The 144179-nt window shown below is 38.5% G+C and overlaps 2 protein-coding genes and 1 long non-coding RNA gene across 7 annotated transcripts in view; 2 read left to right on the top strand and 1 right to left on the bottom strand.

Moving 5' to 3' along the window:
• Nucleotides 1-35031: 35031 nt before the first annotated feature.
• On the top strand, nt 35032-59805 carry usp25 (ubiquitin specific peptidase 25). Of its 3 annotated transcripts, none has more exons than XM_058411877.1 (26): nt 35032-35227; nt 38542-38619; nt 39113-39257; nt 39689-39812; nt 39950-40112; nt 41353-41439; nt 42706-42843; nt 43129-43202; nt 43505-43578; nt 43859-44010; nt 44164-44291; nt 44381-44476; nt 45043-45207; nt 45388-45617; nt 45706-45776; nt 46022-46250; nt 47053-47289; nt 48085-48224; nt 49642-49800; nt 50640-50735; nt 52593-52771; nt 53831-53909; nt 55047-55126; nt 55475-55598; nt 57354-57546; nt 59006-59805. In XM_058411877.1, the coding sequence occupies exons 1-26, from the start codon at nt 35186-35188 to the stop codon at nt 59182-59184; spliced, it is 3462 nt and encodes a 1153-aa protein (XP_058267860.1). In that variant the 5' UTR covers nt 35032-35185; the 3' UTR covers nt 59185-59805. The 3 variants fall into 3 exon arrangements, with proteins under 3 accessions (XP_058267860.1, XP_058267859.1, XP_058267861.1); XM_058411876.1 differs by having other exon boundaries at nt 43126-43202; XM_058411878.1 differs by lacking the exons at nt 49642-49800; nt 50640-50735 and having other exon boundaries at nt 35033-35227; nt 43126-43202.
• Nucleotides 59806-70265: 10460 nt separating this feature from the next.
• LOC131367282 (uncharacterized) lies at nt 70266-117348 on the top strand. The gene is made up of 4 exons (XR_009206920.1): nt 70266-70897; nt 98489-98537; nt 116298-116335; nt 116829-117348. It is a non-coding gene; the product is annotated as an uncharacterized LOC131367282 (long non-coding RNA).
• A 22672-nt stretch (nt 117349-140020) lies between these two features.
• wscd1b (WSC domain containing 1b) overlaps nt 140021-144179 on the bottom strand; it is a 9968-nt gene continuing 5809 nt past the window's right edge. For 2 of the 3 annotated variants that reach the window (XM_058411239.1, XM_058411240.1), the window contains exons 5-9: nt 142951-143072; nt 142520-142685; nt 141785-141949; nt 141337-141537; nt 140021-140572 (exon numbers count right to left, since the gene is read on the bottom strand). In XM_058411239.1, coding sequence (XP_058267222.1) covers nt 140220-140572; nt 141337-141537; nt 141785-141949; nt 142520-142685; nt 142951-143072 — 1007 coding nt within the window. In that variant the 3' untranslated portion in view covers nt 140021-140219. The remainder of the gene's footprint in view (nt 140573-141336; nt 141538-141784; nt 141950-142519; nt 142686-142950; nt 143073-144179) is intronic. The other variant, XM_058411241.1, reaches the window with a different exon arrangement.

Below are 144179 nucleotides of genomic sequence, written 5' to 3'. Positions count from 1 at the left end.
CTCTGTTAAAAAAGAAGAAAAAGGCATGCAGGTTTATGTCTGTGGGATCTCATAGATAGATAGATAGATAGATAGATAGATAGATAGATAGATAGATAGATAGATAGATAGATAGATAGATAGATAGATAGATAGATAGATAGATAGATAGATAGATAGATAGATAGATAGATAGATAGATAGATAGATAGATAGATAGATCCCTTATGCAAAAAATCTATCTCCTTCTGCAGTAGCATGTGCAGTCTAGTTAGCAGATTCTCTTTTTGGATCAAAGCATTCACTAAATGAATGAATCAGATTATTCAATTACAACAGACGCTTCTATTAGATGTGCAAATTAGATGGTCTGTGATTTATTGGTCCTGGAGAATCTCGAGCATTTCTCTGAGATGAATTCTGATTCAGTTCACATGCTGGATGGACTCTGGATGGTCTTTCTTCTTAATAGAATTCTTATTGAAACACAAGTAAGTTTTCACTCCAAGTAAGCACTTATACAATAACTTGGCTGGCTGAGAAAAGATTAAGTAATCATTTTTAAAATAAATATGGTTCTGGTGAGTTCATGTTTCTTGTGAAACCTTTAGCATTTCAAAAGAATTTAGCTTCTAAGCAGAAGATAAAAAACCCCAAAGGGAAGAAACTCATCTGGAAAATCTTTTTTACTCACCCAAAGGATCTATAATCAGAATCTTAAAAATAATACAAGTCATTCATTTATATTACAGATTTTGAAATACTGTTTGTTTTACGTTACTTTTCATGTTCATGTTTATCTAAAGTGAAGGTTAAGTTCCAAACTGTGGCTTTCTGGAAGTCGTCTGATTTCAACTCACAACATTCTGATCCATATTCCAGTCCAGTACGAGTTTCCTTAATGCAAATTTTAAACTACACACACACACACACACACACAACGAAACACACACTCACACAACTAAACACACACTCACACAGCTAAACACACACTCAAACAACTAAACACACACTCAAACAACTAAACACACACTCAAACAACTAAACACACACTCAAACAACTAAAGACACTCACACAACTAAACACACACTCACACAACAAAACACACACTCACACAACTAAAGACACACTCACTCAACTAAACACACACTCACACAACTAAACACACACTCACTCAACTAAACATACACTCACACAGCTAAACACACACTCACTCAACTAAACACACTCACTCAGCTAAAGACACACACACAACGAAACACACACTCACACAACTAAACACACACTCAAACAACTAAACACACACTCACACAACTAAACACACACTCACACAACAAAACACACACTCACACAACAAAACACACACTCACACAACTAAAGACACACTCACTCAACTAAACACACACTCACACAACTAAACACACACTCACTCAACTAAACATACACTCACACAGCTAAACACACACTCACTCAACTAAACACACTCACTCAGCTAAAGACACACACACACAACGAAACACACACTCACACAACTAAACACACACTCAAACAACTAAACACACACTCACACAACTAAACACACACTCACACAACTAAACACACACTCACACAGCTAAACACACACTCAAACAACTAAACACACACTCAAACAACTAAACACACACTCAAACAACTAAACACACACTCACACAGCTAAACACACACTCAAACAACTAAACACACACTCAAACAACTAAACACACACTCAAACAACTAAACACACACTCACACAGCTAAACACACACTCAAACAACTAAACACACACTCAAACAACTAAACACACACTCAAACAACTAAACACACACTCACACAACTAAACCACTCACACCACTAAAGACACTCACACAACTAAACACACACTCACACAAAAAAACACACACTCACACAACAAAACACACACTCACACAACTAAAGACACACTCACTCAACTAAACACACTCACTCAGCTAAAGACACACACACAACGAAACACACACTCACTCAACTAAAGACACACACACACAACGAAACACACACTCACACAACTAAACACACACTCACACAGCTAAACACACACTCAAACAACTAAACACACACTCACACAACTAAAGACACACTCACTCAACTAAACACACACTCACACAACTAAACACACACTCACTCAACTAAACATACACTCACACAGCTAAACACACACTCACTCAACTAAACACACACTCAAACAACTAAACACACTCACTCAGCTAAAGACACACACACACAACGAAACACACACTCACACAACTAAACACACACTCAAACAACTAAACACACACTCACACAACTAAACACACACTCACACAACTAAACACACACTCACACAGCTAAACACACACTCAAACAACTAAAGACACACTCACTCAACTAAACACACACTCACACAACTAAACACACACTCACTCAACTAAACACACACTCACTCAACTAAACACACTCACTCAGCTAAACACACACTCAAACAACTAAACACACTCACACAACTAAACACACTTTAAAATAACTAAATACTCACACAACTAAACACACTTTTAAATAACTAAACACACACTCACACAACTAAACACACACTCACACAACTAAACACACACTCACAACTAAACACACACTCACACAACTAAAGACACACTCACTCAACTAAACACACACTCACACAACTAAACACACACTCACTCAACTAAACATACACTCACACAACTAAACACACACTCACACAACTAAACACACACTCACACAGCTAAACACACACTCAAACAACTAAACACACACTCAAACAACTAAACACACACTCACTCAACTAAACACACACTCACACAACTAAACACACACTCACACAACTAAACACACACACACAACTAAAGACACACTCACTCAACTAAACACACACTCACACAACTAAACCACTCACACAACTAAAGACACTCACACAACTAAACACACACTCACACAACAAAACACACACTCACACAAGTAAACACACACTCACTCAACTAAACACACACTCACACAACTAAACACACACTCACACAACTAAACACACACACACAACTAAAGACACACTCACTCAACTAAACACACACTCACACAACTAAACACACACTCACTCAACTAAACACACACTCACTCAACTAAACACACTCACTCAGCTAAACACTTTTAAATAACTAAACACACTCACACAACTAAACACACTTTAAAATAACTAAATACTCACACAACTAAACACACTTTTAAATAACTAAACACACACTCACACAACTAAACACACACTCACACAACTAAACACACACTCACAACTAAACACACACTCACACAACTAAAGACACACTCACTCAACTAAACACACACTCACACAACTAAACACACACTCACTCAACTAAACATACACTCACACAGCTAAACACACACTCACACAACTAAACATACACTCACTCAACTACACACACTCACTCAACTAAACACACACTCACACACCTAAACACACACTCACTCAACTAAACACACACTCACTCAGCTAAACACTTTTAAATAACTAAACACACTCACACAACTAAACACAATTTAAAATAACTAAACACACACACAACTAAACACACTTTTGAATAACTAAACACACACTCACACAACTAAACACACACTCACACAACTAAACACACACTCACACAACTAAACACATACTCACACAACTAAACACACACTCACTCAGCTAAACACTTTTAAATAACTAAACACACTCACACAACTAAACACACTTTTAAATAACTAAATACACACTCACACAACTAAACACACACTCACACAACTAAACACACACTCACTCAACTAAACACACACTCACTCAACTAAACACACACTCACTCAGCTAAACACTTTTAAATAACTACACACTCACACAAGTAAACACACTTTAAAATAACTAAATACTCACACAACTAAACACACTTTTAAATAACTAAACACACACTCACACAACTAAACACACACTCACACAACTAAACACACACTCACACAGCTAAACACACACTCACACAACTAAACACACACTCACACAGCTAAACACACACTCAAACAACTAAACACACACTCAAACAACTAAACACACACTCAAACAACTAAACACACACTCACACAGCTAAACACACACTCAAACAACTAAACACACACTCAAACAACTAAACACACACTCAAACAACTAAACACACACTCACACAGCTAAACACACACTCAAACAACTAAACACACACTCAAACAACTAAACACACACTCAAACAACTAAACACACACTCACACAACTAAACCACTCACACCACTAAAGACACTCACACAACTAAACACACACTCACACAAAAAAACACACACTCACACAACAAAACACACACTCACACAACTAAAGACACACTCACACAGCTAAACACACACTCACTCAACTAAAGACACACACACACAACGAAACACACACTCACACAACTAAACACACACTCACACAACTAAACACACACTCAAACAACTAAACACACACTCAAACAACTAAACACACACTCACTCAACTAAACACACACTCACACAACTAAACACACACTCACACAACTAAACACACACACACAACTAAAGACACACTCACTCAACTAAACACACACTCACACAACTAAACCACTCACACAACTAAAGACACTCACACAACTAAACACACACTCACACAACAAAACACACACTCACACAACTAAACACACACTCACTCAACTAAACACACACTCACACAACTAAACACACACTCACACAACTAAACACACACACACAACTAAAGACACACTCACTCAACTAAACACACACTCACACAACTAAACACACACTCACTCAACTAAACACACACTCACTCAACTAAACACACTCACTCAGCTAAACACTTTTAAATAACTAAACACACTCACACAACTAAACACACTTTAAAATAACTAAATACTCACACAACTAAACACACTTTTAAATAACTAAACACACACTCACACAACTAAACACACACTCACACAACTAAACACACACTCACAACTAAACACACACTCACACAACTAAAGACACACTCACTCAACTAAACACACACTCACACAACTAAACACACACTCACTCAACTAAACATACACTCACACAGCTAAACACACACTCACACAACTAAACATACACTCACTCAACTACACACACTCACTCAACTAAACACACACTCACACACCTAAACACACACTCACTCAACTAAACACACACTCACTCAGCTAAACACTTTTAAATAACTAAACACACTCAAACAACTAAACACAATTTAAAATAACTAAACACACACACAACTAAACACACTTTTGAATAACTAAACACACACTCACACAACTAAACACACACTCACACAACTAAACACACACTCACACAACTAAACACATACTCACACAACTAAACACACACTCACTCAGCTAAACACTTTTAAATAACTAAACACACTCACACAACTAAACACACTTTTAAATAACTAAATACACACTCACACAACTAAACACACACTCACACAACTAAACACACACTCACTCAACTAAACACACACTCACTCAACTAAACACACACTCACTCAGCTAAACACTTTTAAATAACTACACACTCACACAACTAAACACACTTTAAAATAACTAAATACTCACACAACTAAACACACTTTTAAATAACTAAACACACACTCACACAACTAAACACACACTCACACAACTAAACACACACTCACACAGCTAAACACACACTCAAACAACTAAACACACACTCAAACAACTAAACACACACTCAAACAACTAAACACACACTCACACAGCTAAACACACACTCAAACAACTAAACACACACTCAAACAACTAAACACACACTCAAACAACTAAACACACACTCAAACAACTAAACACACACTCACACAGCTAAACACACACTCAAACAACTAAACACACACTCAAACAACTAAACACACACTCACACAACTAAACCACTCACACCACTAAAGACACTCACACAACTAAACACACACTCACACAAAAAAACACACACTCACACAACAAAACACACACTCACACAACTAAAGACACACTCACTCAACTAAACACACACTCACACAACTAAACACACACTCACACAACTAAACACACACTCACTCAACTAAACATACACTCACACAGCTAAACACACACTCACTCAACTAAAGACACACACACACAACGAAACACACACTCACACAACTAAACACACACTCACACAACTAAACACACACTCACACAGCTAAACACACACTCAAACAACTAAACACACACTCAAACAACTAAACACACACTCACACAACTAAACCACTCACACAACTAAAGACACTCACACAACTAAACACACACTCACACAACAAAACACACACTCACACAACTAAACACACACTCACTCAACTAAACACACACTCACACAACTAAACACACACACACAACTAAAGACACACTCACTCAACTAAACACACACTCACACAACTAAACACACACTCACTCAACTAAAGACACACACACACAACGAAACACACACTCACACAACTAAACACACACTCACACAGCTAAACACACACTCAAACAACTAAACACACACTCAAACAACTAAACACACACTCACACAACTAAACCACTCACACAACTAAAGACACTCACACAACTAAACACACACTCACACAACAAAACACACACTCACACAACTAAACACACACTCACTCAACTAAACACACACTCACACAACTAAACACACACACACAACTAAAGACACACTCACTCAACTAAACACACACTCACACAACTAAACACACACTCACTCAACTAAACACACACTCACTCAACTAAACACACTCACTCAGCTAAACACTTTTAAATAACTAAACACACTCACACAATTAAACACACTATAAAATAACTAAATACTCACACAACTAAACACACTTTTAAATAACTAAACACACACTCACACAACTAAACACACACTCACACAACTAAACACACACTCACAACTAAACACACACTCACACAACTAAAGACACACTCACTCAACTAAACACACACTCACACAACTAAACACACACTCACTCAACAAAACATACACTCACACAGCTAAACACACACTCACACAACTAAACATACACTCACTCAACTACACACACTCACTCAACTAAACACACACTCACACACCTAAACACACACTCACTCAGCTAAACACTTTTAAATAACTAAACACACTCACACAACTAAACATACTTTTAAATAACTAAACACACACTCACAACTAAACACACTTTTAAATAACTAAACACACACTCACACAACTAAACACACTTTTAAATAACTAAACACACACTCACACAACTAAACACATACTCACACAACTAAACACACACTCACTCAGCTAAACACTTTTAAATAACTAAACACACTCACACAACTAAACACACTTTTAAATAACTAAACACACACTCACTCAACTAAACACACTTTTAAATAACTAAACACACACTCACACAACTAAACACACTTTTAAATAACTAAACACACACTCACACAACTAAACACACTTTTAAATAACTAAACACACACTCACACAACTAAACACACTTTTAAATAACTAAACACACACTCACACAACTAAACACACACTCACACAACTAAACACACACTCACACAACTAAACACACTTTTAAATAACTAAACACACTCACACAACTAAACACACTTTTAAATAACTAAACACACACACACAACTAAACACTTTTAAATAACTAAACACACACTCACACAACTAAACACACTTTTAAATAACTAAACACACACTCACACAACTAAACACACTTTTAAACAACTAAACACACTCACACAACTAAACACACTTTTAAATAACTAAACACACACTCACACAACTAAACACACACTCACACAACTAAACACACTTTTAAATAACTAAACACACACTCACACAACTAAACACACTTTTAAATAACTAAACACACACTCACACAACTAAACACAATTTTAAATAACTAAACACACACTCACACAACTGAACACACTTTTAAATAACTAAACACACTCACACAACTAAACACACTTTTAAATAACTAAACACACACTCACAACTAAACACACTTTTAAACAACTAAACACACTCACACAACTAAACATACTTTTAAATAACTAAACACACACTCACACAACTAAACACAATTTTAAATAACTAAACACACACTCACAACTAAACACACTTTTAAATAACTAAACACACACACACACACACAACTAAACACACTTTTAAATAACTAAACACACACTCACTCAACTAAACACACTTTTAAATAACTAAACACATACTCACTCAACTAAACACACTTATAAATAACTAAACACACACACACACACAACTAAACACACTTTTTAATAACTAAACACACACTCACACAACTAAACACACTTTTAAATAACTAAACACACACTCACTCAACTAAACACACTTTTTAATAACTAAACACACACTCACTCAACTAAACACACTTTTAAATAACTAAACACACACTCACTCAACTAAATACACTTTTAAATAACTAAACACACACACACACACACAACTAAACACACTTTTAAATAACTAAACACACACTCACTCAACTAAACACACTTTTTAATAACTAAACACACACTCACACAACTAAACACACTTTTAAATAACTAAACACACACTCACTCAACTAAACACACTTTTTAATAACTAAACACACACTCACTCAACTAAACACACTTTTAAATAACTAAACACACACTCACACAACTAAACACACACTCACACAACTAAACACACTTTTAAATAACTAAACACACACTCACTCAACTAAACACACTTTTAAATAACTAAACACACACTCACACAACTAAACACACTTTTAAATAACTAAACACACACTCACTCAACTAAATACACTTTTAAATAACTAAACACACACTCACACAACTAAACACACTTTTAAATAACTAAACACACACTCACACAACTAAACACACTTTTAAATAACTAAACACACACTCACACAACTAAACACACTTTTAAATAACTAAACACACACTCACTCAACTAAATACACTTTTAAATAACTAAACACACACTCACACAACTAAACACACTTTTAAATAACTAAACACACACTCACTCAACTAAATACACTTTTAAATAACTAAACACACACACACACAACTAAACACACTTTTAAATAACTAAACACACACTCACTCAACTAAACACACTTTTTAATAACTAAACACACACTCACTCAACTAAATACACTTTTAAATAACTAAACACACACTCACTCAACTAAATACACTTTTAAATAACTAAACACACACACACACACACAACTAAACACACTTTTAAATAACTAAACACACACTCACTCAACTAAATACACTTTTAAATAACTAAACACACACTCACACACACAACTAAACACACTTTTAAATAACTAAACACACACTCACTCAACTAAACACACTTTTTAATAACTAAACACACACTCACACAACTAAACACACTTTTAAATAACTAAACACACACTCACTCAACTAAACACACTTTTTAATAACTAAACACACACTCACTCAACTAAACACACTTTTAAATAACTAAACACACACTCACTCAACTAAATACACTTTTAAATAACTAAACACACACACACACAACTAAACACACTTTTAAATAACTAAACACACACTCACTCAACTAAACACACTTTTTAATAACTAAACACACACTCACACAACTAAACACACTTTTAAATAACTAAACACACACTCACTCAACTAAACACACTTTTTAATAACTAAACACACACTCACTCAACTAAACACACTTTTAAATAACTAAACACACACTCACACAACTAAACACACACTCACACAACTAAACACACTTTTAAATAACTAAACACACACTCACTCAACTAAACACACTTTTAAATAACTAAACACACACTCACACAACTAAACACACTTTTAAATAACTAAACACACACTCACTCAACTAAACACACTTTTTAATAACTAAACACACACTCACTCAACTAAACACACTTTTAAATAACTAAACACACACTCACTCAACTAAACACACACTCACACAACTAAACACACTTTTAAATAACTAAACACACACTCACTCAACTAAACACACACTCACACAACTAAACACACTTTTAAATAACTAAACACACACTCACTCAACTAAACACACTTTTAAATAACTAAACACACACTCACTCAACTAAACACACTTTTAAATAACTAAACACACACTCACTCAACTAAACACACACTCACACAACTAAACACACTTTTAAATAACTAAACACACACTCACTCAACTAAACACACTTTTTAATAACTAAACACACACTCACTCAACTAAACACACTTTTAAATAACTAAACACACACTCACACAACTAAACACACTTTTAAATAACTAAACACACACTCACTCAACTAAATACACTTTTAAATAACTAAACACACACTCACACAACTAAACACACTTTTAAATAACTAAACACACACTCACACAACTAAACACACTTTTAAATAACTAAACACACACTCACTCAACTAAATACACTTTTAAATAACTAAACACACACTCACTCAACTAAACACACTTTTAAATAACTAAACACACACACACACACAACTAAACACACTTTTAAATAACTAAACACACACTCACTCAACTAAATACACTTTTAAATAACTAAACACACACTCACACAACTAAACACACTTTTAAATAACTAAACACACACTCACACAACTAAACACACTTTTAAATAACTAAACACACACTCACTCAACTAAATACACTTTTAAATAACTAAACACACACTCACACAACTAAACACACTTTTAAATAACTAAACACACACTCACACAACTAAACACACTTTTAAATAACTAAACACACACTCACACAACTAAACACACTTTTAAATAACTAAACACACACTCACACAACTAAATACACTTTTAAATAACTAAACACACACTCACACAACTAAACACACTTTTAAATAACTAAACACACACTCACACAACTAAACACACTTTTAAATAACTAAACACACACTCACAACTAAACACACTTTTAAACAACTAAACACACTCACACAACTAAACATACTTTTAAATAACTAAACACACACTCACACAACTAAACACAATTTTAAATAACTAAACACACACTCACAACTAAACACACTTTTAAATAACTAAACACACACACACACACAACTAAACACACTTTTAAATAACTAAACACACACTCACTCAACTAAACACACTTTTAAATAACTAAACACATACTCACTCAACTAAACACACTTATAAATAACTAAACACACACACACACACAACTAAACACACTTTTTAATAACTAAACACACACTCACACAACTAAACACACTTTTAAATAACTAAACACACACTCACTCAACTAAACACACTTTTTAATAACTAAACACACACTCACTCAACTAAACACACTTTTAAATAACTAAACACACACTCACTCAACTAAATACACTTTTAAATAACTAAACACACACACACACACACAACTAAACACACTTTTAAATAACTAAACACACACTCACTCAACTAAACACACTTTTTAATAACTAAACACACACTCACACAACTAAACACACTTTTAAATAACTAAACACACACTCACTCAACTAAACACACTTTTTAATAACTAAACACACACTCACTCAACTAAACACACTTTTAAATAACTAAACACACACTCACACAACTAAACACACACTCACACAACTAAACACACTTTTAAATAACTAAACACACACTCACTCAACTAAACACACTTTTAAATAACTAAACACACACTCACACAACTAAACACACTTTTAAATAACTAAACACACACTCACTCAACTAAATACACTTTTAAATAACTAAACACACACTCACACAACTAAACACACTTTTAAATAACTAAACACACACTCACACAACTAAACACACTTTTAAATAACTAAACACACACTCACACAACTAAACACACTTTTAAATAACTAAACACACACTCACTCAACTAAATACACTTTTAAATAACTAAACACACACTCACACAACTAAACACACTTTTAAATAACTAAACACACACTCACTCAACTAAATACACTTTTAAATAACTAAACACACACACACACACACAACTAAACACACTTTTAAATAACTAAACACACACTCACTCAACTAAACACACTTTTTAATAACTAAACACACACTCACTCAACTAAATACACTTTTAAATAACTAAACACACACTCACTCAACTAAATACACTTTTAAATAACTAAACACACACACACACACACACAACTAAACACACTTTTAAATAACTAAACACACACTCACTCAACTAAATACACTTTTAAATAACTAAACACACACTCACACACACAACTAAACACACTTTTAAATAACTAAACACACACTCACTCAACTAAACACACTTTTTAATAACTAAACACACACTCACACAACTAAACACACTTTTAAATAACTAAACACACACTCACTCAACTAAACACACTTTTTAATAACTAAACACACACTCACTCAACTAAACACACTTTTAAATAACTAAACACACACTCACTCAACTAAATACACTTTTAAATAACTAAACACACACACACACAACTAAACACACTTTTAAATAACTAAACACACACTCACTCAACTAAACACACACTCACACAACTAAACACACACTCACTCAACTAAACATACACTCACACAGCTAAACACACACTCACTCAACTAAACACACTACTCAGCTAAACACACACTCACACAACGAAACACACTTTTACACACAACTAAACACACACTCACTCAACTAAACACACTTTTTAATAACTAAACACACACTCACTCAACTAAACACACTTTTAAATAACTAAACACACACTCACACAACTAAACACACACTCACACAACTAAACACACACTCAAACAACTAAACACACACTCACACAGCTAAACACACACTCAAACAACTAAACACACACTCAAACAACTAAACACACACTCAAACAACTAAACACACACTCACACAGCTAAACACACACTCAAACAACTAAACACACACTCAAACAACTAAACACACACTCAAACAACTAAACACACACTCACACAACTAAACCACTCACACCACTAAAGACACTCACACAACTAAACACACACTCACACAAAAAAACACACACTCACACAACAAAACACACACTCACACAACTAAAGACACACTCACTCAACTAAACATACACTCACACAGCTAAACACACACTCACTCAACTAAAGACACACACACACAACGAAACACACACTCACACAACTAAACACACACTCACACAGCTAAACACACACTCAAACAACTAAACACACACTCAAACAACTAAACACACACTCACTCAACTAAACACACACTCACACAACTAAACACACACTCACACAACTAAACACACACACACAACTAAAGACACACTCACTCAACTAAACACACACTCACACAACTAAACCACTCACACAACTAAAGACACTCACACAACTAAACACACACTCACACAACAAAACACACACTCACACAAGTAAACACACACTCACTCAACTAAACACACACTCACACAACTAAACACACACTCACACAACTAAACACACACACACAACTAAAGACACACTCACTCAACTAAACACACACTCACACAACTAAACACACACTCACTCAACTAAACACACACTCACTCAACTAAACACACTCACTCAGCTAAACACTTTTAAATAACTAAACACACTCACACAACTAAACACACTTTAAAATAACTAAATACTCACACAACTAAACACACTTTTAAATAACTAAACACACACTCACACAACTAAACACACACTCACACAACTAAACACACACTCACAACTAAACACACACTCACACAACTAAAGACACACTCACTCAACTAAACACACACTCACACAACTAAACACACACTCACTCAACTAAACATACACTCACACAACTAAACACACACTCACACAACTAAACACACACTCACACAGCTAAACACACACTCAAACAACTAAACACACACTCAAACAACTAAACACACACTCACTCAACTAAACACACACTCACACAACTAAACACACACTCACACAACTAAACACACACACACAACTAAAGACACACTCACTCAACTAAACACACACTCACACAACTAAACCACTCACACAACTAAAGACACTCACACAACTAAACACACACTCACACAACAAAACACACACTCACACAAGTAAACACACACTCACTCAACTAAACACACACTCACACAACTAAACACACACTCACACAACTAAACACACACACACAACTAAAGACACACTCACTCAACTAAACACACACTCACACAACTAAACACACACTCACTCAACTAAACACACACTCACTCAACTAAACACACTCACTCAGCTAAACACTTTTAAATAACTAAACACACTCACACAACTAAACACACTTTAAAATAACTAAATACTCACACAACTAAACACACTTTTAAATAACTAAACACACACTCACACAACTAAACACACACTCACACAACTAAACACACACTCACAACTAAACACACACTCACACAACTAAAGACACACTCACTCAACTAAACACACACTCACACAACTAAACACACACTCACTCAACTAAACATACACTCACACAGCTAAACACACACTCACACAACTAAACATACACTCACTCAACTACACACACTCACTCAACTAAACACACACTCACACACCTAAACACACACTCACTCAACTAAACACACACTCACTCAGCTAAACACTTTTAAATAACTAAACACACTCACACAACTAAACACAATTTAAAATAACTAAACACACACACAACTAAACACACTTTTGAATAACTAAACACACACTCACACAACTAAACACACACTCACACAACTAAACACACACTCACACAACTAAACACATACTCACACAACTAAACACACACTCACTCAGCTAAACACTTTTAAATAACTAAACACACTCACACAACTAAACACACTTTTAAATAACTAAATACACACTCACACAACTAAACACACACTCACACAACTAAACACACACTCACTCAACTAAACACACACTCACTCAACTAAACACACACTCACTCAGCTAAACACTTTTAAATAACTACACACTCACACAAGTAAACACACTTTAAAATAACTAAATACTCACACAACTAAACACACTTTTAAATAACTAAACACACACTCACACAACTAAACACACACTCACACAACTAAACACACACTCACACAGCTAAACACACACTCACACAACTAAACACACACTCACACAGCTAAACACACACTCAAACAACTAAACACACACTCAAACAACTAAACACACACTCAAACAACTAAACACACACTCACACAGCTAAACACACACTCAAACAACTAAACACACACTCAAACAACTAAACACACACTCAAACAACTAAACACACACTCACACAGCTAAACACACACTCAAACAACTAAACACACACTCAAACAACTAAACACACACTCAAACAACTAAACACACACTCACACAACTAAACCACTCACACCACTAAAGACACTCACACAACTAAACACACACTCACACAAAAAAACACACACTCACACAACAAAACACACACTCACACAACTAAAGACACACTCACACAGCTAAACACACACTCACTCAACTAAAGACACACACACACAACGAAACACACACTCACACAACTAAACACACACTCACACAACTAAACACACACTCAAACAACTAAACACACACTCAAACAACTAAACACACACTCACTCAACTAAACACACACTCACACAACTAAACACACACTCACACAACTAAACACACACACACAACTAAAGACACACTCACTCAACTAAACACACACTCACACAACTAAACCACTCACACAACTAAAGACACTCACACAACTAAACACACACTCACACAACAAAACACACACTCACACAACTAAACACACACTCACTCAACTAAACACACACTCACACAACTAAACACACACTCACACAACTAAACACACACACACAACTAAAGACACACTCACTCAACTAAACACACACTCACACAACTAAACACACACTCACTCAACTAAACACACACTCACTCAACTAAACACACTCACTCAGCTAAACACTTTTAAATAACTAAACACACTCACACAACTAAACACACTTTAAAATAACTACTCACACAACTAAACACACTTAAATAACTAAACACACACTCACACAACTAAACACACACTCACACAACTAAACACACACTCACAACTAAACACACACTCACACAACTAAAGACACACTCACTCAACTAAACACACACTCACACAACTAAACACACACTCACTCAACTAAACATACACTCACACAGCTAAACACACACTCACACAACTAAACATACACTCACTCAACTACACACACTCACTCAACTAAACACACACTCACACACCTAAACACACACTCACTCAACTAAACACACACTCACTCAGCTAAACACTTTTAAATAACTAAACACACTCACACAACTAAACACAATTTAAAATAACTAAACACACACACAACTAAACACACTTTTGAATAACTAAACACACACTCACACAACTAAACACACACTCACACAACTAAACACACACTCACACAACTAAACACATACTCACACAACTAAACACACACTCACTCAGCTAAACACTTTTAAATAACTAAACACACTCACACAACTAAACACACTTTTAAATAACTAAATACACACTCACACAACTAAACACACACTCACACAACTAAACACACACTCACTCAACTAAACACACACTCACTCAACTAAACACACACTCACTCAGCTAAACACTTTTAAATAACTACACACTCACACAACTAAACACACTTTAAAATAACTAAATACTCACACAACTAAACACACTTTTAAATAACTAAACACACACTCACACAACTAAACACACACTCACACAACTAAACACACACTCACACAGCTAAACACACACTCAAACAACTAAACACACACTCAAACAACTAAACACACACTCAAACAACTAAACACACACTCACACAGCTAAACACACACTCAAACAACTAAACACACACTCAAACAACTAAACACACACTCAAACAACTAAACACACACTCAAACAACTAAACACACACTCACACAGCTAAACACACACTCAAACAACTAAACACACACTCAAACAACTAAACACACACTCACACAACTAAACCACTCACACCACTAAAGACACTCACACAACTAAACACACACTCACACAAAAAAACACACACTCACACAACAAAACACACACTCACACAACTAAAGACACACTCACTCAACTAAACACACACTCACACAGCTAAACACACACTCACACAACTAAACACACACTCACTCAACTAAACATACACTCACACAGCTAAACACACACTCACTCAACTAAAGACACACACACACAACGAAACACACACTCACACAACTAAACACACACTCACACAACTAAACACACACTCACACAGCTAAACACACACTCAAACAACTAAACACACACTCAAACAACTAAACACACACTCACACAACTAAACCACTCACACAACTAAAGACACTCACACAACTAAACACACACTCACACAACAAAACACACACTCACACAACTAAACACACACTCACTCAACTAAACACACACTCACACAACTAAACACACACACACAACTAAAGACACACTCACTCAACTAAACACACACTCACACAACTAAACACACACTCACTCAACTAAAGACACACACACACAACGAAACACACACTCACACAACTAAACACACACTCACACAGCTAAACACACACTCAAACAACTAAACACACACTCAAACAACTAAACACACACTCACACAACTAAACCACTCACACAACTAAAGACACTCACACAACTAAACACACACTCACACAACAAAACACACACTCACACAACTAAACACACACTCACTCAACTAAACACACACTCACACAACTAAACACACACACACAACTAAAGACACACTCACTCAACTAAACACACACTCACACAACTAAACACACACTCACTCAACTAAACACACACTCACTCAACTAAACACACTCACTCAGCTAAACACTTTTAAATAACTAAACACACTCACACAATTAAACACACTATAAAATAACTAAATACTCACACAACTAAACACACTTTTAAATAACTAAACACACACTCACACAACTAAACACACACTCACACAACTAAACACACACTCACAACTAAACACACACTCACACAACTAAAGACACACTCACTCAACTAAACACACACTCACACAACTAAACACACACTCACTCAACAAAACATACACTCACACAGCTAAACACACACTCACACAACTAAACATACACTCACTCAACTACACACACTCACTCAACTAAACACACACTCACACACCTAAACACACACTCACTCAGCTAAACACTTTTAAATAACTAAACACACTCACACAACTAAACACAATTTAAAATAACTAAACACACACACAACTAAACACACTTTTGAATAACTAAACACACACTCACACAACTAAACACACACTCACACAACTAAACACACACTCACACAACTAAACACATACTCACACAACTAAACACACACTCACTCAGCTAAACACTTTTAAATAACTAAACACACTCACACAACTAAACACACTTTTAAATAACTAAATACACACTCACACAACTAAACACACACTCACACAACTAAACACACTTTTGAATAACTAAACACACACTCACACAACTAAACACACACTCACACAACTAAACACATACTCACACAACTAAACACACACTCACTCAGCTAAACACTTTTAAATAACTAAACACACTCACACAACTAAACACACTTTTAAATAACTAAATACACACTCACACAACTAAACACACACTCACACAACTAAACACACACTCACTCAACTAAACACACACTCACTCAACTAAACACACACTCACTCAGCTAAACACTTTTAAATAACTACACACTCACACAACTAAACACACTTTTAAATAACTAAACACACACTCACACAACTAAACACACACTCACACAACTAAACACACACTCTCACAGCTAAACACACACTCAAACAACTAAACACACACTCAAACAACTAAACACACACTCAAACAACTAAACACACACTCACACAGCTAAACACACACTCAAACAACTAAACACACACTCAAACAACTAAACACACACTCAAACAACTAAACACACACTCAAACAACTAAACACACACTCACACAACTAAACCACTCACACCACTAAAGACACTCACACAACTAAACACACACTCACACAAAAAAACACACACTCACACAACAAAACACACACTCACACAACTAAAGACACACTCACTCAACTAAACATACACTCACACAGCTAAACACACACTCACTCAACTAAAGACACACACACACAACGAAACACACACTCACACAACTAAACACACACTCACACAGCTAAACACACACTCAAACAACTAAACACACACTCAAACAACTAAACACACACTCACTCAACTAAACACACACTCACACAACTAAACACACACTCACACAACTAAACACACACACACAACTAAAGACACACTCACTCAACTAAACACACACTCACACAACTAAACCACTCACACAACTAAAGACACTCACACAACTAAACACACACTCACACAACAAAACACACACTCACACAACTAAACACACACTCACTCAACTAAACACACACTCACACAACTAAACACACACTCACACAACTAAACACACACACACAACTAAAGACACACTCACTCAACTAAACACACACTCACTCAACTAAACACACTCACTCAGCTAAACACTTTTAAATAACTAAACACACTCACACAACTAAACACACTTTAAAATAACTAAATACTCACACAACTAAACACACTTTTAAATAACTAAACACACACTCACACAACTAAACACACACTCACACAACTAAACACACACTCACACAACTAAACACACACTCACACAACTAAACACACACTCACAACTAAACACACACTCACACAACTAAAGACACACTCACTCAACTAAACACACACTCACACAACTAAACACACACTCACTCAACTAAACATACACTCACACAGCTAAACACACACTCACACAACTAAACATACACTCACTCAACTACACACACTCACTCAACTAAACACACACTCACACACCTAAACACACACTCACTCAACTAAACACACACTCACTCAGCTAAACACTTTTAAATAACTAAACACACTCACACAACTAAACACAATTTAAAATAACTAAACACACACACAACTAAACACACTTTTGAATAACTAAACACACACTCACACAACTAAACACACACTCACACAACTAAACACACACTCACACAACTAAACACATACTCACACAACTAAACACACACTCACTCAGCTAAACACTTTTAAATAACTAAACACACTCACACAACTAAACACACTTTTAAATAACTAAATACACACTCACACAACTAAACACACACTCACACAACTAAACACACTTTTGAATAACTAAACACACACTCACACAACTAAACACACACTCACACAACTAAACACACACTCACTCAACTAAACACACACTCACTCAACTAAACACACACTCACTCAGCTAAACACTTTTAAATAACTACACACTCACACAACTAAACACACTTTAAAATAACTAAATACTCACACAACTAAACACACTTTTAAATAACTAAACACACACTCACACAACTAAACACACACTCACACAACTAAACACACACTCACACAACTAAACACACACTCACACAACTAAAGACACACTCACTCAACTAAACACACACTCACACAACTAAACACACACTCACTCAACTAAACATACACTCACACAGCTAAACACACACTCACACAACTAAACATACACTCACTCAACTACACACACTCACTCAACTAAACATACACTCACTCAACTACACACACTCACTCAACTAAACACACACTCACACAGCTAAACACACACTCACTCAGCTGAACACTTTTAAATAACTAAACACACTCACAACTAAACACACTTTAAAATAACTAAACACACACACAACTAAACACACTTTTGAATAACTAAACACACACTCACACAACTAAACACACACTCACACAACTAAACACACTTTTAAATAACTAAACACACACTCAAACAACTAAACACACACTCACACAACTAAACACACACTCACACAACTAAACACACTTTTAAATAACTAAATACACACTCACACAACTAAACACACACTCACACAACTAAACACACTTTAAAATAACTAAACACACACACAACTAAACACACTTTTGAATAACTAAACACACACTCACACAACTAAACACACACTCACACAACTAAACACACTTTTAAATAACTAAACACACACTCAAACAACTAAACACACACTCACACAACTAAACACACACTCACACAACTAAACACACTTTTAAATAACTAAATACACACTCACACAACTAAACACACACTCACACAACTAAACACACTTTAAAATAACTAAACACACACACAACTAAAAACACTTTTGAATAACTAAACACACACTCACACAACTAAACACACACTCACACAACTAAACACACTTTTAAATAACTAAACACACACTCAAACAACTAAACACACACACACAACTAAACACACTTTTAAATAACTAAATACACACTCACACAACTAAACACACACTCACACAACTAAACACACACACACACAACTAAACACACTTTTAAATAACTAAACACACACTCACTCAACTAAACACACTTTTAAATAACTAAACACACACTCACACAACTAAACACACTTTTAAATAACTAAACACACACTCACACAACTAAACACACTTTTAAATAACTAAACACACACTCACACAACTAAACACACTTTTAAATAACTAAACACACACTCACACAACTAAACACACACTCACACAACTAAACACACTTTTAAATAACTAAACACACTCACACAACTAAACACACTTTTAAATAACTAAACACACACTCACACAACTAAACACACTTTTAAATAACTAAACACACACTCACACAACTAAACACACACTCACACAACTAAACACACTTTTAAATAACTAAACACACTCACACAACTAAACACACTTTTAAATAACTAAACACACACTCACACAACTAAACACACTTTTAAATAACTAAACACACACTCACACAACTAAACACACACTCACACAACTAAACACACTTTTAAATAACTAAACACACACTCACACAACTAAACACACACTCACACAACTAAACACACTTTTAAATAACTAAACACACACTCACTCAACTAAACACACACTCACACAACTAAACACACACTCACACAACTAAACACACTTTTAAATAACTAAACACACACTCACAACTAAACACACTTTTAAACAACTAAACACACTCACACAACTAAACACACTTTTAAATAACTAAACCCACACTCACAACTAAACACACTTTTAAACAACTAAACACACTCACACAACTAAACACACTTTTAAATAACTAAACACACACTCACAACTAAACACACTTTTAAATAACTAAACACACACTCACACAACTAAACATACTTTTAAATAACTAAACACACACTCACAACTAAACACACTTTTAAATAACTAAACACACTCACACAACTAAACATACTTTTAAATAACTAAACACACACTCACAACTAAACACACTTTTAAATAACTAAACACACACTCACACAACTAAACACACTTTTAAATAACTAAACACACACTCACACAACTAAACACACTTTTAAATAACTAAACACACACACAACTAAACACACTTTTAAATAACTAAACACACACTCACACAACTAAACACACTTTTAAATAACTAAACACACACTCACACAACTAAACACACTTTTAAATAACTAAACACACTCACACAACTAAACACACTTTTAAATAACTAAACACACACTCACTCAACTAAACACACTTTTAAATAACTAAACACACACTCACACAACTAAACACACTTTTAAATAACTAAACACACACTCACACAACTAAACACACTTTTAAATAACTAAACACACACTCACAACTAAACACACTTTTAAATAACTAAACACACACTCACACAACTAAACATACTTTTAAATAACTAAACACACACTCACAACTAAACACACTTTTAAATAACTAAACACACTCACACAACTAAACATACTTTTAAATAACTAAACACACACTCACAACTAAACACACTTTTAAATAACTAAACACACTCACACAACTAAACACACTTTTAAATAACTAAACACACACTCACACAACTAAACACACTTTTAAATAACTAAACACACACACAACTAAACACACTTTTAAATAACTAAACACACACTCACACAACTAAACACACTTTTAAATAACTAAACACACACTCACACAACTAAACACACTTTTAAATAACTAAACACACACTCACTCAACTAAACACACTTTTAAATAACTAAACACACACTCACACAACTAAACACACTTTTAAATAACTAAACACACACTCACACAACTAAACACACTTTTAAATAACTAAACACACACTCACACAACTAAACACACACTCACACAACTAAACACACACTCACACAACTAAACACACTTTTAAATAACTAAACACACTCACACAACTAAACACACTTTTAAATAACTAAACACACACACACACAACTAAACACACTTTTAAATAACTAAACACACACTCACACAACTAAACACACTTTTAAATAACTAAACACACACTCACACAACTAAACACACTTTTAAACAACTAAACACACTCACACAACTAAACACACTTTTAAATAACTAAACACACACTCACACAACTAAACACACACTCACACAACTAAACACACTTTTAAATAACTAAACACACACTCACACAACTAAACACACTCACACAACTAAACACACTTTTAAATAACTAAACACACACTCACAACTAAACACACTTTTAAACAACTAAACACACTCACACAACTAAACACACTTTTAAATAACTAAACACACACTCACAACTAAACACACTTTTAAATAACTAAACACACACTCACTCAACTAAACACACTTTTAAATAACTAAACACACACTCACAACTAAACACACTTTTAAATAACTAAACACACACTCACACAACTAAACACACTTTTAAATAACTAAACACACACTCACACAACTAAACACACTTTTAAATAACTAAACACACACACAACTAAACACACTTTTAAATAACTAAACACACACTCACACAACTAAACACACTTTTAAATAACTAAACACACACTCACACAACTAAACACACTTTTAAATAACTAAACACACTCACACAACTAAACACACTTTTAAATAACTAAACACACACTCACTCAACTAAACACACTTTTAAATAACTAAACACACACTCACACAACTAAACACACTTTTAAATAACTAAACACACACTCACACAACTAAACACACTTTTAAATAACTAAACACACACTCACACAACTAAACACACTTTTAAATAACTAAACACACACTCACACAACTAAACACACACTCACACAACTAAACACACACTCACACAACTAAACACACTTTTAAATAACTAAACACACTCACACAACTAAACACACTTTTAAATAACTAAACACACACACACACAACTAAACACACTTTTAAATAACTAAACACACACTCACATAACTAAACACACTTTTAAATAACTAAACACACACTCACACAACTAAACACACTTTTAAACAACTAAACACACTCACACAACTAAACACACTTTTAAATAACTAAACACACACTCACACAACTAAACACACTTTTAAATAACTAAACACACACTCACACAACTAAATACACACTCACACAACTAAACACACTTTTAAATAACTAAACACACACTCACTCAACTAAACACACTTTTAAATAACTAAACACACACTCACACAACTAAACACACTTTTAAATAACTAAACACACACTCACTCAACTAAATACACTTTTAAATAACTAAACACACACTCACTAAACTAAGCACACTTTTAAATAACTAAACACACACTCACACAACTAAACACACACTCACACAACTAAACACACTTTTAAATAACTAAACACACTCACACAACTAAACACACTTTTAAATAACTAAACACACACTCACACAACTAAACACACTTTTAAATAACTAAACACACACTCACACAACTAAACACACACTCACACAACTAAACACACTTTTAAATAACTAAACACACACTCACTCAACTAAACACACTTTTAAATAACTAAACACACACTCACACAACTAAACACACTTTTAAATAACTAAACACACACTCACACAACTAAACACACTTTTAAATAACTAAACACACACTCACTCAACTAAACACACTTTTAAATAACTAAACACACACTCACACAACTAAACACACTTTTAAATAACTAAACACACACTCACACAACTAAACACACTTTTAAATAACTAAACACACACTCACACAACTAAATACACTTTTAAATAACTAAGCACACACTCACACAACTAAACACACTTTTAAATAACTAAACACACACTCACTCAACTAAATACACTTTTAAATAACTAAACACACACTCACTCAACTAAGCACACTTTTAAATAACTAAACACACACTCACACAACTAAACACACACTCACACAACTAAACACACTTTTAAATAACTAAACACACTCACACAACTAAACACACTTTTAAATAACTAAACACACACTCACACAACTAAACACACTTTTAAATAACTAAACACACACTCACACAACTAAACACACTTTTAAATAACTAAACACACACTCACTCAACTAAACACACTTTTAAATAACTAAACACACACTCACACAACTAAACACACTTTTAAATAACTAAACACACACTCACACAACTAAACACACTTTTAAATAACTAAACACACACTCACACAACTAAACACACTTTTAAATAACTAAACACACACTCACACAACTAAACACACTTTTAAATAACTAAACACACACTCACTCAACTAAATACACTTTTAAATAACTAAACACACACTCACTCAACTAAACACACACACACAACTAAACACACTTTTAAATAACTAAACACACACTCACACAACTAAATACACTTTTAAATAACTAAACACACACTCACTCAACTAAACACACACTCACACAACTAAATACACTTTTAAATAACTAAACACACACTCACTCAACTAAGCACACTTTTAAATAACTAAACACACACTCACACAACTAAACACACTTTTAAATAACTAAACACACACTCACTCAACTAAATACACTTTTAAATAACTAAACACACTCACACAACTAAACACACACTCACTCAACTAAATACACTTTTAAATAACTAAACACACTCACACAACTAAACACACACTCACACAACTAAACACACACTCACACAACTAAACACACTTTTAAATAACTAAACACACTCACATAACTAAACACACTTTTAAATAACTAAACACACACTCACACAACTAAACACACTTTTAAATAACTAAACACACACTCACACAACTAAACACACACTCACACAACTAAGCACACTTTTAAATAACTAAACACACACTCACTCAACTAAACACACTTTTAAATAACTAAACACACACTCACACAACTAAACACACTTTTAAATAACTAAACACACACTCACACAACTAAACACACTTTTAAATAACTAAACACACACTCACACAACTAAACACACACTCACTCAACTAAACACACTTTTAAATAACTAAACACACACTCACACAACTAAACACACTTTTAAATAACTAAACACACACTCACTCAACTAAACACACTTTTAAATAACTAAACACACACTCACTCAACTAAACACACTTATAAATAACTAAACACACACTCACTCAACTAAACACACTTATAAATAACTAAACACACACACACACAACTAAAAAGACTAAGATATTTAGATATTTAGATAGATTTAGATAACTTTAGATGATCTCTTTGCTTTTTTATCATTACGAGTCTTTTTGTGTCACAGAATGTAACAGCCAATCAGGTTCCAGTATGCAAATTCAGGCCATGTAATGCTATTTTTCCAAGAAATAGAGAAGGACACATGTAAGTTCCCATTTGTTCATACATCTGCTCTTGATTTCTCGATGAAGGCCAAAGTGTTAGAAAGTTTTTCTTTCATAAAACGTAAACATCCAGCACATTTTTAGTTCAACATAATAAAAAAAAATGTATGTCCTTCAGAAGAAGTCTTCAGCACATGAACAGCCTTTGAACAAGGCCCTATAGAGATGCTGCTCACTCAGTGTCATGCTGTAATCAAAAGTAAACATTCACCGAAGTCTCAAATTATCTTTGCTTCAAATGACAGCTCAAAGGTGACCTTGTGTTTTTTTTCTGAAGCAGTCATCTTATCTGAGCAGAGACATGCCGTACAGCAGGGATGGATCAAACGTAGCCATCAACAATATCCTGGCAATCTCATTCACACCTTTAAAAAGAAATCCAGGACATGTTTATGCGTCACATATGAGTGGGAATCAGGTTAGTGTATAAATGAGAACCTCTGCGTTGTCTTGAAGGACAGGACTTTCTGCAGAAACAGTACACGTTTACCCCTATATGGTGGCATACACAGAGTCCAGTTATGCAACTGTTTAGCCTGGGGAATTATTGTGTAACAGCGCCATCTGCTGGACTTTTATGTGCTTTGTGGCCACGAACAGATTTATATACCACATCGGTGCTGAATATTTTATTCTGATTTATAAAGAATACTGATTGAGCGATTCATTTTTGATAATTTACAACAATCTGGTAATATCTGACATTAATTTATATTCTTGTGCATGTTATTATATGTGACGGTGTGTGTAGTAACAGTTTAAACAGGGACAGGTATGTACTGCTTATTTATTTATTTATTTATTTTATTTATTTTACCCCATTTAATTTCTATGCATAATACACTGGCGTCTCAAATAAAACACGTTATGCAAATAAAATAATATATATATAGGTGAAGTGAATAACACTATATTAGGCAGCAAGTGAACGTTTAGTCCTCAAAGTTGATGTGTTAGAAGCAGAAAAAATGGGCAAGAGTAAGGATTCAAGCGACTTTGACAAGGACCAAGTGATGGCTAGACCACTGGATCAGAGCATCTCCAAAACTGCAGCTCTTGTGGGGTGTTCCCGGTCTGCAGTGGTCAGTATCTATCAAAAGTGGTCCAAGGAAGGAACAGTGGTGAACCGGCAACAGGGTCATGGGCGGCCAAATAGATAATGAAGAAAACTAAGCTATGAAGTCTAAAAATCCAGCAGTATACTAAGTGTGTGTTTATACTGTCTTACTGTATAACACACACACACACATTCCAGCACAATTTGCTGGACAGTTCTGTATTTATCCTACCTCTCACTCAACTCTGTAGTGCAGAATGGGACCTTCAGCCTACTCGAAAGGTCACAGCATGAGCTCGTGGAGGCGGCCTACCTCTTCTCACCACATCCCACTCCATCTCCACGGAAATATTAGATCATTTTTAGAGCGTGTCGTATTCTGTCATCTTAAAGAAATAGCTCTCTCACATACAAAAACTAACAAACGTACAAATTTCCACCTGAAAAATCCAACCGGTGTGAACGTCTTTAGATTTGTTTTGAACAAAAAAATAAGGAATTAAAACTCAACTAAACACACACTCACTCAACTAAACGCACACTCACACAGCTAAACACACACTCACACAGCTAAACACACACTCACACAGCTAAACACACACTCACTCAACTAAACACACACTCACACAGCTAAACACACACTCACTCAACTAAACACACTCACACAGCTAAACACACACTCACACAGCTAAACACACACTCACACAGCTAAACACACACTCACACAGCTAAACACACACTTACACAGCTAAACACACACTCACACAGCTAAACACACACTCACACAGCTAAACACACACTCACACAGCTAAACACACACTCACACAGCTAAACACACACTTACACAGCTAAACACACACTCACACAGTTAAACACACACTTACACAGCTAAACACACACTCACACAGTTAAACACACACTCACTCAACTAAACACACACTCACACAGCTAAACACACTCACTCAACTAAACACACTCACACAGCTAAACACACACTCACTCAACTAAACACACACTCATACAACTAAACACACACTCACTCATCTAAACACACACTCACTCAACTAAACACACACTCACACAGCTAAACACACTCACACAGCTAAACACACACTCACACAGCTAAACACACACTCACACAGCTAAACACACACTCACACAGCTAAACACACACTCACTCAACTAAACACACACTCACACAGCTAAGCACACACTCACTCAACTAAACACACTCACACAGCTAAACACACACTCACACAGCTAAACACACACTCACACAGCTAAACACACACTCACACAGCTAAACACACACTCACTCAACTAAACACACACTCACACAGCTAAACACACACTCACACAGCTAAACACACACTCACACAGCTAAACACACACTTACACAGCTAAACACACACTCACACAGTTAAACACACACTCACTCAACTAAACACACACTCACACAGCTAAACACACTCACTCAACTAAACACACTCACACAGCTAAACACACACTCACTCAACTAAACACACACTCATACAACTAAACACACACTCACTCAACTAAACACACACTCACACAGCTAAACACACACTCACACAGCTAAACACACTCACACAGCTAAACACACACTCACACAGCTAAACACACACTCACACAGCTAAACACACACTCACTCATCTAAACACACACTCACTCAACTAAACACACACTCACACAGCTAAACACACTCACACAGCTAAACACACACTCACTCATCTAAACACACACTCACTCAACTAAACACACACTCACACAGCTAAACACACTCACACAGCTAAACACACACTCACACAGCTAAACACACACTCACTCATCTAAACACACACTCACACAGCTAAACACACACTCACTCAACTAAACACACACTCACACAGCTAAACACACACTCACTCAACTAAACACACACTCACTCAACTAAACACACTCACACAGCTAAACACACACTCACTCAACTAAACACACACTCACACAGCTAAACACACACTCACTCAACTAAACACACACTCATACAACTAAAACACACTCTCACACAACTAAACACACTCTCACACAACTAAACACACACTCACACAGCTAAACACACACTCACACAGCTAAACACACACTCACACAGCTAAACACACTCACACAGCTAAACACACACTCACTCATCTAAACACACACTCACTCAACTAAACACACACTCACTCAACTAAACACACTCACACAGCTAAACACACACTCACACAGCTAAACACACACTCACTCAACTAAACACACACTCACACAGCTAAACACACACTCACTCAACTAAACACACACTCACACAGCTAAACACACACTCACTCAACTAAACACACACTCACACAGCTAAACACACACTCACTCAACTAAACACACACTCACACAGCTAAACACACACTCACACAGCTAAACACACACTCACACAGCTAAACACACACTCACACAGCTAAACACACTCACACAGCTAAACACACACTCACACAGCTAAACACACTCACACAGCTAAACACAGACACAGCTAAGCACACACTCACACAGCTAAACACACACTCACACAGCTAAACACACACTCACACAGCTAAACACACTCACACAGCTAAACACACACTCACACAGCTAAACACACACTCACACAGCTAAACACACTCACACAGCTAAACACACACTCACACAGCTAAACACACTCACACAGCTAAACACACACTCACACAGCTAAACACACACTCACACAGCTAAACACACACTCACTCAACTAAACACACACTCACACAGCTAAACACACACTCACACAGCTAAACACACACTCACACAGCTAAACACACTCACACAGCTAAACACACTCACACAGCTAAACACACACTCACACAGCTAAACACACTCACACAGCTAAACACACACTCACACAGCTAAACACACTCACACAGCTAAACACACACTCACTCAACTAAACACACACTCACACAGCTAAACACACTCACACAGCTAAACACACACACAGCTAAGCACACACTCACACAGCTAAACACACTCACACAGCTAAACACACACACAGCTAAACACACACTCACACAGCTAAACACACACTCACACAGCTAAACACACACTCACTCAACTAAACACACACTCATACAACTAAACACACACTCACTCAACTAAACACACTCATACAACTGAACACACACTCACTCAACTAAACACACACTCACACAGCTAAACACACACTCACTCAACTAAACACACACTCACACAGCTAAACACACACTCACTCAACTAAACACACACTCACTCAACTAAACACACACTCATACAACTAAACACACACTCACACAACTAAACACACACTCAAACAACTAAACACACACTCACACAGCTAAACACACACTCACTCAACTAAACACACACTCACTCAACTAAACACACACTCATACAACTAAACACACACTCACACAACTAAACACACACTCAAACAACTAAACACACACTCACTCAACTAAACACATACTCACACAACTAAACACACACTCACTCAACTAAACACACACTCACTCAACTAAACACACACTCACTCAACTAAACACACACTCACACAGCTAAACACACACTCACTCAACTAAACACACACTCACTCAACTAAACACACACACAGCTAAACACACACTCACACAGCTAAACACACACTCACTCAACTAAACACACACTCACACAGCTAAACACACTCACACAGCTAAACACACACACACAGCTAAACACACACTCACACAGCTAAACACACTCACACAGCTAAACACACACTCACACAGCTAAACACACTCACACAGCTAAACACACACTCACTCAACTAAACACACACTCACACAGCTAAACACACTCACACAGCTAAACACACACACAGCTAAGCACACACTCACACAGCTAAACACACTCACACAGCTAAACACACTCACACAGCTAAACACACACTCACACAGCTAAACACACTCACACAGCTAAACACACTCACACAGCTAAACACACACTCACACAGCTAAACACACACTCACACAGCTAAACACACTCACACAGCTAGACACACACTCACTCAACTAAACACACACTCACACAGCTAAACACACTCACACAGCTAAACACACACACAGCTAAGCACACACTCACTCAACTAAACACACTCACACAGCTAAACACACACTCACACAGCTAAACACACACTCACTCAACTAAACACACACTCACACAGCTAAACACACTCACACAGCTAAACACACTCACACAGCTAAACACACACTCACACAGCTAAACACACACTCACACAGCTAAACACACTCACACAGCTAAACACACACTCACTCAACTAAACACACACTCACACAGCTAAACACACACTCACACAGCTAAACACACACTCACTCAACTAAACACACACTCACACAGCTAAACACACTCACACAACTAAACACACACACAACTGAACACACACTCACACAACTAAACACACTCACACAACTAAACACACACTCACACAACTAAACACACACTCACACAGCTAAACACACTCTCACACAACTAAACACACACTCACACAACTAAACACACTCTCACACAACTAAACACACACTCACACAACTAAACACACACTCACACAGCTAAACACACACTCACACAGCTAAACACACTCACACAACTAAACACACACTCACACAACTAAACACACACTCACACAGCTAAACACACTCTCACACAACTAAACACACACTCACACAACTAAACACACTCTCACACAACTAAACACACACTCACACAACTAAACACACACTCACACAACTAAACACACACTCACACAACTAAACACACACTCACACAACTAAACACACACTCACACAACTAAACACACTCTCACACAACTAAACACACACTCACACAACTAAACACACACTCACACAGCTAAACACACACTCACACAGCTAAACACACACTCACTCAACTAAACACACACTCACACAGCTAAACACACACTCACACAGCTAAACACACACTCACTCAACTAAACACACACTCACACAGCTAAACACACTCACACAACTAAACACACACACAACTGAACACACACTCACACAACTAAACACACTCACACAACTAAACACACACTCACACAGCTAAACACACTCTCACACAACTAAACACACACTCACACAACTAAACACACTCTCACACAACTAAACACACTCACACAACTAAACACACACTCACACAACTAAACACACACTCACACAGCTAAACACACTCTCACACAACTAAACACACTCACACAACTAAACACACTCTCACACAACTAAACACACTCACACAACTAAACACACTCTCACACAACTAAACACACTCTCACACAACTAAACACACTCTCACACAACTAAACACACACTCACTCAACTAAACACACTGAAGATGATGTTGTTCTGAATACATGAGACAGGTTAGAGTGAGACTACACCTCCGACACATTATATTACTGAATCACTTCTAATTTCCGACACTTTGGAAATCTAAGGCTGTCTTCATGACTAACGGCACAATGTAACCATGACAACGCCCCTCTTCCCCTCCCCCTCCTGTATATATTAATATATATATATATATATATATATATATATATATATATATATATATTAAAACACATAAGTGCACTTTAATTCTGTGCATTACTTCTGTTAATTAATATAATAAATAAATAAATAATATAACTTGTTTAGTCTAATTTTATCTGACAGGAAGGGCAGGGTCGGAACTATTATATTTAGTAGCTCAGGTTTCAGTTCTCCTTTTTTTTTTCTTTTTTTGTTAATGACTTAATCCTCCAAGAACAGCTTCCAGCCTCCAAAGTTTCAGTTTCAGTTCATCTGTATTTACTTGGAAATAAAAAGAGACGGGTTCGATAAATGTACAACATTTCACGTTAAATCTGTTTTTTATTTTAAATAATCTTTTTTCTTACAATAAAAATAATGATCGTAATCGTCATCATCAACATCATCATCATCATAACAGCTGAATAACGTAATAATATTCTATTACTGTGGTCTAAGTGAAACTGAACCAGACCCAACTAATAGAAACACAACTCCAGTATAAACGAAGCGTCTCTTCTTCTGCGTTTGTTTTCCCCACCCGTATTCGTACAAATCTCACATACTGCACTTTGATTGGCCATCGTTGTAAGTCCGCTGGATTTTGATTGGCTTAATCATTAAAATGTATCCTGTTAGCCAATCCGAGTGGTGAAGGCGGGATGTTTTGAATGCGGGTAGGGAAAAAAACGACGCTACTCTTTTTCAATCCCATGCCTGCGCTTCCCATGGCGCCCGCTGCTGCGCTGCTTAGCGGGGGGACGTTTTAACTAACTATTATTTAACTTAGGAATTTCTCTTCCACGCGGGTTTTTTTTATTCGTGAACTCATTTCATTTACAATCTGGAGCGGCCATGACCGTGGAGCAGAATGTCCTCCAGCAGCACTCTCAGAAGGTAAGGGCTGGTGCGCTGAATGTTTTGCTATGCGCCAGTCTGGGAAAGTTAGCATTAGCATACCTAGCTAGTAAACTAGCTAGCTTCACTTACTCTCGAATAGCTATTTATTTGCACACGGCTTGTAGGGGGGTTTATTTATTTTAATATTTTTTTCCCCTGAAAAATTCCTGCGTCAATTGTGTTGCGTTATGTCTACGCTAGCTTAAAATGTCAGCTAGTCAGTTAGCCACGGAGCTAATGTTGACATGGGCTGCGTGACACGCCTAGAAACGAGTTGCTAGCCACGTAACGCCAGTGGTTCATATCGATTAGCATACTTCTTTAAAATTTTATTACTTTTACTCTTAGATGTTGCATTTGAGTGGTTTTTTTACTTGCTGTGTAATTTACCCTGCAGGAGATTTAAAACACACTGATTATGCAACACCTACATTTATAGCCCATTTATAATGCCTTTACTACACCCTTATCTCTCTTGCACGTGCATGTCAGTGTTGAAAATAAATGTACTGTAACGTGTGTGTGTTTTGGTTGGGGTGTGTACAGTATTGTCATGTGATAGAGCTTTTTGCACATGTTGTTTTGTGTCATGGACCATGGCCCACACTGGGGTGTGTGTGTGCATGCTCCAAATGTTTGTACTATACTGTTTTCAGAGTGTGAATCTGTGTGAATCTTCTTGGTGAGGGAGAATTTCGCACCTTCAATCTGCAAACATTGCAGAAATGTGGGGAAAATAAATCAAGGGCATGGTAAATTTAATTATACCAAAATTTACTTACATTTTGTAAGGAATAGTGAACGGAGCAATGCTGAAATGCAGCAAGGAATTTGTTTATGGTGACGGTGTTTGAAACTAGGCAGGAACCGTCTCTTCTGTCAAATGGTGTGTTAGTATGCCCCAGTATTTGTGTACTCTTTTGCTATACACTCAAAAGTACAAACACATTTAGTGCCTAATGTAAGTATTGGGACAAGTGCAGTGATTCATCAGTGAGTTTTTAGCTCTGCGTTCCTTTGACCGTGGTCATATGAAGACATTTAAAAAGAAAAAAAAACCCCACTAAAATCTCTGACCTAATATAAAACTACGCATTACACGCATTCCAGATCGAAGTCCTTCCCTGATAGCTCTTTAAACCATTTAAAACAGACAGGACGTGTTTTGTTATTGTGCTCAGTGTCATCTGAGGTCTGGGTTTTTTGGCATTGCTGCTGCTCAACAAATCACTGTTGTGAAATGCTGTTCTGCATATTGGGAAAGTCAGTGAGTCGTATCGTGTGAGAGCAGCAGAGCAGCTCGATCAGAGTGGACACTGTTTGAAGGTTTAGTGGAGATGCCGTGTCCTGTAGACAAGAAGGGAAAGTTTGCCTGATGCGGTGTCATTTGCATAATGCAGAAAAAAATCAAGTTAAAAACAGCAATGCTGGTGTTTCAGTAGATATGAGCACAAGCGGGTTAATCGCATGACTTTGTGTTCAGACGAAAAGAAAAGGGATTTGTTACACCACCAGTTATAATTCATGGTTATCCAGAACCGAGAAGATAACCCATCTTGAGTCTCTGAATCAGAATCGACTCGTGAGACTAGAAACAAATCCCACTCTTAGTGTGTCCTTATTATAGTGGAGCCCTTTCCTGTCTGTAGTAAGCGCGTTGTCGATTTATCTGTCGAACAGATAATCAAATCTGTAATTTATTTGCTTTTACTTTTTACAGTAAAGTTACTCCTTATCTGTAGTTCGAGAAGAACTGAGCTGAGAGCTCATGGGCCATCATGTTAGTCTTTTACCTCCACTAAATATGGGATATTAAAGGTGCTGCAGTAATTCCAGTAGGTTTACTGTAAAGGCTGAATTACGCTTGGTTTAAATTATGCATATTGTAAGATGTGTATCCTGTCATCTTTTGGACTCATTTCTGTTCTAGACGGCTATTGATTGCCAACACTATCCAGGTTTCTTATTACATTTACTGTCTACTGAATTGTCTTAAAACTGCTCTTCTTACATACTGAAAGTTCTGTTTTACCTACTAGTCTCCTGGATTTTCTAGATATTATATACTGAATGGAAGGTCAGTGTTTTCCATTTGAGACCCAGATCATGACAACTCTTACACTGACAGCAGAAAGTCAGTAGTAATAGTAGTAATAAAAAACCTCAGATGTTTTAGCGTCAGCCTGCCTTTGGGTAGATGTTTCTTTTAATCCTCCAGATGTACATAAGCTATGCATTTGAGTGTGTGAACAATGGCGTGCGCCTTGCTGCTGATTCTGTGTCAATGTATCAATATATAAACCACATAAAACACGCGGTTAATACATGAACACACTCACAAGGATGTAGCAGCAGGAGAAACAATGAAAATTTCGATGACACTTGCTTGACAGCTTCGTCATATCATCATATGACATTTCATTAAAATTAGACAGATGGCTCAGAAACAGCTGGTTTGAGAAGTGAGATGTGACTCAATTATAACATGAAACTGGTCTCTCTTTTTTTAAACCCTACCTGATTTTTCTTCTTCTTTTTCTTCTTATTAGTATTATCATTAGTCTTTATCTTTATCATGGAGAAAGTTTGCCTTTATTGCCTTTATTGCCTATAAGTTATTTATTGCTGTTTCTCTATAAGGCTCTGGTGAGGACTTGAGCACATGATCTGTGAAAAAAAAAATTAAGCAAACAAACTCCAGACCAGTCTTCAGTTACGTCAAGCTCACATAGCCGTAATGACACAGATATGGTTTTGGCTCGTCACTTTTAAGGCTCGTCACTTTTAAGGCTCGTCACTTCATGAACTTTCTTCTTAAGGCCTTGTGAAAGGCTTGTGTAAGAATTAAAGCTGGGGTCAGCAGTTTTTGTTGTTGTTCTTGTCACTGTCTGCTTAGAAAGAGGAACTTTGGTCTCTGTTTGAGCATGCGTGTGTTTGGGATGTTTTTTTTGTTTTTTGTTTTTTTTTTTTTTTAGAAGTGACTAATCACTGACTGCGACTTTAAGTTTTTCATATTGCACTTATTGTCTTTTGTATGTAGGTTTATTAGATTATCACGATCGTGGTTATACGTTAGTATAGTTACAGTAACAGTAGTTCTAGATATAATAAGAACTTTAAAAGACAGCTGACCTTACGCTGTTCCAGATTGACTTGTAACACAATTATGCCACCTACTTAGCTAGCCTTTTCCCAAATGACACATAGGAAATGTGATTTTATATGTATATTTACTGTCTCTCTCTCTCTCTCTCTCGCTCGCTCGCTCGCTATGAATTAAAGCGGAGGTGTGTGTGTGTTTCTTTCTACAGCATCAGCAGACATTACTGAATCAGCTGAGGGAAGTTACTGGAACTACAGATGTTCAGCTATTACAGCAGGCCTTACAGGTACAGAGCCTCACTCTACATGTTTTTATAGAAAAATTCTCAAAGACAGGTGATCTGACACAAAGCGGAGTTACTTTTTCCAGGATAGAGTTTCATTCTTTTTCCAATAACAGGACACCTGTAATTGTTTTATTTAAAAGTTAGCCCATGTTTTTGTTTACTATATAACATTATGTAATTTTTTTTATATCGCAGATATCGACGTGTTAATCTACTAAACAAGTTGGTTCCTGTTTTTAACAGCTATAGAAAGTATTTCCCCCATTTTCCCTTGTCACTTCAAGTCAATAGAACAGAAGATGCAGATCTTATTTTACCTTTATCCTGTTATTTTACCAAAGCTTTTTCTATATATTTTAGTCGGATTCAGCCACTGTGACACAGCAACAGGCCCATAACTAACTTAACATAAGCAACCTAAATCAAACCATTTTGGTGCAAGTGTGACACTGCTACCTCAAAGTCATTTTTCATGGTCTGGTTCTGTTCCCAGGTCAGCAATGGTGACATAGCTGAGGCCATAGCCTTTCTTACAGAGAAGAATGCCAAAGTCCCTCAACAGGATGAAGCCACCTACTATCAAACCTCACAGATCGGCAACGACAGATACATCAGCGTGGGCAGCCAGGCTGACACGAGTATGTATTTCCACCTGATCCGGGTATGAAGGTACACTGATTAAAAAAAGCATAAAAGATGCACTAGGGTTAGTCGCCATCTTTCTTATGGCTCATTTAATTTGAATTATGTAGCTATTGTTCATGTGGACAGTGATGACGTGCACATACTTGGATGATAAATGGTTAACATTCTGTGCTGCATATATTAACTGAAAGTATTTAATGGTGTCACTTCTCTTAAATATGGCTCATGAATACATGAAAACGAATATCCGATCTCTTGGCATGTGTGAAGAGCCAGACCTGGTAATCATTCCCACATGCTGTATGAGCCTCTTAAAGCTGGATGGTGGTGTAAATGTGACTGTGGTCGAGATCTGTACATTGTATTTACATCACTGTGGGAGTTCAAAGTGAAGAAAAGAAGTGGCGTGACGCTTGTGTTTCAGATGTGATTGATCTGACCGGAGACGATAAAGATGACCTTCAGAGAGCCATTGCGCTCAGCCTGGAGGAGTCCAACAGGGCTTTCAGAGAGACAGGCATTACAGACGAGGAGCAGGCAATCAGCAGGTGCAACACACACCTCAACAAAAAACTCAGACTGTCCTCAGATCATTATTATTATTATCATTGTGTGTGTGAGAGAGAGAGAGAATGTCATTGTTTTAAGGACTGTAATGAAACTGGGTGGTGTTTTTTTGTCTCAGGGTGTTGGAGGCGAGTATAGCGGAGAACAAAGCCAGCCTGAAGCGCACACACACAGAGGTGTGGAGCGACTCGCCCAACCCTCATGACAGGAAGCGGCAGGGTAACTGCCCCGTTGGCCTGAAGAATGTGGGCAACACCTGCTGGTTCAGCGCCGTCATACAAGTGAGCACCATTGTGCCCAGGTCTCACTGTTCAGCACAGCTTTCTGATTTAATCAGTTTTTATTAAGGCTTTTTTAAGGTGACATTACAGACACTCCACATGTAGATTAGAATAGGGTTGGTGTAGTGACCAGAAGGTTGTGACTTCAAAATCATTCGCCAAATTTAGGTACTTAAGGCACTACAAACCTTCAGTTGCTCTTCTGCTGACCCCATGCCCTAGATTTATACTGTCACCATTATGAATCCTAAATATGAAATTTATGTACATTACACAACTATTTTCTATAAAAATAATTTATAGAAATTATAAATAACATGTTAGTTATAGGATAATGGGATATCAGTGTCTATAAAATTAAATTGATTTTAATAGTTCTGTAAATCTCTATGAAGTCATTTCTCAGAGTAGACCGATATCAGAGGGCATATTGTGGTTAACGTTAATTAAACCACAATATGCCTGATTGTGCCAAATAAATCAGTAGTGCTGTGCTGTATGTTCATTTTCACTGGCCCTCAGTAAAACACAAGCCATGGAGTGATATGTGTTTGGGTTACTGGATACACAGTCACATGCTGTTTGCCTGCCATGTGTAATCAGACTCCTGAAGAAGCCAAAGCACATTTGAAGGCTACAGGGAGTGTTATTGACATTCTAGGCTGTGCATGCTTGTAAATTAATAATTCAGTCAGGCCTCTTGCTCAAGAGTCAAAACAAAACAAGCTTTAATCACTTAACCTGCACAACAGTCTAATGTATCCCATCTCCACCACATTGTTGTCTAACAGTTCCACAGGCTAGACCTTTAGGTATTAAACACAGCATGTGTTTCAGTTGGGATATGTAAACAATGCCAAACAATTTTCCGAAAGTGCCCCAAAATTACAGCACATTGCATTTATATTTATCAACACCCACGAACTCTTTATTAGGCAAAGCTCTCAGAGAGCTAAAAACGACAGAATTGTGACTAAACAGTATAAATGCGCCACATCAACACTTTCTCCATTTATAGGGTGCTGTTACTTTTGTCATACTTTTTACCATAATGTACTTCTATCACAAAAAGCAACTAATCATTAAGAAATGAATGACTATTATTAGTGACTTTAAATTTACACAGCCTCTGGAGTGAAATGTGGGGCACAACTATCTGGACTCTTTTTTTTTTAATTTATAGAAAAATAGTTTTAGAAAAAAGAAATTGTAACATTTTCTGTGTGTTTTATTTTTCCAGTCCTTGTTTAACCTGCTGGAGTTCCAGAGACTTGTGCTGAACTACTCTCCTCCTACCCGAGTCCAGGATTTACCCCGAAACCAGAAGGTGATCATCATGAGCACACTCGCACAACAACCCGCCTGTATTACTTCTACACACACACACACACACACACACCGGCTTATATTACATCCCAGTGACCTTTGGTAAAAGTCTTGCAGTGCCCCAGTTTCATCCTAGTGGCCTGGTTACCATCATGAACTGTAGGAAGAATATTTTCAAGCTTTATTTATTCTCTAGCTTTAACACTATGTCTAATCTGTTCTAAGCAGCTTCCACAGCCACTAGACCACCATGCCTAGTAGGATTCAGTCCTGCACTCGATTTCTCTCTTGCTTTACGAAGGCTGGTGGAAAAGCACACGCTGGGTTTAGGCTGTAATCTGTTAGCATGACAAATAGCACTCAGAAGAGGAGGGGGAGAGTCATTGGATGCAAGAAGTGTCCGAAATGTTCCGTTGCTTCCCTTCTGAGCATGCGCATCAAAATGCAATCTTCTGTCTCACATCTCGGCTTCAGCTTTCAGAATTTTTATGATTAATATTGAACTACTGTTTCGTGTATATTGATGGTATCAAAAGTTTGCACATCCTGTTTGGCTGTTGAAGTAATGAACACTTATTGGCCTAATATGTGAGAGAAATTCCCCATTTTAAGTGCACAGTAACCAGCCATGCAAAGTAAACCTGATGGCTTCTCTCTAAATTACAGACAGTAACAGTAATATTTTTTAACTATGTTCAGTCATATGATGATAGCACTAACTCTTGGTTTCCTCCTCTTCCAGTCCTTCACATCGTCAATCTCCAGAGTTCTCACCAGCTTTTTCGAATAATTTGTGCCAATATGAAGAAATTGGAAAGGGTAGTTAATCTGTAAAACATATCAATACTGGTTAAACGGCCCTGTAGATCAACACAGTTCACTAAACAGAGATGGAGGGATTTGTTGTTGACTTTTTCACCATAAATCACTGTATCACTGTATCTTCACTTTGACAGATAAGCAAATGTCTTATTTACACAAAACAAATTATAGAGCAAATTAGCAACCAAATTCAAAAACACTGATGCAGCCCAACATTTCCTGAAATTCACCTTCAGTCTCTACTATAAATTTAGATGAAATTTTTACTTTGTGCATTTTCATTTTGGTACCTCACTGCCGATTTAAAATGATTATCCGTACCTTTTAACAGGATAAATATATAGGATTGAAGTACATAATTAAGCTTAAAACGTATATCCAGTGTAGGTGTGTGTACAGTGCATATATGTAAATTAATTTAAATGTTTATCCTCTGTATGTTCAGGAGCACAGGAATCTTCCCTTCATGCAGGAGCTGAGGAATCTCTTCTCCTTGATGGTGGGATCCAGGAGGAAATACGTCGACCCGTCCAAGGCTGTGGAGATCCTCAAGGATGCCTTTAAATCCAGCGAGTCGCAGCAGGTTTGTTTCACGGCTGAAGTTTTTGACTGTCTAGACTGCCTCGTATGTTGATAGCAGACCTTCTGGTAGATATTCTGTGGCCTAAAACACCATATTGTATCTGGCTCTTGTACGTTAATATGTATATTAACACTTGGAAGTCATTAGTGGTGATAAGTGGGCATTGATTGCTGCTGTTCTGCTGGTGTTTGCGTGACCTGTGTGTAAAAAGCCCTGTAGCTCTTTTATGACATTGTGAATGTGATTTTGTGTGTGTGTGTGTGTGTGTGTCTCTGTTAACAGCAGGATGTAAGTGAGTTTACGCACAAACTGCTAGACTGGCTGGAGGACGCATTCCAGATGAAGGCAGAGGAAGACAGGTAGGCTTCAGCACACATCTGCTGTAGAACAAGACCTTCACGTTTTATGACAAATAGCTGACTTTTCTGCTCTTTTCTTGCATACCTCACACCCTCATCAATCAAAATGACCTATGACCTTTTACCTATTATGTATGCTAGGCATTAGCTGAGCACTATGATGATAAATGGGCTGCATTTAACTGCATGACTTCGATTAGTTCCACTGAATAAGCACCGAACATGACCCACGGGACGACAGGGTTAACACTCACCCAAGTGCAGCTGATTTCCTCACTGCAGTTCCTTTGTTCTCTTTACAGAGAGGGTGAGAAGCCAAAGAACCCGATGGTGGAGCTGTTTTATGGTCGCTTCCTGGCTGTAGGTGTCCTTGAAGGTGAGGGATTATGAGTCGTGGTCAGTGGAGAGCTTTTGTCCTGTGTGTGCTAATGAGCTCTGAAGGCCTCCATTCATCCTTGAGGTGGGATTGACCTTCAGACGGATTAAATTTAAGATTGTAGCAAAAACAAGGGATAGATGACTACACAAATAAGAGTCTATAAAAAGCCAATTTTGGAATGTCTTTTGGTGAAACTGCTGGTCAGGGAAGTATTGCATGTGGGTCGATCAAGGTATGAGTCGTCTTTAAGGGCTGCATGTATGTTGTTTTACTTCAGGAAAGAAGTTTGAGAACACAGAGATGTTCGGACAGTACCCACTACAGGTGAACGGTTTCAAAGACCTGCACGAGTGTTTGGAGGCTGCTATGGTGGAGGGTGAGATTGAGTCTCTGCATTCTGCAGAAAATTGTGCCAAATCTGGACAGGAGGTAAGCATTCTGTTTAAATGTGCTGGTCTGTACAGTGTACGTGCACAATAGAGTCTCTTCCCTTGAAGCCATTTTTATTAACAGCAGGATGTAAAAGTATTCGCTAAAAAAAAAGCCCAACCATAATGCTATTTTTGCTTTTTTATTCCTTAGCACTGGTTTACTGAACTTCCCCCAGTTTTGACTTTTGAGCTGTCACGGTTTGAGTTTAACCAGGCTTTGGGTCGACCTGAGAAGATCCACAACAAGCTGGAGTTCCCCCCGATGCTCTACATGGACAGGTGAGTGCTCCTCGCATCCCCTGTTTCTCATGTGTAGCAGACACTGGGATATGAAAATTGTTTAATTGGAGAATCCCCCCTCTGCTCAGATATATGGACAAAAATCGTGAAATCACACGGATCAAGCGGGAGGAGATCAGAAGACTGAAGGAGCACCTGACCGTCCTCCAGCAGCGGCTCGAGAGGTGAGGATAAAAACAGCGGTCTTCCTTGGGGAGTAAAATGTAGGACACGAATCTACAATGTTGAAGAATCACACAGTGTTGAAGTAACTCTAGTTCTCTGTGAGTGTAAATTCGAAACGGTGGATTGGGCTGTGTGTGTCAGACATCTCATGTTTTCAGAAGGGTAATTGAAAGCTGTGACATTGTAAATATTTGTAAAGCAATATGGCAGGAAAGCGTGGTGCATGTCTAAGCAGAGACGAGCTGTCGCTGTGGCAGACCTCACAACAGTGTCATTTGTTTCGCTTATATTTATAGATCTTGAAATTTGGATGACACACACACACATTCTCTCTCTCTCTCTCTCTCTCTCTCTCTCTCGTTTGTTGTCTTTCTTTCTGTTTCCTCTCTCTATTTTCCCTCTCTCTCTCTCTCTCTCTCTCTCTCTCTCTCTCTTTCTCTCTCTCACTCTCTTACACACACACACACACACACACACACACACACACACACACATACTCTTTCTCTCTTTTCCCCTGTGTGTATGCAATGAGTATTCACCAGAACATTCTGTTGCACTGTTTCAGGTATCTCAGTTATGGCTCTGGTCCTAAGAGGTTTCCTCTGGCAGATGTTCTTCAATACGCCATGGAGTTCGCCTCCAGCAAGCCTGTGTGCACTTCACCCATAGAGGACTTTGACACATCAGCACCACCCGGTGGCACAACAGCACTGGTGCCTCCTGCATCAAGGTGGTTGATACATGTGTACACAATATCCTGATTCGTTCCATCAGCATCAATTTGATCATGATTTTTTGTCTTGCTCAATAAATTAAACTAGGATTTTGATAGTTTGTGTTGCTCTCTGTCAGGCTATAATCAGTGTGTTGATGTGGATTGTAATTTGTAATGCACTTTATTTCGCCGCAGTGTGACGGAGCAGGGCCCTTCAGCCCCTCCAGACAGCTCCGGGGCTTCTCCTCAGCCTCAGCCGCAACCGCAGCAGCAGCGTGTGCCCATACACAAGCCCTTCACGCAGTCACGTGTGCCCCCCGACCTGCCCATGCACCCAGCACCCCGCCACATCACAGAGGAGGAGCTGCATGTGCTGGAGGGCTGCCTGCACCGCTGGAGGAGCGAAGTGGAGAATGACACTAGAGGTGCAGAGATTTACAAACAGCACACACACCTACACACACTGTCCATACATGTCCTGTCTAGTTTTACACTGTATATGTGTTTTTCCAGATCTTCAAGGGAGTATATCCAGAATCCACAGAACCATTGAGCTCATGTACTCAGACAAAACGATGATGCAGGTGATTATTATTTTTTAATAAATCAATATTAGTTTGCAGTAACTGCGCTGGTTTAAGAGCACTATTATCACTATAATCAACTTCGGAGTGGTAACAGACTCCCACCATGTTGTTGATTATTTTTCTCATAACAGCACACCACCAAATGTTTAAAGGGCAAACTATCACTTTATGTTATATACACACTAATTTGGCATTCACATCAGTCCAGATTATTTGTGATGACTTTTTGCCCCATGTTTCAGGTGCCATACCGGCTGCATGCTGTCCTGGTGCATGAGGGCCAGGCAAATGCGGGCCACTACTGGGCATACATCTACGACCCCCAACACAGCTGCTGGATGAAATACAATGACATCTCTGTAACCAAGTCATCGTGGGAGGAGCTGGTGAGGGACTCGTTTGGAGGCTACCGCAACGCCAGCGCTTACTGCCTAATGTACATCAACGACAAGAAGTCCTTCCTTGTCCAAGGTAGTTTCACAAAAGCCTACAGGCACTTAATGTAATAATCTAATGATCTTTTTTTCTTAGTGTGCACTTGTATAGGAAGAGCTTTTTATAACACTATTATTATTCATATAGCTCTTTAGTGTACACACACAGTGTCCACTTTTTTTTTCTTCATGAGCTTTGAGGCTATTGTAGCCTACCGGTGTCCGTCTCACTCGGAAACCTTTCAGTTTTAGTGTTTTGTTTCCTCACACTGTCTGATATCACACCCACTTGCTTTTTTTAGGATGCAGTTTGACTGAGAAAAACCATGCATGTTTGAATTGATATTGCATCTAAATTAAGTTAAATAATTAAAGCTTTTGTTTCGCCGGTTTTTATGATGATGGATTTTTGGGACACCCGTAGAGATCACCATCATGGAAAACCGGAATCTCTGTTTTTCCCATTGCACTCTGCTATCATTAAACCCACAGGACCTGCTTCTCAAAGCATGACGCACAGTGATAGAGGTTATGTTCATGAAAATAAGTTTCCACTTTGAACTTGAATCTTTTTATAGTCTTGTACAAAAATAAAAAACAAATATGTGTAACAAAAAACAGACACATGAAGCACAGATGTAAATCATTATAAAAAATTGAAATACAAAATTTCATTCTTTAATAATGAGATGTTTTCAAAAATGCGTAATAGTCTGTATCCTTGAGAATGTTTGGTTTTGTGCTTCTACATCTGGGAAGCAGAAGGCCTAAGATGTTGATATTGGCTGAGTGTGTGAACAAAAGCCTTTCTTGTGTGTGTGTGTGTGTACACACTTCAGAGGAGTTTGATAAGGAGACGGGCCAGGTGCTAAGGGGCTTAGATAAGCTGCCTCCAGATCTGAAGGAGTATGTGAAGGAGGACAACCAGCATTTCGAGCGTGAGCTGGAGGAGTGGGACGCCATGCAGGCCAGGAAGGCCCAGCAGGAGAAACTGGCCATGGCCGCAGCCGCAGCCGCCACTGCCGCTGCGTCTCCCCGTCCCATGAGCACCGAGACGAGCCCAGCTGAGAACACGGGTCAGCCTTCAACACACACGTACATATAAACACACAAGTATGGAGTGAGAGATCAGAGTAGCAGCCGTGCAGAACGTTTCCACACAGCCATCATGTGGAAACATGTAACTTATCTGAACAGTTATTTTTATCTCTTACCTGGAGGTGTTAGCATTACGAAAGCTAGACAAACATTGCCTGCCTGTGGCATAATCTGATCTCCCTGATCAGTGACATCAACTTATATTTAACTAGTGTTGCAACTGCCCCTCGTGTCAACACAATTGGATTTACAAAATTCAGAGTTGTTTAAGCTTTCAAAAATGAATATGTGCTGTTTATGTCAACAGCATTTATCACCATAATAATCAACAACGGTGTGGTGTCAAGTATACCAGACTTCATATACCAAGTCCTGTGTGTTGCTATGGAAATGATAATGTATTAGAACAAGCACATTTATATAAACCCGTGATTTTAAGCTGCACTTCAAGCAGATCAGCTGTTTCATCAACTTCTAATCATTCAGACCTAAATGTTTAACACTGCTGTGGGAAAACGCACAACTGCATAAAAACCATTTCCAAAAAGATAGATCAGTAGTAATAGAGGATTCTGACAAGCCAAGTAAGAAAAATTGGTGTTCTAGTTTTTCTGTTTTTGGTCGTAAATGCAGTGAATTTGAATAGCAATATGCAAACAGGTGGACGGAAACCCCTCCAGAGATTCTTCATATATTGCAGAGAGAGTTGGAGTGTCCTAATGAGCTGCTGACTGTGTGTGTGTGTGTGTGTGTGTGTGTGCGTGCGCACTCAGCTTGCCAGCAGGACCCGGACTACATGGAGCAGCCGTCGCCCACGGACGACTCTAAACACCTGCAGGAGGACACAGAGAGAGCCATCAACAAAGCTGCAGCTGAACTGGATGAGAAGAATCCCGAGACTCTGCTTTACGCTGTAAGAAAACACACACACACACACTGAGAAACCAGACAAGTGGTGTCTGGGTCAGTTCCTCTGGGGCCATTTAGTTCGTTTTCTCTCTTTTTCTAATGAACTCAGCGAACCTGCTGGGACACACTGTTAGATTAGTTTGACAGGGAAGTAAGTGTGTACATTGGGGTATTAAAGGCTGTCTTATTTCTCAGTGTCTTATTTCTCAGATCAAATCAGTTGCTATATTTTACAGACAGCTCAGGTGTTACTTTATTGCGTTGCTAAAATTTTTTATCAAACATAACATTCTCCTGAGTTTTTACTTACTTTACTTCCTTATTTATTTGCCCCATAACTCCCAATTTCAGGATATGATATTATGTATAATGAAATACTCACACATGAATTTCTAATGAATTTCAGCGCAAAGACATATACTTTTAATTAGTTCAATCTATAAAATGAACCGTTCAGCTTGAGAAAGTAAATTTATCAGAAAACTTAAGATCAGTAATAGGTAGGTAGCTTGTTGCCGACAAAACACTTGTGTCCCTGTGTACAGCAATATTCCAATTATAGAGGTCTCGAAATCCCTTAAGATACATACAAGAGCTTTGTTTTTGTTTTTTTGATCACAGAGAGCAAACCACCTTTAACTAACGTGCTTTAAATGTTTAATGACTTTTATCTTGAGAATAGTTTAGTGCCCTTATGAGATTCTCATGTCTGCTCTGAGAAAACATTTCAAAATGGTTCTCACCAAGTACTTGAAGCAATTGCTTTTTTTTTTTTTTCTTCCTTATTTTTCTCCACTAAGGACCTGGTATAGGATTCCTTTCTGTGGATTTGTGCTTCAGACATAATAAATACAAAAGGCAATTGAAATGCAACATTTTTTCATTAAATAGCACAGACAGTACTTAATGCTCAACCCTGACACAGACTGCTCAAGTTCAAGGAGCAGTCTCTCGAGTAGCTCTTTAAAACAAATACTAATGCTTGAATAACCATCCTGGATTTTCATTTCAGTCCTTCATAATAAGTCATTTTGTTCTGTACCGTCTCTAAAGAATATTGAGTCTTTAAGTAGGTCTTTGGGGAGTGGAATAAATATGTTATACTTTCGTATATACTTGGCTATTATTGCGCTTTTTCATTTCTAATTGTTCCTGTAACGTGTTATAAGCTAAATCAAGAAAGAACAATTATTTTTCTCTAGTTATATTCTTCTTTCATTTATCCTCAGGGCTGCAGTATAATGTTAATCTTCGTAAATGAATATTGTGACCTGGATCCTAGCGGCTTTTATTTATTTATGTATATATTTATTTATTCATGTCAGACCTCATTTTCCATCTTTCCCAGCTGTTCTTCTTTCACCGTCTGTCTCTGTTCTGTCTGTCCCTCTCCTACCATTTCCTCACCTCTGTCCCTGCAGGCAGAGTCCAACGCATCCCCTGCGCAAACCCCTCCCCCTCACCCGGCACAGGATGGCTCCGCCTCCACTGCAGCCGCTCCACAGCGTGTGGTGGAGGTGGCCATCCCTCACGTAGGAACCTTCGTAATTCAGTCACGAGAGGGGGGGTACGATGACGAGGTAGCTGTTCCTGACAGTGTTTGTGTGTGATGTGGGGGTTTTCCAGATATGTTTAGCAGCTGCATCATTTACAGCCTGTTTGCATTAATGGAACTCTCGTGCTTCTTAGTATAGCAGACATGTGCTCAGACCAACGCTTTCTTTTAACTAATCTGACTAAGTTTCTGAGTTTGAAACATTTTGTAGCATGTAACTATGCAGGGCTGAAGTGTAGTTCTAACTCGACAGGAAAAGCTTAAATGTGTTAAACGCACTTTAAACCCAGTTCTCTTAAATTCTCAATTCTGATATTACTGCACTCGTTCTCATTTCTGTAGTAACTTCCAAAGTCTAACAATAAACACGTTTGAATAAAAAGAGAGAAACGTATGATCATTGATATGATGAAGGTTTCTATGATGCTTGTGCAGCATTTATGGAAAGAGTCTCCAGAATCAGTGTTTTGTAACAGTTAGAGATAAAGCTGTAACATTTGCATCACTGCAAAGTTTTTAAATGGAGGACATTGTGCTTTGTGGCTTCTCATTTTTTGTTTGAAAGAGGGAAAAAAAAGTAGAGAATGTACTGATCATGATATCTTGTAGAGATGCACATGAAGAGATTTTATACCTCACCTGCCTGCAATTTCATACTAGACAGCATGAGATTGATTAGATTTGGCACTGAAGATATTAGGTTACTGCATGCTTTTCCTGTAGTTTTAGTTGCATCAAGTTAGCTGTGGTATGGATGTGCTTGTTTGTGTAGTGATGAAATCACTGACTGACTGAATTCGTAGTGTTTTGCATCCCTGTATGGCTGCTGAGGATGGTATTAACGTGGTTTCCTTCCTTGGACAGACCATGATGACTCCAGACATGCAGGGTATTATAATGGCTATTGGCAAAGCCAGGAGTGTGTATGACAAGTCTGGTCCCGAAGCAGCCTTCTTCAAGGTACTTTTCGTACTATTTGTGCCTGTAAGACCGCAGTGATTGTGCTAACCTTCTTTCTGTGGTCGCACCAAACAGTCCGAATGCATGCCTCAAACCACACAGTCTCCTCCGATGGAGTTTCTGACAGTGTATGACACTAAACTAAAAGTTTCTTCCTCAGTGCTTAGTCTGGTGTCATTTCGCACCAGTAGACGTGGTTCCAGGACAGAACGTGAAATTGTACGCTACAATATAGTTAGGCGTCTATGCTGAAATCTTATTGTTTTTTAGGATTTTTAAGCCCAAGCATGTAGTGCTGGACGCTTAAAATTTTTATTATTTTTGTTTGGATTCTTCATGTTCCTACTCCTCCGCCTCTTCTTCTTCTACATAAAAGGACTCATGCAGACCAAACTGTAAGTCATTATGACAAACTTACCATAAGCTGTTACTCTTTTCCTGTAGATGGGTCTGTTTAGACGGACAGTGCAGAGTTTTCTGTCCTGGTCCTATTTCCAAGACAAGTGAATCATTGAAGAATCTCTCAGCGCTTGCTGCTACTATAGTCACTCATCTCAAGACTAGGGTGTAAATGCTCTGCATTTCATGTGTTGACCACTGGTCTGGCAGCAAAGTGGAAATGGTGGTATACCTCAACGCTTCTTCCTTTTCACAACAAATTTGAGAACATGTCCAGTACAGTACAGTTAACGTACCATTTCTGGCACATGCATCTAAATACGGAACGTCATAACATTGTCCAGTTGAAGTAAAAAGTGGTAGCCAACATCCTGCCAATCTAGTTCACTTAGCATTAGTTGAATGTCAAGAAACATGAATGTAATTTTTTTTATTCTGTGTAACTGTTTGGAAACTACTCGTTTGGAGTGTTTGGTCCCCATCGATTGCTGTCTGCAGCTATATTTCTAGTTTTTTAGTCTTCTTTGTTTTTTCTCCTGAAAAATTCTCAATCAAGCTTGTTGCACAGCAGTTCTTTCTCAGCTGTATACTGTCAATACATCTACGTTCACTAAATGTTGCATTTGGTTAATTTCTTGACGTTTGTTTTAAAGCCGTGATTTTAATTGCCTTTTAGTCGCCTGCACCCCCCCCCCTTTTTTTAAAATTGTTCTAGATTTTTCCTACATCTGTCCTGCCTTGACATGTCTTGTTGATTGGCACTGCCACCTTGACTGTGAGTCAGATGACTGACAGCTCTTAAGACGCTAATCGTCTGTTTCAGTGGGCTGTGACGGTGTCTGTGCTGGAATAGCGGTTGACGGATAAATCATCGGCGGCGGTCAAACTCTCACAACTCTCGCTGCTGTGATCTGGATCGTTTTTACGTCCCAGCGAGAGCTGCCATCTGTTTTTCAGTCTGTCAAGAAAGATGTCTAATCGCTGATATCCATCCATTCATTGCTTTTTTCTTTTTTTTTTCTTTTTTTTTCTCGATCAACGAGGCATCAGTTGGACCACCAATAAGTACATGATGAAATGTATACCTTCACCTGCTTTATTAAAGTCTAAGACAAAAAAAGAATCATTTAAATATGTTGTGTTGGAAGAAGAGTATATTAGCATTATGTTCATGATTCATCTCTTATTGTACGCGCCAGTCAGGTGGTAAAATTTTGGGAGTGCTCGATCTTGGCTCAGTCACAGAAAACAAAAAGACTGACTTAGCCACTTACCTGCTGATCAATCATTGTGTGATGACACCCACACAGTTTAGATCAGGCTGAAAAATGCAGTCTCTTCTCTTTTGGTTAATGATAATTAAAACAGATAAATGTTTCCTGTCAGATAAACCTAGTTGTTTTTTATTTTGTCTTCCTGTGTCGTTCATATGCTCTCCTCTTCCTGTTTGTTCGTCAGGCACTTAAAGTCGAATACACTCGGTTGGTACGGTTAGCGCAAGAGGATACGGCACCTCAAAATGACCATCGGCTGCAGCACATCATCATTTACTTAATCCACAACCATGCGCCCAAGAAGATCCTGGAGAGAACCCTGCTCATGCAGTTCGCAGACAGAAACCTCGGCTTTGATGAGAGGTAAAAAGCTGCATATAATCTAAATATTATTAATGTATTGTGTTTGCCAGACTGTATCGACTATATGAAAGCAAAATAATGTTACCATTAGCCCAATATTGTGGTTTTTTTTATTTTATATTTATAAAACTAAACAAAAACACAGACTGATTTCTGGAGCTTGTTTTTGTGTTGAGTTTGAGTCTGAAAGAGTGTGAAAAGCCAAAGTTTTCCTTTATTATTGAAAACTAGTTCAGACTCAGGTTTGTCTTCTCTGCCCCTTTTTTAAAGCAAATCAACCAACAGGAAAGCTGCAAGCATCCGTCTTTGGTCATTTCTCATTGTTTCATTACCTAAAAAGAATGAGCATTTAAGCAATAGAATCGCAACTGCAAGATATTTTAAAGCTGAATAAAAGGAATGGGAATTTGAAGGAATTTGCAATGGTTTCTGTAATCGTATTTGTAAGTTTTAGTGTAAAATTGGATTAAAATCTCAGCCAACGCTCTAGACATATACCGTCTCACACGTCTTTATTTTCTGTTTTTTTTTTTTTAATTATTATGAAAAGTTACTAAAATAATGACTAAATATCTAAATGACGTCATCCAGACAGTTCCAGTCACCAACGCTATAACTTGAGACAGCATGCCTGTTTTCTTGCTGGACCACTTGAAATACTTTTCTGCGGGATGTGGCAGAAAACTCCGAGCCCATCTGTTTTTATCTACTCACAAACCAAAATATGGCTCTGCCTCTTCTGTTCCTCAGTGCCCGCTCCCTTCCCCCTGTGGGCTTGTACCATGCCAAGTGTGCCACACAAGCCATATTTATAAGCGAATTGATTTCCTCCCCCTCTATTTTGAGGAGCGTAATTAGATTTATGCGAGCGGGGCCCAAACACACAGCTCCGGAGTGCAGTTTTCCATTTTGCTCACAGTAATAAAGTATGATTCATAGCCTCAGGCACGAGGCCTCGGGACACAGCTCTCCATCTAACAGTCTCATTTCTCAGATTAGCTGGTGAGTCACCCCCGCTGCACACACTGAGCTCTAATGGCGATATGCTTTCTCTTTTAGATGTAAGAGCATCATGAAGGTGGCGCGCGCCAAGCTCGAGCTCATCAAGCCCGACGAAGTCAACATGGAGGAGTATGAGGTCAGCAGTTTCCCCACCACTGTAGTCCCAAATTGTTATTATCCCTCTACTGCATTCTAATAATTTACTCTTTTTCAGCTTTAAGCCTTTGCTTAGTTGTTTGTCCGTGTATCTATTTGCTCTTAGAAGAGTTGCATCGCCATGATGAACTGAATATTGTGTCTGATGTCCACTGACAAGAATTTTATCACAATTTCTGTATAGAGAAAAGCATCCTAAGGGCAGTTGTTAGATTTCAGTCATTTTTTTAATTCAACATTAAGTGTTCATTGACTCAAAAACACCCACTGAACTAAACACCTTCATCATACTGATGTGGAACCACGCCCCATGGATACTCAAAAGATCTGCACTTCCCAAAACCAGCTCATTCCAAAGTCTTATCCCTACTTCCTTGTCAAATTTCACCTGAAATATTTTTGACTGCTGCTGTAATCACCAAAACTATCCTGTGCTCAACACAGACTCTCATTCACCATGTACTCTGGCTGAACGTCGTGTAAACAGCTCTGTTTGACGTTATGTCATGCAGATGTGTAAGAGTAGCGAATTAAAATCACACTTTGCAGTGTCCAGTCTGGTTCTGCTCAAGATTTCTGTCTCGTGTTGTCTCAGGGAGTTTTTCCTTGCCACAGTTGCATCCAGATTTCTTTCTAGCTGCTTTGTGACACAGTCTGTTGTTAAAAGAGCTTCTACACACAGAAGTAGTCAGATCGCAGCCTACAAGATTCTAAAGCCAGTGCCCAAATACGTGTACAGTGCGTATCAGACGTTCTGTGACGTGTGGGAGGAGCATCTGAGGCAACTGAGCCTAGAATGAGAACGACTTCAGAACGCTGATCTTATTGAGTTTTAGCAGTGCATTTGACTAACATTGGAGTGATAGAGCAAAAAAATAAGTTCGTGTTATTTAAATATTCACAAATAAACTCGAAATGACTTTTGAGTAAACAGTTCTTGTGGTTTTTTTTGTTTTTTTTTCTCGCTTAGTTCAGGAAGACGTGTCATTTCTTGTCTTTAGTAATCGCAACCATGTTACAGATGCAAGAATAAAAAAATTCCTGTAATATCATATACTGTTCTGTTGTGTTGCAACTTGTTATTGTCTGTGAGCTGATTGTAGTTTTGTGTGAATAGATGTGGCATCAGGATTACAGGAATTTCCGCGAGACCACAGTCTTCCTAATGATTGGCCTTGAGCTGTTTCAGAAGAAAAGGTAAACACGACGGAGAGACCCGACTTTCCCCAAGCATGCTGTGTTGCTTTTTATCTCCACCAGGGGGCAGCGTAACCCCTCTTATGTTCCTGCACTTCTTTTTCCGAGTGCAGGGCTGAGGCCTAGTGAGAAATTTAAATCTTTTAATTAGTACATTTAATTATGGTTTATTCATAACAGACGCAATGACAATTAAATGCAACCGGGTCAGGGACGGTTTATTAATAATAATAATAACACACCGTGTTCGGTAATGTACCAGGGTCCATTTCAGTATAAAATTATGTATTAATGTCTAAGTGTTGATTATAGCTGCACGCTTCACTGTGATCTTTTTTCCCGCTGCAGTTACGTGGAGGCGTTGATGTACCTGGTGTACTCGTATCAGTACAACAAAGAGCTGCTGTCCAAAGGGCCGTACCGAGGGCTTGACGAAGAGCTCATAGGCCATTATCGCAGAGAGTGCCTGCTGGTGAGTGTGTGTGTGTGTGTATGTGTGCATGTGCGTGGGTGCATCAGCTCCCGCGCAGCCTTTTGCCCCCGAGGTCAGAACCACATCACCCCTCCCATATGTATCTCACAGCTGTGTGGGGCAGTATCTTCCATATTTTCCATCCATTTCCACTTCATGTAGCATTTTAAATACATGAAAATGATTAGATATGAAGTTAAATTATGAGTTCTCAGAGATTAAGCTATGACAAGCATAGGCTTATAGGACCATATTTTCATCAATTTGACTAATTTGGCAGCGTTTAAGCAAATAAAATACTGAACCACCGTATGAAGTACATGTTTCAACAATGGTTTGGACACATGGAGTGTAAGATACTTCAATCACGCTTTTTGTAAAACTTAGAAGTGGTTAAGAATCTGTTTAAATTTATTAATCCATTAATCATCTGATTTTATTGGTACAAAGACGACACTGAAACCCTGCCATCACCATTAATCAGTACTAACAGACACACACATACATACAGGCCTAACACACCCACTGCCCTAGTTTATATTACCTCACATAATTGAAGGATGATGCAATTCATTTTAATTCAAAACCAAAAAGTGCCGTCCAACCTGGCAACCTGGAATATGAGATGTGCTTAAAAAAGTCAAGTGTGTGTGTGAGTGAGTGTGTGAGTGAGAGAGAGAGAGAGAGAGAGAGAGAGAGCGCAAGAGAACACTTTAAATGAACACACAAATTTAAATGTGTGCTAAAGCTTGATAAAGCCTTTATGGAGTCTCTGTGAAATGGATACGAAAAGCGTTTAAGCTCTGAGGCTCTGCTATCAAAGTAGAGTAAAGACAGAAAAAAATCTACCAAAAAAAAATCATATTGTTTTAATTTGCGTTTTTCTCATCATGCTGCTGACCCATGGGAACTGTAGACAATCCCTCTGCCACCCCCCTTTCTCTCTCTCTCTCTCTCTCTCTCTCTCTCTGATCTCATTTAAACTGTATCACTTTAATGACTATAATGCTTGTACATTTGGAAAAGGGTGTGTATCTAAAGTGATCTTATAAGTCATAGGTTTGCTTGCATTTACTGTCACGCTTAAAAGCAGCTGAGGATTGTGAGGGTTATTGTGTTTGAATTCCCTGTCCGTTTTGTTAGCTTTATCGAATAATTATCGGCCATGCTGTTTGCGTGTGTGGCTTTCTCTCAGTGTGTGCTCCTTCTAAGAACTTTAGGACCTGTGTGTGTGTGTCTGTGTGTGTGCACCCGGTAACCCTAAACGGCTATTGTGCTCTAATGTAATCATCGGGCTGCGACTAGGAAGCAGACGCTGCTGCGAGTGTAAACACATTACCGTGCCGTTGTCCTCGTTTCACCTCCGCCATTTTGGAGCTGTGCAGGGGCTCTGGCTCACGCTCAAGCCCTGACTATTTCCCCCGCTGCTCTGCTTTAATTGGAAATACTGCTAACATTGACATAGCTAATGTACTGTGCTGCTTTTCTTTTTTTTTCCTTTAATGCGACACACGCCTATTCGCTAATTCCGCAGTTGACTAGCAGAGTCCTGCAAGGTCAACAAGGTTGCTTGTGCCGCAGGGCTCTTGAGAGCAGCCACGAGCGCATCAGCAGGCATGTCTGCCTTTGCGTCAATAACGGAAAAAAGCACTCCATATTATCTCTAGCCAGATGAGAACACTTTGGGCAGGAGTTTTACTCTGAATGGTACAGGGTACCATGACTTGCACGTGTGTGCATGTATGATCTTCGCAGAAGCTGAACGAGCACGCAGCGGCCATGTTTGAGAGCGGCGAGGAGCTAGAGGTGAACAATGGACTGAGCATCATGAATGAGCTGGTGGTGCCGTGCATCCCTCTGCTGCTGCTTGACGAGATGGAGAAGGACATGGTGGCCGTAGAGGACATGAGGAACCGCTGGTGTTCATATCTGGGCCAGGAAATGGAGCGTAAGTGTTGTTGCAAATAAGACATATAAAGATGCTGACACTTAATGTGTACTGAACTATTTACAAAAAAAAAAAAACATAAGATAGCTTCTCAGCGTGACACATGGACTCACGGGTGCAAGTGGACACTGACTCAGCATAACCACTCCTTAATTCTATAAAGTCTGATAAATCCATTAATATTTATTAGATACAATTATGTCAAAAATTATAGATTAGTTCCATGTTACATTCTAAAGTAGATATGTAAGTAAGGAAAGAATTCTGCGTCAGCTTCAGAGTAAATCCTTATTGCAGTTTGATATCAAGTTTGAAGTCACACTAATGCTTTATTATATTTCAGATGTCTCATAAAATCCCTTTTAGCTCTGGGACACACTTTTGTCCTTTTTGTTTAAACATTTAAGCTAATAAACTATATTTGGGATAAGAACAAACATTGTCTTAAATTTATGCATAAAATAAGTTTTATATGTCGAACTGAATTTATGTGGAGTTGCCTGAAGCCCCAGAACATTTTATTTTTATACTGAAATGATAAACATGAATTTTGATGGCATATAACAGCCTAAAGTTTGAATAGTTGGTTATATATGGAGAAAACTACTGTTATTATCCTCTTTTTTTTTCCTGAAACATTCCTATATAAAGCAAAATTCTTACCTGATAGAAATTGTGTGTAATTTTCTTAGGAAGTATGCATTTCAGAAGATTTATGTTAGGTGACATAAATATATGTAAATATTACAAAGATTCGAACAGTGATATTTGTTCTGACAGCCCTAATGGAAATACTTTAGGCCTGGGAGTCAAATAATTTTGAAAGGGATATAATTTAGGCTAGGATATAAATAAAATAAAAAAAGAAAAAGAAAAGAAAACGCTGTATAATACTGCAGTTTTGATTCAAGTTACCCAGACATTCCTTTTCTAGATTTATTGCAAAATCATTCAGTTATAAATGAAATATTTGGAAAGTTTGACACAAACACACATGGAGACCCATTTCAGTTTTTTCATGGCTTATATGAGACAGCTAATGAATTAGTAATCATGATGTTTAGAGCTGCAAGCCAATCAGCATGCTGCTGTGTGTGTGTAAATTGTCTGTCATTCTGTTTTATATGATAGTTTTATAGTACATTACTGTGTTCTGCTCTCAGTCCTGCAAATCAGTATCGCAGATTTATTGCTACATGTTTCTTGAAGCTGAAAAGTCACTCATACTTTACCAGTCTTAAACCAATTTGCATTAAAGATGAAAGTTTTTTTTTCTTGACCAAGCATGAACATGAGTACTCCCCTCAGCTCAGTCATTTTTTTGTTTTACATTCAATGAAAAGCAGCCTTTTGTCGACAAACTATTCCGGCTCAGCCCACATCACCACAGAATTTGGTCCACTTATCTGTTGTTTATTGTTGTTCTGTATCTAAACGCATTCCACTCATGTCTTTGCAGCTAACCTTCAGGAGAAACTGACCGATTTCCTCCCCAAGCTGCTCGACTGCTCCACAGAGATCAGGAGCTTCACCGAGCCACCCAAGCTCCCGTCGTACTCCACCCTGGAGCTGTGCGAGCGCTTCAGTCGCATCATGGCCTCCCTCACGCTCAGCCGAACACCCGCCGACGGCAGATGAGCCCTTCACAGACTTCTCTTAACCCCCCCAAAGCCTTCCTCCAAAGCAGGGCTGCTTCAGCTGTTACTTCTCTTTAGTTCTCATTTTTATCATCTGTATCTGTATCATCATCACTAGCATTTGGAGTTTTTGCTCATCTTTTAAAGCTAATATGGCACAGAGAAGAAGGAAAATGGGATTACAAACTTCACAGCTTAGAATTTACAGCATGCTGCTCTGGCTTTATCAAGCGAGGTTGAAAATGTATTTGGTTATTTTATTGTTGTTTTTATTTGCTTTTTCCTCCAACAATCACTTTTTTTTTTTTGTCAATCGTTTTTGGAGTAAAAAGGAAAGACCTGCTGCTCAGCCACCCCTTTATTACAGCATTTTCACACTTGTTTTGTTTTTCTAATGAATGGGACTGAACGTGAAGACCAGGAGAGTCAGAGATGGCTCGAGATGTATAGAGGTGTGTACAGGTCTTTGACCTGAGGACTGCAACTCTCAAAGTTTTAAGCGCTGTGCTAGGCAGCCGTGGACACGCCACATGGCTTGTTATAAATTGAGAGAATAAAGTTTTATTTATGGCGCTTTTAGGCCAGATAACTGTTTTGCTCAATTAAAGCTTGTTATTTTGAATTAAGTGGGCTTCAAATGAAAGTGTGACACATTTCTTGGAAGAAGGGATTGGGTGGGAACATTCTTTGCGTGAACATGATAGTAGCATTTTGCAATCCGTTTGGCTGTTTATAAAAGTTTCAGCTCTGTGCTTTCACAGCCGTCCCTGCCATCCAAACTCTCACTACATGTTGCTTTGCTCTACAGTGAACAGGAGTAGGTGCTGCGTTCGTGCATTCCTAAAAACATTTCCTGCAGGGAAAGAAGGGGCCACATTTCCTGCCACAGAGAATTTTGGCCTGATGGGACGTGACACAGTCGTACTTTGATTCTAAACACTATGCTGACCATGATAATATTGTATTAAGTCTCTATTTGCAATCGCTAGGGAATTGCTGTGTGTATCTCCTTCCAAGAAACTACGTTGTGGTCTCAGTAGGCGATCAACAATGTTTTTTAAAACAAAAATGTCACTATAGTTTCATTTAGAGCCAGCTTCAATGCAGTATAATGTACAGTGTACAAAGTATGGTTCATTTACTTATCTTCACTAAGCGCCTAATCCTGGTCAGGATCACAGCGGATCTGCGAGCCTGTCATGGGAACATAGGCCATGAAGTGGGAACACATTCTGGATGTTAAATCCTCCATTGCAAGTCACCATTCACACACATTCACACAATAAATACACAACTACAGGCAGTTCAGCCACCAATCCATCTTACAGCAAAAGCCGGGAGGTAACCTGAGAACCCAGAACAACCTGCATGGACACAGGTAGAACATCTGAATTTTAACAAGGACAGTAACCCAAGGTCATGATAAAAACCTGAGACCTTGGAGCGATAAGGTGGCAACACCACCACCAACACCTGATTGTAAGAGTTATGGACAGCACAAGGTTAACATGATTGCACATATAACAGAGTGTACAAATAAAAGTTTGTATGAAACAACTCGTCACGTTTCACCTTTTCGAAATGTTACATCATAAAGAAACATGAACAAGAGGTGACGCAAGAAAACAAGTAAATCACTACCCAATGACAAAACAGCATAATGAAGATTTTAATTGCATAAACATAGCGTGAAAGAACTATTGGTGTTAAATCTGTCATATACAGTGGTAATGATCTACATTCATGTAATGCCTTGATAAAAGAAAACGTGAAAATTAGCTAAAACAACTCAGTGAATGGGACAGCACATGATATTCCTCTAGTAGCCTGGTAAGTGTCTGACCTCTTTTAAGTGAAAGGGAAACAAACATTTGCAGTGTAATTGATCAAATCTATCCAGTAACAGTCAAATGTTTGCCAGTTATTAATATTGGATTGCAGCGTTATTGAATCCAGATTGGTCAGTGGTAATTCATTTCCTATAGCAGCAACTCTGTTGTAATTATATATCAACACTCTTGTTGTAATATGTTATTGCTGTTATAGTAACAGATCAAAAATATTAGTTACCAAAGAAAAACCTCATTGTATGATACTGTGAACTTTTCTGTTCTAAATGGACAGAGTCTGCAGTGTCAGCGTCTCGTAACCCTCCGTAATTTTCCGCCATGGGAAAGTGGTGACAGAGGAGTCCCAGTCAACTGCTTTCCAGTTTCTTAGTAATATGACAAGCTGCAATTTGGGTCTTATTAATTTTTAAGACAGTACACTTGATCCTGAGGAACGTATGCCTAGTTGCTATAACGTAAGTGACAACAGGAACTAACGCTCAAGGACTTTCTGTGACGAAAAGCATGAAATGTGTGTTAATACATTAAAGGTTTTAATTTGTTAGCAAAAATCTGTGGTGTATGAGGAATAAAGCATTCCTGGTTTCCATCCAATCTGATTCTTTTTTCTTTCTTAAAACTTGTCTGACAGACTAGCAAATTAGCAAGTCCTGATAACTGTGCTATCGAGTTTACTCTGCATTTAAATACTAAAATTGAGGCTGCACCATGTTTGCCTTTCACTTAGTCACTTATTACATTATATTGTTATTATTTGGTGTTTTTTGTGATCTTTTTCAGTTTATAAAACAAGTGTGAAGTGATTCTGAGGTTAATACTGCTACAAGTGAATCTGACTGGTAAGCTTCATCCCAAATAACAATGGTCGCAACTCTGAGGTGCTGTATGTATCAGTGGCGGGCCGTGCATTTCACACCTAGGCCTTCAGTGGTGTCCTTCCTGAATTAATCCACCTCTATACCATCATTATGACGCCACCATCATTATAAGGCCATTTTCTACTCAGTCCTCCTAAAATTCTGTGATTCTCCATAAATTCTACACAAATTGGTGATCTCCTCAATCCCCTTTAAATTTCATATGAAAACAGACTTCGGCTCTTCCCCGAGCGAGGATCAGAGGACAAGTGTGTGTGTGTGTGTGATCAGGAAGACTCGTATTTGGCTTGTTCGGTACTCAAATGTTATACACATCTATGCAATACCGTGGAATGCTGCAATAAGTTTACCATCCTACCCTGTTAGTCAAACCTTTATTTTATTTATTTATTTATTTATTTATTTATTTATTTATTTATTTATTTATTAATTACTATTAAACCCTCATTGGGGGCTGAGCCCCGTTTAAATGAAACTCCCAAGACGCCACGGCAATAGATACTAATCAAATAGCAAAGTAAAAAAGAAATTAGTCTACAGTATTTCACACCTCACAAGGAATAGTCAATTTTATTACATTTACTTTTCTCAAAAAGACATTCTTGGTGCCGTGGGCAGCAAACTGCAACCTCCGGAGGACGCAGCATCCGAAATGAGACGCAGAGAATATAGAAACAATGTATATGGGCGGGTCGCTGCCTCTGACTACTCCAATTATCCAATCAAAGGACGGGAAATTGCTGACGTAATCGTAAGACTGCTAGATGGGCCCCAGTGACGCCAACTCGAAATCTGATCGGTTAATGTAAGAACTTAATTGCCACTTATTTCTGAAGGCCTTAAGGCAGATTTCTGTCACCCTGGCAACACATGATGTCAGCCAATGGGTGAAATATAATTGGATAAATATTCTTAACACTTCTGGAAGCAACGCAACCAAGAGTGTAGAGAATAGACTATTGGGAATAATTTAATACACATTCATGGAAAAATATATTAAATATATTAAAATGCAAGTCAGTGATTCAGATCACTGCTGTTTAGGCCAGCAGAGAAGGCCTTGCTGACCATGATGGTCCACCACTGGTGTGTATTATAGCAGAGATAACTTGTGAGGTTATTAGAATACAGTGTGCTATTTGGAACACAGTCATCATCACTGAGGAACAGGTCACTGGAGAAGAGACTCAAAAAAATAGAGGATGAACTGAGGTAAAAAAAAAAAAAAAAAGTTGTTGATGTCGCTTATTAGTGTGATTTATCTGTGTGTACACTCTAAAAAAAAAACCCAAAACAAAAACAAATATTATCGTCGAAAATGAATCTAACGCCATGCAGACTGGTGTGGTTTAGCCTCTTTCTGAACAAACACTGAGGAACAAGTTGTTCATTTCATAACTAATGAATTAGAAATGATCTAAATGCTATTAATAGGTGATAGTAATAATACTAATAAAAATAAATAATTGCTCATTTTGTCATTAAAATAACACTTATTTAAGTTTACTATATAAAAATAACCTAATCCAGATCATTATTAGCCTGATCATTTAGTTGTATAATTAATTTATTAATTACATACAGTAAAAAGTTTTATGAAGCACATCTGTGGACTGTTTACTAATTGAGAAGTCTGAAAGATTATTTACATACTAATATTTTACATATATAAAGCATTCTGTAGTTTTGTAGCCATAAATGTAAATATAAATGATTTATTCCCCTTATACCTCAACCATTTGACATTTTTATAGTTACACTAAATGTTTTTTTATGAACAATATGAACAAAACAAGTTCCCGTGATTACAGCATTTCACATTATAGCAGCTCCAAATAGTTGTTCCCTCATCAGCCTCATCAGATAATTACGTTGTATATTTTAACAATTATAAACACGTTATAATCAATGATTACATTTATTATATGCGATTATGTGTGGCGTCCTTCATACAAGTCCCTTGAAGAACCTAGTTGTATTTTACGCTGATAGTAAACCCTAAACTGAGAGATTTGATCATTTCTGTGGCTATAAGCTTTTATCTTTAAAGCAGTCTAGCTCTTCACACATTGTTAGTATTCAGTATTCATTGTTTATAAATAATTGCATTAAGCAAAGCAGTTCTATGTTTCGTACGCAGCAAATGTAACACATCTAACACCTAAACCTTAAACTCTATAGGCAGTGAAGTTCTGTGGTAATTTGTTATTTTTAAAAACGGCAAGATTTAACTTAATTAACTTCTCACGCCTACACGCTCATTATTAAACAGTGATAATTGTCTATGATGACACCCTGAGTATTACAAAACTGTTTGTAAAATGTACAGAAGGGTACATCAGGTGGCAGACTATAATGACTTGCGAATTTGCTAATCTTATTTATTAAATAAACTTTCCTTGCACTCTTGAATCATTTTGCATTTAAGTGACATGTTGATTCTTACTGCTCCTGACTGATTGAGATAAATGTGTCGATATAAATGTGAAATCTAATATAAATATAAAGTCCAGTGCTTTCTGAACAGTAGTTTTATAACAGTAGAACAGTAGTTTTTTGGTTTGTTTATATCTGGGGAAATTTTGTCCACACTTTTTTCTTATTTTTCATTTAAGGCCAGTTCTACTATTAATGAGCGATTGCGGTGCCCAACAAGGATGACATGATGTAACCACGGACTTCTGAGATTTGCAGTTTGTAAGCCACGTTTGGACTGAAAAAGCCTAGAAGTCAAAGCTAAGGTAGGCAACATTATCCAAGCTACAAATACATCATCAGAGACAATTTTATGTCAGCTGTATCAAACAATCTGCTGTTGTCAAGAAACTTAAAGATTTAGCTGATAAGTATTTTGGTAAGTAGCTACCGTGTGCAGATTTGCACCTCTAGAACCATTTGTCAAACTGATCCCATACTTCATGTCTTACTTGCCTGAGACATCCTAGTCACCGGACAGCAATCCGTCATTTTCCACTTCAGCGAATTGTTTCTTGTCTTGATGCCTTTAAGGCTCTTGTTTTTATGAGTTTGGCTTCAAAAAGTCAGAAGCTACGTCTGTTAAACACGACTTATCGAAGTCCTTGACCGCCACACTCCGCTGATAACGGTCCGCCGTTGCCATGACGACACTCCATCGTCACAGCGTCTAGACTGACGATGACACCTGACACCGCATCCCACTGAACTGAGGTAGGCTGGGGACGTCAAAAATCAATATCTATCAGCGTCTCTGCTTTAGATTTGGCGAACCATTATCGTCATAGGGCCAGTGATTTCTAACTCCGCTTCCCCTAACTTGATCTTTGCTGTGGTCCTTGCATCAGGTTTTTTTTTCTTATAAATTTTAACATTGTTAAATATTATAGTATTATATAAAGTATTGATCAGCTTGTCATTTCTAAAAGTGATATGAGAGGCAAAAGAAAGAGTTCACCTGAGTGCTTGCTTGCCACTACATATTTGCTGATCCTGAACCACTGTGTGTATTTTTGAGGACCATATTTTTTGTTGGTGGTGGCAGGAGAAAAAATAGCTGTTCATTATTTTTCTCCTTTCTAAAGAGTTACTTGTGCTTGTTTAGTAACCACTGGAACCAATTTTTAGATTAACCATTAAAAACTCCTGGGTTTGCAGAATGAGCACAGTTGCTGTGATTGCTGTTCTCTTGTAGTAGTGAAACACCATGTGACTGGATCATAGGTGGTGTAAGATTTAGCATGGTGTTTTTTTAGGGCACTATAGATTTCAGTGTGATATCCAACAAATTGTGTCACTAAAATAGTTTATTATACCATCTGCAATAAGGTCATTACCAATCTCTGGATGATAGTTTATAATTTAGCCCAGTCCCTCTTGTGTGCCTTGGGCAGTCCACAAGAAAAATAAGGTCTCCATGGGCATTTTGTTTGAATATTTTTGGTCAGTGAGTGCTTTTTTCCCCACCTCAGTCAAGTATCAGTCAACAGGCGAACCTCGAGAATAGAACCTCCCCACCATGATGCCTCTTATAGAAAAAAAGGAATGAAAAAAAAAACCCAGCTCAAATTGCTGTCAGCTCACTTAGAGCTTAACAACGCTTTCTGGGGGCTGCTTTGCTTGGGCCGTGTTTTATGGTCGGATAAAAGTTGGTACGAGGAGGAAAAAACGCCACCTGGGCACTGCGCCAGAGTCTGGTGTTTCACAGGAACACCGAGGACACACAGGGAAGCTAAGGCAGCCTGTTCCAGCCTGAACAGGAAGGGGGAGAACTGAGGGATCAGGTTGAAACCCGATGTGGGGGTCGCTGTTTGAGGAGAGGCTCTCGAGGTGCCACTTCCATGGAGACACAACTGGCCTGAACAAGATTCTCATCAGTGGACAAACATGAGGCAAGCGGGTGTCTGTCTCCAGTGCCTTTACAGCCATCTCTACCTTCGTTAATCATCAGTTCTGTTGATGAGAAGCTGTTTTTTTTTTCAGTTATAAGCTAATGAATTTTGCTCCAGACAGTACTGTTTGCAATTAGACTCATGTAGTGTTATTCCACCAGGAAAGTAAACATGCCATTGCTAGTGATCCCTTCAGCCAGCTTGAGCATGTATTCAAAAGTGGGACATTCTGATTTTCAATCTCTCCTTCTTGCTTCACAGTCTTTTGTATATTAGAGATGATTTTTTAGTCTACTCTAGAAGTGCAAAATGTAGCCACTTCATTTGCTTGCCATGATACCTCTTTATTTTATTTCTTTATTAAACCTCTGAAGTTCTTGAGAGTGACCAAATACTAGTACACAATCATTCTGTATGTCTTAAAAAGCCTGTCAGCATCTACTTTCTCTACTGATTAATGAATAGAAAAACTCCCTTCTGTATTGCAGAGGTATAGACCTACTCTTGCACCTTTACAATTTAATAGTTTCCTGGCTGTAGATCATAATTTGAGGCAGCTGCTGTAGGACACACCACTTTGGAGGTCACGTACCCCACAAGTCTCTTATTCTGGACTGCATTCCAGGTTGAATGGAATTACTTAAGGTTGCTTTTTTTTTTTCTTCCCTCCAATGGCACTTAATGCATTTTTGCATACCTCTGCACAAGATTTTAACATCAGTGAAGTAAAGGGTGCTGGCGAATAAAAGAAAATGCATGCATGAACAATCAAAGTTTTAACTTAAAATTTTCACTTTAAAAATAATGATAATGGGCAACGAAGGATACTGTATAGATAAAGAATGTGACAACAGTAATAGCATTAAAATAAAGGAAAAGGAATAAAGGTAACAATAATTTAAAAAAAACTGCATATTATCTAAGTATGAGTTAAAAGCACATTCATCTTTTTTATTCCTTTTTATTCCTCTCTTTTTTTTCTAATGAAACCAGACTGAAATGTAGAATAAAAATGATGGTCCGTATCTAAAACATTTTTTTTTCTTGTTATGTTTTTGGTACCCTAAAAGTTAACATTTACAAATAATCTGGCAATAATTTTATGGGATTTTTAATATTGAGTGCCATACCAAAAAAAGCAGTGAGACAATTCTACTATCTGTTCTACTATTTCAACAGCCAGCATTATTTTGAAAAAATTGAATTAAGAGAAATTCACCCAGTACTGAAAAATTTCAAGGTGATCCCAAACTAATAGGAAAAGTGAAGGTCTGATGAGTGAGAGCGATTTCAGTGGATCATAAAAATGAAAAAAAAAAAAAATAAAAGCTACATTTTATTTCCTCTTGCCTTGACCATGTTTTATTTAACCATTGTGAGCCAATGAAAGGACGATTGAAACATTATGAAAATATTAATTTATTTTAATGCGACTTATCGTGTAGCTGACACGTTACAGAACCAATTACTGACTGCTCAAAGTATTGTACACTTGTAAATGTTTAACGGATCAAGAAAGTAAGGCTATGTTATATTATGAGGCCCATCCTAGCTTTAAAGCTCAAACATGTCATTAACTGCTAAACCAGATCCTATGTGTTATATACTAAAATAGGCTCAGTTTGAAAAGACTGGGAAAAATTCTAACACATGAGGGAATATTAATTTACAAAAAAAAAAAAAACCTCCCAAAGCCCTATTCCTATCACTCCTATCATCTCTCTGTTCAACTGCCAAATCCTGCAGAAAATAAATCTTTAAAACACTTTGTTTACAATGCCAGTTTCCATCACACACTTTTGTTTTATATAACCTGTAAGCTATTTGTCCTTAGGCAACCCTTTCTTTTCACTCAATGCACTGAGTGAAATATATGACACAAATCTTCAACATGGAGACAGCTTTTAAGAAGTTGTCCTCGTAAATAATGAGCTGCTTTCTCCTGCCAAACCACCACAGAGAACGAGTTAATTATCGTCGTTTTCACACACTGTTATTTCTGGCCATTGCTGCAATCTTGGCATCTTTAGCATTTAGTGGTATCCCTGTCGATTAAAGCCGATATAATCATTCACCAGTATGGCACATGTATCGTTGCCATTTTGTGTCTTAAGCCCTGTAAGGGATGATATATGTAAAGTTCGTATTGTTTTACTGAACACAAATGCACAAGAGTATTTCTTAATTTTTTTAATTGTTCACAGGTATCTTTCTGGAAAGAAAATAAAAAAACTTTTTAAGTAAATATATATATATATACAGGTTTCTAATAGATTCATTTGTGAGATTTATATATAAAGCCAAAAAGTTTTGTGTCTCAATAAGGTTAACTTTTCATATATATATATATATATATATATATATATATAGTTTACTTTTATGCAACATTTTCACGTAAAACTGTCATATGCAGATCTTTATAACTTTAATTCAAACTGGTCTTGCCAGGAATCCATTTACAAGCTGTTAATGTTGTTCAGTTAATCAACAAACTATTGAATTTGTGTTTAGAAATATCTCCTTGCACTCTACTTTGAACCTTTTTTGGTCTAAGGGTTAACTGACTCCTCAAGCTTTGCTCATTGTGTGTACAGTGTTCAGAAAATTTTGACCCGGTATGTCCGAACGATCTGGTAAAGTATTTTATTTTTCAGTGTTCACATGCCAGTATATTCTCTCAATGGTACATTTGTGGATTTGAATTGGGGGAAAACATCGATAAGCACATATAAACAATGAAATATAATTAGAAAGTCATATATTTGTTTGTATACATAATTCTATATCTTTCCTATAAATTCTCTGCTTTTATAAAATTGTGCCCTACATTTTTTCACCCTGAATATGATCAAAGCTGATTTACCAAAATAACTTTTGAGCATATATTCAGTTTCATGTGAATAACATTTATACCATTACCATTTTTTCCCCCCTGAAAATGTCAAATGGAAGCTAACTCCTCTAAGGGCTGTATTTGTAAATCATGTCATAGCCTTTCCTGTTTAATACCTCCTTCAGAATCAACATACAAGTCTTAATAGTTTGAAATAAATCTTGTATATCTTGTAAATCTTGGATATTATATAGTGTTGAACCTCAGAGACGACTGCTGTGTTGGAGCACTTATATCATGTTTAATTCACTTCTGAGATTAGTTTAATTCATTAACATTTCTATTACCTCTTCCATGTCAATCCAGCTTTTCTTCACCCAAACTTCTCAGAACAACGCTGATCAGGATTTAATCACACTGTGCTAAATGTTAGAAGGAACATAAAACTTCCAGCATCAGTGTTTCTCGTTTTTTTTTTATAACTTTGTTCAGCAGTATTTTAAGCGTCCTGAGCATATTCATCATTTTGATAGATTTAGGGCTGTGATGGTATTTTAAAAAAGTTGTGCTGTGATAAATGAACAATACAATACCACATTTTTCAGTGTAACACGTTAAATTATTATTATTTTTTTTTACTTCACATTTACAACAGGAATGACCTTAAACATCACATATCATTGTGGTGCCATTGCAGGGATTCGATCTGAACAATGTGGAAATATAGTTTGCTCTAGTTTCACCTCTTTAAAAAGCTAATTTTCTTAGAAGAATATCACAGTTTGTTGCAGTTCATTGTTACACCGTCGTATCGTCACTCTCTATATATTACAACTGAATAGAATTTTAGTTTAAAGAAAAAGGGGCTTCTCTTTAGAGATTTTTACTTCGTTGTTTTCTGTTTAAGTCGAGTCGGGAAGCATGTCTTGTCAAGAGATTTTGCCTGGCTAAAAGCAGCCCCTTCCCCCCTTTGTAACTTATTCTCTCTCTCTTTCTCTCTCTCTCTCTCTCTCTCTCTCACACACACACACACACACACTTGCTGTGTGTGACCTCGAGGTCATGGTGAAGTGACTTTGAGCCTTGTCTAACTGGGCCTCTTTGAGAGCAGCCCTCACATTCCTGCTCACTCTGACGGGCCATGCAGCGCTTATTACCCGCGCCGGGGAGGAAGTTTCTGCCGGTAGGGATTATGCGCAGTTTCCTCAGCCCGGGAGCTTCGGCCTTGTCCCCTCCCACTGCCGAAAAAGCAGTGATTCCACAAAATGAGCAGGAGGGGGAAAGCAGAGCGCCGCAAACTTAAACCTGCTCTTCTCGCCACCAGGCAGTGCCCGGAGGTTTTTTCCGCTCTCTTTCTTTATATATTTATTTATTTACTCTCAAGCTCTGCTTGAGATCGCATCACACTACATTTTCAGTAGGAAACGACAAACGTTTCGGCCATGTTCGCAGCACCGTGGTACAGAAGTGCATTGTATTGGGACCCGAGTAAGGAAGGAGGGAGCGAGGGAGGAGGAGGAGGAGGAGGAGGGTGCTGGAGAAGCACACAGCTGCACGGCACACAGAAGCCGGTTTCCCAACCCTGACAGCAAGGGAGTGAGTGAACAAGGGGCCTCGCTTCAGCAGCTCCGTCCAGGAGAGAGATTTCCTTTCTTTCTTTCTCTCTTTTTTTTTGTTTGTTTTTTGTTTGTTTGTTTTTTTAAATGCTCCAAAATGCAGAATGGATCAGGACGAGAAAGAGGATTTTTTTTCTCTTCTCCATGGTTGGCTACTCTTAACCACTACAGTGAGTACAACTCTCCCGCTCTATCTCTCGCTCAGCTAAAGTTGCCTAGATGCACCGCACACACACACACACACACACACAATGGGCTGTTCTGTTTCAATCTGAAAAAAATCCTCCCAACGATGCCCAGGAGTGTTTTGCAGAAGTGATTTGTGTGTGCTTTGTTTACAATATCTTGCAGAGAACGAGTGGCGAGTTCTACATGAGTGGAGCTTTTTTTTCCTTCTTCTTCAGTCTACCTTATCATTTTTAGCAGGGTTTTGGTGAAACGAGGGCTTTGTGCTGTTTGAATTCCTTCTGTGCTGCCGGCTCACGGCCCTAAAAGGATGTGTGTGTTTGTACATAGTGAAATCGAGAATCCGATCAGATAACGGCTGATCATAAATCTGCCTGCGGCCTGCACAAGTGCTTTTTGTACTTATCCTGTTGTAATACCTTTCACATACATTTTTCCTGCATTTCACAACTTAACTTGAAATGCGCACATGATTTGCACTTGGCAATGGATGAGGGGGACTTTTCGGAAACGAGTGTACATTGCACTGACTGAGCAGTTGCACAACTAAGTGATTTCCTTGCTCCTGTGGAGAATTGGACACAGGCTTTCTTTGTAATGTGAAATGTGGTTTGACTTGGCTGTACTTATTGCAAGGTTTGCTATGTTGCTCTGAATTCAATCCACTCAGGTTTGAGCTCTGGATATTTCTGAAGATGTTACAGGCATTTGTTTCCATAATGTGTAGTTTTTTGGATAGGAAACTGGACAGGGAAAATATTACGGCCTGTTAACCTGCTTATGGGAGTTTTCTGTTCAGGTCAGTTACGTAGAAGGAGTGAGCTGGCCTGTAATATTTTCAACTTCACAATTTTAGAAAAAAATATACATTTATCAACTCAGATTTATACGCCAAATTCCTAAGTAGAAATTGAAATCTGTGTAAGAAATAATAACAAGGTTTCATTCAGTATCTTAGTAAAGAATAGTTGAAATCTCATTAGTAAAAAAAAAAAATTAATGCTTAGCAGTAAAATAGTATTTTAAATTTTATTTTTCTCCACATGGAATGCATTAATATTTTTATTCATATACATCTTATTTCTAAAAGTGTTTTTTTATTTATTTTAATGTGAATTAGTTATGTTTCTTGCAATTGTAGCTTCAATTCCTCTATACATTCATATATCTGACATTTTAAGACTCTTGACTTATCGTTTAACTATAAAATATAAATATATATATATATATATATATATATATATATATATATATATATATATATATATATATATATATATATGAATGAGTCAATTCAGTTTTAAAACAAAACTTTGACTTTGACTTGAAAAGACATTATTTTAGTCAAATGTTCCGACATGTAAATGTTTTCCAGAGTGTACCATTTTGCAGTCGGATTGGGATACGGTGATCTCTCTCTCTCTCTGTGCACTCCAGCGGATCTAGCTCCCTATTTTAGGTATGTAGGGCACTATCTCCTGAAGTAACAGAATCGCACACCTTCTTATCGAGGGCTTATGAAGTCATTGTGGCGAAGGTTTATTTTTGGCTGAGGTCTCTGCTGTTCCCTAATAAAGTGTCTCCAGGCATAAGTTGTTGCCCAGACTTTTCTGAAACATGGCTATCTACTAACCCCCTCCCTCCTCCCATCCCTCGCTCACACACACACACACATTCACATTTTCACAAGCTTTTCACATAGCTTCCTTCCTTTGAAATGTGCTGTGCACTCTACACCGACCCTGATGAGCACTGCTCTAGTTAAGATATTTTGAGAACTTTGGAGGAAAGGGTCTGTCTTTATTTTTCATATGTGTGTGTCTGATCTAACAGATAGTCAGGTGGATGTGGGTTTTCACCCCCCCCCCCCGCCCCCCAACACGACAGGCGTAACGCAAGGTGCACGGTGTTTCTAACTGCCTCTCAGGCCGTAAATGTGTCGTGTTGCCATTTGCAGGGAAAAGAAGGAAAACCACAATTAGCCACAGTGTTTTATGAGCTGTTAGCTTCCAGGTGTCTGGTGGCACGTCGAGGAACAGAAACCCCCAGCCCCACCCCACACCCCATAGAACGTGTTTCTCCAGGTATTACATTTCCTCACAAGGAGCGATTATTGACACGTTTTAAAAGCAGGATCGTTTCTCGGCTTAAAATAATTACATATTTTATGTGAGAACGTTTAGAGAGCTGAAAAGTAGAATGTAGTGTGGTGGTCTTTTTTGAGTTTGATTATACGGTTTGTTGGGTTTTTTTTATTTTGTGAAATATGTATCCATTAATTAATTAATTTGAGTTTTATTTTATCTGAAATCTTTCTATTCTAAACTTTTATACTAAGAAATCAGAAGGTGAAATTGTTAGGCGTTTTAGTTCTTTTCAAAATTTTGACACTCTAACTATTAGCCAAAAATACCATTTGTATTTGAGGTTATACAGACGCGGTAATATCACACACAGTCAGCTGTTATTGTTAAGATAAGTGTGTTTAAGATAAGATAATCATTGTTAAGATAGATTAGACACCTTAATTGTGTTCCATTTTTTTCCATTACTCTTCCTCAATTATCCATGTCATTATGCCACAGTTGCTGTTCATCATTATTATTATTATTATTATGGGTTTTTTTTTATTATTATTATTTAGTGAGATCGGAACACATCTAATTATTAATGTTTAATTTTCTGTCATAAATCCAACCTTTCCTTTGTACTTTTTCCACATATTTTTTAAAAATCCCTCATGTTACTGTGGCTCAGGCACAATACTACACTATTTCAATGACAGATTTCCTGAACTTGTCCATTGTGTACTACTGAGGTGCTCTGTCTGTATTTTTTTGCCGGTCTCCAAACCCCCCCCCCCCCCCCCCCTCTCTCAAACACAGGTTTTGTTATCAGTGAAATGGCACTAAGGAGCTTTCTCCCCCACACAGTCCCTCACCGGGTGAGCCATAAAAGCGATGATGTCATGTCTGAGCCAGAGACTGTGGCCGTTCGCAGTGATCCATTTCTTATTCAGTGCACTTGAATGGCACAAAGCTGAGTGAAAAGGGATTGAGAGAAGGATAGAAACCCCCCCCAAACAAATTTAGCACAGACATTATCTGCGCAGTTCCCAATCTGGACAGGTGTGAATGTAAATAAAAGCTTAATAATCGAGCAAAGTATATAGTAATAACTCGCCCGAAGGAGACAAGATTTTATTTTTAACCCATCGGAAAAAAATCTTTTCAGCTGTACCTTTCAAAAGTGTGCAGATGCTGTCATGGTGTGACGGCAGTGCTGGAGACGGGAGAAGACTGGCTGTCTAAGCACAGTGGTATTACTTCCTTCTCATTACTAAGCCCACAGCAGGGGCTCATTGGAAGGGCGCAACACATCTCCGTGTCTCAGAGCTATGGTCCACTCGAAATGACCGGACATCTCAGTGCTGTCCCTTTGATGGTCAGACTGACGGGTGGGGAGGCAGTTTTCATTAGGACGTCTTCCAGGAGGGTGTGAGGGAGGAGGGGGCTGAGGCTGGCGTTCTAAGAGTATACGAGTAAAGGGGAGTATGCCAGACACAAAAGGCAAAGGCAAATATTTAGTGTGAGACAATGGCAAGACACCATGGGGTTAACTTGTCCTATTGTCTGCCCGTAATTGGAGGAGCGGCACAAGGAGAAAGTCACCAGTCGGTGCTGTTAGTGATCTAGGCTTTGGAAGTTTGGCTGACTCTGAGGAGCTGTAAATTTGTCTCATCACATGGTCGTCATGTCGCTCTTAATTTGGCCTCAGTAATTCGAGAGAATGATATCACAGTGTAGAAAATATAGAAAACAGACTGCAGTCTTTTGACAAGTGAGACTATTTTGTTTTGTTTGTTTTGTTAGACCAGTTTTTATTTATTTGGATTAATTTAGTACAGCCGGATTTATCATGATGCTTCAATTAATTCTTGATTTTACCATAAAAGCTTTTTATATTTGTATAGAATTATGCACTTTTGTTTCAGTTAAGTTTGCAGCCTCTGACTGCATTTCAGTAGGTTTTCACCATAGAAATCTAGATTTATGTGATTGTATTCATTGATGCATTTAAAGTTCTAATATTGAGATGAGTCTTCATTTTTTTCTTACGACTCTAATCATTTTTAATTCATTTTTGTTAAACACTCACTTTTATCTCCTTCAAATCCAATTCACACACATACTCCTGCTTATCATTTATTGTGTTTGAACAAATAAACGTCTATCATCTTTGGCTGATTCACTAGCAGGAAAACATAATCTGAACATGTGGCTGAAGTTTTGCATGCACATGTGAGCAGATAAGTCCAAGTCTCATATGACCCTACCAGACCAGACACTGGGGAGTCTCCTCCTAAGGGAGTGTGTGTGTGTGTTTGGGTGTGTGTATATGTGCACACAGCTAAAGGGCTCTTGTGAGACAGATTTAGAGGCAATAAAGGGGGATCTGGCAAGTGGAAACTTAATACAGCCTGCTGCTGCTATTGTGTACATGAAGTCTCCAGCTGCAGGAGATAGCAGCGTGTGAAGTAATGAGTTGTCTGGTTTTTATATTGACTGGTCTGTTGCTGCGGTCATGGGGCCTATTAAATTTGCTATTGAGAGTGAAAGGATTATGCAGCCAAAATAAATTAAACGGTGGCAATGAATAGATGGGGAAAGAAGATGAGGCCTCTTACCTCTCAGCATACCTGCTAATCAGATGAACGTTTTTCTCTCTGTGGCTAAAATAAAATGGAGATTGCTTCTTAAGACGTTGTGGTACGTCGGCTATTAAACGTGTCTGTGGAACAAAGCTATTTGTTATGTCGACATACTCAGGAAGTTTAAATGTTTTTTTTTTTCCTTTATGGAGAATCAACTCAGTTGCAGCTCATATGCTGAAAACATAACAAAAGCACTGTAAAAAGTCAGTGTAATTAGAAGTGGAGTGATGCAAAAGTCTTCTCTGCGAGAGGAAATTAAATTGGAGACCCGGACCTTCCTCGGGGGGGAAAAAAGATTTGTGTCTCTGTTTACAACCTCCGTGATTGGTTTCACTTACGCTTGGCCAGAGAAGCACACATATGCTCGCTCTGGAAGAGCCGACAGCCGAACTGAGAGATCTCAAGCTGGAAATGTCTGGTGTCTGACGTGAGCGGGATGAACTCAGTGCCCTGGTGTTTAGGGATCACGGTGGTGGGGGGAGGTTGTTGGTCTGAGTCCCCAGACTGTGCGGTAATCAGATCGGCTCTTAATGGCTGCTGGGGTCTATTTGAGCCCCTTGGCCCCAGCTACGATGAAAAGCAGTGCATATTGGTTAGCTAGAGTTTCACTTGACAGCATGGGCCTGTGGCAGCGTTTGTGGGCCTTCTCTGTGTCTTTCGAAATGATAGGGCACTGATGTCATGCCGCTATTCCATGTTCGTGTGCCATGCAGACACAGCCCTGTGGTGGGCACGTGGGGTCAGTGTTATACTTGATGAAGACTAAAATGGCCATCAAAAGAATAAGAACTTAATTGCATCATGGCTGTATTTTCATTCTGATGCTAGCTTAATTAGCCGGTTAAAGCTGGAGTGTTGCTATTTTAGTTGGTCGTTATCCAGTGTGTCCTGTTGTCCTGAAGGAGGCGGAGCAACACAATAGGGGGTGTGATCTTAAAAATCCTCCAAGGCAAAGGGATTTTCAAACTGGTTTTGGTCCATAAATGTGCATCCGTCTCTGCGATAGAGAGTCTTTTACTGACTTTTTTACTACCACTTTTATCGTATGCCACTGTTCATCACTTCTCTTCAACTTCACACCAACACCCGGGAATCCAGAAACAACCACAAATAAAAATAAATAGAAGAAGCAATGCAGTAAACGTTTCAGCAGGATTATTAATGCCGAATTTAAAATGAAGTGAAATTTCGTTTTGTTCTAAGCTGGTTATATAGTAACAGGTTATAAAGGGCTTTATACAGCTCTCCTGGTTGGTTGAGCAAGAAAATGATGTGGGAAACCCATCTCTCAACATGTTAAAGAAATTTCTGCATGTAATGTGATTAGTCATGACTTAAGATGGCAGGAATTTTTCTCTTCTGATACTGAAACCTTGACTATTAGCTGATATCGATACCCATCCTATATGTTTCATTTCTTTTTTTAAATAAAGCACTCCACAGTTCATCTTTTCCATAAGTAAGTCATTTACATTGTAAATATAAGCGATTATATATAGAATAAAATCGATTCTGAACTAAAGAAATATTTCTAGTTCCAATGAATATATTTTTTCAAATGTAGTTCCAGTTTGTTTCGGGATCCAAGAGCCAACATGCCTTCTAAGATATCCAATCCTCCAGTTATTGCTGGTATCGGCCTGATACTGATACCGAGTATCAAAACCTGCCTTCTCAAATCATTAGTACAGAGGTGAGGGTTCATGTCTATTGATGAAGTAAGAATGTAGTGATATTTTGTTTTGTTTTTGAGAATGAAATGTTAAATATAACTATAAATTCGGCAAATTCATATATATGTATTGTCTAGAATTAAAACTCACATCATCTGTATTTAACATTTCATTCTCAAAAACAACAAAATATAGACAAAATATATAACTCTTTTTCTTTATTTAATGATTTTAGAATAAAAATGCATACACTTCTATCCAAGACTTGATAGCGTTTATAACACTACCACAAAAATGTCAAGTAATGCATTCTGTCAGCCAGCTGCTTATTTCTGCTACTAAAAGTCAATGTAAAATGTACACGTCATTTTGAAAATGTTTCTGTGCTGCAATGCACACACATGGACCTGAGCCGATTTGATTGGTTATCACAGCAGCATGGCAAACCACACCTCTTAATAGTCCAGTCATTCAAATTGTCGCCTGCACTGGCGATGATGATACCAAACAATAAACAATGTGGTGGCTTTATGTCATTTTTGTGCTTTATTATCACATAACTACTGTAGAACCCTCAGCATCCAGAGCACTGTAGTTGCGTCCCACCTGTTTGTGTTTACCAGGCAAAGACATTGTCCTTTTAGTATAGCAATGAAATTTTACATCCAGGAGAGTTAATGTTTTTATTTTGTGGTTTAATGTGCTGTACAATCAAGTGCAAAAGTACTTATGCACCCCATGTCATGTTTATCTCAGGGTTAGATATGAAATATTGTTGTATCCTTTGAAAGACAAAGAGTCCTAAACAGAAGGTACTATTAACCGTATAAAAATAGTCTATAATTTGTCATGAATGGTCTCCTGAGCTCAGAGGAAATTAAATGAAAGCAGAGGCAAAGGGCAGGTTAATATATTATATAAAATATTTTTATCACGTCAAAAAAAAAAGAATTTGCAAGGTTTTTTTCCTTCTCATTATTAAGCACTCAGTATGACTGTTTTCAGACATAGTAATAATCGAGGGAAAATCTGTGAAGTTTAACTTACTGCATTTTTTTTTTTTTTTTTTTTTGCCGTTGTAATTTTTGCCTCGAGGATCAATAAGCTTTCACACCTGACCGTAAATCGAAGTACGCCGGATTTTTGAGTGTCAGGTTTGGGCCCAGGCCTCCTTTCACCATCTCAGAGGAGTCAGTCAGAATAGTGTCCGCAGTACATTCATTTTTGATTTAATGATATGCTATTGCTGCCAGTTTCAATGTGCATTATTGGGAATGCATGTTTACGCAACACTCATTCATGAATTCTTGCTTATAGAGCAGCATTTTCAAGAAACTGTTCATGGTTTGCAATGAAGGCAGACCTGGGGGTATTATGTATTATATTTAACTATTAACTATTATGTATTATGTGCGTCTTAACATTCAGATAAAATATATATACCTTGCTATACAGTGTGATGTGTATATGGAAAATGGAGGAACGTGCACACACACAAGTCCTCACATTCCAAAATGCTTGCTTGATCCTTGAACCTCTATACTATCTTCTTTATGATTATTTTTAGTCTGTGAGACGAATGTGCTCTGACCCATCTCTGACCAATCACTTTCAACAGTCCTTTTCTGTTCTTGCTCTTCAGCAGTGTGTTTCCTGTGATCGAAATTAATAAAATATTGCGCTGCACCACGCCTACCTTCCTGCAAGTGACGGCTTCACATCTGCAAGCTCATCTGAGACAGGAACGGTCTCTCTGGACTGCAGTATAACAGTGTTGAATAGATTAAGAGGAAAAGAAAGAGGTGCGAAGGTTTGGTGGTTCACTCACATCACCGGTCACTTCGACCAGGAAAAAAAAACAGCAGAGGTGTGTTTAATTCCTCCCTGTTTTTCCTGATTTTTGTATAACCATCGACTGTTTTGCTTCCCTGGTCCCCCACAGGAGCTAGGCTTTGATGAGGCGGTTAGAGGAAGCAGGGTTGCGTGTGCGAGGCGTTCCCCACGCGTCATTGTCTGTTCACACCCTGATAACTATGTATCATCCAGCGTGTGTGTGTGTGTGCACAAGCACACACATGTGTACGCGTATGACAAGCTGCTCGGCTGACATTGGGATTGACCTGCGGGTGTGCATGTGCGAGAGCTTAGAGCGCTCAGGAGGGGGTGTGTGAAGTAGAGGTTATGTGTGTGCGCACGTGTGTGTGTGTGTGTGTGAGAGTGTGTGTGCCATTTTGATTGTGCATATGGCAGAAGCAGTTGTGTTGTTTGAGAAAGGGAGGGGTGATTTGGGTGGGTGGGTGGGTTTGGAGGGGGGGTCTATTCTGAACACAAAGCAAAGAGGGATTTTTTTTTCCCAAGCCAAAGTCTCTCAGCATGACTTCCTGGGTGACGGGATCTCACACGTTCACGCAGCGATTTTATTAAGCATTGATATGCTAATGGAGGGCAAAGGAGGAGCAGATTCTCACATAAACTTGATCTGGCCATGAATAGCGGCCTGCTTGGCCTGACCCCTGACCACCCGGGCCTGAGTGCTGAGGAGAAATGAAAAGCAAGCACATTCCACGGCTTCTTTCTCTGACACACACACACACACACACACACTCTCTCTCAGCGACAACGAGGATTTCTCAAAGACCAACCACAACCATCATTTCATTCACTATTATTTCTCTAAACTTGCTTTTCCTTCTTCATTTTATTATTTTTTCTTTCTTTTTGTAGCCTGAAGGATCACACAGAAATTTCTCCATGCATTTAATTCCAATTTTAAACGTTTTAATAAGCACATTTCCATGCATTCGCCTTTTCTCTTTTTGACAAAATCATAAAAAAAAATGGTAATTAAGTCGTCTTAAGGTAACACAGTACATCGTGATTTTCTCCCATTCGCTCAATTTCTGCTTATTCTTTTTCTGTTGATTTTCTGCTTCCTGAAACAAATTATCCCTGCATTGTAAGTGTGAGATTTTAATAGTAATTCCATTATCTGTAATTTAGATCCACAAGCCTTAAAAAAACACTGACAGTTTATGAATAGTTCAGCCCCTGGTATAAAAGAAACACGTCAAAAAAATTTTTTTGTTGTGTTTTCTTTTTTTCTCTTTCTTTTTTTGTCATGCATTCCTCCTTCATAATCTCGCCTCAGGGTGCTAGGCTCCTGCCGGCCCAATTGCACGGCTCGCACCAAATAAGATTTGTCCTGCTGGATATAGAGCACTTATTATCAATGCCCTGCCACATTACATTTTACTTCATGGTTGTGTTAATCAGTGTCAAAATAAGCATGGGTTTTCATTTTTTTAATAAACTACCCGAAGTAGCTGCTTAGGTTTAAAACCTGCTTTCTTAATATGGAAAAATGTATTCTTCTAGTCTTTTCTTTGCTGATTAATTTCTCAGTATGCCTACTTATTGTCATTCTTAAACGGTGAATAATGTGGGTATAAATATATAATAATGTGGATGTAAATAAGATTTATTTAAAAGACAAGAATTCGTTAAGTCGAGTTTAAATAATCAGTTTATAATTGAATAAATTATAAGGCATTGTCTTGTATATTAGCACATTTTAATAAAAAACTGTGATAGATATTGATATCACATTGCGCGCTTATTTATCTTTTATCTTTCTTTAACGTCTTACTAATGTACCATGTGATGAGTGACAGTAATATTGTGGTCTATTAGCCAGAATGAGGTAAATGGGTTTTGCCTTACAGTCATTTTGAATGAGGACACTCTGTTGTTTCTCCATTAGCCTCATTTAAAAGAGAAACATTGCAATGGAAAGGCAGATGGGACGCTCGTTTACTCACTCGTTTATGAACCTGAGTGTCTTTGGGAATGTTTTGTTCCTTTATAAACAGTAGAGCCTTTGTGAGTTCAGAGTATTATTATTTTTATTCTTGTAGTCCACACACACACATGCACACACACACACACACACACACACACACACACATGATGAGGCACCCTACAGACCAAAAGTCTGGAAGCAGCATTAGCATTGAAAAAAACAACAACAACAAATAATAATATATTTAGTAACAAACTAAGTGACCAGACTAAATGTCTACATAGTTTGCATTTAAAAATCAACTTTACTGTAACTCTGTTCATATACACACCTGATTGTTAAATTCTGACTCGTCTTTAGGCTGTAAAGAAGCACAATAATGATAAAAAAAATAATCTTACTCACTATTCAAGAAAAAAAAACGTTTAGTAAAAGACTGTATGTCTATATAGTCGACTAACCAATTCATAATTACAAAAATAGTATTTTTAAATGAAATTTAGCACTAGCAAAAATTCATCATTCATAAATTATTCTTAAACCATCATTCTTAATTACTGGTCAGTTGTTTTAAATAGCCCCTTATACTGCTGCTGCCTTGAACCTGAGTCACGTGTGACACTTGATCTTACACTCTGAAGCTTATTTACATTCGATTACCTGAATCCCACGTGTTCAGTTATTAAAAATAAATAACAGTGGGTCAAAAAAATCACAAACTATTATCATCAAAAAAAATGTGAACGCTTTTATAAATAATAACAATATGAATGAAAACACATCTTCGGCACTAGCAAATAAAAGTTAGGAAAATAATATTATTAGTTATCCAAAATAGACCTGACTAAATCTCTTATACATAAACTGAGAATCTGATTAGTTTACATTTAAAACCCCATTTTCCTACATTCTTACACCATTTCAACCTTTACGTAAAGAATCAAGTTTGTCAATTTAGTATCAGTTCATAACAAGTCAACATCGAGGATCGTTATCATCAAAGAATGTAAAGATGTTTTAATACATTAGAATCTCTTAGACCAGATGATTTAAATCTCTATATATTCAATAAACTGATTCTTAATTTCCATTTTTAACTCTCGTACAATCTTACATTTATTTAGGCTTGAATGACTTTTTGACTATTATTAATTTTTTTTTTTAAAGGGTCACTATCAAGCACCCTTATCATTAAAGTGTGTGAAGATGTTTTTATCACTAATAATAAAGAATACACTGAAATTTATAAAAATAATAATAATGAAGTTTAAAGAATTATCCTTCATTTAATTTAAATCAAAAATAAATGAACATCTTTGCAACACACCTGATATTTACTTCCTCACACTTCTTTAGGTTTGATGAAGTGAATCATGTGCATTAAATTAGTATAAATAAATAACCTTTACCATTAAAGAATGTGAAGGTTTTTATATACACTAATATGTTACATCCTTGGCAAACTGACTTTATTTTTTTACTCTGGCAAATTTAAAACACATTTATATTCTTGGTGTGGGATGAATCACATTTTTGATCATTGGATATGAATGTTGTGGGGTTTTTTTTTTTCATTTGTTTGTTTTTTTTGCTTCTTTTTATGACTGTAATTAATTTGGTTCACGTCGTGCTTACCGTCGTTTAGCCTGAATGAACTAAAATGCTGGCGTGGATTTACATATGAAAGTGGCACCGTCGGATCCCGCGCTGCTCTTTTAATCCGTAATGACGTTGCTTTCTAAACAAAGCCATTTTCAGCTGTTTATTTTGCTACCATTTGAACCTTAACGAACGACAATAGCCCATTAGTCAGCTATGCAGTAGGTAAGTGAGGTAATGTTGACATTAGAGCTCGTGTAACGGCGAGACTTGTGTTGTAATGTGTGCATCTCTGTGGGTGCTTCATGCACATGAATGCGTGTGGGATGTGGGATGTGCAGGGGGGAAAGAGGGAGGGCGATTCCAAGTGACACCGTCATTATGGATCCACAATCCATCGCTGGAGGGGAGGGCAGCGTTAGCCCGAGTGAATATGACACCTTGAGTAGTGCCTCTGGACATTATATACCCTAGGGGAGGACTCGCATTCATAGTTTCTCTTTTTTTCACCTCTTATTAGTAATGGCATCCTTAGGTGCTCTAGCAGGTCTGTTTATCCTTGAGGATTTCATAATGTCTGTCTCTCTGCTCGACTCTGTGGCCGTGTGCCAGGATGCTGTGTATATCTTCAACACTTTAGCACAGGAACAGTGCTAAATCATACTCATAATTACGTGGCTTTTAATATGTCAAGGTATCTGTTTTGCAATTTCAATTCTATTTTATTTTTATTCAAAGGTTAGTTTCTTTGCTGTCACTTCCTCTGCTTCAAGTTGTTTTTAATATTAAATTGAAATGAATTAGTTTCATAACAGTACATGGAAACTTGTTGTTTTTTTTTTGCCTCTTTATAAAGAATCCTGTTTAAAAATAAAACAATAAAATGACAAGCATAATTGTAATTGTATGTTTACTATAAATTTGCTTGTCTTGGTATATGTCCTTCTTCTGTAACATCAAACCCAGTTATCAACATTTTTCCTATGAAATCTCAATGCATTTTAAGCTCAGGGCTGAATATTACTTCATAACAAAATATAGTAATAAATAAAAATCCAAAGCTGTAGCGCATCTTGCTTGAAATTGATTTTAGTTACGCCGTCATTCAGTGAAGTGATGGATCTTGTGAACTATTCGGTTGTATGCTCCACAGAAAGGGTTTCTATGTGAAAAAATTTGATTTACGGTAAGACTTTAATGTAAGAATTATTCATTTGCGTGTAGATTTTCTTTTACTTTGAAATTCTTTGGCTAGTTTATGGGTATGAGGAACAGTAATGCACAAGGAACATTTCAGTTAAGAAAAACCTATTTATTTTTTTTTTTAAATGGAAAAGGAAATGCTAATATTTGGGGTTTGGGAATTTGCTTGCGGTCAGTCAGACTTCCTCTATTTAACGTAATGTCATAAATAATCTACTTGTAATATTACGATGTTGTCCAACTTTATTATTTATTAATTGTGACTCATTCAGATTTGGTGAAAATCTACATTTTTATCTACCTGGCTCTAATAACAAGCGTACTGCTATGTAGCAGGTTGGCCTTGAATATATTTAGAGCTCAGACTAGTTTTGATTTATTCTGCGGTCATTCCAGCCTACCTCTAATGGAGCTAATGTGATGGATGTGTGGAAACTTGAGTTAATGTGTTTAGCCGTGGCTGACAACCACCGTGTTTCTAAAGTGCGCCAGTGATGCGGGACACACAGGAACGGCTTAGACATGGAGCTTTCATGCTCTCTGACTTTTTCCGCTTTTGTTTCCGACCACGGTTTAAAAACGTGTGCTGCTCTTCATCCGTTCATCTCTTGTTCCTCACAAACTAGCTCAGGATTTTGTCTCCTTTTTTTTTCTCTGTTGAAAATGAGCAAAAAAAGAGAGGAAAAAGATCAAATGCATCCAACGTTTTATATCCCCTTTAATATTAATAAAAAATTCTCTATATTTTCTTTGCACTATATTTTCATTGAATTGATAGACGGATATATATGGATAGAAAAAGCTAAATATTCTTGTAGTAGCAGAGCATTTATTGCTTTTTTAACACTCAGAATGACATTTTCAGAAGTATTAGGTATTTAAAATACTGCAAGCTTTTATAACAACCTTTATAAGAATATATAACAGTTAAAATATTATTATTGAATTGAATTGAACTGAAATAAAGAACAGGATTCAGTTGCTTAAAATTAGGCAAGGCATTAATTCTAAAGGTATTTCTATTTTTATGTAACCCTATTTTGAATGTAAAATTTTTGTCTCTTGTGTATATAGACATGACAACAGCCTTTCAGATAGAGAATGATGTAGTTATGAAACCTTTCTCTGACGATTAATTAATTCTTTTGACAAAGCCACCCTAATGTACACTGCAGCTAAAAATCTGAATAAGAAATCAAATTTGGAAATTGGACTTTCACTCTGCCGTGCTGCCGAAAAGGTTTGGAAACCTCCCCATCTTTTTACGACCACGAGTTTCACTTCGTTATGCTTCAAAGTCGAGCAGCTTAAAGACCATTGCTCTGCTCATTTTCTGCTTCCTGGGAACAATAACATTGTCTTCTCACTTCACTGCTCCTTTTCCTTCCCTTGCCTTTGAATTTGCTCACTTTCAGCCGGGGGTTTTGTCCTCCTCCCGCGCTCCCTTATTCCCGACCTCCATGGTAACGTGTCAGATGGAGTGCGGCGTGGCTTCCGTCAAAACATGCTTACATGATTTTAAATGCAGTGTAGATGTTACCATCAGGATTTCCGTACTCTTCATTTAAAAGGATTTTTGTTAATGGCCTCATCTGAATGGTAATGTTGTTTAAGCAACTGACTAAAGAAAATATCCTGAACGGTTTTTTAATAAAAAATAAACTAATGCTAATCATAGAGAATATCAAAGGGTTCAGCTTAAACGTGAATCACAAATTGAACTGAAACACTCTGGAGTAACTTTACATTATGGGTTTTAACAGAACAGATTAATCTACAAATAAAATGGTAAAAGTACAAGTACAAATAAAATGGTGCAAGTAAAATAGTTTTAATAACTAAAATCTAGTGTGTGTGTGTGTGTGTGTGTGTGCATCCCTTTATATTTAAACTAGGAAGTGTCCCTGGGGACACAGTAGATATGATGTCATATCTTTTCCTTTCAGTGATTTTGTTTTGTTTTGTTAAAATTATTTTCAATACGCTTTAAAGAAAAAGCAACAATATTACAAAAGTCACATTTTAAGCTCTTGTGCACGCTTTGTATATGCTTATTTATTATACTTTAGCACTTGTTACTGAAGCATAATAGTATTTATTCTAATATCCAATTGTTATTCTTAAATTATATGTTTATATCTTGTATTAAAAATGTTTTTCGAATTAATTATAATTCGACTGTTGTTTTCTAAAATTGCACATTGGGAAGTTTGAACCAGATTCTGAGCAACAAAATCTATTAATGTAAAGTCATGTTTTAATTTATGATTTTCATTCATGTTGAATAAACTGAGATGCGTTCAGCTACATGTTTTTATTTTAAAAAAATCGAGCTTATTAAAACAGCCATGAAATCTTCTGTTCAGACCAACTGTATCTTACAGATGAGTTCTGAATCAAAAGATGACATGCAGCAGTAACTGAATGCATACTTGTGTCATAAAATGAAATATTTTATTAAGTGTTACAAGAAATCTTAAACAATTGAATATATATTTTTAAAGAAATTAATACCAGTTAATGTAATTAATTAAACGGGGAATAGGAATAGGAGCAGGCCACTTGGCCGGTCCTTACCGGAGGAGGAGGAGGAGGAGGGTGAAAAAAATGCTTGCTAAGCTATCTGTTTCACACATGCACCGACAGAAGGTTCGATATTCATTCGATCGATGAATGAAAAGGCACAATGGCGAAATCAGACAGGGCTCCTTTTCAAATCGGCGTCTCTGACGTCCCGCAGTCCGCAGTCTCACGCCTGCAGCCGGAGAGCAAGGGTTACATCAAGGCTGCTCCCTGGACCGTGCAAACGAAGTCTAGACCAATGACCTGCTCAATGACTGCCCCCATTGAAGAGCAGACAAGTTCGCTAGGGGATGAAGAGAAATCGAGGCGGGACCTGCTTTTTGAATCGGGGTGCAGCCCCGTGACCACCGGGAGGTAAGAGGAGGCATCTGCTTCCATGGTTACGGGCCAGGGCATGGAGACCTCGCTATTGAGGAGCCTCTGGTTCTCATGCTCCCGCCGAGGCAATGTCACGCATTTTAAGCGGACTAGGACGGTCCAGGACAAACTCCGCAAACAGCATGGCAGCTTTTTTGAGAGCAAAACAAAAATGATAGCACATGGCAGTTTTGGGGGGAGAGAGAGGGAGGAGGTACAGAGGTAGAGTACGTCACATGATCTCGGTGATACCAGTTTCTTATTTTAGAAGAAGAAGATATTATCCATGGAGGGAGATTTGTCCGTCTCTGGGAGGTTTTTCCTGTTTGTTTTGTGGGTTGTATATGCATATGTTGTTTGGCATCTCTTTTATTTTTTTTGAAAAGATGAATGCATAGTGTTTATGTTGTTTGTTTGAAAGTGTGGTATCCTATTTTTTTTACTCTTTACCTTAATTGTCTCCTGATATTTAGTTGGGTTAACACCTTGAAATCTGTCACTTTTTATTCATTTGTGTCATATTTAAGGTGTCATATTTCAAGTCTTTAAAAAAATGAAGGAAGAGCAAACATATTTAACGCCTGGCTTCTCGTGGCTTGTGGACAGCGTGCATTAAAGGTTTTCGGGGGGTTTGTGACTGTGGGGGAAGTGTTGGAACGTTGAATTTGGTCATGCAGCTGACGCTTGCCCTCCCAGAGTGAAAAGCAGAGCGGACAGATGGCCGTCTTCTAGGAAGGGCTCAGGGCAGCGGATTTTCTCCCGGATCGTGGGAAAGTCTTCGGCTGAGTTCACCTGCTCGCGGAGCAGCGGCAGGATTAATACGGAGATGAAATGAACCTCGGTGCAGTGCACAAAGAGGAAAAGGGCTGCAACACAGGGCAGATCTCAGGACATTACTCGCATTTAGCTCATGTGGCTGGAATGGTGTGTTTTTGAATGTGGAGCTTAAAAATAGGAGCACAGGAAAGGCAATGGTTTTTAAGTCGTTTTTGGATTTATCTCGATTATATTCTTCTCATTATCTGTTTGCCTGTCCTTGAGATTTCTGATAGAATATACAGTTTAATATTTTAGATTTGGTTTACTTTAAATGTTTCTACTTCAGGTTTATTTTAAGAACACATTTAACCAGCAGTATTTTAGACAAATTCTATATTTTTTAAAACTTCTAGGTAGTATTTTTTTTTTAATTTTATGCATTTTTTTATGTGTTATTTTTCCAAACACATATAATGACTCCAAGCACCAGCACTACATTGGATTGTGTTGCATTACGAGACATAAGGAGACAAATAAAAAGAAAACCCTCCTTTTATTTTTTTTCTGAAGCTTGCATAAAAATAACTGTGGACTGGACAGCCGCAAACACACTACTTCAATTTTGTAAAACACAAAAATTATACAAGACCGCCCCTGGAGAAAGGATGTTTGTAAATAAATAGCAGAAGACTTCCTTTTTTATGGTTTAGATGTAATTCCAGTACACTTTGTTCTTATTTCTTTGCTGATTTATTTTTTTCCAAAACCCCGGAGGATGGAAAAACAAAAAATATATTGAATGATTTTACAGAAAATTAATTTCCGATTAATTAAATAACATTTTTATAATGACTGAATATGCCTAGTGAGTCGTTTTAATCAGCTTTCTTTTCCTTTAAAATAATTAATGATGCACAGTATATTTCATTATAATGATATTTTTGTCTTAATATGAGCTTGTGATATATTCATCCATAGTTTATCATCTCCATGCTAAACAGAAGTAAGATTAAAAGGAAAGTGTGGATTAATATTTAATCAGCAAAACATTTTAAATATTTAAAAACATGAGTAAATCCAGCTAAGTGTAAGTGATAACCGCACCTCCGTGAACGTCCCCAGTGGCAGTGTCATTAGGTGTTTGTTGTGGTCCGGGGTAATGGGGCTGAAAAAGGCATCTGTTGAATTCGCTGTGTGTCGTCTGACTTTGGTGTCTTTCAGCGAAGAGGCTGTAAAACAGGAGCTCGTGCACTTAAGCGAGGTGCTTTTGGCTCTATTCTACTCTTCTGTTTTGTTATGTTTTGTTTTTTTTTATAATTATTTTCCTTATGTGAAAAGACGATCCTGGCAAGAGATCAGGAATTTGTGCCAAAAGGGATTAAAGGTGAGGACAGAGAGGACTTTGTTAGCGGAACCACGAGAGGAAACTTGTCTTTGTGCGATCTGTCAGAGTCCCTCATGTTTCATAAACTATCTGAAAAGCAGAGGCGTTCGTCTGATCTCTTTTTAAGAGTGCCACTGGTTAGAGTCAAGAGCACTCCAATGGGGCCGCAAGATCAAACACAAACATTAGCCTGCCCATACAATGGTGTTTAATGATATAGTGCTTGACTTGCTGTGTGAATTTGATATATTTCAGGAACGTCCACAAAGCCTCCCAGAGTTGTGCTTGGAAGCCGACTATGATATGGCTATGAAATGTAAACCAGTGCTTTAACCACTGGATTCGTTTGCGAAATTAATTCAGTAATTTTATCATTTCCGGAAAATACAACATTCTTGTTTTTTTTTTAAAAATCTTTTTCATGGCTCTAGTCTTGTTTGGCTGAAGCAAGTCAGTTAGCTGAAGGTCTCTGTTTAGATAACTGTGTTTGGCAGCTAGGAGGGGTTAAGCTCTGCACCACCTCCAGGATTGTCTCCAGTCGCTAGAGATCTAGGTCTAGTTTGGAGCAGGATCAGGACAAGGTACTAATTGGGTTACTGGGCCTCATTAGCCCTCGGCGTGTCCGTTCCTATATAAATATACACAGAGACTGTTGGAGTCATGGTTTTGCTGACCTGTTCACGTCATGGGCTATTTTTAAAATGGTAATTTGCCATCGGTCTCAAGGCCAGCCATCATTCATCATCGAGGACAGAAGTGCAGTAATTACACCAGTGTCGTATTTACCGTGCATAGTGTGTAGAGTCGTTCCCATAATAACCGGCGTTTGCCAACTGTTCAAGTATAATGTTATTTGACAGTTATCACAGATAAAACACTGTGTCTGCTACTGGATTATCGAGAGGTTTATTCAATGTAAAGATACCTCTTGGCAGGAAATGTTAAGTTTTCCAAAGTGTGTTCATAACATGTAGAGACAAATGCCATGCAGCTGTCTGATTGTGTGTAACCATACACCAGCCTTCCCAGATTTAGTTCAGTTCTGAAAACATGGTCAATATCGTTTAGCTTCAGACTTGCACTAGAGGAGATTTCCGATCATTGTTTTACAATTTTATATATTTTGTACACAAGGTTCTGATAAAAGTTTAAAAAAAAATCTTCTTAGAAATATTGTTCGGAATTGGGTTGTAAATTGTAATACACTGAAAAGTTTTGGAAAGATCCAATGCAGCACTCTCGCCACTGATAGCTAGTTTGAGAAGTAGAATAATGTCACTTGACATTACATACTTCACCTTTAATGTTTTGTTTAGGAGCATGCTTTAAGAATAATACAGACTCAAGGAAGCAACCAGGGAGGATCAGTTGCAGTGGTGTGTAACCCATTTATGTTCTTTGTTCCAAACAAAGTGGCCCCCCAGGGTACGTGACACTTGTCTCAATGGCCTCTTATGTGGGATTTAATGGGTTAACACCAAACAAAAGAGGCTGAGAACATGTAACACAGCAGGGGGACCCAGTGGTAACGCCATACAACCACGATTTTTAAACCAGTCAGTTCCTGTTTACTTTGCTTACACTGTACAGAGGTCTGCTGAGCGAACCACATGTTGGACCAGAAACACATTTAAACATATGCTGGACAAACATAAAGTTTAGATTAGACCCTAATATGAGCTCGAAGGATAATGAAAAGCAAATGTTTTCATTGTGGTCTTGAGAACATAACATAAATTAAGAACTTCTTTTTTCATTTGGCAGTTTTAGTTGTTCCACACTGGGAAATAGTATCACTGCTTGTAGTCCAGTGGTATTTTTTAAATAAATATATTTTATATATTTTAATATATTTTTAAATAATTTTTTTAAATCTGGAGAAGGTTACTCTTAGGGACCGGTTCTGCTCATATTTTCCTGTACGTGACTAACCTTACCCCAAATATCCAAAATCTATGACACAATGGTGTGTGCATCATTATTTACCAGAACTGCATACAGGGTGTAATTTGGGTAAATCTGATGGTGGGTTGAAGTGTTATTGTGAATCATTATTTGTGCATTTTTGTCAACAAGCAGCAGTGTCATGCGTAAGATTGTCTCACTGTTGCTCTATGATCAACAGTGTCCTTTCACCTGGGTTTTTTGTCTTTATAAAACACTAATTTGCGCATATAATAGCTACCTAGACTGTTTATATCTTTCTCAGGCTGAGAGAAGTTCATTGTTTTCCTGTTCTATAAATGCAAAGCAATTTTGGTTCTGCAAATTTCCTACATAGCACAGAGGAGAATTATAATTACGCCTTTGTGTATCATTCCTGCTGTGGTTCTCCGAGCATTTTGCTGAGTCGACAACATCTCAGGCGGTGGAAAATGCCAAAGGTTTTTTTATACTTAATTCTGTTCGTCGTAGCGGTAGAGGGATGTGGTTTAGACATGGGGAATTTAAATTAGGGTACTTAAATGAACAGTGGAAAGAGGCAGGTCATGAAGTAAATATAAATAGCATAGGTATAGGTATATAGCAAGTAGTATGGGGTGTATGTTTATATGACCTGGTCTTTATGAAGCTCATAATTTTATATAGTTTACTTTTCAAAGCAAATTTCACTCACCTTAACTGGGATCGAGGCGTAACACACAAAAGCTACCTAGTGTCAGTATTTTCACAAGTTCATGAATTATATTTATTGAATGCCTCTGCTTAATCAGAGCTGTGTTTTAAATTGTAAGGTGATTGTAATGACAATGGTGTAATTCTGAGGATTACTAAATCACATGATTATGTTTTACAATATTATATTTGTCTTAAAAATGTATAAAACAACAATTTTCTAATGACAGCAGAAATTTTGGATGTCTTTTCGTATAACCCGGATCTAGGCATGGAGATTTTAACGAATTCTGTTTAAAGAAACTTTCTTAATGGCCTGATTTGTTTTTGTGTGATCATTACTTAATTGCATAGCAACTTTTATTTGTTTAGTATTATCTGTGTGTTACTTCTTAGATAAGCCAATGCCTTTTGCGAAAATTTGCATTATGACACCCTGAATAAAGTCATTAAAACTCACCATCATTCAGATTCATTTCAACTGTCTAGGTCAATTAGGGTGATGCATTTTCAGTCCATGGTGAATGCCATTTTTATCGATTTCCAGTGTTTATAAAGTCACATAGAAGAGGCGTATATTTACGTTCTCCAAAGTCTTATGCTTGAAATTCATAATGCATCGATTGGTTTTCTACAGTTAAGAGAACAAGTTGCTCCAGCTGAGCAATATTTGGTCCAGGTAATCAATGCATCCTGTTCGCAAACTGATTAAACCCCCAGTTTTAATTGAATGTGTTTTTCGTTCCTGACTCTGAAAAACAAAAAGACTAAAAGTCATGTCATGTTCTATTGAACAGGGCTTAAGAGAGACCTTGGGTTGGCTGAGCCCCTCAAAGAGATGCTTTCCTTTCTCAAAGTCGGCATTAATTAAATTAGCACTACTCATGCTGTGACATTGTTATCAGGGACTTCCCTTTTAATGGACTGATTTCTCACCACTAATAGAGCCCTGACTAATCTGGGTTGTTCCCAGACAGGGAATTTTGGGGTTAAACATACAGTACAGCTGTAAAAATTTCGTTTCATCATTCGTGTATTTTTTTTAATCTACACTTTTGACTAGGACGCTTAGGTCTGCCTAGCAACACACAGCAAAGTGAAGATTTCTTTGTATGGAAATGACAGGAATGCACTGGAGTGGCAGTCTCTTTCTCCACTGGCATCCGATTAACTTATGACGTCGACTGTTGTTTTAACGATGCATTTAATGGAGTAATTTGGTCAGCTAATCACCTGCGCTCCTATTGGCCATGTGTTTTCAATATGAGCTGTGCACCAGCTCTCTCCTTCCCTTTTCCCTTGTCAACAGCCTGGTTTCTGTGCTCGTCCCCGCCCACAGGAGGCAGCTGCAGCCAATGAGGCTTGCTAAAAAACTGCCTGTTTAGTCTGGGCCCGCGCTACCCGAATTGATTGGCAGTCGGGTCAAACAAAGTCATTTTCTTGGCTCGTTGCCTGGCAAACCTCTGCAAGCATTTAAGGAAAGGTAGAAGGCTTGGCCTCTTTCCACTGGGAAACTGTAGATCTCTTTTTCAAAGACGTACCTTGCCCTCCACCTTCCTTTCTTCTCTCCCCACAGAGCTTTAACCCAGAAAATTATGGAGCTGGAAGCTTTTTACTAAATTACATTCGAAGAGCCGCATGTGCAACTTGCTTCATTTTGTTTTCAGCTAAGAAAAAGTATAGTCTGAAATACACATTTTAGCAACTCCACCAGCAACTCTTTCCCTTTTTTCCTCTGTTTTTTAGAGCAACTGAAGCAGATCGTGCTCTCATGTTCAGGGCTCGCAGAAAGATTGTTTGCACATGCGCACAATCTGAATAACCATCACAATGCAAAAACTCTACTTTTTTAACCTGCGCATTGCTCTTACCTTCCTTGAGGCATTATTAAATTAGCAGTGATGAAGCTCCCCACTGCAAATCTATTTGGCTTTGAGACCAAAATAACACTTCCTCCCTCATGAGCCCTCTAGAATAAGATGCGGATATAACGTTCCTCAGGAGCTTATATCTGGGTGTGCAGGTTTTCATTGAAGATTAACAAGGCATGTAAAAATAATGTTTGACATTTCATTTTCACCAGGAGTGATCCAGCTCAGAGATGCTGGATGTGTGCAGTTGACTGCAGTAAAATGTAGGCTCTGTTCCTGTTTTTTTTATTAATTTTTTGGGGGCATATAAGTAATAAGGCAAATTAAATTTTTATATGATCATCGTATTTGCCGACGTTGTTGGATTATATCAATAAATAACCACAGTTAAGTAAATTCAATGAGTATCGATCGACTGTATTTTTCTCTGCCTCTGCCACCCCCTGTGCATTGCACACTTGGTTCGTCCCGATGGTGGCACCGCATTATGGCTGTTTCGCATTACGCATTACGGGGACGTCTGTCTGATATTCCCCCCTGTCTGGTTTGTAATGGTTTATCCTGTCCTGTGGGAAAACCTTTTTTTCTTTTTTATTTCTTTTTTTTTTTTTGGTCCCTATTGAACTTTGACCCTGAGCTGCCTCCTTTTCTGGATATGAAATTGTCCTTTTTTTTGGGGGGGGCATTGAAGATGAAGGAGGACAAAAACAAAAAGATGCGAGTGAACCATTTGGCCGTGTGTAGCATAGATTAAGGAGAAGGAGGTACACTTACGGTTACTATTTGTTTTTTTTCCCAGTACTCAAAGGAATCATTTTGGACCATGGAACATTTGAATCCGAGGATGCACATAATGCATAATTTATGTATGTTTATGAACACAATGAACATGCATATCAGATGGCCTGGAGATGTTTGAATTTTCCACTCTTATTTTCTTTTTAGCCTTTTATTATTAATCAACAACCAAGTTTAAAAAAACCCTTTCCAGCTGTCTTTTTAATCATTGCAGAGACTAAGAAGCTTGGTGCATGTTGGAGACACCACACTGTTAGAATTAAAGGAAAACAATACATGAAGCAATTTAGAAAGGTGTCGAGCCGCCACGAGCCATCAGAACAGCTTCAGTGCACCTTGGCCAAGTCTCTGGTACTGTACTGTTGCAATCAGTGCTGTTCTTCTTCTTCTTCTTCTTCTTCTGATACATAGATAGATAGATAGATAGATAGATAGATAGATAGATAGATAGATAGATAGATAGATAGATAGATAGATAGATAGATAGATAGATAGATAGATAGATAGATGTTCAATTGAATTGAGATCTGAGGCCTCACCAAACCATTCACAGAGAACTTGTGTTTGGGGGCAGAATGAAACTGGAAGATAAATGTTTATATAGAAAGGGTTCATCATATTCAGGAGAATTTTGTATCGATTTGCAGTGATGCTTACATCTAAGGGGATGAGAAATAAATGCCCCACAAACCAGAGCCACCATTATTTCCTTTAATTTGTAACCCATCTGTATGTAAGGAAAACACACGTGGAAGTGGTTTTCGCTTAAATTAGATTCTGCTCCCTGGTGGATGGCCTTGAATGAGTCATGAGACCTGTCATATGGATGAGTTATCGGAATGAACCATTTGACTTCGGCTTGTTAGAGAGTAGAGCTTTGCAGCCAATCAGGATACATGAAAGAAAAACTTCTCAAGATCTCAGGTGATGCTGAAAGTGTTTATTTTAACATGTCTGCACCTTTTGGACAAGTTTCTTCAATGCCACCAAACCCAAACCAGTCTGAACAACTGGTCCTTCTTTTAGATAAACTTTTTTTATTTCATTTCATTTTTTATTTCATGTACTGTCCACTTTGTCTTCGTTCTGGTCTTCTTCACCCACTCAAACATGCAGCTTATTTTTCATTAATCAATTTCAAAGTATATTTTTAGGGAAACTGGGAATTATTCAGTAGCTGTGAGGAACATTTGTATTTAAAAGAGTGAGGAATAGCATAAATCAGGAGCTGCTGAGAGTTAAAGGAGGTTTTTTGGTTTAGCTATTCATCATAGTATATCTAATGAAATTGTTGAAATTCTCCCAAGCCTACTCATGAAATGATTGTGACAGGTTTGTTATTGTTTTCTTGTTTGTAAGTAATTTCTATGGATTCTGTTAAACATTTTTGTCCGACTTTAGCTCCTTCCCAGTCTCCAGTATGTTAATAAAAATTGCATTTGCCAATTTAGAACGCATTTTTATGCAAACAAGTACATGTCTTACACCAACTGTCTTTGCTGTCATGAGGTGATGGAAATAAACAAAATGCTCTTTGTCCTGAGATATTTCTCCTTAAATAAAGTGCATTCCTATAATCCCTCGTGCTGGTCTACGGGCAGTGGGAGCAGAAGAGTGTCCGCTCTGATGCTATCTGCCGATGCAGGCACAAAGCAGACGGGCTCAGGGTAATTGAATCCACATATCGAGTTTTGCGGGCTGGATTCCACAGGGCCAAGGCTTGGCATACATCTCTCTGTGGAATGTGGGTCTGAAAGCGTTGCTGCGGATTCATTCCCGTTCGACCCACGAAATACTCCACAAAATGTTTGCTTCTGGAAAGACCTCTCAGATGCTCATCTGTCAGTTAGGGGAAATAAAAAGGCTGGGTGTATTAGGTCAAAATCAGAAACTCTCAAGCGAACGATTAAACTTATTTGTTGCCAGTAGAGGAGGGTACTGAGTTCAAAACCAAGGTGATTTAAGGTTATTGAATGGAATCCAAAGCCTGAGTGGGGCACAGGGAGGAAAAAAAAAATCAGTAGAATCTTTTTCAGTAAAAGTATTCCAGAGTAAGACTTTGTAATCTGTTTGAGATTTTTATCTGCCTCATAATCATGGTTCTGATCTAAACTCAGTCGAAGTCACTGTATTTATTAAGATTTATTAAAACTACAAATAGATCCCGGGACAGTTTATCTGCTAAGTCTAATGAGGACAGGGCAAGAAATTTTAGTTGTCTGCTAAACTATATTCCTTTTTTCCCAGATATATTCCCTTTCTCCAAAGATACAGATTTGTTTTCATCCTCTAAACACACCAAAAGTAGATCTTTATTTAGGCAATCTGCTGAAGAGTTGAATCAGCTCCGTAAAATTAAGTGGAAGCTCTTCAGTGATCGTATAGGATTGCAATCTGACACGCCTGGTCTATATAATGTGACACTGAATCGATGTTGTTAGTTGAATTAACTGCAAAAAGTCATTAGGATTCTTTTTTATAATAATTTCACATTGGCATTTGGTTAATCAGCTGATAATTAGCCAATCACTCAATTAGATTTCAGTGCTTCAAACCTCACTGAAAGCAAATTATTTCATGAGCACAATTGCGAGCCTAGAGAGAATGGAGTATTATGTTTTGTAATGCATATTGCACTTGAATGTATTTCAGTTTTGAAGACTGGAATTGTTTTAATGAGGCTTTGAAATACGTTACTGTTGCAGCATGCAGTCACTTGGGGAAAGGTAGTAATCCTGCAGTGACTCACTGCTCATGCTTTCTGGGGACAAGTTAAGATTCAGGACACATTCTGGGGTCTGAGCGTCTGCCTCACCTGCCGTCGGCAACCAGAGCAGAAGATTTACGCGGGTTCTGAGTGTTTGTGTTTGTGTGTCTTTGTCTGGGTTTGTAGACGTCTGTCTGGCAGTAAGCAACAGTTACTTATGTAGCGAGATCTCACACAGTTCATAGGAATCCCATCAAATGAAGTTCTTTTTTTTTTTTTTTTCTCAGACAAGTTTGCAAGACATTTGTGCAGCTTTGAGCCAGAATACCATCTCATTTACAAGACTTTGGTTCTGGCACTTGTGCATGAAACTGAACCGCTGGCCGTGAAAATATCAGACCGACTTTGGACAGAGCAGAGCATTCCTGTTCTCCGTCACGCAAGCCGGCACTCACACTCCGTGCACTGATGACGGGCAGCATGCCAGGTGGAGGTTGCCATGACTCCCAACACCACTCCTACCCGCTCCCTCCCCTATGTTTCTCCCCCGGAGGTTGCCGAAAATTTCGGGGTAGGCAGGGCTAAGGGTTTTGATTTAGACAAAAGATGTCTTCACACTGTCAGCCGAATGGTTCAGCGGAATGCTTTTCCGATCCCGAACCGGAGAACTGTTTGACCTTTTGGCTGAGGTTTTGTTATGGTGCCAGGACAGAGACAGAGAGTGATAGAGGTAGAGAGAGAGAGAGAGAGAGAGAGAGGAAACTTGGAAAGCAGAGAGAATTCTTTCCTTTTTTTCTGCCTTTCGATGCCTGAGAAAATGGCGGACGGCGCTGCACTGTGCAGACCTTTACCTGAATTTGCCAAGATCTCTGGATACTATCCCAGGCTGGTTTAGTTTTGGCGCAGTACTCGTATTTATTTATTTTTTTTATGTTCTTACCAAATCTTGCAAGAATGGGAAGAAAGCATGTTAGAGGAGGTGGACGCTTTAAAATACTCAAACAAAACGAAACGTGTTAAAGTCCAGATGAATAGGTGAAGTGTTGGTAAGCTGGCACAGACTTTGGCATTGTTAATAATCCCTGGCACCAGCCGTCTCGATTCCACATGAACGTGTCTCTCCGGTCAGAGCGACTTAACATTAGCTGTTTTCATGACAATTCCGTTCGGTTTCCTGTCCTGGCAGTTTCTTTGCTCTCTGGCAAAACCACTGTGTGCGCAGTGTTACCATGTTAAAACACGGTACACGCTGCCAAGTGGCTGTCAGAGCAGATTGCTGCTGAACTTTGGTGTTTGACTTATTGGAAAAAAACTGGTTTCATATTTGGGTCATGTAATCAGTGGATCAGATTCTATCATGCACTGCTTTTTTAATTTTAGTTTCATTTTGTAATACGGTAATAGTTATAACTAAATAACTACAATGAATCGTACAATCTTAAAGTGTTTTGTCTGATGGGTCTGATGTTGTGACTGATGACTGAAAGCAATGTTTGTTTTCTGATTTTTCAGTGTGATGAGCATCAGCGTATGAGTCAAGTCCGCAGTTGTTCTACGTCAGGTAAGATTTCCACCTTAAACTCTTATACTGAGTGCGTCACTACAGATATCAAGCATGAGATCAACACAAGATCAGACTGCTGCGTAATCACTCAACACACTCTCAAAGGAAAAGATGAGTCTGATGACATGCAACAATTTAGTTTACTTTCTGTTGTTGTAGTTTACCTTGTTCTTCTCTTTCAACTGAATAAAATGTTCTTTCTTGATTTACGTTGCGACAAAGAATGTGTTTTTTTTTTTGTTTTTTTTGAGGATGAACCACATGTCATAAACCCGTAGATCCGATCTTGTGGCAAATCTGGTAACCCAAGCTCGCTTCTGTGGGTCTCTGTCACTGTGGTGCAATCAATCTTTTTCTGCCCAGTTTTATAGCAGTGGGTTATTTATGTTCTGTAGTTTTGGGGATTTTTTTTCTTTTTCTTTTAAATTTAATACCCATCATGAGCAAAGCTCAGTGGAACAGTACATGCCATCTTCTTAATCATCATAAAATCCCTGGTGAATCTTTTTAATAATGACTGCTCGATTCTATGAGGGTTTTTTTTCCATTTCAAGCTCCAGATCTAAAGCACCAGACTATGGACACAAGAAGAACCCGTGTGCATCCAGGTTGAGGTAGTAGGTTGTATGGTTTAGAATTACACCATGGGAGTTAACTGTACAACCTTCTAGCTTTCCTTGGAGTACACTCATGTCATCCGGCAAGCCCTCTTCATCTTCCTTAAACAAGGAACTTTGTCGTAAAGAAATATTTTCTTTAGCTTACTTTTCATTCAGAAATTCCGTTTGAAATTTAGTGAATTTATAGTCGAAAGAGTGATATACATTTATTTCACTTAAATGGCGGTAATAATGGCGTTTGAATGTCAAGTGGTGGCTATGTCACACTTTCGGCTCATGTGTGTGATTAGTCTTTTAATGAGTTTTCATTTGTAGAAAGCTTTGCCTGTCCCTGAGGTTGGCTCTGACCAGATGTTTCCCATTTCCTTTCACTTTTACCTCCTGTTTCTTCACATTCTATTCGTATACTGAAACTATTAGGGTCTAATAACATGGCATCGCGCGTTACAGCGAGAAGCCGTTGCGTACTATCTACATTAAACTAGTGTTCAGAACATTCGCGATCTTAATTGTGCAAGTGTTGAATTCTCGAATTGTCAGGAAATAATAGGTTTTATATTAATGCACTCACTCAAATACATTTTATAGCAGCAGCTCATCCACAAGCTCATTCGCAATGACCTTGTGAAGCTTTCTGTTAAGGGATGCTTATGTAACATTTATGGAAGGACAGTTCTTTCTTTTCTGACACTAGAAAATCGTCAAGATAGAAGTGTTATACCTTGCAGTTTCTCTGTGACATGCATTGCAGCGTTTTTTGTTTTGGTATGGGTTTTTTTGTCTGTTTTTTTCCAAGAGCGAGGAAACAAAAGTAGTGAAGGAGCGACTTTATAACTTCTAAAATGTATGTTATGACAGGAACTAATGACTCATTGCATTAAATGTAACTGTAAATCGTTAAAAAGTTGTGATTCATTAACAATTCAATCATTGGAATCGTGGCTGTGGTATAATGCCCTGTCTCTATAGTTTAATATTTAAATTATTTATTTATTTATTTTTTATTTTTAAGTATAAATGAAACAAGTGGGCGGAGTCTGTAGTTGTAGTATTTCTTATGCTTATACAGTTTATCTTTCTTGTTAGAATTCGTTAAACATTTGCGTGACATGTCGAGATTCCTAATTTAACTCATGAGTAAGCTGGGGAAAACTTTGGCAGAAACCTGTGGCCTTGAATGATTAGAGTGGTTTGTATTTAATGCGGTTTTGTATAAGTTACACAACCAAATTACATAAAGACAAATGGCTTCACTGAGCCAGATAAATTAACCCAACAACAGGTTTTACGTTAATGACAATGTTTAATTAAGCATACTAAATGCTCTTTTACCGTCGCGTGGACTCGGTAAGTGTTCACCGCAATCCTTGAAATAATTCATGAATTAAAATGTAAAATATTACACAAGTAATTGGGGGTGCATATGGTTTTGTAGCTTACGCTTTAAAACATGCAGGAAGAAAGTTTGCGAACGCACAAGCCTCTTAACCGCTTAATACAAAGTGACAGAGGAATTCGCATTACGGTTTCCTTTAATGCGGTGGGTTAATTAACTTTTCCCCTTCTCAAAGGGGAGCTCACTTCTCTCAATTAGTGGTATTTGGAAGGGTTTATATATATATATATATATATATATATATATATATATATATATATATATATATATATATACATATATATATATATATATGTTTTTTGTTGGAGATTTAATCCGCTGCTGTGTGTATGTACAGTACACAGCACACACAGGCTGTAATATAATAGCGTACCTACAATATAAACACGCAGGCTGAACTGCAGCAGGAAAAATCCATCACGGTGTGGTTTACTCTCTTTACACATCAATCCTGAAGGACTTATAAGATATTATTGATGATAAAAAGGTAGTATTATGTCTCGATCCATGCTGTTCCTGCATTTAGATTGAAGGTATGTAAAAAGCTGTGAGAGGAATCAAATCAACAATTTTCTTTCGTTAGTTGTCAGTTTTACTTATGTGGACATACTGAGTGTAATAGCTGCGATATCCTGCATATGTAATATTGCTATAATAAAAGCAGCGTCTGCTGTGATTATAAGTATAGGTTGTTCTTTTGTCCGTCAAACTATTGTTTTCTGTCATCTGGGGCTGATTTCTTTCTCTATCAGTCTGTAGATTTTGTGCTACCTGTCATTGACCTAGGGCTACACAAATATAGTATGAAAACCTCATTCTTGATTCATTTGTTTCGAAGAACAGTATTAATTTTGCAGCTTTTCAACTCAGGCAACAAATTCCTAGTATATTGCACTGCTATTCATCCATACTCACTTTGACTAAGGAGCATAGAAGTAGTTTCACATGATCTCACATATGTACCTGAAAATATGAAATATGTACTGAATATGAATTTATTTAATTTCTGGACAAACCTTAGGCTCCTACACCTGTACACCTGCTCACTTGTCCAGTTATCCAATCAGCAGCAGTGCATGGCATAAAATCATGCAGATACAGCTCAGGAACTTCAGCTGAAGTTCACATCAAATGTCATAGTGGGAAAATAACACGATCGAGTGTGACATGTCACGACATAACAAGACCATGGACTTGTTTTATTTATTTGAAAGAAACTCCTTAACAGTCAACAGTGTTTAGACTTTACACAGAATGGTGCATAAAACAAACAAAAAAAAACATTTGGTGAATCAGAAACACCTTGCTGATTAGAGAGGTCAAGGAGAATAGTCAGACTGATGTGAGCTGACAGGAAGTATGCAATAACTCAAATAACCAGCTTCAAATCATTTCAGAATGCACAGCACACCAGGTTCAATGCTAACCAGGAACAGAAATCAATGGAAAAGTTTTCGGTTCCTGCATTGTGCTTCTGCCGTGTGATTGGTTAATTGCACAAATGTGCAGGTATTCCTAATAAAGTGGCTAATCAGGGTATATATTAAATTGAATTGTGAGTCTGAATCTGACCCTAAAAAAAGATGATTATCGTTATCGTCAGTAACCGTGCATCCCTCGCTTCATCTCTGTTCGGGATTCTTCTTGCTGAAACACCCAGATCACAGTAACAGCATAATGACCAGGGATAAGGTGGATTACTTCACTTCGCCCCATTACCCGATTGTGTTTTTCAAAATGTCTAGAATAAACATTAGATGTAAATAAGACCTAAACTGAGAGTCGACTTCAAATTACACAATAATTTGAATCATTTGTTCTGGGTTTTGTACAAAAGGACTGGAGCATCATCCACTTTTGTTTAACATGAATACTATTTGACGTCACAGAATTAAGACACTTGAAAAATTAGGATGCATGGATGCATGTGTGTGTGTGGGTCTGAATCCCCATGCTATAAGACACAACCCTAATAATTTCATTGTCTTAACTGTAAGAAACCCACACTATATGTGTGTCTGTGTGTTAGATTTTTTCAGCCACCATGATATGAGGCATCACTAAGATTTGATAGACAACTCTCTCTTGAAATTCCTTATTTTATCCCGATTTAAAGCCCACATTGCATTCCCATTTGTCCATTCACCAAACCACACATCATTATTAATAATATGACAAACCATGATAAAATGACGTTTGTAAATCAGCACACACAAATCCAGTGTGCATGAGGGAACCATTTTCATCCTTCACTGCCTCGTGTGTTTGCTTAGCCTCAGTGAAGGCTTCCTCAATCCCACCAGGCCTTGACATTTTACCCAGCGCTCCTAACCAGTGATTTACAGACAGAATCCAGACCTAAACAGGACGCACGAAACATAACGCTGGAACTGTACCATATGGGAAAGGTCTCGGTGTTGCGGTCTCTGCAGTGTATTGCATCTTTGATATACGGCCTCACGTCACTCGCAGGAAAACATGGAGTATCTGCTATACCGTGCACTCAGGCATACTGAATGACTCGTCCCGAACCTTTGTTCCTCTCTCTCCTGCTCAGCATGACATGGGCGCTGTCTCTGCAGAACGAGGACACCGGGTTGCTTTGGCTGCAAGCCACTGCTAGTGAAGCACATTTGAGTGGACCGGAGAGGAGAGAAAATATGGAGGAGGTTCTGAAATCTGCTGTGTGGCTTCACAGACCTGTCGATGTCAGCTAAATTGATTTAGGAACGTGAGTCACTGAGAATCATTCATCAATACTGGGAGACGTTGTAAATGAGTGTTTTGACTTGGAAACTTGGGCGGCAGAAATGCGATTATGAATATGAATTGAATCTGAGGAGAGATCGGTGAAAATGATGTGGAATTTATGTGTAGATCCATTACAGAAATACTCATGCATTGTGTGTGTGTGTGTGTTTAAATTGCTGCGATTCCCAGCAGCTCAGTGACTAGGTTTCTCCTGGAACTGTCTCAGTAAAAAGCCTTAGGAGATTTACATCCACAGCTTTTTTCCAGCTCCAGATTCACTTAGCTTGTTTTTTTTTTTTAATCATACCTTTATATTACTGTGTGTTTCTAAAGAGCCAGTAGGGTAAAATTGGAGTGAACAGCTTTTAATTAAAGCACAAACAAATGTCTTGTGGTATTAATATAGATTTTTATTCGCGACGTGGATTTGATTCAATACGCTCCTTGTAAAACAGACACGATGTCCAAAATGAGATCACGACAAATGAACAGAAATTGTAACATGACCAGTTTTGTTGGATTTGTTGGATTGAAAATCCACTTTCTCCACGTTTCACTTTAACCTTTCATAAAAGTCCAACAGGGCATTTGATGATAATAATTTAATTTCTTACTCACTTGGAAATTTTACAGACTGGACAGTGAAAAAAAATATTGTTTTAGTCCCTCATTTTATTGGTGAAGCTTTCATTTTTTATTTTTTAGAAATGTGTACTGATTTACAAACTTCGGGAAAACTTTGTTGCATAACATGCTGTGCGAAAAGATCTTTTTTAAGTTTTTTAAGTGTTGTCAGGATGCTTTCGTCTTCTTTCTCTACTCTGCACTGAAATGCAACAAACTTTAACAACTTTTAAAAAAGCGTGTCAAGTTGTTGCAGGTTTTTGTTCTTTACTTTTTCTCAGCTTGAAAAATAAGTTGTAACGTACTTTTTTAAAATGACAACAAAGGTAATATTCAGGTGTCTTTTCTCCAGTGAGCGTACAAAAGTTGGCTTGTGGGAATTCTTGCCATTTTTTAAATTGTGACACTGACCAGACTGTGGATGTGCTGCGTGACAGAAGAAGTGGCGAATCTCTGGCTTTATGTCTAACTCTCTGCTCTTCAGACTCGGCTCAGCTGTTCCGTCTGTCATCCCGGATTTTTATTCCACCTCAAATCTGAAGTTAGGAAAATTTTTATTTCATTTTTTAGGGAAGCATTTTGCTGTGGAAACACTGACAAACCACTAGACCCTTGTCTTAACTGGGGATTTTTCCCCAATCCTCAAGAAGACGCTTTTTACTTCGGCTCTTAAAAATAGACAGTCGCTGAGACGCAAAAACTCGCAGGAGTTTGTTTTAAGAGGCAGTTTTTGTCCTCACCCCCTGAACCCCAATGGTTCCTCCAGATGTAGCAGAGCGAAGCGTGTCAAAAAAATCCCGCCGCCTCAGCAGAATCAGATCCAGCTGGCGCGACCGGCCGAGCTACAACTCATTGGTTACAGCTGGGCTTCGATTTATGCGATAGCTGAACAAATAAATTACGGGATTAGATAGGGCAGGAAAGAAGACACTTTTGTTTCACCCCGCCGTCGGCCTCTGGGAGTCCGCACCTTTCAAGTGTAAACAAATGTCCTCAGATATTAATTGGGATTTAATAACATACCAGAGTTCTTGTTTTTTAAAATAAAAAAGACTTTAGAAAAGAAAACTTTTCGTATGAAAAAATTATATATATCAATACAATCAATACAATGTTCTTAAACCTACAAAATGTTCAAATCTACTAGATCTTACTTAGATTTTTCAGTGTATTATAATACACTTTTCTGTGTTATTGAGGTCAAATCTTTTATATATACATATATATATATATATATATATATATATGTGTGTGTGTGTGTGTGTGTGTGTGTGTGTATTTTAGTTATTACAAACTTTGATAGGATAAAATCTCCTTTTTATAATTCTGTTTTTTTGATAATTTTGTTTTGTAGAATAATAATATACATATATATATATATATATATATATATATATATATATATATATATATATATATATATATATTTCTGGCTTAAATAATAATAAAAAGAAAAGTAGAAATGATGTGAAAATGACTAGAATTTCTAACTACAATTCTACATTTTGGAGGTTGTTCATTTTGAAAGGTTCTCAGACCTGGACAGTTCTGGATATTCAGTTTATTGGTTTTGTTTTGTATTGTTTCCCTGTTGTGAATGTAGTAGGTTTGCAACATGGTAAAGGATGTTGATTTTCCCTGTTCATCCTCCATAATGTTGCACATTCCATGTTTTCCTTTTCCTTAATACAGTTAATGATTTTTAAATGTAAGAAGAGCAAAGAAAGTAAGCCCTGGAGACCCGGGTAAGGGATAGAAGGATAGAAAAGTATCACATTTGTTACAATGCTAAAAATGTTTCTTGAGAAAAGTGTCATAAATCGATTGCTTCTGTGTCACATAACTACAGGAAATCCATTCTCTGTATTAAAAAAAACAGGGCAGAACATGGAGAGCTTTAAAGCTTTATTGATAATCCTCATTTTCTCCATGTACATCAGCGTATTTTAACATACTTCAATACATGCATGGATTATTTGTAGGTGCACTGCCTCAGTTGCACATTCTTAGATGTAATTGATTGTTAGTTTGTGTGTGTGTGTGTGTGTGTGTGTGTGTATAATTGAGCACTTAGCCTGCTGCCCTTCACCCATCCAAGTCCAGAGCATCAGTGAACCTGACCTGAGCATCACTGGTGCTGGAAAAGTCTGCAGTGAGTGAATGAGTGAGCCGGGTTCCTTCCCAAGATGCTCGATACACCGCGCTGCTTCTCATGCAGAGACAGACTGAGTAATAAAAAGACCAAATCCTATTATATATATGATAAATAAATACACATTTGACGTACAAGACCGAAGCGTCATTGATCTGTCTGGAGTCAAGACCTGCCTTGCTGCGTAAAGCACTTTTTCCCATCAATAAACTCGTGACCTTTGACCTCTGGGACAAATCGATGGGATTGATTAGCGGCTGCAGACTGGACCGTCATCTAAAGGGACCAGACACAATGGTCATTAATGCTGTTCTCTGTGTGTGTGTGTGTGTGTGTGTGTGTGTGTGTGTGTAGACAGCATTTCACACAACCCCCTACTCCATGTCTCTACTCTCTTGTGTGTATTCATTCGTTCATTCACTTGCCATTTACTTGTAAGTTATTATCTAACATTATTATATTAACAAATGTCATGATGATGCCTCAGATCTCTCTAGATTTTGTTTCTGCTCGCGTCTGGATTGACGTCACAGTTTCTTCTTTTTTTCCCGTCAGAAAGCTTGTAATGTTTCCTGTGTTGTCTTGTCTTTTGAAGCTCTCGTGTCTGTTTATCCAGCGGTTGGATATTTTACAATTTGCTCAGATGAAGAACGAGTGTCGTGTTTGTGAGTCACTAGTTAAACAGCCACTCCTTTACTTAATATCTACTGTACCAAATAATATACCATATATGATATATCTAAATCATATAATCATCTTCAGTATAGCAAATCTATATCCTATTTCCCATCATGAGGTTTTTGTGTTCTAATTTCAAGTTGAAATTAATCGTTTTAATGACACAAAAGTAAGAAATAAGAAGCTACAAATAACGTTGAATCAGCTGATGGTGTACCAGACCTGATCAATATCTGATGATGTCTGTAAATGACCTGAAATATTGCGAAACTGATATATCATCCAGACTGCTCTTAGCTCTGTTGAGGTTCAAATCTTGATACGTTTTGAATCTTTTAGTCAATGAATAGTCTGGAATAGCTGCTCCCCCCCCCCCCCCCCCAACGCTTTATAGTAGCAAGCTCATGTCATAAACCTAACACAGTGCAGAAATGTGAGTGTTAACTCTCGCTGCATCGAGAACACACTTTTCTCAACAAAATGGCGGTGAGATGATGCTATGGGTCTCTGTCTCACTCGTGTGTGTGTTTATGTGTTTGCGTTTGGGTTAATGGTCGCCTCTAATGTGTGTGTTGTGTGTGAGGACCCGGCTGCGCTTTATTGTCTGGATTGTGTGTGTGACGGCGGCCCTCTGCCGACGGTCCGTGTGTGCATAAGCTTGGCCACAGGCCCAGACACTGCCACAGCAGTAATAGAGTTGATTGATCACCATCACTCCGTCAAGGTTTCCCTGCTGATTTCACCAGCCCTCGCTGGTGCACACCACACACACACACACACACACACACACACACACACATGCTCCACCATCCTTCTTCATCCTGAGGTTTGAGCCTGTATGGTGTGCTCTCATATTGGCAAAGTCGCCTCTCATATACAGCTTTAGGTTGAAATGCAGCCCCTCAACAAGACCACTCTGTGTGTGTGTGTGTGTGTGAGAGAGAGAGTGTGTGTGTGTGTGTGTGAGCGGCAGGCTCTGCATTGCAGTGCGGCCAACATCAGCGGCGTTTGCATTAAGCACATAATCAATGACCGGCTGTCAGCGTAAGGGTCGTGACCCCCATCCGGGCCACAGGGAGCCGCGAGAGAAGGTCACAGGTTGCGAGATTAAGACGGGGCCGTCTTGAAGCGCTCCCAGACAGATAAATCAACCATCATCCCATCTCATCAAATGTGTCTGCTCCTCCGAGAATTGATTCAGACTCCACGACTGACTGGGCTTTGCTCCCCCCCCCCCCCCAAAAAAAAGACACTGATGGCTGCTTTGACCGAAGGATTTTATTGAGCTTTTTTTTTTTCCTTCTCCTAAGTGTTGTTTGATGAACTGCAGTGGTTTTGTCACGTGGCATTGCGCTGTGTGTGAAGAAAAGTTATGCTTCCCAGAGGCAGACCACTTTATTTCTGAACATCATACTAAACGTTGTAGCCATTCATGTAGCCGAAACCTGCTTTTAATAATTTTGAGGAATTTCTTTTGATATTATATGCACTTATAATCCTGGAACAATTCAGCATACTTTTAGATCGCATGTCCCTTCAGATATCATCACATCACTTCGCTCTAGGTTGGCTTTTTTCTGTTCTTTTTATTTGTTCAGTTTTGTTGGGTATTTTTTTTGTTTGTTTTTTATGTGCTCCCAATATTTTAATACGCCTTCCGTGTGTGTGTGTGTGTGTGTGTGTGTGTGTGCGTGTGTGTGTGTGTGTGTGTGTGTGTGTGTGGCAACAGCAAGCTAGCCACCCCAGTAGCTGCGTGTCTTGTGTATGTGCATGCATTTTGCGAACGCTTTTTGCTCTAAAGGAAAGGATTGATCAGTGCAGGACGAAGGCTTTGCAGCAGTCGAGATGGAGTGAGTGAGACAGAGGAGAGAGAGACTGAGAGAGAGAGAGAGAGAGAGAGAGAGAGTAGGAGAGGGGGAGAAGGATGTAGTGAGAGCAGAGGAGAGGGAGGGTGCTCCGCGCAGCACGCCGCTGTCGACTGGATCTCAGACTTGCCGAGATGCTGGAGAGACTCTGCCAGACAGGTACGGCGACCTGGAGGAGAAATGAAAGGAGGAAAGGGGAGGGAGTCAATGAGAGAAAAGATCAAGAGAGTTTTTTTGGGGGGGTGAGTGACCGTTTCAGGTATTGGGGTGCATGAGAGAGTGTGTATGAGAGAAAGAGAGCAAGAGCGATTGCGCTGATGGTGATGTGATGGGGGAGGGGGGTGGAGAGACGACGGTTGGGGTGAGGATGGGTGTCGGAGGTAGACGACTGCCTCCTCACCTCACACACTCCTGTCCCACCTCAGTGACCTGCCTCTGTCTGGGATAGCTCACTTACCTTCTCCACTCTCTCTCCTTCTTTCTCTCTCTCTCTCTTTCTCCTTCTCTCTCTCAAGCTCTCTCTTACTCGCTTACTCTCTTCGTCTTACCTTTTACTGTTACTCTGAAATGACAAATCATACGTGTCGGCTCTGACGGCGTGCCTGTGTGCATGTGAGGCAGGGAGGAGGGGTCGTTTAAGGCACGTGTCGAGCCGTTCTCATTTCCGGCAGCGTCCGCTCATTCCCTATTCCCTCGAGGAGGAGGAAGCTGGCTGATTGTTTGTGGGGGGAGGAGTCTACTAGTGGTGTGTATATGTGTATGCGTGTGTGTTTGTGTGCAAGCGTGGCGAACAACGACGTTTCGGCTGGCGCGTGCGCTTTTGAAATTGATGCCGGGCCAGTCTGATGTTGGGACTAGAGAAAAGGCAGCAAGAAAGCCGCCACTGTCGTCTCTGCCGATCGATCTGGTGATCACGTCTAAATGACAACTTCGGTCCAGAGGGGAGCGCGCTACTGTCGTAAGGAAGGGGGGAAGGAGGGGGGTGTGGCGGGGGGTGTCGCAGTGGCTGTGTGTCTGAGTTAAATGAGTGCAGGTTGGGGGGAGTTGGGGGGGGGAGCGGAGGAGAACTGCAGCCGCCGCCGATCAGCGTCTCACACTTTTTTTTTTTTTTTGCTGATACCGAATCGTTTGCGAGAGGCGCGAATCCCGAGTCCTTCCCCCTTCCTCCGTGTCTGAGCTGCACCTCTGCCTTTCCATACAAGCCGCTTGCAGCAGATCAGCAAGGTGAGAGATGCACACCAATGCTGTGGCTCTGAAGACAAAGGAGAGAGAGAGAGAGGAAGAGAAAGAGACTGACCATCTGACTGGGGGTTTACCTCAGCCAACAAAGGCTAGTTAGCGCAGAGCAGGGTGCCACGGACTCACCGCTGCATTTTTGATGGAGAAACGAAAAAGTCTGAAAAGCGCATTCTTTTTAAAAATCTCGTTCGCTCTTTATCGGTCGTGTCTCCAGCTTTCGTCCGGCCGGGTCAGCGTTCGGATTGTAGCGACTAGCATGGAATGCAGGACAAGTTATCTGGTGAAAAATTCGGGGTGGAGAGGAGGGGGGACTGTGTGTCTGTGTGTGTGTGTGTCTGTGTGTGTGTGTGTTTTTATATCTTGATCTGTCTGCAGAGGGCCGGTTTTGTTGTATGGTACCAGACAGAGCTTTGGCCCGCCGAGACGAACAGAGCCGGACGGTGAACAAAGAGCAGCCACACAGAAAAGTGTGTGTGTGTGTGTTTAACTGTGTGTGCATGATAGAGAGAGAGAGAGAGAGACAGGATCCTGGTTCTTCCCCCCCACACACTCTAACCCCTGCACTTCTTCGGACCATGCTGTACTTCTCCTGTTCCCTGAGACCCTAACTTGTGAGCTGAGTGAATTCAAAATCACGGGTTAGGCTCTTGGGACCTGGGCGGAGGGCAAGAGCGACTCGGAACTCCGAACTTTCCTCCTGAAGCGACGCAGGAGAGCGAGGCAGGACGCCGACTGACGTCCTAAGAACAGGGACTAAAACGAAGCAGGGGCGCTGAAACAGTTAGACCTGGCGGAAAGCTGCTGTTACAGCAGTTTGCTGTCTAGACAACGCCTTTCTTCGCTTTTTTTTCCACGCAGCTTACGGCGCGCGGCATGTTCTGTAATGAATCTGTGTTCCGCTTGTCGAGGTTGTTGCATAAAACTTTAAAATAAAGATTTTGTTTTGTCAGACTTCTTTAGCTGTTGATGTGTTTTTCCCTCGCAGGCCACTAGGCAGCACAATGTGTTGTCAGACCTCTGTTACTCAACACAAATAAAAAAACAGTAATGTGCGTTAAAATGCGTCGATTTACGTGTCATTTCTGGTCAATAACAGAATATTTCTTTACCGATTCTTTTTATCGAAATCTTAGATCTCAGAAGAAAGAAAAAAAAAAAAAACGCAAAGTGAAACACTGCTCGTAGTCACAAGGAGGTGAGGGAGGTTGATAATGTTTAAAATCAGTATATTTCAATAAAAGAATGTTCTATAATGTTCAAAAACCATCTCCGTTTTTGATCCAGGAACCCAGTTCATCCTTCAGCCCTCGGTACCATTTTTGAATCAATTACGCTTGTTATTCCTCATGTTCCTTCATTATTCACCACCTTGTCCTTAAAAGGGTTTCACATATTGAGTAAACACATGCTCATTGCTCATCTCTTTTTCTTTTTTTTTTTTCAAACAGAAAGTCTGACTCCCGGTACAGTTTCTGCCGCTTAATTAAATCCACACACCTCCTCATCTCATAATATCAGCGCAGACTTTCAGAACCGAACAGCAGATTAATTTCTCTAATGCCACCCAGGCATCTGCGCCCGCTGGAAAGGTGGCCTGACATTTAACAACAGCTCTGCAGTCCGGGTTCACTCGGTACAGTAGGACTCGCTCTTCTTCTTCTTCTTCTTCTTTTTTTTCTCCGCAAACTGAACTCATTAAGTGTTACGACTAATTTTGTTACATCCTCCCTGGAGTGTTCAACTTTTAAAAATCTAATTTTGCTAAATTACCCACATTAGAAACGCTGTTTTTCAAAAACAATCGCTTTTCCCCTCAGACGCTCTCTCTCTCTCTTTTGCTGTCTCTGTCTGTCTCTCTGTCTCTTTTACCGTCTCTCTCTGGCTCTAATTGTATTTTCTCCCCCCGTTTGGTCTCGCACCGAACAATAGCCGATGCCAACTAATCAGTGTGACTCTTTACCACGGAGCCCCCAGCAACAGCTGAAGCGCTGCCATGCTCCACGCATACCAAGCAGTCAGCCGCGGCACGGCAAGCGCCAGCCCGGTGCCCACCGTGGGGCCAGACACTTTTATTAGAATCTGTCTGACACTTGCCGAAGCCTGGCAGCGCCAAGGCAATGATGAAATTCACTGCTCTCCCTACCCCCACCAACACACACACATACACAGCACGCTTTTCAGAGCTCATCTGAACAGTCCTATAAATATTCGACCCCCCTCCAGAGCAGAGTACAGAGGATGTGGCGCGACCGCAAATGAAAAAAAAAATGTTTAATAAATGGATTGATGTGTTTTAAAGGGTCTGGTGAGCTCTGCACACACACACACACGCATGCACCCTGCCTCATTCCGTGTGCTTTTAATATTTACAGATTTACACATTAGCATATTGGTCATTTGTGTGTATCGTTTGTTTTACACACAAGACAAATGAAGGCAGACACACAAAGACCTTTTCATAAAGAGGTTATGAAGTGCTGATGCCACAATAATCTCTTCCACTATGAGCATTAATAAAGGAAAGCTTTTTAATCACTGATTTGTATGAATTGCTTTACTTGTGTCTGCTAACTAACTTGTTTTGTTTATGTGACTTTATTGTGAAGGAGTGTCTGTCACCCTCACGTATTCACTTCCGTTTTAATACGCTTGATTAGCATACTGTGCTCCCTTATAAATCACAGACATTTTTTTAAAGAAAAAAAAGAAGAAGAAGTCATATTTTCCTTTTTTTATTATTTCCCTAGAGGGAAGACATCAACGTTTGTCATCTTGTCACGGTCACTTATTTTTCATTATATAGCTTTACCTCAAGCTCACATCACTTGTGTCAGGCCAGACGCAATTCAGCAAATAATCATTCAACGCTCCTCCAATCTGGTAAAAAGGAAAACATTAGCTGGGATGTAATAAAAGAGACTTCTAAAAACTAAAACTCAGTAATTCCCTATAATGAACATTCATACCACAATTATTTAAAGCAATTTGTCTGAAATTAAAGCAGCTCCTTGGTCGTTTTATTGTTTTGTGAAAAATGAGGCACACAGGTACTCGTTCTGCTCCATCGTCTCACCTGTCTTGTGGCGCGCCATGAGAAAATTCTGTTAAATGTCAAGCAATAAAGGCTGACGGCGGTAGATGTTATATTAAAGCGCTCTGTCTAGGGGGGTATTGTAAGAGCTTGTGTCCTTTACAAACTGGACTTAACATGTGTGCATGTGAAACATGCTGAAAGTAGATTAAGAGCTGCTCAAGAGTTTGAGACGGCGTCCTGATTTGGAGGATTACAGCCTTGTTTTTCCCATCGATCGAAGGCTGCGTTAACGTCAGACTTTGCCGAAGCCTTATCAATCCAAATCTGAAGGACCAGCAGTGCTTGTGTGTGTGTGTGTTGAACACGCAGGAGGGGAGCGGGTGGGGAGTCTGATGTCTGAGTTTCCAGACACTGCAGTGGGAGGCCAGACAGTCACCTGAACTCAATCACAGATTGTGTGTTCTAATCAGAATTGGACTCCGTCCCAATCCAAAGTCAAACACTCACTCCACTTTCACGGGTTTTTGTTGTTGCAGTCTCCACCACCATTCACTCTACCAGTCACCCAACCATTAAATGCATGCTAGGCTTATACTGAAACACTAGGATCATTTAGGAAAGCTCTGCAGTGGGCGTTGCCAGTAGCATTGGCGTTAGTGTTGAATGTGTGATATGGTTGTGCATCTTAAAACTACCTGCTGCAATACAGTATAATGTGTTCAGGTTCAAGGACATACCTCTTTCACTGGGATTAACTGGCACAGAGGACATGCCTCCATCATCGTACTTATAGAGACAAAGGACACGCCTCCATTACTGTACTCCATCACAGTACTTATAGAGACAGAGGACACACCTCCATCACCTTACTTATAGACAAAGGACATGCCTCCTTCACCATACTTATAGAGACAGCGGACATGCCTCCATCACCGTACTTATAGAGACAGAGGACACGCCTCCTTCACTTTACTTATAGAGACAGAGGACACGCCTCCATTACCTTACTTATAGAGACAGAGGACACGCCTCCATTACAGTATTTCTAGAGACAGAAGACATGCCTCCATCACCAAAATTATAGAGACAGAGGACACGCCTCCATCACCTTACTTGTAGAGACAGAGGACACGTCTCCATTAAAGTATTTTTAGAGATGGGGGACACCCCTCCATCACCGAAATTATAGAGACAGAGGACTCATGTTCATTACTGTACTTATAGAGACAGAGGACGCTTCCTTCACCATACTTATGGAGACAGAGGACAACACTTCATTACAATACTTATAGAGACAGAGGACATACCTCCTACACCATACTTATACAGACAGAGGACACGCCTCCTTCACCATACTTATAGAGACAGAGGACACACCTCCATCACTGTACTTGTAGAAACAGCGGACATGCCTCCTTCACCGTTCTTATAGAGACAGAGGACACACCTCCATCACCGTACTTATAGAGACAGAGGATATGCCTCCTTCACTGTACTTATAGAGACAGAGGACATGCCTCCTTTACCGTACCTATAGAGACAGGGGACATGCCTCTATCATTGTACTTATTGAGACAGAGGACACGCCTCCATTACAGTACTTATAGAGACAGAGGACATGCCTATTTCACCATAATTATACAGACAGAGGACATGCCTCCTTCACTGTACTTATAGAGACAGAGGACATGTCTCCATCACCTTACATGTAGAGACAGCGGACATGCCTCCATCACTGTACAAATAGAGATAGAAGACACACCTCCTTCACCGTACTTATAGAGACAGAGGACACACCTCCTTCAACATACTTATAAAGACAGAGGACACGCCTCCTTCACCTTACTTATAGAGACAGAGGACACGCCTCCTTCACCTTACTTATAGAGACAGAGGACGCGCCTCCTTCACCGTACTTACAGAGACAGAGGACGCGCCTCCTTCACCGTACTTACAGAGACAGAGGACACGCAACCATCATCGCAGCCATAGAGACAAAGGACACGCCTTCTTCAACATACTAATAGAGACAGAGGACACGCCTCCTTCCCTGTAGTTATAGAGACTGAGGTCTTGCCTCCTTCACTGTACTTATAGAGACTGAGGACACACCTCCATCACCGTAATCATAGAGACTGAGGACACGCCTTCTTCACTGTAGGTATAGAGACTGAGGATACACCTCCTTCACTGTACTTATAGAGACAGAAGACACGCCCCATTCACTGTACTTATAGGCACTTATATAAACAATATTAAGACAGAGTTGACTTTGAAAGTCATGAATGCATCACAAGAGTAGACCGTTCATGTGGACATTTGACATTTATATGTTGACATTTATTTGTCATTTTACACTTATATAATGTATCATTAGTATTGGAATTATATTAGTGCTAATCTGATTAGCTTTAAATATTGTGCAACATTTTTACGTCCGGAGTCTCACGGTTCTACTGGTGGCTCTTGAAGGATGTGAGTTAATATGGAGAAAATACATGTGTGTATGCATGATGTTTACACACACACTCAACAGTATACACAACTTACCTGGTAATAAAAAGTATGTATAGGTGTGTATGGTCTTCACAAGAGTCCTTTTTGTGTGTAAACACTCTTTAATGTTTGTACTGAGCACAAGTGTCGCCCAGTACTGCCTCCCACCCCAATGCTGTCTAGGTCTCCTCCTTCCTTCCTTCCTTCCTTCCTTCCTTCCTTCCTTCCTCTAGTTCGCCCTCCCCCTTTCTGTCTCTCTCACTGGGATCTCTGCAGAGCTGCTTCGGAGGTGTTGCCAGGGAAACGTGCTATCTGGTCGGAGTTATTGAACTGCGACTGGCTTTTTTTCTCTCACTGTAGAGGATAATGAGGCTCTGTCTCACAGCTCGGCCTTTCCAGCGGCCGTAGCTTCGATACGACCCACAGCTGGCGTCACTTTTAACCCATCGCCTAGCGGCTACATGCTCCGCAGGTGTATCAGCCCTTACTTTCTTCTGTAGACACTCACTCACACACACACACACACTGACTATATTGCTGAAACCTTCCCTTGAGCGAGCCTGTGTTTGTGGTTGTGTAAATCGAGTGTGACTGGTGTGTGATTGGCAGCTGAACGTGGGAACTTGAGTGAAGTTGTTCTGTGAGAGGAAAGAGAGTGTGACACACACATACACACACACACACACATACCTACACTACTCAGCTTGCGGTCTTCCTTTGTATTAGAGCTCACAGAGAGCTTTGGCAGGGAAAAACTCGTACATCTGCTTTCCTGCATCCTCAAGTGAACTCTGAGGAAAACACACACACACACACACACACACACACAGAGCAATCTGCCTTTTCGTGTTACTGTCTCATTAACTGACGTCCTGTTCATCTTTTCTTTTCTTTTTTTTCAGGAATAGAAAGTTAAGAAGTCACCTTGTTTAGCATTCAGGTAAAAAATTGTTTTTTTTTGTTTGGTTTTTGTGAGTGTGAAAGACACAAGTGTAAAAAGTATTTAAAGAATAATGTGTGCATGCATTTATGTGTGTGTGTGTGTACATTTTTATAAATTATACAAGTGGACATGCTTTTAATTCAGAATATATACACACACAAATGTAGGAATATTTGACCTTCTCGGGACATCAGACTGGTTTTCATGCTGTGTAACAAAAATAAATAACTGAAAAACTGAAAGTGCTCAAATGTTTCCTGTTTGGTTACTGGGGTTAAGATTAAAGTTTTGCTGTAGCATAATTAACTTCATTAATAATTATGTCAGTGGAAGGTCCTCAAAAGGACAGTAACACATCTGCATCAGTTATGTACATCTGTTTTTTGTGTAGACAAATAAATAAAATAGTATAATGTCATCACATAATAATGGTGATGATGGTGGCTTTTGGTTAATTATTTATATATTTGCTACTTTATTTATTTTGCAGGTTTGGTCCACCTTAAGCACTGCGCTGCTGAAAAATACGCAGTTTCTCCAGATGCAAAGGAGCATTCTCTCTGAAGTCTGTTCCCAGAAATCAGAAATCCAGAGCAACGTAAAGGCTTTTCCACTGCAACCATGCATAAGTCATGTAGCCCTATCCCTTTCACCTGCGGCAGGACGTGTAAGTCACATGGTAGGGACTGTGTGTGTGTGTGTGTGTGTAGTATGGAAAGCAAAGCTGGTAAGTACTGCATATACAGAAGACTCACAGGCACACTTGAGTGTATTCATCATATCAAACAGGAGGCAAGAGGTGGTTGAGTTCAGTGTCTCAGACACACACACACACCCACACACACACACACACAGGCCTATGCATAATAACAAACTTGTTAGGCAAGTACAACTTGTACTATTACCTGGTCTTTAAGCTAATTATGAAATAAACTAATAATTTATACACAGTTATGTATACAACATGTCTATGAACTTGCAAAACCATCAATAAAGTATAATGGAAATAATTGATTTGTCTCTTCCAATGTGTTGATGTATTGTCCATTATTTCTTCCGTGTTGTGTCACTAACCACTACATGTCCACTCACACATATGAACCACACTGCAGCTAGCGAATCTGCCATAAAACATCACAGAATAAAGTTCCTCATGTTCATTTTGGTGTGTGAAATTCTAAACCTTCTAAAGACTGAACCTTGTCATGTTACTTGCTATCGCTAGGAAGTAGCGTGATATTGAGAGAACTAGCCACTTTAGCTGAGATAAAGGTACTAAACCGTATCCGTCCCATATGTTGCTGTTGTGCACTTCATCGTTTTTACTTTTAATTGATATCTTTGTCTTAAAAATGTAGATTTACCTTATGTAGCTTTTGTAAAAGTTACACTACATGCACATATCTAAGTAAAAAAAATGCCAAATATTGAAACTACAGAATGCGTATGCTTGACTGTACAACCCCAGCGACAGGTAAAGGTCCTTTTTTCTGTGAGTGCAGGCTCACTAATATTTAATATTATCCAAAACAAGGTGTATTTATGTGCATTTGTGTATATACATAAATATGTGTGTGTGTGTGTGTGTGTGTGTGTGCGTGCATATGTGATTGTATATACACAGGCACGATGTACATGTTTGTAATTCAGAATGTATAGATGTTTGCTTATGTATGTGTGTGTATGTGTGTGTGTGTGTGAGAGAGAGAGAGAGAGAGAGAACAGTATGCTTTGTCTGCATATGTGTGTGCAAAACTTGTAAACCAGTGTATATGGGACTGCAGTGTGTGTGTACTACTAATCAATGTGCTTTATATGTACTATATGTTCTTGTGTGTGTGTGTGTGTGTGTGTGTGTAGACTTACTGTACATTCTATACTGCACTGCTCAGTGTGTGCTTATTGTATGTACAGTGTGTCTCACCTTATGTGTGTTCCTGCATCAGAGGTATACCTTGTATACCATGACAAATAAGTCATGCTGTGTTGTGTGTGCATGTCATTTGTGTGTGTGTGTGTGTGTCCATGCTGTCATTTGTGCACATGCATCTACATCAAAAAACATGACTGTCCGTTATGCTTTGTGTCCTTGCATCTGTGTGTGTGTGCTTTCATGTGTGCATGACAGTGTGCATGTGCATGTGCTGTCATATATGTGACTGTCTGGCTGTGTGCACAACTTGTGTGCATATGTGTGTCTGTGTGTGTGTGTGTGTGTGTGTGTGCGAGAGAGCGAGAGAGAGTGCACTCAATGCACCCTCTCCCCCTCCTCCCAAGCAGAGCGGCCCATGCTGCAGATATCATCCATCTCCCTGTCACCATGCGCCGGGGCTGCTGGGAAGGCAGCAGACAGCGTCTCAGTGCCGAGGACGGGAGCTGAATTCTAATTCAGCCACCCAGGACGGAAAATCGTTAACCTTGCAATGTGGGAACAAAGCAGAGGGGCTTAGGCAGTCGCGCTGTCCCTCACCAGCCCGCTTCTATTAACTCCACACACATCTCTCTGTCTGTGCATTACTCAAACCAAACTCCTGGGGAGAAATGAACACGTCTCAGAGCCTCGTTCCCGCTAGCTTATAGAGTTTTTAAAATCTTTAAAGGGACCACACCATTAAGTGAGTTGGATTTGTAGCTGAGACAGATAAACGTGGGCGTCGTTGCAGTCGCTCCGGCGTATCTATAAACCAAACAAACTGATCTCTTGTCAAAATATATCAAAGCAATAAGATCTATGCTATATGAAATGCTGGGGGCTTTTTGGGAGAAATACCATTTAATGCAAGGATACAGTAATGTAGGTCTTCCTCTGAAGTCTACACGTATAAATGATTTTAAAATGCAACAAACCAGGGAGTGTCAAGATTCCAATTACCATCAATTATAATTAATTACCCAGTCCTGCTCATTTAACACTGCATAATTCTAACCTCATTGAATTGCAGACGCTGAGTTAGCACCATGAATCAGCAGTCGCCCCAACTTGGTTGCACTTCGGCAGTCCGTGAGCCAAGTCTGCAATCTCCTTCCTCTAAAAACTAACCTCAACGTCACTATCATGTGTCTCAGAATTAATATAAACCAGTGGTCTGATATTCAGGGCTTATATTGACGCATGAGTAATACAAGTCCCTAAATTCTTTGCTCAAATAGAAGTGCAACTCATGTAAATAAATCCTCTGGTAAAGGTTGAAGTGTAGCTTCAAAACTGTTGCTTAGATTCCCAGAAGGAAGGGATTCTTGTCTCAAATCATAATGTTTTAGTTTCTTTAGTTAAAGAGCCAATAAATGTGAGAATACATTACCTAAGCTAACAACAACAACTTTATTTCTAACCGCTCAAATGTTAGCTAGCATAATATTAACCCTATACAAAGTTTACACAGCAGGTAGATTACATTGTTGGGTACTGGGTCTCATTCTCTCTGTCACATCTGTTAAAGTTTAAAAGTGTTAAGAATTAACTTTGGTCCTTTCTAACGCGAAATGTCACCATACATCATTCAAAATGCAGTAGTGTTTGAAAGTCGATTGTTTTCCCAAGTAAGTTGAAGAGAAAAGAAAAAGTAGAAATATGTTTGGAAAAACTAGACTTAAGTACAGTAACAAAGTAATTATTTCGTTCCAGCTCAGTATCACCATTGTTTTGCCAAAAATGGTGTGTGTACCAATTTACACATTGGTTGTCTCTGTTTGTTCTCCAGTGAATCCATTGTGACTTTTATCTTCTAGAGACCGGTATTCCATCCATGATTTATTCTCACCTCACAAGTCTTACTGGGATAGATGTGTTGCAATGAGGCAGTGACCAGGACAAGAGCTTACTGCAAATGAATGAATGAATATTCCAAAATTTAAAAGCTGCATATAGAGTTATATGCAGTGTGTTAGTGGATCCTAAACCTGGACTATCCATACTCCTAATATTCCTGGTCGAACAAAACAGCTAATTAACCGACATGATTGAGTAGCACAAAGATGGAAATACACAAGGCTATCCCGGGACCTAGCTGTGTTGTGTTGTCTGATAGATCACCGGAAATAAAGTTTCAACCATCAGGCATCATGGCCAACCTTAAAACTTCTTATGACTTGATTTTTTGCCTTAGACGAATGTCTTGGGGCCATTGCCTTATTTCTTTCACAAGGCCTTGCTTCAGGTTTAGCATCCTATTTTAAGGGAATCCAATTGTTCCCCGTGTCGTCCTTACACCCACTGATGTGTGTGTGTGCAATCACATTGAGTGAATACACCATTAAATGACTTGGATTCGTAGCCAAGACAGATGTGAAGCCGAAATAGCGGCATAAACGTGGGTGGAACGCCGTCTCTGAGGTCGCTCCCAAACAAAATGATCTCTCATTCTCTGAGAAGATATCAAAGCCAGGCATTGTTATACGAGACGCTAATGCTCAGAACTGGTGTGCAAGGAAGCTATTGTGAGCCTCGGTCTGGTTTTAAAAGACAAGAAACCGGGGAACGTCAAGGTCAGAGTGTCTTTTTGGAGTCAGAATCCTGCTCATTTACCATCGCATGACCTTAATAAATTACCGAAGCACTATGACTCAGCAAGCAGCAGTTCTCCATTTTTCTCAAACTGTGGTTCTACTTTAGCATCTCATTTTCACTGGAGATAATCTCAAGGCCACCGTGTAATGTCACTGAGTTTGTACAAGCCCCCTTTTCCCCTCCAGCGGTCTGTTTGTTCAGGCTTCATGCTCGCACTGAGCTGATATCTCACTGCTCTTCTCTGTAAGAGGGCTGTTTTTTACAGTGTTGTTGCAGGCCCAAGTTGTGGTTTTGAACCCGAAGGACCTTTGTGGACATGCAGGCCTGGGAAACCAGATCTGCACAAAAGGCGACTTTTAATTCGGAAAGGGGGGGGGCAGTGTGTGTGTGTGTGTGGGTGTTTGAGTATGGAGGGGGGTCTGCTTGAGTAAAACAAAAAACTCTTTGCTTGTACACGTTATCATGAATCTGCTGACTTTTCTTCTGAAGTGCAGCCCCGAGGGATCTCCTGTGGAAAGAAAAGAGGAACAATAAAGCAAACTATCATCTGCGCAAAGCCAAACAGCTCAGCTCCTCGGCGTTACAAACCCAACCCATGAGGAGTGGAGTCCAAAGTAAACAGCTGCAAGCGAAAGCAGAGGGAGCGGGATTCGCTTTGACAAAGGAGGCTCAGCGTGTGTTCTCTTCTTCCTGTAGCGTCTGCTTATTCATATCTACTGCCCTACATGCGATAAACCCTTTAACCCCAAATTTGGAATACCAAATAGCTATGTCCATAACGTGTTGGATTTTATTGCAAGGTTCAGTTTACCCAGGATGTGTTTTCATTGTGCATATGTACACATAACCTGAAAAAAGGCTTGATTAAACAACTATTGATTTCAATTCAGCTCGACTATGTGCGCCTCAGACACCAAGGCCGCAGATGATGTATTGATTTATTCCCAAGCCCGCTCTTTTCCAACCCCCCTCTGCAATAATTAAGGCTCCCTGAACAAAGATGGCCACCACAGCTGGCTGTGCACCAGAGTGTCTGTCATCCACAACATGTCGGGTGCTCGAGAACAGGTAGCGTGGCATTGCCGCTCCTATTGCTGCTCCTTGTGCTCCTCCAACAGCAGCACCTTTCACACTATTGCACAGAGCCTCTTTCACACAGGTCAGCCGTGGTGCAGGATCTGACAGGCAGAACAGGGGAACGTTTATAACACCCCGGCCGGAAGGCAGCTGGAGATTAGAGTACGTGTATAATTGCCTCTACTTAAGAATATTGGTGTAAGGGCTCTCTGACCTGCAGCTGGGAACATAGTGTTAAGTTTCTGCATATATTTGAACGTTCTTGCCGTACCTTGTTAGATTGCATTTGACCTTAAATTCTCAGTTAAGCTGTCAATAAAACTGCATTTAGATGCACACTCTTTTCTAGAACTATTATCAATAGAATGATCCTATTTTCCTCGGAAATAGTAGTATTTTCCTTTTAAAAAACTGTCCAATTTATTGACATGCCTAACAAATTGTCACCCTTGGGAGAAAAAAAAGTTTTTTGAAAAAAAAAGTACATTTGACCAAATGTGCCGTCACAGGAAACATAAAATTAGTTTATCATCTTTAACCGTGGGGAAGATTCACGAGCATTCTCCAACCTTGTTGGAACAAGAACAAGGATCAGTCCTGTTGTATCTCCAGATATTACATAATATTAATTGTAAGGGTGTTGAAAACTGTGCAGAAAAAAAAGTTCAAAATTGTTTTAAAATATCATTCATCGCATTCGGTTGTGTTTCACTTTATGTATTAAAGTAATAATTGACGGTATGTGCCCTGTTGCTCAAAAGCCTTTAAAGGCTGTTGGCCTACTCGCCTGTGCTACACGACTAATTGTGATTTTTTCATTAGGTTTGTGTTGCCATAGCAGCTTAGCTGGCCGAGTGGCCTTGAACAGAGAATAATACATAATGGCTGGAGTGGTTGCGTCCCAAACTACATCTTATTCATTAACCTTGCATTTAGAAAAAAGTATTTTTGTTCTTTAGCCAGGATCTTTCATTTGATCACTACCCAAAGTTCCCTGTGTGTTCTTCAGCATCACTATGAAGCTGACTAGTCCCAAAGTAGTGCATTAACTAGTAGGACTTTCCTACAAGGTTCTTTGGGTTGTCCTTCTGCGGGAATTTTTAGAGAGAGTTCCTAAAACTAGATAAAACCCTAAAATTGATCTAAGATCCTGCAACTATCCAACGGATATGTTTTTACTAAGAATGTATATCTTATCATTTAAAGAAAGTTTTTTCTTCTTCTTAAATGTACTTGCTCGGTGTTTAGGGCATAAAGTTTGGCACTGAAGCAACCAGGATAATGTAGCTAACAATTACTGGAAATATTCCTTGATGAGCCCTACAAGAGGTTTTCTTTATTAGAGACAGCACCAAAACCTATTTCTATGTCATGTGAACAACCATTTCAGAACCAGGCAAGGGAAGCGTCTCAAGCACACGTCAAGCAGTGTTTTCACTGGAACAAATCTCACAGATGTGTTCAGCATCAGTAAAAATGTGAAAAACCAAGAGCGGTAGAATTGAAATTAAGTAACTTGAGGTCTAATCTGAAGAATCATGTTCTGATGGCAATAAACTGCTCCGAACAAAATGGTAAAAGAAGGTTAAAATGATAACGTTAATGAATACGAAGAAACTTCAGTGGTAGAAGTAATGTTACCTTACAGCAATATTATTATACTGTAGAGAATTTAAGTCGTAAACTAGCATCCTCTAATTATTCAACCTCTGATGAACCCTTTCATTAAGAGTGCATATCTACTGAATTTAAAAGTAGCATAAAACACACTTTCCTTAAAATTGTTGCTCTAACAAGTTGCTTACACAAAAATCATAACTTCAAACTCGAATCTTTATACTTGCTTTGTAAACAAATTGGAACTACATTATAATTCGGATCACTTTAAATGACTTCAAACTTAATCAAGATGGCCGCCTACACGGTGATATTCCGTTTCGTGTTTCTAAATGAAGCAATTGAGCACGTCTGTAGAGACGCCAGGAGAGATCTGCGATGTGTTTCAGTGCTCATATTTAACATTTAGGAGGAGACTGACTTTTGTACTTTGTTAAGTAGATCATAAATTAGCCTCACAGCACCAGAATAAAACGGAACTGCGACACTGCAGTGCAAATATGAGAGACAGGCTCGATAAACATGACTGTGATTCTTCCTAATTGAAGTGAGTGCAGTGTGGCCTGGTCTGGAGGCAATAAAAACACAACTGCAACCCCCCCCAAAAAAAGAAGCTTTAGCTCCTCCTGGTGTCTAGTTTTTAGTATTGATCGTACATGAGTACAATATACATTGATTAGGCATAACATTATAACCACCTGCCTAATATTGTGTTGGTCCCCCTTTTGCTGCCAAAACAGCCCTGACCCATCGAGGCATGGACTCCACTAGATCCCCGAAGGTGTGCTGTGGTATCTGACACCAAGTCCTCTAAGTTGTGAGGTGGGGCCTCTATAGATTGGACTTGTTTGTCCACCACATCCCACAGATGCTCGATTGGATTAAGATCTGGAGAATTTGGAGGCCAAGTCAACACCTCAAACTCGTTGTTGTGATCATCAAACCATTCCTGAACCATTTTTGCTTTGTGGCACGGCGCATTATCCTGCTGAAAGAGGCCACAGCCATCAGGGAATACTGTTTCCATGAAAAGGTGTACATGGTCTGCAACATTGCTTAGGTAGGTGGTACGTGTCAAAGTAACATCCACATGGATGGCAGGACCCAAGGTTTCCCATCAGAACATTGCCCAAAGCATGACACTGCCTCCGCCAGCTTGCCTTCTTCCCATAGTGCATCCTGGTGCCATGTGTTCCCCAGGCCATCCACATGATGTAAAAGAAAACATGATTCATCAGACCAGGCCACCTTTTACCATTGCTCCCGGGTCCAGTTCTGATGCTCACGTGCCCATTGTTGGCATTTTCGGTGGTGCACAGGGGTCAGCATGTGCACTCTGATTGGTCTGCGGCTATGCAGCCCCATACGCAACAAACTGTGATGCAATGTGTATTCTGACACCTTTCTATCAGAACCAGTATTAATTCTTCAGCAATTTGAGCAACTGTAGCTCATCTGTTGGATTGGATCACATGGGCCAGCCTTCACTTCCCACGTACATCAATGAGCCTTGACCGCCCATGACCCTGTCGCCGGTTCACCACTGTTCCTTCCTTGGACCACTTTTGATAGATACTGGCCACTGCAGACCGGGAACACCCCACGAGAGCTGCAGTTTTGGAGATGCTCTGATCCAGTCGTCTAAGCCATCACAATTTGTCCCTTGTAAAACTCGCTCAAATCCTTACACTTGTCCATTTTTCTTTTTTTTTGTCCCTGAGGACAAAATGTTCACACTTGCTGCCTAATATATCCCACCTACTAACAGCTGCCATGATGAGGAGTCAGTTTTATTCACTTCACCTATCACTGAGCATCATTTTATGCCTAATCATTGTACAATATAGTGTATTTTACAGCAAGCTTGTAATATCTCATGAAATTGGATACAGATTCCAGCGTATAATTATTTTAAAATTTGTAGTTGTTGTTGTTTGTTTGTTTTCCGTGTCTGAAATGTTAAACTGTGCATATTAAAGCCATAACATTTACCAAGAATGGAATAGCCATTATATGATAAAATGATGCATGTATAAGCTTTCCACTTTATAATTTTCTGAGCATGTATTTAAACGATCACACAGGTCCAAACGTCTGGCCAACCTTCCATTTTAGACTTAAACTTCAGAAGCATAAAGACTTCAGGACAGGGTAATGCTAAGGACTTGCATTTCTGAATATTCATCATTGTTTGTTATGTGCCTCCCAGGTCTCTCTGCTAAGGGACATGAACTACTGTATATCATATGAGTCACTCAGACTGTAGGTCAGAAACAGCATTATATAAATGATGATATAACTGTATGGTTTGACATTAAATTATAAATCAGACTGAACAGGATTGTAGAAGTGCAGAAATCATAGATATCTTGTTATTTATGATATTAATGTTTCCAGAACAAACAAACTTTAATCTCTATTATCAATCTCTGTTATTATTTACATAATTTATGTAGAATCGTCAAAGTTTGTTTATCTTAAATACGGCACTTCTTCTCTATCAGAAATAAATCGAAATACATTTGAAAAAATCTAAATATATATTATAAATATATTTACAAAATATTGATCTCTTGCATGAAACATTCTTTTCATGGAACACTGTAGGTTATGAGACCATTTCCAATTTGTTTAATAGGACTATTTTTTTTCAATAAAGCAAAAGGCTTCAGAATTATAAAACTTTAGTTCAACAGTTGCATCATCCTAATTTCCTGAAGATCATGTGAAGACGAAAAGTAAGTTCGCTTTTCTTTATTTTCAGTGATACTGTGATTTTACTCTATTGTGATAGATAGATAGATAGATAGATAGATAGATAGATAGATAGATAGATAGATAGATAGATAGATAGATAGATAGATAGATAGATAGATAGATAGATAGGCAGACAGACAGACAGACAAACAGACAGATAGACAGACAGACAGACAGACAGATAGATAGATAGATAGATAGATAGATAGATAGATAGATAGATAGATAGATAGATAGATAGATAGATAGATAGATAGATAGATAGATAGGCAGACAGACAGACAAACAGACAGATAGACAGATAGATAGATAGATAGATAGATAGATAGATAGATAGATAGATAGATAGATAGATAGATAGAAATCTTCCAGTGAAAATCAGAATAAATATATTTTTAAGTGTCAGTGCTCAGGTTGGCCAGTAGAGGGCAGCACCATCGCGTGGTTCAAATTTAACAGGTTAAAAACAACTTACTGTTTGTTATGGAAGGCCATTTGACCCACAACGAGATAAATTTCCTTTTATCTTCAGTTCATACTAACAGGTTTTTATTTCAAAAAGGCTTCTTTCGAAAGACTACTTTTATTTCATGATGGCAAATGTTTTTCCTAATGAGAGTTTTATTTCATAATGGCGCTTTTGTCTTACAATATACTTTTTGCGATTCATAATTCTATTTTATTTTGTTTTAATCTAAAAAAAACCCCAAAAAACTTACAAAATATTATCTACTGTGTTTCAGTTGTAATTTTATCATCCATAAATAACCAGAAAAAATGTCCCAACAAATAGTGCTTAGCACTTCGCAAGCACAAGCCGCTTACACGATTTAATTCAATTTGCTGATGAAATTGCAAAGCCAATTTGGAAATAATTCTGGTTCGAATGGGAGGAAAAATCCTCTAAGCATTTCATCAGACATCTTCCCCAGATCTGATGCTGTGCAGATCTGTCCCCTGAGACACGAGGCTCTGTGAGTTGAGCTGCTGAGCTGCTGCTTCGTGTCTCACTGAGTGAAATGCTAAACTATTAGGAATTGATTGGCGTATGATTGGCGCAGGCGCTGATTAATGTGCTGCTGTCAGCAGCGGTGATGAAGATGGATTCACTCTGCAGGACCGGCGGCGCTGCTCGGCTCAGTTAGCTGCCATTTAATGACTCTAATGCAAAGTCAGAGTCCAATTGTCATTACATTCACTGATTAAAGCAGAACCAGATGGAGGAGCATAAGGAGGAATGTGTGTGTGTGTGTGTGTGTGAGTGTATTTGTGTCTGATGTGATGTGAGGTGATGTGATGTGATACACTGGCTCTTGCCTGTGATTTTATTTTCATGTTGTTCATAGTTTTTATATTCAGATGTGATTTTTGATTTGTGGACATTTTTCATGTTTAGGTTATTATTTTCACGTGATGTTTTTTCAGATGATTTGTTTACATTCCCTTGTGATTCTTTCACAGATTCATTTATTTTCCAGTGTCATTTTGGATTCTTTTAACTAGTTATATATAACTAGTTACATTCACATGAAGTTACAAACGTGTATTTGAGCTGATGCACACAATTTCCAAGTTATGGTGAATGGTGAAATGCACCTTCATGTTTTATTCCTCATATAATCGCATGTTTAAAAGTCACACAGGGAAATAAAGGTGATATTTCTGTAAGACGTTTGTTCTGTGAATCAGAAGTTGCCTTTTGGACTCACATTTTTAGCTCGACTCTTGCATCAGGCTCCACGTCTGAGAAAAGGCAGCAGCGTTTTCAGAAGCTGTGAAGTCTAGGCAAATCATTTCTTTCCTCACCACTTTGTCTGCGTCTGATAGCCTCTGCCTCGCGCACTCCACACTTTTCATTCATCTCCCGAGAACGATCAAAAGTAATGATCCAAGAGTAATGAGTACGGTGTGGACTCCCTCATCATCATCACCGCCGCCTTCCCAATAAAGCTCCTATTTCCTTTGCCAGCTCTTTGTCACCTGTAAAAGAGAAAAAGTGACAGGAATGTGATGCTCTTCATGTCTACTATTCTCCTATTAATAACATTTCTTTAAATAATATTTTTAATCTGTCCTACCTATCAAAAAAAAGTAATCAGTATAACATAATACAATTTCTTTAATCCTGGATAAAAGTTTTAAATAGCCTAACCCATATATTATGTCATGCCTCTATAAATATACATTATTATGTAAATTGGACATGCCTCCCATCTTTCTCTGACGCTGAGCAGAGCTCTACCTCCCAGCTAGCCTGATTATGCTGTGTCATTAGCGATGTTATTAGCTATGTCATGCTGTGTTATTACAAAAATCTGTAACTTTTCTGACACGGTTAAGACTTCAAGACAGATGAGTAATTTGAAGCTATAACATAAGCGTTAATTAGAACTGACTGAAAAGATGAAAGGTATGAAAAATGAAAAATATGGAGATGGTTATGGAATTGTTGTAGTTGATGGAATAAAACTAAATAAGATATTGGGAAATGATCAACATCTGTGTGATAACAACAGCTGATTATTTTCCTACTCTAAACTCTAAATATTACAATACCATTACACAGATTTGTTTAATATAATGTCATTTGAGATCAGCTAGATTAGCTAGTTGCTTAGCTTAGCACACATAGGTTCTGTAGCTAAAAATAGATTAGTGAGATCCATCCCTGTTTTTGCGTTCAGAAGTACTTTTTGGCTTGTGATGTTAACATCTCTAACTCATCTTTCTTTTACAAGCTCTTCTGGCTCAATGGTTGTCTCCTTGGAAATATGCCACTAAAATGTGATTGGTGATGCGGATATAATGAGCAGATGCTCTTTTTCATGTTTGTTGGCTTCACCGTATGGTACTTGCACCTTGGGGTCGTTTCCTTTTAACGGCTCGGGTGCTTGACGAGCCTCGGCTATTGGTTGTAACATCAGGAATGAGATCCAATGGGTCTGTCGAAGACATGGCAGAATCACCAAGTGCCATGTTCAGCGACACTTGAAGTACTTGTCTGAAAACAAGTCTTACATTAGGATCGACAGATGAAAGAAGAAATATACTTCTGTGCATAAGTGCATCATGCTGAGAAGCATGACGCGCACGAATGCTCGTTTTCTCATATCTATGCGAGTCGATTGCTTTCTAGCTGACTGGAAGTGTGAGCGTGTTTCTCCCTTGTGTGTTTCATCTGGCTAAGACAATGAGCCCAACAGAGAGCAGGAGATATTTTCCTTCCTCGCATAATCAGATGTATCTCTAAAGTGAAGAAAAAGAGAGGCCCACAGCGAGAATTAAAGAAGGTGATTATGACTTCGGTTGCATGGCAACACGTTTTGGTAGGAGACTAGCTGATTTAACTTCATTTCAGACTCGAGGCTTGGAGAGTGTCCATTAGAAACACAACCGCCAGCGAGTCAGCAGCCAGAGCAAACCGAATATTTGCGCCCAATTGATCTTCACCCCTTCATATCAGCAAATGTGTCAAATCAAACACACGGCTGCTAATGTCACGTTCACGTGTGTGATCATGTTGTAGGACTTGTTTTCAAAAAAGCAAGTGTAGCCTGAAAATAGAAAGAAACAACATGATCATGAGTCACACTCCACTTAAATAAACCCTGCTGTGTGGGATATAGACAGGTCATTTTGAGATGCTGTGTGTGTGTGTGCGTGTGTGTGTGTGTGTGTGTTGTAAGAACAGTGTTTACTCAGAGGTGCTTGAGTTTAGCTTCAAAAACAACACCTCTGTACAGACTGTACTCAAGAGACTGTACTGGGGATTTGGCTTGTGATGTATGAAAAGCTGACTATATTGATGGCAAAAAGATATTTACGCATAGATGTTTTTCCCCTTCATAATCCCTGGTGAGTGTTGCTAAGACAAAAGCAAGGCATTAAATGAGTTTTTTACTCTAACCTGTCTTCTCAAAATATCACAGCTCAGCAGTAAGATGTTCATTTCAGCATTTTTCCAAAATTACCTGAAAGATCTTGCAACACATCGTTGTTGATGTTGTAAAGTTTTGTGTGAGGACATGTTTATTTAACATTTAAGGAAAGAGTCAGCACCTTGTAATGAGCAGTCATATTTCCACCACAGGAATATTTTCTGGAAAGTTTCCTCTGTAGCATGAAAAGTGTGTGTGTTTTTTGTCTTTTTTACTCAAAACAGAGGAAAAAAAGAGGACGGTAGGACGATGAATGTTTTTGCAGACTTTCGACAACGCTGAATGTACTATAAACAGATAAACCTTGACATGTAGTTCATCAATTGATAAAAATAAAACACCATTATTAGCCAACTGCTGTATTATAAGACTAATGCAACTCTTGAGGTCATGCTGTTGTAAGAAAATCATCAACTGTAGTGTGATAACAGAAACTCTGCTTTATCACACCACAGTCTGACTATTTTCCTATAACACCAGCCAAGTTGTGAGTTGTATTCTTAACATAACATTACAGTTCACTTTTCTGTTCTTCCTTTCAGAATTCTTATAGTTTTGGAATGGCTCGCAGTCTCCGCTCTAATTCATCCCAAAGGTGTTCAATCAGGTTGAGGTCAGGACTCTGTGCAGGTCAGTCAAGTTCCTCCACACCAAACTCGCTCATCCATGTCTTTATGGACCTTGCTTTGTGCACTGGTGTGCAGTCATGTTGGAACAGGAAGGGGTCATCCCCAAACAAAGTTGGAAGCATGAAATTGTCCAAAATGTCTTCCTATGCTGAAGCATTAAGAGTCCCTTTCACTGGAACTAAGGGGTCAAGCCCCACCCCTGAAAAACACCACCTGAATTCAATGATTTGGAGGGGTGTCCCAAAACTTTTGGCAACATAGTAAGTCTGGTTCTAATGGGTCGGTTGGTGGTGTTGAGAAGTTAACTCTGCTCTGCACAGGGATGCTATTTTTGCTATTAAAGTTTAAACGATCTCAAACGTAAGAAGGATTGCAGTTTCTCCCTTGCCATTTTCCAGTGATGTTCAAAGTCATATTAAGGAGAAATCCAACGTAGAATTAGTAGAGACACTGGGCCTAGAACATTCCAGAAAGCTCTATGTCACAGAGTTCAGGCTGACTGCTCGGCTAGTTAATTATCCTAGAGATGACAAATGCGATAGGCTTGAAATGTTTGAGCAGTGTGTACAAATGAGAGGTAAGAGCACTGGAAAATTAAATGACTGAAGTGCCACTGCATTGCTCACTTTTTAAAGCCGAAGCAGGAGTTATTATAAAATAAATCTCGGCTGCCATTAAAGAGCACATGTTAATTATAAAGATTAATTTGCCATTGAGTTTGTGGGGTTTTTTTTTTTGTTTTTCTTTACTTTAGGTGTTTTATGGAGTGTGGACAAATAACGGTTTGGAAAAGAAACATAAGTAAATTCCAGATGTGCTTACAGAGAGACATCCCACTGCATAGCTGCATTTAGTCGAGAGCATCCACGTGTCCAGTTCATATGTTACCTGCAACTATGCAGCACTTTTTGTACAAAGGTAAAAATCTGACTAAGCACGTCAAATAGGATCTAAATTAAGATGTCCTTGTTCCTGCATCTCATCTACTTTGGCATCACAGGAGACGGTGGCTAATGAGAGAAGTGCTTTAGTCAAGGTTCCACTTCTTTTGATGGCTGTCTCCTGTGGGAACTGTGTGTGTGTGTGTGTGTGTGTGCTGTTTGGACCGAGGGACACACAGCTGTCACTGTGATCAAAACCCTGCTGCAGTGTGTGTCCTGACAGAGGAACACAGCCGACAGTTTGACGTGTGCGTAGATGAGCTGTCAGGCCCTGCGCTGAAAAAAGCTTGTGTACACTGTCGGCTGGATTTGATTGAAAAACCAAAGAAACCGAACCTATGAAAAAACAACCCAAGGAGGGCTAAATAAATACAACATGTTTGAAATCCATGTAACGGTTTTTCTGATGATGAGAACTTGGCCTAAGGGCATTATTAGCATTACTAACATCTTTATCATGGTTAACAATGCAGAGATCTATGAATAGATGTGCTTTGTGCTACAAAATATATTCTCATATCAACCTGTCAGCAAAAAAAAAAAGGAATATGCATAAATCTGGTTGGAGAATGGTAAGGAGAGTGAAGAAAAATAGAGATGTCACTGTTCTGAGAATCACATGTTCAGTGTTGAGTTTTTCCTTCTCTAGCCATTCCTCAGCTCCTCTTTGTTTCGGGCAAAAGTAGTTCTGGAGAAAGTTGACACTGGGTAAGTGTCATATCGATATGCAGGCAGTAACCTGTTCCTGCTGTGAGAATGTTTCTTGTCTGGTCATTTGTTCATTCACATTCAGACAAAATTACGTGGAATGAAACGGCATGCTGCACACGTAATAGCGTGGAACCGATTTAGCTTTTGCTAGATGCTTTAGATGGGCCATCTTTCCCATAGATGGTTGGATAGACCATATTTTACTGGCAGACAATTATCAGCATATCATTTATTTATGTGCCTAAAGGACAATTCTGCCAAAATCGTCTTCCATTTTGAAACATGAAGGGAAGATGCTGATGCTTTCTTAAACGTCATCTTTAAAGCAAAGGCGTGTGGTGTATGACAGATATTTCTGTGCTGTGAAAAGTATTATGTCCTGCTATAAATATAATGGACTTTTCATTTCACTCAATGTGTTTGAAAGAATGCTGAGATATGATCTGACTGAATAACTTGGAGTTCCATTAATAGATGTTTGAGCGGTGTGACTGTTAGAAGGGACTACATAAAGCTTCTAAATAGAGACGCACTGATACTAGCCTAATGTGCGTTAATGCGCTCAATGACATCGATGTGGAGGTATTTCACAATGATTGATGGCAAATCAAAGCTTACTGCAAACTGTTGCCATGTGAAAATATCAAAATATTACAATGAAAACATCTTATGTGTGTATAAATGGTATCTTTAACAGAAATAGCGTGGAAGGTGGATCTGAGTGTAGCGGGCAAAATGGTGTCAGCGAGCGTGAGTGCAAGGTACCATGAATTGCACGGAGAAGTGAAGAGCAATGTTTTGTGAAAGAGAGCAATTCACTTCAGCGAGCACAGAGGCACGCATGCTTCAATTCACCAGGATCGGCACTCCAACAGATATTGCATGATAATTAAGTTTGAAAAAAGTTTCAAGCAAAGTCATAAATAATGCATTACCCTGCTCTTACTCTTTCTCTGTTTTTAATCATAGTGCTAGCTAAAAGCCAAGTAGCCCATTAAAACTCAGATTACGCTGAGTCAGCTAGCATTCAGTTACAGCTCTGATTCCTACAAGAATAGCCTGACAGACTGCTGTGTCCTTGCAAATGACTTTGTCTTTGTTTAATGGATTTTTTAAAGTTTCATTATCTTTGTGACCCCTAAGCTAATTAAATTGCCTTTATTCAGACAGATGGTTGAAGTGTTAAGGGACAGTTTGTAACTTCAGAGGAGGTTCATGTCGTGATTTGTCTTTTTTTTTATGAGCTGTACCTGTAATATGTGCTGCCGTCTCGGCTCTGCTCGATTCCACAGAAAACATCTCTCAGGTTCCTTAAATACTCCATTGTATTCTGCTGTACTTGTAATAATCTTCAGTCTCTTTCAGTGATACATAGTGTTCAGCTCATAGCTGAACCTGTGAAGTTCAAAACCAGTGCAATAAAATAAAATCCACAAATTCGAAAATGAACCTCAATTTACCTGCCAGTCTCAGAGCTTGTGAGGTTTTACTTTCATTTTATAAAATGCAGCCTTTGCTAGCTGTTTTCAGCTGGCCTACATGAAACCTGTCCATTTTTTCCCTTCACTTCCAGTAAGTGCCACATGGCTGATGTTCCCACTCTAATGCCAGAGCCCATTATTAGATGAATGAATAAAGAGCAGTGCAATTTAAACATATGGCAGGAATAACAAGCCATACAGATTTTCAGACGTGCTTTGTAGAAATGACATGAAGTGTTCAGCCCCTTCAACCGAAGTGCTTTTTAAGCTTTCATTAAATTGTAATAACTCGAAGAAATTACGGAAATTGACTCGTTTTTTTTCCCTCCCCCATCACGTGTTACTGTCAGCTCATTATGGCTGGACTCATTCTGGTAATATGAATGATTGCATTTGGGCAGCAAGGATAAGTGTACAGTTTTGGACATGCCTATTTTTTCTTTCCTCTTTATGAGCAGTTAAAATGTGACATAGGACGATGGTAACGTTAACAGAGACGCATTTGTTGTTAATGGAGGTTTTGAGTGATTTATTGGAGCTAGTATAGAACTAGGTGATCAACTCAGACTGCTGTTAGCTTTTCATAGATAGTTAAAATACACCCGCTATAAGAGAATGAGACATGGTCATTAATATATTTGCTTTTTGTTTCGAATTTTTTTGTTTTATCGTTCAACAGCCATATCCACAATCATTAAATCAGACATGGATGGGAGAAATTGTTTTATTTGGCCTTAGTTTGACACCTATTTGTGTAGTATTTATGGGATTGCAGGATGTCAGGGAATGTTAATTGAGGCCTTTTTATTTTTACTTCAATCAGATTTGCAAGGTGACTTACTCGGCCTGTTATCCTTCTGCTGGAATGGTCATTAGTTGACAATTTTTTATCATGATTATCCTCTTTACTGTCCGCCCCCCTTTTATTATACTACTAATTCTACTACTACTACTACTACTACTACTACTACTAATAATAATAATAATTATTATTATTATTATTATTTTAATTCTAGTGTTGTGGTTTGTGTATAGAAAGAACCTGCATTGAGTTAGAATGGAAAAAACGAAAGTGTAGCTATATTTTATATTTGCTTAGGGCTAGTTTAGATAGCTATTCCTACAGTAGGCATGTTGCCTTGCAAAGATGAAATGAGATCCCAAGAAGAAGATTTCTTTCACGGATCACATTCAGTATAACAAGTAAAAACTATTATTTTTATTGCTTAGTATTCAGACACTACATCATGATCTTTTATTTCTTTAGACGGGTTTGTTGGTTGTGTCGCTGTGGGAACCACTAACCCTATACTCTTGAAGAGTTCTTTGAATAACTTTGCATTCAAAAAAAACTGGTAGGGTTATACACAGAACCTTTAAAAATTTCTCCCAAATGAATAACCAATAAACCATTAAGAATTTTACCAAAGCGTTTCAACCTCACACACATTCCTCTTGCTGAAACTGATCTGTATGACTAACGCTGCCGTCACGATGGACATTTTATCACAGCGGCTTTTTACTGCCACTCCATCAGTGAGATGATTCTGTGGGAAACAAGAAGGCCAAGCTTGACACATTTATTAGCCCTGTATTTGAGGTGGATATTTTGTGGGTGAGATTTATTTCCTTTAGGAGAGGGGAGACACTGAAGGACAGGAGGTTTACAGCAACAACAGTGGATGAGAATTAATCTGAAGAGGGTTTGAGATGTTTCTCATGACCCACAGTGAAGTTATTGGGGTTGGTTGAATGTTACAATGCTAAAAGGCAAGGCTAGCATACAGGTTAATGAATTAGCATACTGGTATCCTGCTACCTTAGTGATTTTTATATGATCAGATTCTAATGTGTTATGTAATCCATCTTTCTGATTTGATTAGCTGAAAGGCTTCAGCATACTTAATGCAGAGACCAGTGTATGAAAACAAACAAATCTCAAGCTTGAATACTCTCTGTGTTTGTGTACTGCCTCAATTTCCCTTCATAGAAATGAAGAGGTTCAAACCTTTTCCATAATTGCAATGCTGCTATGCACAAAGTGAGCTACATGAATGGGTTCCCAAGGTTAGTGTGGAAGAACTGACCCCAATCCCTCTGAACACCTTTTTTTTATGGCCCAGCTTCCATGTTCATGACGAGACAAGCAAAGCCTCTGCAGTTATGATGTTTGTGGGAGTCAGTTGAACATCTTCTCTGCCTGAAGTATGTTGATGCCTTAAGTCCTTTCAGTGTAATTAACCGCTTTATTCTTGGTGTTGGCATGGGCCATGTTATCTAAATATCTTCCTGTGCTCATAGAATAGCCATAAAGCCTATGTAGGAGAGTTTATAGCTGACATTCATGAAGCCATGATTGATTGAGGAAGGAGAGAAGGATAAAGCATATGGACAGCACATCAGCAAATCATGAGCCCTGTGATGGAGGGATGGAGGGATAGACTTGTTTGGCAGAGCCCAGGCAGTGAAGGCATGTGCTACTGTTATTAAAGCCCTCATTTCAGACCCACAGGCTTAATGAGTGGTGGAAAGCATATGGCGTACCAATGTTATTGGGCTTTTGTTTCATAGAGAATGTGACTTTCACTGAACAGAAAAAGGCTGTTTACTGATTTTAGCTTCAGGAAGAGAACAGATAATGTTTGAACAGGTTTTCAGGCAGGTGGGACCCTGGTTCCTCATGTCCTAGTCCCTAGTCCTTTGTATTTGTAGTTCTGGTTTGTTTATCTGTCTGGTAGAGTTGTGAAACTCATTCCAAAATGACAACCTGCTTAATAGTGGTGTAGTGATCTGATGAAGAAAAGACATGTTTACACTTGTGAGTACATGGATCCAGTTTTTGATAGCTTAACTGGAACAACATTAAAGAAACAATCCAAACTTCTGATGATGCTCCCATGCAGAAAAGACCTGCACAGAATGCCAACAAATAATATGTATAAAAAGGGCTAATTTCACACTTGTCACCTCAGGTGAGATAGTGAACAATGGAAATGCTGCAGTGTTTTAAATGCACAAATAATTAAAGCAAACAATTGTAATTGCACTTTTGTTGAGAGGCAGCAAATGTCTTAAGCCAGAATTATAAAGAATCTGACACGTGAACACCAACTACCTGTGAAGGGTTTCTTGGTTCCTAGATTTATACACCAGTCTGATTTATGACCATGATGCTTGGATAAACCTTAATAAAGAACTCGTACGATAATTTTCACTTGCTTCTGGCTTTCCTGAATTACCCTAGCAGGTGACATGTGATGAGAATGAGAATCCAGTATTGTTACTAAGAACGCTCTCTTATCAGGACTTCAAATCCTGACACCTGATTTAAAGGCGATAATAAGTTGCAGTAAAATCACTTAATATGGTAATCGCATTTCTTTGGCAGCACATCAAAAACATCAGTCAACATATTTCATTATCAGTGTCCCTGGAGTATAAAACTGCAATCTAAATGTGTTGGAGAGAAAAAACACTATCATCAGGACCCATAAAGCAAAACAAACAACTGCAGTTTGACCTCCTGGGTATTTTTAGAGCAACCAATCAACCTCTAATCTGGAGCTGGAAAACAGATGGCAGCTTGTTCAACACAACATGTTCCTGCTTAGGTGCAGGCTTAGCATATAATTTTAGCTCTGTGTGCAGAAGCACAGGCAGTATGTGTATGAGCCCAGTCATGGATGCAGGCACTGACTCCTGACTGTGCCATGTATGAGCAATAACATTGGGGTTCATTAAAACGTGTGTATATATGAAGCTTAGAACATACCAAATCATGCATATGTAGTTCTATTGCTCATTTAAATTCAGCAAGCCACACTTAGCCATATGTGGTATATAGGCATTGCCTCAAGGGGACATTTTGTTATTGCTTTGGAGAAACATGTAGAGCGCTACTAAGCTGTAATATAAATGCGAAAATATATTTTTTATTTAAACCTTCCACCACCTCTCCATTTTTATGAAAGCTAGAAGGAAAAAGTATGAGAACGTAAAGTTAAAAATATAATAATAATAAAGAAAAAACAGATGGAGATAAAGAATGATTTGACACAAGAAAAACAAAAAAAAAGTAAAATAAGGAGGAGAAAAAATACAAAGAGAGAAAAACTATATAATGAAATGAGAGATGAGTAGTGACAGTGTAGATGTAAAGATTGAGCCAAAAGTTAATGTGGTGTTTAACTAGGTGTATGTTACATGCTTTGTGAGTGTTTATATAAACATTTTAATCAATTTTATTTATTTATTTATTTATTTATTTTTTATTTTTTACTTTTTACACACCTGGATAGTCTAAAGGCAACGACTTTGTGTTCATGTTTCTGTTCATGTTCATGTTTCCTGGTGTCAGTCCACCAAGACATGATGTCTGCCACTCACACTGCACAATGAATTATAGTTCATCGTTGTGCTAATACTTGCATCAAACAATGTCGAGTTGTTAATTAGAATATATTAAAGCAGCAAATTTCAAACACTTAAAATACTTGATGGAAAAACTTCAAAGTATTTACAAAGTGGTGTATACAAAGTGCATACTAAGTATTAACTAAGTGTATACTAATGTATATACAGCGATCAGCCATAAGATTATGACCTAACATCATGCCTAATATTGTGTTGGTGCCCCTTTTGCTGCCAAAACAGCCCTGACCCGTCAAGGTATGGACTCTATTATCCCTGAAGGTGTGCTGTGGTATCTGACACCAAGATGTTAGCAGCAGATCCTTTAAGTCCTCTAAGTTGTGAGGTGGGGCCTCCATGGATCGGACTTGTTTGTCCAGCACATCCCACAAATAGATGCTCGACTGGATTAAGATCTGGGGAATTTGGAGACCAAGTCAACACCTCAAACTCATTGTTGTACTCATCAAACCATTCCTGCACCACAAATCCTGATCAAATCCACACCATTTCTGCTTTGTGGCATGACAGATTATCCTGCTGAAAGAGGCTACAGCCATCAGGGAATAGTGTTTCCATGAAAGGGTGTACATGGTCTGCAACAATGCTTAGGTAGGTGGTACGTGTCAAAGTAACATCCACATGGATGGCAGGACCCAAGCAGAACATTGCCCAGAATGTTTCCCAGCAGAACACTGCCCAAAGTATGACACTGCCTCTGCCGGCTTGCCTTCTTTCCATAGTGCATCCTGGTGCCATGTGTTCCCCAGGTAAGTGGTGCACACGCACCCGGCCATCCACGTGATGTAAAAGAAAACGTGATTCATCAGACCAGGCCACTTCCATTGATTCCTGATCCAGTTCTGATGCTCACATGCCTATTGTCGCTGCTTTTGCCGTGGACACCCTGACTGGTTTTCGGCTATGCAGCCCCATTCTCAACAAACTGTGATGCACTGTGTATCCTGACACCTTTCTATCAGAACCAGCATTAACTTCTGCAGCAATTTGAACAACAGTAGCTGTTGGATCAGACCACATGGGCCAGCCTTCACTCCGCATGTGCATCAGTGAGCCTTGGCCGCCCATGACCCTGTCGCCTTGGACCGCTTTTGATAGATACTGACCACTGAACACCCCACAAGAGCTGCGGTTTTGGAGATGCTCTTATCCAGTCGTCTAGCCATCACAATTTGGCCCTTGTCAAACTCGCTCAAATCCTTACGCTTGTCCATTTTTCCTGCTTCTAACACATCAACTTTGAGGACAAAATGCCACTTGGTGCCAAATATATCCCACCCACTAACAGGTGCCATGATGAGGAGATAATCAGTGTTATTCACTACATCTGCCAGTGCTTATAATGTTATGGCTGATCTGTGTATATAGTCTGTATATAATCTCACTCTCTGCCAGATCTGGTGCCTCTCAAGGTTTCTTCATCATGTTTTCTGTGGAAGCATTGCCTCATCCATGTCACTACTGGCTGATTATTTACAAATCTAAACCTACACCTGGATTCCTGTAAAGCTCATTTGTGACAGTATGTGTTGCAAAAAGCACTTCTGAAATAAAATTTAATTGAATTGAATCAAAGATGTCACAGTTAGAAGATTTGATGAGTATAAACCACAAGTTAAATTGCTGTTTATTCAAGTAACATTTTTCATAAAGAAAAAAAGCATAAACCACCAGAAGGCCACAAGATGTGTTGGTCAGCTATTAGTTCCCAGGCACTTTTTTTTTTAATGTATTTCCGGGTTCCTGTCCTGCAGAGAGAAATCCACCATTCTCATGCATGTAATAGGGTTTATCATCTAGGCATGTATTCCTGTGGGAGACCACTCAGATTTCTGTCCCTGAGAGCACGGTCCACCTCCCGCATGTATCCATTTATACTAGTCCTCATGTCCTCTGTGAAGGGGTCGAAGGTGAGACGTCGTGATCCTGCGCGCTTGAAGTGTCCATCTCTGTTTCTCTCGGCACACAAGAGCCGTTCGTCTGGAACGGTGACGTTAAGGAAGGCCGTCATGCACCGAAGTTGGTGGACGAGGTCTGTGAGGAGTTGCTCGTAGTGCACTACTAGCAAACGTTTGGAGAACTTTAGCCAGGCCAGAGCATGAGATACCCACCACGCAGAGTACGTCTCCACAAATTCGGGCCACTCTGAGGATGACAGGGTGTGATATTAAGAAAGAAACACTGAAAAATGTGACTTGAAAAATGTGACTTGGTATTAACATTAGTGCGTTACTGTAACACCACTGTAGGTTTTGAGCGAATGTCCCATTTCCATTTAAATTTTGTTTAGTGTTGGCACAAAATTATGTCAATATTTTTACAGGTTAGGAGTGTATTATTTCAGCATTATCATGCTGCATGACTGTTGACTGTAATTATTACATGAATCGCTGCAAATCTTGTTTAATTGATTCATTTTATCACTTCTACATTCAATATTGTCAGCTTATAAAATAGTACTTGATCCAGCATACCTTGCCAACACACCAGTACAGATGTTAATGAAACAGAGATATTAAACTCAGATTACTTAATATGTGTGTGGGATGTAGGATAATTTATCAGGCTTTTATTTTGCAATTTTTAATTGCCAAAAAATAAAATAGCAATGTTTAATTAACAGGTGAACGTTTAGTTGGCTTATCCTTCAAACCGTAGGGGTGTTTTCTGTCTAATTATGGTCATTAAAGTGATTTACAGTAAATTCATCTAAATCATAGCATTGATGACCGCACTGCCATGGCCTCCTCAGAACCCTGTAGATTTCATCACATTATTGTTTTTATAAAGTATTCTCTACACACATCTTCTGTTTATGATTAGACATAGCTCAATCATCGTATACCATAACAACAATTAGCTTTATAGACTGTGATGCTAAATAGTCAAAGTCAACATCCCATGATTACCATTACTTTTCCAGTGTGTGTCTGTTGCATAGCCCAGGTGCCCAGCATTTTTGCGATTAAACTCCGCCACGAGGCAGTGGTATGGGTTCCGAATTAACAGGATGGCTGAGTCGAACTTCTTGATCTCCCTCTGCCCGCTCTCGTGTGTCTTTACACAGATAGTTCTCCCATTTCGCCAGTAATCCTTCTCTCCCTTAAAGCCTAACAAAGAAGAAAAAGCAAGATATTTTCAGAAGAGGCTTTCAGAAACTTTTAATGGCACAAGAATGCCAAACAAGTAAAAAATCATACATTAGTATTTCCATTTTAGGGGTGGTTCTGTTTGTGTCATACCTAGTATAGCAAATCGTATTCAAATAGTGTTTATTTGTGGAAGTTAGAAAATTCCTCATAAAAGATTGAACATCATTTGTTAGTAATCCAGTGAAATTAAGTAATAAGGTCTCACCTTTGTTGTATAATGACCCATCAAAGTAGTAGCTGCCCGTGTAGTAACCTGTAGCAAGTTCGATGAGGTGCCGCAGCCAAGTGTTACCAGCGCCAGGAAAACTGGACAATGCCGTGAGGGAGGATGAGCTCTCGGGCCGAAACATCCTCTCCCTACACCGAGACTCTGACAACACATTGACTATCAGCTTGCACATCCATGTGTACTGTAGGTGTGTATGAGAACCAAATATTATCCCCAATGACAGAAATATGTGATTATAATTAACATTGTGAGGATACAATGCAAGGGATTTCAAGAATTTAGGATAAGATAAGGCGCTGTTATACTAGGGATCGGGTTATAGTAAGATTTTTGTCCTTTTCATTTAAAAATAGTTTTTAGTCTTTCAGTGTTTGTTTGCACTGTCACACCTGTTTTCTTTTTATTAATTTATATAGAAATCAACGTTTATAAAAGTATTACATAATGGCAGAGTCAGTGTGAAAAGATTATTCAAGCTGATTTAGATTCAGAGACTCACACTGAGTAGCACCAACAAGAACACCAAAAGCATGTGTAAATCGGTACATCTGGAGAGCATGCATCATTTATTCACTAGGTTTTAATAATAATGTTTAAAGAAAAATTATACTACAGTCTCTCAAAATTATAAATAAAATGATAGCACCATAACATCTGCAGAGTTGTCTGTGATCTTATTAAACGTAGTTTCTCGGTGTTTGCATGTGTTACCTAGCACAGGTGTGCTGTACACCTGTAGGTAGTCCGCAGCAGAGGTGTGGTTTGTAGATTTGCCCCGCCCACACAGCTGGCTGTCTACATTCTGCTGCATTAGGAGAAAAGTGGAGGTGTGTCCACAGAGACAGTCCCGTCCCCTTAGTACAGCCAGAGGCAGCTCCTGAGTGGGTCAGAATGCAAAATACAAACTAATAACTCTCTATTCATCTCTTCCTCATTAAAGCTCCATTATGCCTTCTCTGGCAAAAAAAATGCGTTATTGTGCGAGTGGCTCGAGAGCACAGAGCTTCATTTCTGTGTAAGACTGAAAAAGAGGCTCTTGAATCACAAAGGGCTATTGATTGATGATGGCCTCTTTTGAAGTAAGCACAAAGGAGGCGAACTAAAAGGCTGCAGTGCGCGAGTTCAGGGACGTGGGAGCCAACCTGATCAGTGCATGTCTCCACACACAGCTGTGAGGTCATGTTCTGCTGGCCAGCATGAAGCAGCAAACCATCACTGATGTTCTTTGGTGTGTGATAGCAGCCGTGATAATGGACATTTCTGTCTGAGAAAGAGAGAGGTTAAAACAGAGAATTATTAGAACAATTTTGCCTGTTTGTTCATGTTTTCTTGCATTTTTCTACACCGTGCATATCCTTCAAGACAGAATAAAGAAAATACATTTGATTAAGTCAGGCTACAGAAGAAAACTGTTTCATTTTAAGAAAATAATACATTCCAAAATAGCCTCTATGCACAGTCTCACTTCTGATGATTCTCTCATGCAGACAAAATAAAATCCAGTTAGTCATCGTAATAACTGACTGAAATAAATTTTTCTTCATTTTAAAAGCCCTTTATAAGGCACCCTTAAGACCTCATATAAGGCTAGCTAGCCACATTAGCTGTGAGCATAGCAAGCCATATTAATTGTTTAATCAATCTTGGTGTAGTGGTGCTTTTATGACTTAACACACTCTGTTTGATGATTTGTGTTACAAATGAAGCAGCATAATACACAATGTATTTTTTATAATATAATAAAATAAAATATTTTGGTCTTCTAGATTTTATCCAAAAGTCTTTTGCACTTAACTATTTTGGTCAATACTCAAATGTTGTTGCTGAGAATCTAGGAGATTAAAAGTGTTAAATGTAAACAGAGGTGTAATGTAACATGTGAAAATATGCAAGAGACAGCTACAGTGGACATACTGTGAAATAAATCTGCATTATACCCTCATATACACCTGCATTCAGTCTCCTAGGAAAACGTGAAAGCACCAGCAGGCATGTTTGAGATTCTAGAGGCATCTTGCTGCTACATCAGATCAGAAAACCCCCAGTCTATGTGTGTGTATGTGTGTGAAAGAGAGAGAATCATTTAGTCTGCTATGCATGGCAAGGGTATCAGTGTGCGAGAGTCTGCATATGTTTATACATTAACAATGTGAAGTATACTTGTGTCAAGTCCAGAATTATTGGCACCTCTGAACAGAATGGGCTAGAATTGTTAAAATAAATTATTCAAAATCTTTGCATAACCACTTGATGGAATGTTTTTTACAAACAAAAGTAATTGACCAAATAACATTAGTACTAGTAATAGTCTTCTCTCAGTAACAAAAATGGCAAAATTATATGAATAATATGACTCAATTAATTTGCAATA

This window comes from Hemibagrus wyckioides, linkage group LG16 (assembly GCF_019097595.1).
Source record: "Hemibagrus wyckioides isolate EC202008001 linkage group LG16, SWU_Hwy_1.0, whole genome shotgun sequence".
NCBI lineage: Eukaryota > Metazoa > Chordata > Actinopteri > Siluriformes > Bagridae > Hemibagrus > Hemibagrus wyckioides.
Note: the sequence above shows the minus strand (reverse complement) of the source record. Positions and strands in the feature narration are given on the sequence as shown.

Excerpts from the sequence above, each read along its gene's own strand:
- usp25 (XM_058411876.1), top strand. The coding sequence starts at position 35,186 with ATGACCGTGGAGCAGAATGTCCTCCAGCAGCACTCTCAGAAG. Across the intron at positions 39,258-39,688 it reads GGGCAGCCAGGCTGACACGA|ATGTGATTGATCTGACCGGA; the intron begins GTATGTATTTCC and ends CTTGTGTTTCAG. Across the intron at positions 45,208-45,387 it reads CTGGTGCCTCCTGCATCAAG|TGTGACGGAGCAGGGCCCTT; the intron begins GTGGTTGATACA and ends ATTTCGCCGCAG.